Genomic DNA, 114,521 nt, shown 5'->3' with positions numbered 1-114,521 from the left:
CAAGCAGTTATCATCAGGTGTGAAAACCAACGGCAAGAACATTTGAAACCGCCACTTCTTTCAAATGTTCTTGCCGTTGGTTTTCACACCTGATGATGACTGCTTGTGTTGCAGCCGAAACGTCGTGATAATTTTATTGTTTTATATATTATTATTTTATTGTTTCCCTTCAACGTGACTTTACCGAAAGAACCAAGAATATGACTTTATACTCTTTGGTTCTTTCGGTAAAGTCACGTAGGTATAAATAAAATAGAATAAATCACGACGTTTCGAACGCAACACAAGCGCCCGTCTTCAGGTGAAAATCGCGGCAGCTGCGATGTCTGCTGCGAGCAGCACGATTTTCACCTTTACTGACTTTTACTCCGCTATGAAACCTGGCCACCCGAGTGTGTAATGTGTGCATGTCTGTTGAACTTCGTTCGCAGCGTACGTAGCCAACCGTGCTAATCGGCGGGAGCAAGGACAATAAACTAAACACACACATAAAGCAGTTCTAAAGAAAGTTTGATTCCTGGCCATTGGAAACTTCGGTGGCGGTTGATGTCGGAACAGGTCCTGCACCTCCACTTTCCCAAACCACACTGATGAGCGTGGTGAAGTATGGCCCAAAATATATAGAACTGAACTCCACAGTAGCAGCGCGACTCACAACCGCCTATCCTCCAGCAACCACGAGGACTGTCACTGACACGCGTCACTTCTCTATGGTAGCCCCCATATCATCTTTCACTCCTGTCACCCTGCACTACAACTCCTGTCCCCCTGCACTACAGCTGCTGTCACCCTGCACCACAGCTCCTGTCCCCCTGCACTACAGCTCCTGTCCCCCTGCACTACAGCTCCTGTCCCCCTGCACCACAGCTTCTGTCCCCCTGCACCACAGCTCCTGTCCCCCTGCACCACAGCTCCTGTCTCCCTGCACTACAGCTCCTGTCACCCTGCACCACAGCGCCTGTCTCACTGCACCACAACTCCTGTCTTACTGCACTACAGCTCCTGTCCCCTGCACCACAGCTCCTGTCCCCCTGCACCACAGCTCCTATCTCCCTGCACTACAGCTCCTGTCCCCCTGCACCACAGCTCACAGTGGAACTCCCCACAGCAGCAGCAACAGAGCGACTCACAACCTCCTCCTGCTCTCTCCACCATCGACCAGAATCCTCGGTCATTGCCGGGTGTTGTATCTCCGCGGCTGTCTCAGTCATCTGGAACTCGGTCGTCCCCACTGCACATTTAGCGGCGGTTGTTCGATGCACGGTGACTTCAGAGAGGCGCTGGAAGCACCACCTCTCTCTCTCCCCCTGGTTTTCGAGAGTTACCGAGCTTTCCTCTGTGCCTTTTGGAGCCACGGACAAATTATGTCCGTGAAATATTGGCCGTAGATCGCATCATTATTATTGTGTAAACATCAGCACTTGGGGAGACGAAGGTAGCCGGGCGTGCCGATGACCACTCCACTCCCCCACATAGGTACGGACGTCCCCACCTTCATAGGCGTTCGCTAACAAGCACGTGCAGCAACTAGAGTCTGTTAAGAGGCCACGGGGGCAGGCTTTGTCAGTGTGTGTGCGTCAGTGTGTGTGTGTCAGTTTAACAGCAGAGGTCTCACTCCGAATCAGTCGAGCAGCAATATCTTTTCATCGGTTGCGTAACGCTGTGTGGAAGCTACCTGGTCTGTCGCTCCGCACTAAGCTTCAGGTCTTCTCGGCCACGGTCATTCCCTCCCTTCTCTACGTTTGCGAAACGTGGACCCCCCTAATGGAACATCTTCGCCGGTTAGAAACCTTTAGGCTAGCCTGCCTACGATCCATCTTGGGTTTAACCAGGCTGGATAGTGTGAGGAGCTCACAATTCCTTGAAAGATCTGGGCAAGGTCCCATCGGTGAGCTCCTCCGGCAGGCAAGGCTGCGTTGGCTGGGTCATGTAGCCCACATACCCAGCCACCGCATGCCGAAACAGCTTTTGTTCGGCCAGATCGAGGGGGCTAAACGGGCGCGGCACGGACTAGAGAAGAGATGGAGTGATGTGGTACAGGAGGACGTGGAGCTGAGTGGACTTGCCGATGACTGGTACCAGCGGTGTCAAGATCGGCCTCTGTGGAGGAGGCTCGTGAAGGACGCTACTGGACAGTTGGAGGTAGTCGCCCTCCAACAACAACGGAGGGCGGAGGAGCGACGCTCACAACAACGAGCGGAGCGCCGGGTGGCTAAAGCACAGCAGGTTGGCACAGTAGGGGACACAGGTGGTGCATCAGCCAGTCATCTCAGTCATCTTAGTCAGTCGACCCGTGCAACTTGGGTCTGCCCCGTGACCTCCTGCCCGCGGGCGTTCGACACTTCACGTGGCCTCAAGGTGCACATGGCCTGGCACAAGCGTCGTGGTGACGTCACTGCCACTTAGTGGCGAATGGCGGTTGTTGTTGTGTGTCAGTGTGTGTGTGCTGTGGGGGGGAGGGCCAAATTCGATTGACCCTCTCCCCTCATGGTGTCTGTGACCACCACAGTGGCTAAATGGGGGCTCTGGATGGGTGCGAGGGGCTGGTAACCCCTCCACCTTCAATAAATTACCACTAAACCACGACTAAAATATCTAACTAATAAGCTTGTGCCGGAGGCCCCGGGGAGCCAGGCGTCTATGACGTCTCCTGGCCAAACCCGATCTGGCGGAGCCAGGAGATTGAATCTTTACCCTCGGGGCTCCTCCAGAAACAGCGACAAGCCACTACGGATGGCCACGTGGAATGTTTGAATGCTCACTGCGGAGGAGAGGCTACCACTCCTCTGTCAGGAGCTGGACCGGTACCACCTGGATTTCTGTGGCATTCAGGAGGTCCGGTGGAATGGCTCTGGCTCCTGTCACCATGAGGGGTGGACAGTCCTCTACTTGGGGCAAGAGACTGCCAAACAACAGGGTGTGGCTCTTCTTTTGAACAAAGAATGAAGGGGCGTGGGAGCGTGGCGGTGAGGTGTGGGAAGCTGTAAGCCCCAGGCTACTTTGGGCTCGCCTTCCCATCAACCAGAGGCGAGGAATGGTGGTCGTGGTTACTTATGCCCCCACCGACGACGAACATCCTTGGAGGGATGCAAGCAAGGCCGATGAGTCAGATGCCTTCTATGACCTCCTGTCACAGGTGCTAGCTAAAGTGGCCCCTCGGGATAGAGTCATCTTGTTGGGTGACTTAAATGCCCGAGTTGGTCATGATGCGGGCACCTGGTTTGGAGTGATTGGAAGGCATGGGCCAGATCAGCTCAATAACAACGGTAGGAGGCTGCTAGATTTTTGTGCAGCCCATGGGCTTGTAATTACCAACACGCTGTTCCGGCATCGGCGCATCCACACAACATCATGGATGCATGCCGGGTCCAAGCAAGAACATCTGCTGGACTACATAGTGACGGATCAGCGGATGTGAGCCCATGTCCTTGACAGCAGGACCTACCATGGAGCTGATCTGCCCTCTGACCATCGACTTGTGATCTGCAAGATGCGCCTGCCATTCTTCCACTCCGGTGGTGGGTGTACACCCAGGACCCCATTCCAACCCAAGGTGGCCTGGTCTCAGTTAGCTGATGAAAGTTGCAAGCGAGAATTTCAATTTCATCATCGCTTGCGGCTGGGGTTGGCATCGTCCCCCACTCCTCCTGATGTCAAGGGTAAATGGGTTAGGTTTAGGACTGTGACTCATGCAGCTGCAATGGCTGCTTTGGGTACGCGGTCCAGACCTCCCCAGAGACCCTGGCTGACAGAGGAGGTCTTCAGAATGGTTGAGAAAAAGCGACAGGCCCACTCTAATCGTCTACAGCATCCCACGTCAGAGAATGAGGAGGCTTACCGCAGCCTTCGCTCGGAGGTTCGGAGAGCCGTGAGGTGCTGCAAGGATGGGTGGTGGTCGCGGGTTGCTGAGGAGATGGAGTCTGCCTCAGTGACCCGCGATCACAAATCCCTATTTAACTCCATAAAAAAGTAACCTGCAGCGCCACACCGATTACCATCATTAGGGGAAAAACGGTGATCCAATCTCCGACCCCCAGGAATAGGTTTGCAGATTTTCTGAGCATTTCTGTGAGGTCTTGGGGGAGGGGAAATCCCTCAGCCAGGAAAACATCGTGGCACAAAGTGGGGATGACCCTGCTGAGGCTGCGGTGCCTCAAATATTGGAAGAAGAAATCACCCCCTGTGAGTGGCTGGCTGAGGTGCCATCTGTTGAGGAAGTACTGAAGACGATGCAGAGTCTGAGACCAGGAAAGGCACCGGGAAATGCAGAGGGAGGGTGGCGTTTGTGCACAGATTGCTGTACATGACATCATAACAACAGTCTGGACCACTGGACGGGTTCCGCAGGATTGGAAGGATGCCCTGGTGGTCCCCCTCTTTAGGAAGGGGGACCGCACAGACTGTAACAACTACAGGGGCATCTCACTCCTCAGTGTGCGGGAAAGGTCCTGGCAAGGATTATTCAACATCGCCTTGCTAGGCACGCTGAGGAGAGGCTTGCAGAGCCCCAATGTGGTCTCAGGAAAGGGCGGTCTTGCACAGATGCCATATTTTCTTTCCGTCTGCTACAGCAGAGGTGTATGGAATTCCAGCAAGACCTACATCTCTGGTTTATTGACCTGGTCAAGGCCTATGATACCGTCAGTAGGCCTGGGCTCTGGGTTGTTCTTCGTGCTTTCGGAGTCCCTGACCCTCTGCTCACGATCATTAAGGATCTTCATGATGGTGAGCAGGCACGGGTAAAACTACGTGGCCGGGAGTCAGAGTCATTCCCTGTACACCTTGGAGTGCGACAGGGATGACCTCTGGCTCCCACATTATTTAACATCTATTTTGACCACGTAGTTCGTGAAGCCTTCAATAGCTGTACCGGGGGAATTTCCAATTGGTACAGATATAATGGGAGGCTGATCGATGCCCGGGTGCGGCCAAGGGATGGCTCCCTATTGGTCAGCCACGTTATGTATGCCAATAATTTGGTAATTGCTGCTCACTCAGAGAAGGAGTTGGAGACACTTCTGCTGAAACTGGAGCGTGCCACTAAGAGGTGGGGCTTTACCATCAGCCCCACCAAAACTAAGCACCTGCCTGGGTATTTTGTACCATCGGACACTCCGCCCCCACAACTCCCTTTCGGTGATGGGGCAGTTGTGGAGAGAGTGGAGAGTTTCCCATACCTGGGCAGTGTGCTTATGACCATCTCCGGTTTGGCAGCGGAGGTCTCACTCCGAATCAGTCGAGCGGCAATATCTTTTCATTGGTTGCGTAACGCTGTGTGGAAGCTACCTGGTCTGTCGTTCCCTCCCTTCTCTACGCTTGTGAAACGTGGACCCCCGTAATGGAACATCTTCGCCGGTTAGAAACATTTAGGCTGGCCTGCCTACGATCCATCCTGGGTTTAACCAGGCTGGATTGTGTGAGGTCACAAATCCTTGAAAGATCTGGGCAAAGTCCCATCGGTGAGCTCCTCCGGCAGGTAATACTGCGTTGGCTGGGCCATGTAGCCCGCATGCCCAATCACCGTATGCCCAAACAGCTTTTGTTCGGCCGGATCGAGGGGACTAAACGGGCGCGGCACGGGCTAGAGAAGAGATGGAGTGACGTGGTGCAGGAGGATGTGGAGCTGAGTGGACTTGCCGATGACTGGTACCAGCAGTATCAAGATCGGCCTCTGCGGAGAAGGCTCGTGAAGGACGCTACTGAGCAGTTGGAGGCAGTCGCCCTCCAACAACAACAGAGGGCTGAGGAGTGACGCTCACAACAACGAGCGGAGCGCCGGGTGGCTAAAGCACAGCAAGTTGGCACAGTAGGGGACACAGGTGGTGCATCAGCCAGTCATCTCGGCATCTCAGTCAGTCGACCCGTGGCACCTGAGTCTGCCCCGTGACCGCCTGCCAGCGGGCGTTCGACACTTCACGTGGCCTCAAGGTGCACATGGCCTGGCACAAGCGTCGTGGTGACGTCATCGCCACTTAGTGGCGAATGGCGGTTCTTGTTGTTGTGTGTCAGTGTGTGTGTGTACTGGGGAGCGGTAGTGTAGAGGTTAGCGCTACTCTGCGCTATGAACCCGGCGATCCGGGTTCGATTCCCGCTCACGGCCAACACCAATGACGATTATCTAAACCGATCCTGGGTCTCCCCTAGGTGGTGTTGGCCACCCACCCCCTCGTGTGCCGTGCCGACCTTAATAGGTGCTCGCAAACAGCGCTTGCCCCAACAGTCTGTTACAGGCTATACGGGCGATCTGTGTCTGTATATTTGTACTGGGTATATGAGACCGGGGAACGCATGACACAAACGGGCACCGTGATTGGACAATGATGAGGCCACGGTTCACGTTCCGTCGACAGTGGCGTCTTTTGGGAAGACAAAGGCGTGTCGTGAAACAAGCGGGTCACGCAGCAGCAGCAGCAGCCAGGCTGTCATTATAATTTAGCACGCAGGGGGGATGGTGGAGGGAGGTGTGGAGTGGTGGGGGGGGCGATCTTAATGAGATACAGAGCACAAAGGAAGACGAATACAACACACATGAGCTCTGTTCTGTGTTGTGTCAGTGGTGGGTAGTGTAGCGGTCAGCACGCTGTATTACGAACCCCCGGCGACCCGAGTTAGATTTCCTGATCACGGCCAACACAATTATCTTGAACCGTTCCTGGGCCTCGCCTAGGTCGACTCAGCCTCAAATGAGGGACCTGGTGCGCGGTGTTGTGAACCGTTCGCACTTGGGAGACAAAGGCGGCCGTGTAAGGTCGCTTGCCACACCACCACCCTCGTGTGCCCTGTCTGCCTTCATGGGTGCTCACTGACGGTATTCGCCCCAACAGTCTGTTAGCAGACTATTAGTGCGATCTTTGTGTGTGTCGTGTGGGTCGTAAGCGGTGGTGCGGCAGTTTGTGAGTCCTGGTTCACGGCTAACATCAGTGGCAATCGGTAGCTGAACTTTATCCAGCGCCTTTGCCTGGTAAGGTCCACCGAGCTTTTAAATGTGCAATGTGTGAAAAAAAAGTATCAGCACTCGGGGAGACAAAGGTGGCCACGTTGTTTCTTAACAGATGTTCACGCACTGGTGATGTACAGCAGCTGGAGAGGAACTGTTTATCTTAATAATAATACAAAAAAAGTAATCGTCAGCTCTTTGTCAACGGCCTGCTGATCGAAGGTGTCTCAACCCCGTTTCCCTCGTGGGGATTGTTTGACCATACTTCACCCACGCTGAGTTGGCGACGTCAGATATCACTCGCCAATGACCATTGCCATGATCCGGAACTCGAACTAAGACTTTTCCCTTGATTCTAGATTTGAAGCTTTCGTGACTGCAATGATCCATACTCTTTGGTGCTATTCGGTAAAGTCACGTAGGTAAAAAAAATAAACGAAAATCACGACGTTTCGGCCACAACACAAGTGGCCTTCATCAGGTGAAGGGACCAACCTGTCACTCCAACGCTGTCCTCTGGACAGTCTGGTCCCTTCACCTGATGAAGGCCACTTGTGTTGTGGCCGAAACGTCGTGATTTTTGTTTATTTTTTTTACCTACGTGACTTTACCGAATAGAACCAAAGAGTACTGTTCCCTTGCTTTGTTAGTTTGCAACACGATAATTAACCGCCGTGCAGTCAACTACACACCGTTTTGCCTGAATAACCTTCCGTATATTCCACACACACACACAAGAAACACCGCACACATGAAACATAATAAAAATGATAATTCAATAGAACCGTAGAATCTAGGGCATAGACAAATATCCCCCGTATAGCCTTAACAGACTGTTGTGGCAAGTGCTGTTAGCGAACACCTATGAAGGCCGGCACGGCACAGGAGAGAGTGGGGAGACAGCACCACGCCCGACCGCCTTTGTCTCCCTAGTGAGGCTGAGTCGACCTAGGGGAGGCTCAGGACCTGTTCAGATAATCGTCACCGGTGTTGGTAACCGTGAGCTGGAATCGAACCTGGGATCGCCGGGTTCGTTAGCGTAGCGCGTTAACCACTGCGCCACCGCTCCCCCTTATAATCTAGGGCAAAAAAAAACACACACAAAGATAAAGATCCCCCGTATAGCCTTAACAGACTGTAGGGGCAAGTGCTGTTAGTGGGCACCTATGAAGGCCGGAACGGTACACGAGGGGGTGGGTGGCCAGCGCCACGCCCGACCGCCTTTGTCTCCCCAGTGGCGATATTTACACACCGCACCAGGTACTCATTTGAGGCTGAGTCGACCTAGGGGAGGGCCCAGTGACCGGTTCAGATAATCGTCACTGGTGTTGGCCGTGAGCGGGAATCGAACCCGGGTCGCCAGGTTCATAGCGCAGCGTAGCGCTAACCGCCACACTACCGCTCCCCACAAAACAAACACATACACATACACACGTGCACATATTTAAAGTCGTAAATAACGGAGACTTAATAGTCTATAGGGGAGGACTACACATCAGGGCACTTGCCTGGGGTGATAAGTGCCTGTTGCAGGGGGAGCCGGGGTTTATTGGCGACAGCGCTGTTATGGGACAGGTCTGGGCAGTAACGAGCTCCATGTGCTCCACAAAGCCTCTCTGTGGGACACACTTCATTGAGAACAGAAAGGAACGTCCGCACATAAAGATCACACTGAAGTGTGGATATCCCCAGCTCCGTTGTTCGCGGTGTTTCACGTGTGTGTGTGTATCCCCAGCTCCGTTGTTCGCGGTGTTTCGTGTGTGTGTATCAGCTCCGTTGTTCGCGGTGTTTCACGTGTGTGTGTGTAGTGTAGCGGTTAGCGCGCTGCGCTATGAACCTGGCGACCCGGGTTCGATTCCCGCTCACGGCCAACACCAGTGACGATTATCTGAACCGGTCCTGGACCTCCCCTAGGTCGACTCAGCCTGAAATGAGTACCTGGTCCGGTGGATAAAAACATCGCCACGCATGTGCGTTGAACTTCTTTCGCGCCGTACGTAGTCAACCGTGCTAGTCGCAGGTGCATTGACGGTGGTAATGTTTGTTTTTCATGCCGGTAGCTGTTATTTGTGGGTTCTTGTTATTTCTTTTTTAAGTACCCCCCACTGGGTCTGTTCCCACAGCAGTAACGGACGAGTACAACCCGCAGTTAGTTGATCGGCCGGTAAAGTTTGGGAAAACTTCCACCTCCTTCAAGACGCTGTGGCCACAGCGTGGAAGAATAGGCCAACATACCCTCCGGAGGGTGCTTTAGAGAGCCCCTCTAGAGGGCCACCCAGCCTCTCGTGTGCCGTGCGGGCCTTAATAGGTGCTCGCTAACAGAACTTGCCCCAACAGTCTGTTACAATCATAATAGAGGCGTTTTGGGTTAGATCGCGTATAAATATATAAATGTGTCGTTAAAACCCGCCACCACCTGACACAGCCAACTAGTAAGGGTTGTCACGTAAACAACATTTACAATCTGAGTTCGACGTTTCGCCAGTAATTACAACTAGCTTCATCAGGCGACAGCCAAATTTGTGCTGTACTAGTGACGAATTGGCCACGTTCTGTTTACGTGACAACCCTTACTAGTTGGCTGTGTCGGGTGGTGGCGGGTTTTAACGACACATTTATAAATTAACGCGATCTAACCCAAAAAAACCTCTATTATGGATGATATTGGTCGCGAAAGCCTACGTGTTAGTCTTTTACAAGCTGTATGTGTTAGCTTTGTTTTATTTATTTTGTTGTAGCTAAACGGGGAAGCTGTCTCTATTTGAGAGGGCGTCGACACGGGCGTCGTGCGAACGAGGCCTCTCACGAGGCCTCTCACGAGGGCTCGTGGTGAACACGCGCCTCCGATTAGCACGGCTTGGCGACGTACCGTGCGAAAGAAGTTCAACATACATATAACATGACGTAATGAACCCGCGGCAGAATGAATGATACGTTATTATTCAGGCCAATGTGTGACATTTTCAGGCCCATGTATGGAGTTATTGGACGTTGCTTTGTCCAAATACGGGTATTTGGTGTGTCTTCATGCCAAAATAAGGATTACTGGAACGGGAATGAATCGATTTTTAACGAACCAAAGCTCGATCAATGCTGCACCATAGCTCGATCATTGCTAGATCACAGCTCGAACACATAGACACGTGCATTCAAAATGTCATAGCTCGATCACTGCTCGATCCCGGAGACACAATAGCTCGATCGATGCTCCTCCATAGCTCGATCACTACTCGATCCCGGAGACACAATAGCTCGATCGATGCTCCTCCATAGCTCGATCACTGCTCGATCCCGGAGACACAATAGCTCAGCGTGTATATGCTCAGCGGTGTGCGCGCTAAGTGCCCACCTGCAGTTGCTGCTGCTGTCCAACAGTCTGTGCTATGTCACTGCACTATTAACAAATTCAATCTTGACTTAAATCTTTCGTGATTGCAGGAATTCATTTTCTTTGGGTCTTTCGGTAAAGTCACGTCGATAGGTTTTTTTCCTGAAGACGACCGCTTGTGTTACGATCGAAACGTATTAATGTTTTGTTATTTTCTTTGAACCTATCTACGTGACTTTACCGAAAGAGCCATAGAATAGTGACAAATCGGCATGTTTTGTTCACGTGATAAACCTTACTTAATTGGCTGTGTCGTGTGGTGGCGGGTTTAACGGCACATTTATATTTACGCGATCTAACCCAGCAACAGCTCTATTGTGGATAACGTGTATTAGTTGTTGTTAATTGTGCTTTGTGCACCGCTGCTAACGCAGCAGCAGCAGCAGCAGCTGCATCACCAAATAATTTGTCGTCTCTAGAGAAGGACACTCGGCACTGTCTGTTCAATTCTTAAGGATCCTGTCAGGAGTAATGGTCGATATCAGATGGGTTTTACGTGGGAATGGGAAAAATGTTTAATCAACTTTACACTTCCGTATGATTTTTACTTAATTGCAATTGACTAATAAACGATACATTTTTAGCCTCTTCATTTCGCTAGGCGCCGCACATTTCCATTATCGTTTAGTGCCGCCAGATGATAATTGTAATTCGCCGATTACGATGCTGTGAGTAATAAGGGGGGGGAGGGGGGACGGTGCGTGGTTTTACCCCGTCCGTGTTGATCCGAGGGCACACGGCACATGCATTGCATCTCGTGAGTGCGTACAAATAAATACAATTGCATTCGTACGCACGCGTTCTGAGCCAATGTGACTGTCCGGCAGCGGCGAGACGCGATCCACAGTCGGCAATCGCTGCTGTTGCTGCTGCCGCTGCCGCCGCCGGTCAGTCAGTCGGTCGGTCAGTCGGTCACATTTGTCTTAAATGTATTGTGAGAGCGACCCCCCAAAAACAAGGTGACCAGAGTGCAGTTACTCAGGAACTCGTTTTTGGTTGCCGTTGCATTGTTGCTGGGTGCTTTATTGACGTTCGGAAGGTGTGATCGTCTAGCCTGCAAGCATTTATGATTCTAACACTATGCTTTCGCATACGTGTTAGAATCATTAATCTATTATGGATGAATGATTCTCTTAAGACGGCGTGTGCTTCATTTGTTTTTTTTTTTACATATCTCTGTGTGTGTTGCTTGACACTCACTCCTGTCTGAGTTGTTAGCCTTGGGGGGGTGGCGGGGGGTGGGTGTCGACACACGGAACCTGAAGTCACGGCCACGTTATTGATAAGCCACGCGGCTGGACCCTGCACAGGAGACACCTGTGGGTGGGTGGGGGGGGCAGCATTCCTGGGAGACGCAGAACCTTGACCTCTGCTTGCGAAAGGCACGTGGGAGGCTCCCCTCTCTGTGTCTCTGTGTCTGCACATCTGGGGTCCGACTGCTAATTCGCTGTTCGGCCGTCGCTCGAATGCGCTAACGAGGGGAGGGTGCGCGCTTGAGCAGACAGCCAAGGCGGGCGCGCGGGAGGGATGCGGAGCACAGGTGGACTAAGAGGGGGAGGACAGAGAGAGAGAGCGAGAGAGTGTGGGTGGCAGAGAGGGTGGGAGAGTGTGGGGAAGAAAAGAAAGAGAGGAGCGAGAGGGAGAGAGTGACATGGAGTAGGAAGAGAGAGGGGGTAGAGAAAGAGGGGGGGGGGGTAGAGAGGGCGGTAGAGAGAGAGGGAAGGGGTAAGGAGAGCAGAGCGATACATCTTTTGTGAAATCTTTCATTAAAAAAATGGGGGGGGGGGGGTGTTACATAAAGCAAAGCATTGAAAAAACCGAAATGATGAACGAAGCAAAGTGCCGACTACACCGAGCATCTCCTTGTTTCCTCTGATCGAAAAAAAAGAGAGGGTGGGAGAGAGAGAGAGTGTGGGGGAGAGAGAGAGAGGGTGAGAGAGAGGGTGGGAGAGAGAGCGCGAGAGAGTGTGGGGGAGAGGCCATGGATGGTGGTGTGAGTAACGCGCCCACGGTAACAAGCAAGCCGGCAAGCCGGTCTATTTAATGAATCCCACCAACCCCGCATCCTTGCCGCTGCTGACGGCACTCGTTCTAATGCGCGTGCGCCCAACCTCACGGCGGCGTCCTTCAGTGTGCAATGCCTCCGGACTCGAACTTGCGAACTTGAGGTTTCTTTATTGCACGCATGAGATAATGCCGACGTGGAGATCGTGTGACCGAGCAGACCGTGATGACGTGAGGACAGCGACGATGGCCCAAGTCCCTCTCCACAGACCCCGAACATCCCTTCTTGCCCAAGCTTTCATCCTCGTGGATTCTCCGGGGGGAATTTCCCCAGCTGCGTCTTTTGGACACTCTGGGGAATTTCCCAACCAAGGCCCTCCAGACTTGCTGGCACCTTCTCTTTGCATCCAGCCTCGCTGACACCGTCTTCACCTCGAGACTTACTGCCACAGTCTTTGCAAGTGCTAGGCCCGCGGGGCCACAGGAGACCCCCTGGCGTGCGCCCTCACCCCCAAACCCCCGACAGCACACACAGAGTACAAACACCCCTACCACCAACAACACCACCACCACCAACACCACCACCAACACCACCACCAACACAGCCACCACCAACACAGCCACTACCAACACAGCCACCACCAACACCACCGCCAACACCACCACCAACACCGCCACCACCACCAACACCACCACCAACACCACCAACACCGCCACCACCAACACCACCGCCAACACCACCACCAACACCGCCACCAACACCACCAACACTGCCACCACCAACACCACCACCAACACCACCAACACCGCCACCACCAACACAGCCACCACCAACACCACCGCCAACACCACCACCAACACCGCCACCACCAACACCAACACCACCATCTTTATATTCTTGGTTCTTTCGGTAAAGCCACGTAGAAGGGAGACAATAAAATAATAAAAATATAAAACAATACAATTCTCACAAGATAATTTTATTGTTTTATATTTTTATTCTCACAAGAAAATTGCATTGTTTTATATTTTTATTATTTCATTGTTTCCCTTCTACGTGACTTTACCGAAAGAACCAAGAATGTGAATCCCTGCAGTCACGAAAGCTTCAAATCAAAACACCACCATCATCATCGTCGTCGTGCTGCTATCAAACCCAACAATGGTTTCAAATGCGTGGCGGCACTCACACTGCGATGTCTTATCGGCGATAATGGCCCCCCTCTGATACTTAGCGAAGGATCACTGCGTTTAAGTATGCAAAGTGGTTGCTTTTTTGTACTGTATATATATTTAAATAATTTTATGAAAGTATTTTGTTGCTAATCTTGCCGCAAACCTATATACATCTGGATACTGAGCTGTATGGTTAGTTTCATCATTAGACCAAGGGGTTTTATAGTTTGCATGGCAATTGGAGTGGTAAGGATGGTTAGGCGCTCCGGTCTCAGAACACAGAGCAAGCAACACGTGGCCTAGGGCAGTGCTCCTCAACAGTTTTGACCGCACGGCGCCCACACTTTTCGTGCTCGGTCGATCTTCGTGGCCACACCGAGCCAAGCAATGACCGTGGGCGTGGGTGGATGAGTAGGGTGGGTAGGGCTGGGTGGGTGGGTAGGGTTGGTGGGTGGGTCGGGTGGGTGCGGTGGGTTGATGTGGTGGTTGGGTAGGGTGGGTGGCTGGGGTGGGTTGGGTGGGTGGGTAGGGTGGGTGGTGAGGTTGGTGGGTGGGTGAGGTTGGTGGGTGGGTGGGTAGGGTGGGTGGGTGAGGTTGGTGGGTCGGTTGGTGGGTGGCTGGGGTTGGTGGGTAGGGTTGGTGGGTGGGTATGGTGGGTGGGTGAGGTTGGTGGGTGTGTGAGTAGGGTTGGTGGGTGGGTAGGGTTGGTATGCATTGTCGCGACTGTGGATCTTTGTCTTTTTCTTTGTATATTTTTGTTGACACCTGGGGATATTGGCCTGCCAGTCGAGGACGATGACAGTTGCTCCGTGTATAATCCAAATTGAGTAACTTGTGGTGTCATTTTTGAATTTTCGCTAATTTGGATCCTGACGTGAGCACGCACGATGGTCTGCTCTTGCGAATGACGTCAGGGGTTGTTGTTGTTCACGTGTCCGCCGTGAAGAAGACGGCACCTAGTAGTACTATTGCGGTTGATAAGACACCGCAGTGTTAATCGGGGTGGCCGCTGCAATCGAACCACGAGACCTCTGCAACAAGTGGCGAACGCGCTGCTGCTGGGACGTGTCCCAGCCCAGTGCGGTGATGAGGATGGTGGTGGGAGTGGTGGTGGCTCTAAAGCAATGGAGTTTAGCCTCACGGTGTCACACAAATCGGAGCCCGGCGTTTCTACAAAGTCAGCTGCTCTCAGCTCAACTCGCTGCATATGGATCTCTGTGGGGATGGGTGAGAGGGGAGAGTAATCCTGAAAGTTGTAAAGAAATATGGAGATTGTTAAAATGTGTGTTTTTTTTCTCTTTACAAGAAGACCGCAGGGGGGCTTGCCAAAGCTGCTCTAAGAAAACGCTCAACGTGAAACATTGCCCTGCAGAGACGTCACTTAGAATGTGGAGCTTTGGTGGTGGTGGGAGGAGGGGGGGGGGTGGGGTTGCTGGGGGGAGGGGTTGGAACTGAGGGAGGGTGGGTGCAGGAAGATGAGAATGCTCCGTGCGATGGTCCGCCTCCATCCACTCTAAGGCTGCCACGATTCCGCGCGGCTGCGTTGTCTGTTCGCGGTGCCACCTCTCGACCGCGGCGCGAGCTGCGGCGGTCGTCCGTGCGCAGGAGCCCCCCGGGGGGTCTCGCCGCCTGCTGGAGGCGACTCGGTCCGTGCGCAGGAGCCCCCCGGTGGAGTTCTTTCAGCGCGCGCGGTCCCGAGAAGACGGCGGTGGAAGCAGCGGTTTTGGGGGGGGGGGGGACGTCATCCAGCAGTGGATTGATCATGGCTGCTGCTGGTGGTGGTGGGAGCGATGGTGGTAGCGGTTAGCGCTACGCTGCGTTACGAACCCGGCGACCCGAGATCGATTCCCGCTCGCGGTCAACATCGCCAGTTATCTGAACCGGTCCCGGGCCTCCCCTAGGTCGATTCAGCCTCAAATGAGTACCTGGCGCGGTGTGCAAACATCGCCACTGGGGAGACAAAGGCGGCCGGGCGTGGTGTTGGCCACGCCACCCCCTCGTGTGCCGTGCCGGGCCTTCATTGGTGTCACACGCTAACAGCACTTGCACCAACAGTCAGGGGCGGTGAGGCTAGGTGAGGGTGAGAGAGAGGTGACGATTTGGTGGAGACGAAGTGGAACGAGGTGCGGAGCCAGGAAAGGGGTTCAAAGGAGCGAGGAATAAAAAGAAAATACCTTAGGGGTCGTCCATAAATGACGTCACGCGATTTTGGACGATTTTTGACCCCCCTCCCCTTCGTCACACCGCGTCACAAAAAATCAGACCCCCTCCCCTCAAATATGACGTCACAAAGCTCTGCCCCCCCCCAAAAATATATAAAACATGCTTCAAATAGCTTTAAACTATTGTCATTGTAGTGCGTATTTAATGTGGCGCTGCACTCTGATGTTGTAGGAGAAAACATTTATTAAAAAGTCTATTTAATTAAGTAGAACGTGTCGTCTATATTTATTTAAAGTTGCTCATTTTGATGTGACGTCACATTTCTCAAACCCCCCCCCCTCCTTGTCACACATCGTCACAAATGTCTGACCCCCCCCCTCCCCCCCCAGGTGCGTGACGTCATTTATGGACGGCCCCTTACCCTTGTGGACAAAGAAAAAGGGTCAGGAATTTTCTATCAAAAGTACCCGAGGTTGCATAATAAACTGGAACAGCATAAAAAAACCAAACCACTGCAAGCAATCATACCGGCAGTAATAATTCACGTGGAATTAGACGAAGCACTGCTGCAATATCTCTTTGTTTTTTTTCGGATGAGGAAAATAAAGTGAGTCATTACAAGGTATGTTTTTATTTTAAATAACTTTTCATAGCAATATTGTGGAAACGACGTCGGCTGAACCTTTCACCTCAACATTTATTTTCTGTTGTTTTTATGTTTTGTTTAATTAACATTGCGGCGCCACGGTGGAGAGATGTTAACTTCCTCGCCTGGTATACAGGAGGTCGTGGGTTCAATGCTGACCGTGACGCCTGCTGCTGCTGTATATTTGGAGTTTGCGTGTCTCTCTCTCCCCGTGGGCGCGTGGATTTTTCTCCGGCTCCTCCGGTTTTTCCCTCCACGTTTAAAATAACGCGTTTAGAGTCTTTGGCCGATGTACATTTCTACACGATAAGCCACTTCGTTGAGCTATCATTTGTGGCCAGATCGCTTCTGAAAAAGAGCTGTATCGCTCAGTGGGCCTTACCTGGTAATTTTTTTTTTAAATGTTAGAGTTTATAGTAGTGTTCATAAAATGACATCATAGTCATCATCATCATCTGCTCTATATAAATATATATAAGATACGATAATCGAAGGATGTTCGTTCCCACACCCGCGATTGGATGCGTGTAGTGCGAATGTAAGAATTGACTTTAACCGATTAATCAATGCACAGTCGCCTGCCTGCTTCTTGCCAACTCTACCCAAGGCCACATTTCACCCGGGGCTCCGTCCGGTTCGGCACCCAGCGCACCGACCCCAGTATACCCCTGACACAATTTACTACTATGGCAAGTACTCACGTGTCTATTCCAGCCTACCTGCTAGATGACCAAACAATGCAGTTCTTCAGGAACAGTTGATGATTTTTTTTTTGCATCATGCACAGAGGGAGGGAGGAGTGGAAGGAGGGCTTTTTGCGCGCGCGCGCGCGTGCGTCATCGGGAAAACTCACGATGTTTTTTTTTTAATCCGGCACGTGCCGCTTATATATTTGTTTTGCTGCACTGCCGCGATGAGAGCTGGAATAGGCAGCCCCTAGGTGGAACGAGCGTCGTCAGCGCGGCACGCCGACGCAAGGGGAGGGGAGGCAAAGGCAGCAGCCTTCCGTCTGTGTTGCTGGCGCCACCGACACCCACCGTGTTCGGCGCTGACCTTAATGGGTGCTCATTAACTCGCTGCGTCCTAACGCGGCGTAACGAGCCTCACAAGAGAACCGTTTGTCTTCCTGCACGTGCGTGCATGCACCCGTGGGTGTGTGTGTGTGTGTCAGTGTGTGTGTCCGTGTGTGTGTCATAGTGTAGCGGTTAGCGCGCTGCGTTATGAACCCGGCGACCCGAGTTCGATTCCCGCTCACGGCCAACACCGGTGACGATTATCTGAACGGGTCCTGGGCCTCCCCTAGGTTGACTCGGCCTCAAACGAGTACCTGGTGCGATGTGTAAACATCGCCGCTAGGGAAACAAAGGCGGCCGGGCGTGGTGCTGGCCACCCAACCCCTCGTGTGCCGTGCCGGCCTTTATAGGTGTTCGCTAACAGCACTTGCCCCTACAGTCTGTTAAGGCTACACGGGTGGTCTTTGTCTTGGGGAGCGGTGGTGCAGTGGTTCATATACGGTGCAACAAACAGCGCATCTTGAGTTCGGTTCAGGGTCACGGATAACCTCGATTGCACGCGATTATTTTTCGTGATTTGCGTTCCTTTACCTATACTTTACATTCTGATTGTTTTGTGTGTGTATCGTCCGCCTGGTATGCAGTAGGTTGTGGGTTCGATCCCGACCGTGACGCCTACTGTATATTTCGAGTTTGCGTATCTCTCTCATCATCATCACGGTGGCTAGGAGATGTTAACTACCTCGCCTGGTATGCAGGAGGTCGTGGTTTCGATCCCGCCCGTGACGCCCGCTGCTGTATATTTCGAGTTTGCGTGTCTCTCTCTCTCCCCGTGGTCGCGTGGATTTTTCTCCCTCCGGGCCCTTCCGGTTCAATTGTGCAGAGGTCGCACCCGCGATGCTAGAATTCACCATAAGCGTTCACTCGCTCCATCGTCATCGCTCTCTTAGCGATGCTGCTCCATCTATCGTCGACCCCCCCCCCCCCCAAACATTGTCAACGCCTCGATGCCTCTCATGCCAAACGTCAAGCGCTCGACCTACCCGATTGGCTGGCTCCTCTGTGCCGAGGGGGGGGGGGGATGGTGGAATGATCAATCCCCTCCACCCCGTTATTCATCAGATGCTCACGATTCAGGTTCAAGATTGAATCCGGGCATCAATTGTTTGTTTTGTAACGCCGCCTGCCGTGTATGGTAGCGCAGCCCCCCCCCTCCCCCCCCCTCGCAGGTGTCCGCAGAAGTTGAGCGAACTCATTACGCAGCAAGGTTTGGCCAGAATGACAAATGTCTTCGATTGCCGCGCTCACATCGCGAGTTTCCCCTACGGCTCCAGGATCAATCACGGGATTGATCGGATCACTCCACCCCCCTCCCCCCACTCCTCCCTCCGCCCAGTGGCCACACATCCACGCTGTGTTTGACCACCCCATGGCCCAAACTTCCTCCCTTCGAGACCCCTGAAAATGAGTATTTTATTGATATTTCAGGCGAACAGAGAAAACACACTGAACGCTTTTATTTCATTTTTTTGGGGTATTATTATAATGTATGGCCCTATTTAACGAGCTTGACGTTTTGCAACTGCCGATTGGAAAGTTTTATTATTCCCTAATGCAATTTGAACTTATATTACCTTTTCTTATTTTAGGAGTGCCACAGTGGTGTGATGTTAGCGGAAGATCGTGGGTTCTATCTCGACCCTGACGCCTGCTGCTGTATATTTGGAGTTTGTGTGTCTCTCTCTCTCATCATCATCACGGTGGCTAGGAGATGTTGACTACCTCGCCTGGTGTACAGGATGTCCAGGGTTCTATCTCGACCCTGACGCCTGCTGCTGTATATTTGGAGTTTGTGTGTCTCTCTCTCTCATCATCATCACGGTGGCTAGGAGATGTTGACTACCTCGCCTGGTGTACAGGATGTCCAGGGTTCTATCTCGACCCTGACGCCTGCTGCTGTATATTTGGAGTTTGTGTGTCTCTCTCTCTCATCATCATCATCATCATCACGGTGGCTAGGAGATGTTGACTACCTCGCCTGGTGTACAGGATGTCCAGGGTTCTATCTCGACCCTGACGCCTGCTGCTGTATATTTGAAGTTTGTGTGTGTCTCTCTCTCCCCGTGGTGGCGTGGATATTTTTTTCTCTCTCCGGGTCCTGCGGTGTTTTCCCTCCACATTTAAAATCATTTTTCCTGCGATGGATTTCCACGTGATAAGCCACTTCGTTGAGCTATCATTTGTGGCCAGGTCGCTTCTGAAAAAGAAGCTAATCGCTCGGTGAGCTTTACCCGTTAAGATTCTTTTGTCAAATAGTTTAGTTTTATTTGTATATTTTTGCAAGCGATTAATTTACTTTTCCTATACTGTGCACTCATATCGTGAGTTTTTTTGCGACGTTCTAACCCGTCCCTACTGGACATGTGAAAAAAAGGGAGCTTTACAGCTCATCGGATTTCTCCAGCATAAATTAATATTCGGATGCTAATTTTCCGTTTTGAGACGCAGCGCGCTCCACCGTGGGGGGCTCTTGCCGCGTCGCAGTGCCCCCCCCCCCGTCCCCAGGCAGCCCCGGGGAGAAGAGAGAAAAAAAACGGAGCTCTGTCAAGAATTTCCTGAAAGATTCACAGAATGGCTTTTGTCCAGGCAACAGGGGCTTGTTCCACAGGTCGTAATTGTTTGCAGACGTTAAGCATTTCCCCCCCCCCACCCACCCCAGCCCCCCACCTCTTCGCCAATGTGATTTTTTTTTATTTGTTTAACCATCGTTCCATGTAGATTTGTGTAACAGGATTGTTGCTGATTTATTTGTTTGCTGCCGCCGCCGCCGCCGCCGCTGCTGCTCCCGCTGTTGTTGTGGACACGGAGCACCCTTACATGGCTGTACATCCAGCACGTGCGAGGGGTGTCTTGGGTTTGTTTAGGTCGCTCGGCGCAGAGCTGTTTGCAGTTATTAGCCTGACATGTGCAGACTTTAAGATACATCATCCCAGGTTAACGTTAACAACATGTGCGCTTGCACGGCTGACTACGCCTGTGGCACTGCGGTAGCGTAGCGGCTAGCGCGCTGCGCTACGAACCTGGCGACCCGGGTTCGATTTCCCCCTCCCCTAGGTCGACTCAGCCTCAAGTGAATAACTGGTTCCGGTGTGTAAACATCGCCACTGGGGAGACAAAGGTGGCCGGGCGTGGTGCTGGAAACCCCACCCCCTCCGTGTGTCGTGCTGGCCTTCATAGGTGCTCACTGACAGCACTTGCCCCAACAGTCTGTTAAGGCTATACGGGGGATCTTTGTATTTGTTCTTTTGTCCCACGGACGGGAGGCAGTGGCGCAGTGGTTAGCGCGCTACGCTACGAACCCGGCGACCCGAGTTCAACCATGAACGTTTATTTTTTCGTTTTACCAGGTAAGGCCCACTGAGCTCTATAGCTGTCTTTCAGAAGCGACCTGGCCACAAATGATAGCTCAACGAAGTGGCTTATCACGTGCTTTTTTTCCCCCACTCCACACATAGAAACACTCGTTTCTAAATGTGGAGGGGGGGGGGGGAACCGCAGTCCCCGGGGAAAAAAATCCACGAAAACTCCAAATGCACACGTGTCAGGGTCGGGATCGAACCCCTGACCTCCTGTACATCACGCGATATAGTTAACATCTCGCCACTGCGGTGCCCCAGTTCGTTTCCCGCTCAAGGCCAACACCAGTGACGATCGTCTGAACCTGATCCTGTGCTTCCCCTAGGTCGACTCAGCCTCAAATGGGTACCCGGTGCGGTGGGTAAACATCGCCACATGGGGATACAAAGGCGGCCGGGCGTCATCTCCGCCGTGCCTCCTGTGAAGGTTTCCCGGTTTGTGTGAGAAGTTGCGATTGTGGTCTGCGATGTTGGGACTTAATTAATGTTGTGCTCACTTTTTTGTTGTTATTGTTGTTCGCGTGCCTTTTGTTGTGGTGAATCTGTGAAAAAGGAGCTTCATGGATCATCGGATTTACCCAGGATAAATATTGTGATTCTGAGTTGCGAGTGATTTCCGAACCAGTCCTGTTCAAATCAGCTGCTATAAATATGATTTGCCCCTTATCTATAATTAGTGTACATCGTTGTCGGATACGATTAGCATAAATGACGCTCTATAAAAACATCGATTATTCTCAGCTGATGCGGTGTGCCGACATCGGTACTGTGTGGAGAATAAAGGTGGCCTTGTACGGCATCGGCCAAACGAGCATCCCGTGCGTGCCACGCCAGCCTTAATAGGTGCTCACAAACATAAACTCCCCCCGACATTGCGGTCAGCCCCCATGTCTTCGTGGCCACTCAGGAGAACGTAACTCCGTCAAGCGAATGGTAAACATCGTTCACGCGTAAGCCCACGAGGTCTGCTCCCCGAAGTAACTCCCTGCACAGTGTTGTCTTCTCGTAAATGAGCCGCGTTATTGTTGAACCAAGTCAACCCTAAATTAAGGCATTAAATCAAAGTGCGGGCAAAAGGAGGGCCAACTCGGAGAACAAGCGGGCGCACGGCCGCGAACAAAGCAGACTGTACCGGTTAACAGCAACAACAAAAAGTAATATTAAAAAAAACGTTTTTTTTTAAAAACACGACGCTTGCCATAACGTAAGGGACCGTGGGCAATTACAGCCAACGTCAGTTGACCGTGGACAATTAGACCAAAGCCGAAACATAACATTAAAAAAAATGTTAAGAAATATATATTTTTTAGTTTTAATGATAGAATATAGTATTGTCATCAGCATGACATAAGCATACCAAGTTTGCAGTCGATACCACATTGGGAAGTGGCTTAAAATTGAGTTACAATATTTGAGGATATAACAACAGACAGAGTGAGTTAACAAAAGGCGTGTAAAATAAAAAAAATACACTCGACCAGCGCGCATGAATTATTATTCCAGGCTTCTGCTGCTTGGTTGTAAAAGGCTCCTCGCCCTTGATGGAACACTTGGAACAGTAATTTGCTGAGATTTCGTGGCGCGTGCACCGCGCAGGAGGAGAAGGGCCAATCGCGGTGAATCACTGGCGTGGCATAAAGCAGAAACGGCGCCGGATACGTTTAAGAGAGAAATATTTTATTGTAGGTGATCATAAAGGAAGAGGGATAGATCACAACCGCACGGTGAACAATGATGGGTGATGAGCAAACGCGGGAGACGATAACGCATGTGTGATGTTTCGGTGGAGAAATAACGCCTCTCGTGCTGGGAGAGGAAAAGTCAGATTGCTTTCGTCAATGACTCCTCTCTTAGGTCTCGTTCACGTCCAGTTCGCATTGAGACGTTTAGGCTCGAATAAATTAAAGCTGAACTTGTGAGCGAGGGAGCGAGCGCGTGGCTCTGAGAGACGCTTCGAGCCGGTATCGCTGAGATTACGGGTTTGAATCTGGGTTTCAGTCACTGCCTGGGATTCAAATGGGTTCTCAAAGTGGTAGCGAGTCGATGGACTCAGCCTGATCACCCATAACTTCCCCAGACCAAAACTAGATCGTATTGTTTCACTTAATTCAGAATATCCCAACTCTGTCAATGGGTTTCAATTGGTTTTAGATGTGACACTCTCTTAGCAGGGCATAACACGGGTATACAGTGAGGAAAAAAAGTATTTGATCCCCTGCTGATTTTGTACGTTTGCCCACTGACAAAGAAATGATCAGTCTATAATTTTAATGGTAGGGTTATTTGAACAGTGAGAGACAGAATAACAACAAAAAAATCCAGAAAAACGCATGTCAAAAATGTTATAAGATGATTTGCATTTTAATGAGGGAAATAAGTATTTGACCCCCTCTCAATCAGAAAGATTTCTGGCTCACAGGTGTCTTTTATACAGGTAACGAGCTGAGATTAGGAGCACACTCTTAAAGGGAGTGCTCCTAATCTTAGCTTATTACCTGTATAAAAGGCACCTGTCCACAGAAGCAATCAATCAGATTCCAAAGAGCTCTCCAAGGATGTCAGGGACAAGATTGTAGACCTACACAAGGCTGGAATGGGCTACAAGACCATTGCCAAGCAGCTTGGTGAGAAGGTGACAACAGTTGGTGCGATTATTCGCAAATGGAAAAAACACAAAATAACTGTCAATCTCCCTCGGCCTGGGGCTCCATGCAAGATCTCACCTCGTGGAGTTGCAATGATCATGAGAACGGTGAGGAATCAGCTCAGAACTACACGGGAGGATCTTGTCAATGATCTCAAGGCAGCTGGGACCATAGTCACCAAGAAAACAATTGGTAACGCACTACGCCGTGAAGGACTGAAATCCTGCAGCGCCCGCAAGGTCCCCCTGCTCAAGAAAGCACATATACGTGCCCGTCTGAAGTTTGCCAATTAACATCTGAATGATTCAGAGGACAACTGGGTGAAAGTGTTTTGGTCAGATGAGACCAAAATGGAGCTCTTTGGCATCAACTCAACTCGCCGTGTTTGGAGGAGGAGGAATGCTGCCTATGACCCCAAGAACACCATTCCCACCGTCAAATATGGAGGTGGAAACATTATGCTTTGGGGGTGTTTTTCTGCTAAGGAGACAGGACAACTTCACCGCATCAAAGGGACGATGGACGGGGCCATATACCGTCAAATCATGGGCGACAACCTCCTTCCCTCAGCCAGGGCATTGAAAATGGGTCGTGGATGGGTATTCCAGCATGAAAATGACCCAAAACACACGGCCAAGGCAACAAAGGAGTGGCTCAAGAAGAAGCACATTAAGGTCCTGGAGTGGCCTAGCCAGTCTCCAGACCTTAATCCCATGGAAAATCTGTGGAGGGAGCTGAAGGTTCGAGTTGCCAAACGTCAGCCTCGAAACCTTAATGACTTGGAAAAGATCTGCAAAGAGGAGTGGGACAAAATCCCTCCTGAGATGTGTGCAAACCTGGTGGCCAACTACAAGAAACGTCTGACCTCTGTGATTTCCAACAAGGGTTTTGCCACCAAGTACTGAGTCATGTTTTGCAGAGGGGTCAAATACTTATTTCCCTCATTAAAATGCAAATAATTTTATAACGTTTTTTGACATGCGTTTTCCCGGATTTTGTTGTTGTTATTCTGTCTCTCACTGTTCAAATAACCCTACCATTAAAATTATAGACTGATCATTTCTTCGTCAGAGGGCAAACGTACAAAATCAGCAGGGGATCAAATACTTTTTTTCCCTCACTGTACCCCTAGGGTGACTAATGCAGACTGCCAAAAGTGATGTCTCAAGTAGCTCTGTAACGTCGCCTTCAACACCCCGTGGTGCACTGCTCACTGCGGGAGCTCAGAATCGAAATCCCTTCGTCTCACGACAAGCGAGATGAAAACAAAGCAACAGTTTTGTCGCACAATCGACTTTGAAAAGTTCCAGTGGGGGGGTTTCCCTGCCAGCTGCCTCCTCGATCTAAACATTGATTCGGTGCTTATTAAATGGCTCACCATCTCAAATGTCTTAAACCACATCTCAATCACTCCAAAGGCAAACTGGCCTGCAGCCAGGCATTCGTCTGCAAGCACGGGGCGGGGGAGGGCAACAATCGCTATGCGTAATCCCAATTGATAAGTTTCCCGGAAATCTTTCAGATTTTTGCCAAATGTGGACCATGACGCCAGCAACACATATGGCCTGCTCATTTTGAATGACGTCACGGGATCTTTAACGTCCACTGCGAAGCAGACGGTGCATATTTTATGGGCCAAATCGTTGGCAGCATTGACCGGGACGGTCTTTCCGACGCTGAACCGCGAACCTCTGCAACAAGCGGCGAACACGCTGGAGGAGTGATGAGGAATTATGCCACAGGAGGCTGCTGCTCCCATTGGTTTGGTGGCGAGATGTTAACTACCTCGCCTGGTATACAGGAGTATGTGGGTTCGATCCCGAACCCTGACCTTCGTATATTTGTTGAGTCTGCGTGTTCTATCTCCCCCTGTGGTCGCGTGGATTTTTCCTCCGGGTCCTCCGGTTTTTCCCTCCACATTTAGAAACGCGCGTGTAGAGTAATTTGGCTGCTAGGAATATCCACGTGGCAAGCCACTTCGTTGAGCTATCATTTGTGGCCAGGTCGCTTCTGAAAAAGAACGATATACGTAGCTCAGTGGGCCTTACCTGGTAAAAACAAAAAAAAAACATGTTCATAGTTCAGTTTATGATCTGCACGCTCGCTCTCTTCTGATTCAGCGGGGCGAGGGACTGCGTCGACGGCTTGTCCTGACTCTTCCTATCCCAGTGCAAAAATGAGACGCAATTTCAATAGCGGCTTTTTTTCCCCCAACACGATGAGACAACGGCACAGCAACTTGAACACGGGACACTTATACCATGTAGTGGTAGAAAACATTTAAGTTATTTCGCACACGAGAGACATCTGCACCTAAGCAGTGAGGAAAACACAATTGTTTTTTTGTTGTTGTTGTTGTTGTTATCTCTCCAGACAAGCATGTATCGGTACACACGTTTGGTATCAAGCGCATCGCAACAGAAGTTACGGGCGGTACGAGTATTGCCCGTGGGGTCCCCCCCCTCCACCCCCCTCTCTGGGTTGAGTAAGTTGTTCAGGCATCTGTCGTGCACACGCAGACAAAGCCAAGTAGCAGGGGACACAACGTAACATGCAGCCGGTGTAACGCAATCTACACTCAAATACAAATAACCCTTGTTTTTCACGCGGTTAACATATTTGTTTTTTTTTGTTACAAGTTAAAATCATCCACAAACAAGCGCTCCTCAACTCACACAGCATATATATTTGAAAGATTATAAGGATTTGTATTAACAATATATCGTCTAGATAATTGTCTCTAGCAATGTAGTAAAGTAAAAAAAGAAAACATATGACCCATTACTGCTGGTTGTATCGTAAAGTGCGTAGTCCTATAACATTTCGATTAAAACATGCTTCATTCATAGAGTTTATTAACCAACTAGCAATAAACTAACAAGAGTAGATAAAGCTATTCAACTGCTAGCAGCTTTTGACGTTGTAACAACGTACCTACCTCTTAAAATGTAAATACGAGCAATCTACCGAAGTGTAAAAATGCATGCATCCGAGCCAGTGGTTGCAAATTGTTTCAGGATAAATGGTACGCGGTTGATTCGTGGGACAGGAGAGGGATCTTGGGATGATTCGTTCTTGTTTTTTTACACCTTTGAGAGAAATGAGCCCCCTTTTTGTACAAATGCCAATTCAAATAAGACTCACAAATATTAAAGTTTGCAATGATATTGTGCAATTTTGTTGTTCCTGCAAGCAAGAGCTGGCAGAAAAAAAGATATTTTCTGATATGATAATATCGCATCAAGACACAAACATATTTTCAAAGTCTCCCTCTGCCCTTCTCACTCCAGCGACTACAGCAAACCACCACCTCCTATGGAGTTCATCAAACAACCTACTCAGTGTACCCAGAACCAGGAATGTTTTTTGCTGAGCGACGTTTCTCCATAGCTGCACCGTTCATCTGGAACTCTCTCTCTCTCTCTCCCACTGCAAATTCATAGCGGCATCCAAGCTCCACCATCCACCTCTAAGCAGCAGCTCAAGGCTCTCACCTGGTCCAGGCTCTCATGTTTCAGGCTCTCACCTGGTTCAGTCTCTCACCTGGTCCAGGCTCTCACCTGGCTCAAGCTGCGTACGAGGGATATTGATCTCTGGCTACGTGCCTCCGAGCTCTCAATATAATATTGCGCCCAATTCGTGAAATATTTGCACGTTATAAATTGCCTTTTTTATTATTACTTGTACATTTTACAAAACAGAGTTCTTCAAACTTGAAGTAAAATACACTTAGTACAGCGAGGGACATAACATGGACAAATTGGCCCACTGGAGGGATGGGGGGGGTGGGGGGGGGTGGGGGGGTGGGTGGCTCTCCGCTGAATCGTATATTTCGCTCCTGAAGCACAAAATACCTTGGCAGACACGCGACATAGATCTCAATGCGGTAACTCTTTGGCATTTACCAGCGTGTGTCCCGCCGCGTGCTTGGACCTCCCAATGAAAAGCGGTGCTACCGCATGCACCTGCCTGTGTTTGCCTTTAACAGTGAGTAAGCCAGCAGTGGGGCGTTGTGCCGCGGGAATTTGGCTCCGTGATACCCTGCTGTACATCCATTGCCGTCCAGTTAACGAGGTGAGAGCCGATCGAGAGGCTCACCTCCGGGGGAGAGACTTGCAGCTGCGCGGGAATACGCTCCGGTATTTTATTTTCTTATCTTGCAAGGTGACGCGTCTGAATGGATCTGCCGTCCACGTTTCGGAGCGAACAGCGAGCTCCGGGTCATTCTCGCGCGAACGCTATCCGACCGGCACGGGAGATGAAAGCTGGGCGCGGTGTGAAATCTGACTCGGAGGCAAGCGAGGCGACCGCTGAGCTACCCAGCCAACAATTAACAATTTAGAAACGTGCGCTTCGAGTATTTGGCTGCTATAAATGTCCACGTGATAAGCCACTTCGTTGGGCGAGCATTTTGTGATAGCCAGGTCGCTTCTGAGCTATACATCTCAGTGGGCCTTACCTGGTAAAATACAAGTTTTTGCGTCGTTTAACAGTTTCAATAATTCAAAGAATAAGAACAACACATGAAAACATTACGAGCCAAATGACCGCAACTAAATAAAATATACTCTTACTGTCAGTGTTCACGAGCAGTAGACATGCAAGTGCGTAACAAATAAATAATACACACATACTGGTCGGTGTTAAGTTAGCATCTCAGTTACTCGATGGCCTCCTGTGTTTAGCCAGGCGGTGGCGGCTACGCACGCCTATAACCCGGAGACGTGAAGGGTTGGTGTGGATCGCACACACGTTGCGATACTCCCTTCCCACGGGCCTCGGGGACACATAATCCTGGCTCGCCAGGAGAAGGCGGTACAGCAAAATGGGGACGTAATATCATCTGTCGCTTCCGTATGGGATAGAGCGTTGCCCCCTCGCATTCACGGGTTTTCACCATGAAAACATTTTGATATATAGAGGATGGCCGAGCTTGGGTAATTGTTGGTAGTGCCGGCTCACCATCTGGCTGCTGCCTTTAAGCTTTGCTTCTACGTTCCTCGGCGATCGTGAGATGCAATTTGCATTAATGACGGCACTATATAAAACAAAACAATATTTTTCATTTTGATTTAAAGCTTTTGTGAGACTGCAGTGATTCATATTCTTGGTTCTTTCGGTAAAGTCACGTAGAAGGGAAACAATAAAATAATAAAAAAAAATAACTGCCAAATCGCTCTCCGTGGTGCTAATGTAAAAAAAACCGCCACTTTTTTTCAAATTTTCTTGCTGTGGTTTTCACACCTGATGATGATTGCTTGTGTTGCAGTCGAAACGTCGTGAGAACTTTATTGTTTTATATTTTTATTATTTTATTGCTTCCCTTCTACGTGACTTTACCGAAAGAACCAAGAATATGAATCTTTTGTCATTATGATGAATTAATAGATATTCCAGTGTGTGTTTCAAGATTGTCCCAGAACGATACACTGACGTTAACACTTAACCACGTTTCCCCGTAAACAGCTGTGGGCTCACAACATCCCGTGCAAAAGAAAGAAATCCTTGCGCATTATAACCTCGTGCACGTAACCTGTACGAATAGAGTATAAACGTGTTTGAAACCGATAATTGCACGTTCGTAATTGGTTTCTTTTGGGTCGGATCGTGCAGGTATGATGTCAAATAGACCTATGCATCCGCCAAAGCCAAACAAATTAAGTTGTCACGTAGGCAAACGTGCCAGCCGATTTCACATATTGTCAACATTTTCTTGCTCTGCGACGTTAACCGCTTACAAAATCAACTTTGGGTTAACGTTTGAACTCATTTATCCACACCGAGCCATGTGACATTTTTTTCAGGAGGGTCCTGCTCAAACATTGGGTTTCCTTATTTTAAGATGGGGGACAACACTAGCCGTACAGATGGAAACGCGCGGCGATTAGTCCGCCTGCTGTACTGCCTTCCGGAGAGAGCCAGGGCACGGGCACCTCGACACCCACGGGAAGGGAGTTTTACATTTGCGTGATCCACCGATCCTCATTCATTGGCACATCTGTCCAAGTGACAGCTTGGTTAGTGTGGCTGTGTTCGGTGTTGGGGGAGATGCAGCTGGAATTGACATTATACATAGGAGGTCTAACCCAAAAGACACCAGTTATGAATCATATTGGTCGTGAAAGTCTCCATATGAAATTCATTGTATGTTCATTTTGTAAATATATAGGATATTACAAAAAATCGTATTTCTACTGGCAGCTGTGTTGCATGTGTTATTTCCTGAATCTCTTGAGTTGCATTATTATCTTTTAAGTGTCGCGCCATTCTGTGGACAGTTAAAATATTACCGTATTCTCCAGATTATAAGACGCTGCGGAACTTCAGGCGCACCTCAAACTTGTGCCCGGTCTCAAGAGAGTTACACAAATCTGGTTACGCACAGCTACCAGATTTACAAGACACAACCCCCCAACTGTTGCTTTAAAATGCAGGTAAAAAAAGTTAGCGTCTTATAATCCAGAAAATACGGTATATACAGATTTTTTTTTTTGTTCCACACACATACATATATATGACAAACAGCGTTTGAGCACAAATAACATTTCAATTGGTCACTGTTTTCCAAGTCCTCGAACCACAGAGCGCAACTACGAACGTGCGACACGCGACAGTAGGCCACGGGGCCGGAGTAGATGTCTCGCCGAATGCTACCACCCGAGGTGGCCCCACTCTCATGCTTGCGATGTGTTTATGCGGCCAACAGACTGTGAACGACGCGACATCCGTTTGCAATTGAGCGGGGTTGTCGTACAATTCGTCCGCAGTAGCCGTATAAATAAATCGGTACGAACTGAAGTTTTGCCGCGTCAGGTGCCGATTTCTGCACCTGGCCCTCCGCACTGGCCACATTAATCCAACTCCGGCCCGGTTTGCATAGGGGAAACCGCGAGGGCACGTTCACACTGGCCACACTGGCCCACGGTCCATCAGGTCCCATTTAAAGTCGAGCCTCTCAAACCATCAACACCAACGCAGCGGCTGTGCGGGACTGATTTTGGTCAGATTTTAGTTGAGATCTTCCTCGCTCTAAAATAAGCAAAATTGAGACAGCAACACGCATTCCGAGCGTTCGTTAGTGCAGCGGGCGTCAACCTATGAAGTACCCCCCACCACCACCCACCTGCTCTCCCCAGGTAGGCAGCAGCATGGATTTCGTGCAGGAGAAATAATGGAATGTGCACTAGGGAACGTCAGCCCGACGTTGCGGCGGCAGAACACACTGACGCACGGGGTGAAACAATCACCTTACGAACACAAAACACACCGATACACGGCACGAAACAAACACCTTACGAACACACTGATACACAGCATGAAACACATGCCTTGCCAACACCGCGTTCACTGGAGGCGTGGACATGTAATCTCTCCGCGTATTGGGGCCTTGGCAGTGCCGATTTGCACTGCAGGGAATTAAATGTTTAGCTTTGATTAACATTTGATTTACGTTTGCATATATTTCCGATCCATTTGCTCGTTTGAGAGGTGTTTTTTTTTTTGGTTGCGTCACTTAATTTCTGCCCTTTGCTTTTGTCATTTTGGTTACGATCCAGGTCACCCTGGCAAAATGAGACTCTACCCTGGTCCCTTGAGTTCTCACCTGGTTCAACAAAATCATCTTGAAACTTAGGGTATGGGGGGGTCGTCGGGGGGTGGCGGGGTAGTGACGGAGGCTGGGGGGTGCAGGGACCGATGACCATGGCTTTGGAGGCCACTGCCACACACCACCGAAGGTTGATAATTAATCGCTGCGTTCATGTGACTGTGAAGTCTTACGTCAAAATTCCCGCCAGACCTACGCGGCGGTGCCACACCGATGTCAAGAACGCACTCAAAACACCCCAACTTCACGATGGAGCCCCTTGCGCTGAAGCGTTTGAATTACTATATATCTACTATAGACACACATGGATCCTATTAGCTGTCAGACTCCCACTCAACTGGGCTGCATAGTCTCACGGGGTCAGCTCCGATTCACTCTTCGTGTCGCACAGATCAACGTGTCTATGTCAGAAACTCAGTGCGTTACCGGCGATTGATGCCGCCGTAGATATCATTTGTTCATCGTTAATGGGGCTCATCCACAGAGAGAGCAAATGGACCGCTTGAAATTGCTTCAATCCGCGCTCGTGTCGAGACAACATTTGAACTCTTGACGGAGTAAACAGCCACCACTGACGGTGGGGGTAAACATAGTGGTGATGTAGACGGTAGCAATCGCGACGCTAGCGAGCGCGTGTGCATTGACAATATACATATGGCGTTGATATTGCTGTTCAATGTATTAGTATTCATGTCACGCATATGTTGTACGTGTGTATGTTGAACTTCTTTCGCACCGTACGTAGTCAACCGTGCCAGTCGGAGGTGCATTGACGGTGGTAATGTTTCTTTTTCACGCCGGTGAGAGAAATGGCGGCGTGACGGTATCTGTTATTTGTGGGTTGTTATTTTTCCGTCATGCATTTTTGTACATTTTTGGTTGACATTTCCTCAACGCAATTTGTTTGCCGAGGCAAATCTCAACGAATCTCAAGGCTCTTCACTCCGTTTGCCAAAACACATTGAGACATCGACGTCGTTTTGGTCAACTAACTCGTGAACCGGTGTAGGAGGCGCGTGGGAGCCGACCAGATTACCGGGAGAAAGCCCGCTCACACGAGGGGGGGATAACGCTCGGACGGACCAGTTCACGAACCCGCTCCCTCTGTCCTGCCACCTACTGACCACCTTGCAGCCCAGTGGGCTTTGGAGTTCCATGCCCGTGTGTGACCCACCATGCCGCGCCTCCAGAGTGCTACATCACAGGGGTTCGCCAAGCGAATATACCCAGCATTTTATTGACACGCTGCGTGCTGAAGGTTTTCCAATATTTCACCGATGGCTGACGGTAACGATGATCGGGCAGCCGAGTGATGATTATAAAGTTAATAGCAACGGGTGGCATGATGGAATTATGTCTATGGGAACAATGGCTCTGCTTCAACTTTCACGTGGTATATTATGATGATGATGATGATGATTAACGGTGTACGTAGATATGTTTGATTGTAAACATTCAATTGGTACAACCAGGGTGATCGTTTCAGAACGGTTCTGTTGAGAGCATGCGATTGACGATAGGATAAGTAGATTTGATGTGTGTAACGGTGCATCGATTCATATCGATTCCTAAGCTGATGACACATGCGAATGGCGCGCTTAAGTCTCAGTGCTTATATATTCATACGCCTTACGTAATGGGTTCGCGGAACCCTGCAGCCAAAAGCGGCTGCTACATCCACTGCAATGTTAAAGTATAATTCGTTTATTAATGTGATTTTGTCTTTTGCTTATCGCAGCCCTTAATCGCACCGGTGTGTGGGGGTGGGGGATAGGTTGTTGGTTACACCTCCAGCCGGCAGCTCGGCCTCGGTGATTAACTCAGTTAAGTTCTAAAGCTTAGTGTCGGTGACAAGCGTGGCTAAGAGCGACAGCTTTGTGTCAACGGTAGACATCGTTATGTTATGTTGCTAAGCATTGCGTCAGTGGCAGGCGTGGTTATGCTGGCAATATTGTGTCGATTTACCACGTTATTATTATTATTAGCGAGTCTCAAGACCCTTTTGTAGGAAGGTTCTGCCAAGTTTCCGTAGCACGGGGCAATTCTGCCACGTGTAATGCCAATTGAGTCATTTGCGCGTAACTATTTCAGCATTGGGGAATGTTTAACCAGTACCAATTACGTTCTCTGTGTGTTTGTGTTTTGAGCTAACGGAGGGGAAACCGGAGAACCCAAAGGAAAACCCATGCAGAACAGGGGGGAGAACATACGTAGAAACTCCTCATATGCAGAAACTCCACGTACGTAGAAACTCCACATACGTAGAAACTCCTCATACGTAGAAACTCCACATACGTAGAAACTCCACACACGTAGAAACTCCACGTACGTAGAAACTCCACATACGTAGAAACTCCTCATACGTAGAACTCCTCATACGTAGAAACTCCACATACGTAGAAACTCCACGTACGTAGAAACTCCACATACGTAGAAACTCCTCATACGTAGAACTCCTCATACGTAGAAACTCCACATACGTAGAAACTCCTCGTACGTAGAAACTCCACATACGTAGAAACTCCTCATACGTAGAACTCCTCATACGTAGAAACTTCACGTACGTAGAAACTCCACGTACGTAGAAACTCCACATACGTAGAAACTCCTCATACATAGAAACTCCACGTACGTAGAAACTCATCGTACGTAGAAACTCCTCGCACGTAGAAACTCCTCATACGTAGAAACTCCACGTACGTAGAAACTCCACGTACGTAGAAACTCCACATACGTAGAAACTCCTCGTACATAGAAACTCCACGTACGTAGAAACTCCTCATACGTAGAAACTCCTCGTACGTAGAAACTCCTCATATGCAGAAACTCCACGTACGTAGAAACTCCTCATACATAGAAACTCCTCGTACGTAGAAACTCCTCATACATAGAAACTCCACGTACGTAGAAACTCCACATACATAGAAACTCCACGTACGTAGAAACTCCACATACGTAGAAACTCCACGTACGTAGAAACTCCACATACGTAGTAACTCCACGTACGTAGAAACTCCACGTACGTAGAAACTCCTCATACGTAGAAACTCCTCGTACGTAGAAACTCCTCGTACGTAGAAACTCCACGTACGTAGAAACTCCACATACGTAGAAACTCCTCGTACGTAGAAATTCCTCGTACTTAGAAACTCCACATACGTAGAAACTCCACATACGTAGAAACTCCTCGTACGTAGAAACTCCTCGTACGTAGAAACTCCTCGTACGTAGAAACTCCTCATACGTAGAAACTCCACGTACGTAGAAACTCCTCATACGTAGAAACTCCACGTACGTAGAAACTCCTCATATGTAGAAACTCCTCATACGTAGAAACTCCACGTACGTAGAAACTCCACATACGTAGAACTCCACGTACGTAGAAACTCCACATACGTAGAAACTCCTCGTACGTAGAAATTCCTCGTACTTAGAAACTCCACATACGTAGAAACTCCACATACGTAGAAACTCCACGTACGTAGAAACTCCACATACGTAGAAACTCCTCGTACGTAGAAACTCCTCGTACGTAGAAACTCCACGTACGTAGAAACTCCACATACGTAGAAACTCCTCGTACGTAGAAACTCCTCGTACGTAGAAACTCCACATACGTAGAAACTCCTCATACGTAGAAACTCCTCGTACGTAGAAACTCCTCATACGTAGAAACTCCAATTACGTAGAAACTCCTCGTACGTAGAAACTCCACGTACGTAGAAACTCCTCATATGTAGAAACTCCTCATACGTAGAAACTCCTCGTACGTAGAAACTCCACATACATAGAAACTCCTCGTACGTAGAAACTCCACGTACGTAGAAACTCCTCATACGTAGAAACTCCTCGTACGTAGAAACTCCTCATACGTAGAAACTCCTCGTACGTAGAAACTCCTCATACGTAGAAACTCCTCGTACGTAGAAATTCCTCATACGTAGAAACTCCACATACGTAGAAACTCCACGTACGTAGAAACTCCACGTACGTAGAAACTCCTCGTACGTAGAAACTCCTCGTACGTAGAAACTCCACATACGTAGAAACTCCACGTACGTAGAAACTCCACGTACGTAGAAACTCCTCGTACGTAGAAACTCCACGTACGTAGAAACTCCACATACGTAGAAACTCCACGTACGTAGAAACTCCACGTACGTAGAAACTCCTCATACGTAGAAACTCCTCGTACGTAGAAACTCCACGTACGTAGAAACTCCACGTACGTAGAAACTCCACGTACGTAGAAACTCCTCGTACGTAGAAACTCCTCGTACGTAGAAACTCCACATACGTAGAAACTCCACGTACGTAGAAACTCCACGTACGTAGAAACTCCTCGTACGTAGAAACTCCTCGTACGTAGAAACTCCACGTACGTAGAAACTCCACACGGAAAGGCGACCGCGTCGGAAATCGAACCCGGTGCCCGCGCTCGCCTCGCCGGCACGAGCGTTGCCGCCACGCCGCTCCACGCGTCACACTGATTGTATTCTGTTGCCGACGCGCACAGCTATGCCGTTTATACCGTTGCGGCGATACTACGCTCGATGACGCGACTGCCGCCGCTGCTGCTGCTGCTGCCGCCGTCGCCCGCACCTTCTGCCGCTACAGCAGCGGCAGGTGCAGCTGCTTCTCCAGGGAGCCGCGCGCCACGCCGAGCACGGCGCGCGCAAACTGCTGGTACAGCCGGTCCATGTAGCTGGTGGCGCGCGGCACCAGCCCCTCGAGGAACGCCAGGTGGCCGCCCCTCGCAGTCACCAGCAGGGCCACGTAGGGGTTGGCGCGCACGCTCTCCAGCGGGAACGCTGCGTGCCGGACACACGGCGGTGTTCGCGTTGGTACGATCGGCACGTTCAACGGATGGGGGAGGTGGGGGTGAGGGGGGTGGGAAGAGAGTATCCCCTGCCAAGCGTGAAGAGGCAGGGCGATGAACTTAAACGAATCGATTTAAAAAAAAATTTACCAGGTAAGGCCCACTGAATTCTAGATTTAAAGCTTTCGTGACTGCTAGGATCCATACTCTTTGGTTCTATTGGGTAAAGTCACGTAGGTGAAAATAAAATAACAAAAAATCACGACGTTTCGGCCACAACACAAGCGGCCTTCACCTGATGAACTTTACCCAATAGAACCAAAGAGTAAGGCCCACTGAGCTGTATAGCTTTTTTTCAGAAGTAACCTGGCCACAAATGATAACTCAACGAAGTGGCTTCTCACGTGGAAATGTATAGCAGCCAAATACTATAAACGTATGTTTTAAAATGTAATTATTGTTGGCTGGGTAGCTCAGTGGTTGTGTCGCTTGCCTCCGAGTCAGATTTAACACCGTCCCATGCTTCTAAACGTGGAGGGAAAGACCGAAGGACTCGATGAAAAATCCACACAACCACGGGGAGAACACGCAAACTTCAAATATAAAGGCGTCGATGTCAGTAAAGAACCCACGACCGCCTGCATACCAGGCGAGGTAGTTCACATCTCGCCACCGTGGCACCCAAACTTCCCAAGAGGCAGCATGGGCAAGTCCTGAAATATCTAACTTCTTAAAATAGGGCCCCAGATGAATTACAAAGTCACAGTCAACGTATATTCTCTTGTGTATATCAATTAAATGCTAGTTTTTGGAGCATCAGAGGTGGTGGTGGCGGGGGGGGGGGAGTGGTTTTCCCTATAGCCCTCCCCCCAATTTCCACCCCCCCCGACCCCCTATCATAGGTGCTCACGTGTGTAGGCTACACGGGGGATCCTTTAGTCTTTTATCTTGAGCCGCTTTTGCTTAGGGTTGGCTGTGGACGTTTGGTATTCACGATCGGAGTGAGTACGCCATCTGGCGCCGTTCTGGGTGTGCAGCATGCTGGCTGCACCATGCCCCCACGATTCCAGATCTCACATCCGGCAGACAGAGAGCCCATGGAACCAACACCGAATCAACGTTGGCGCAACGTCAACCAACGTTGCCCCAACGTTGCAAGTCTACCGGGATACAACGGAACCCTTTAAGCTGCCACGGAAAACTTTCTACCATACATTTTTGTCATCGGCGGATAAAATTCGTCGAGAAAACAATTGTTAGCATATCCCGCCCTTGGCGATAACCCCATAAGGCAATCTGTGGCAAGTGGAGGGGGCGAATGCGTGAGCAATCCGTAAAACGCAACAAACCCCGTCGCAAAGCCAGCCGCGCCAGGTCTCACGGGAGCCCCTTTTAGCTGCGGTCAAATGATTTAACGTGAATTGATGTGAAGAGCATCAATAATTAAATTAACTGCAATGGCTGCACTCTGTGTGCGTTGGTATTGTAAAAACAAAAATAGCCCTCGGGTTGGCATTCTTTCACTAGGTTTTTTTTTGCTGTTTGTTGGCAAGGGGAAATGTTGTCTTTTGTGATCGTTTATTGTTTTTTTTTGCCGCGTTTGAAGTGATGAAGTACTGAGAATTTATATGGGGGGGGGGGTGTGGGGAGGAAGAGTGGAGGGGGGGGAGATGTTTTCAGAAAGAGATGCAGAACAAAGACGTTTTATTTTGGGTGATATTTTACAATGGTGTGAATATATCTTTTATAAACCCGCAGCAACCACAAGACGTCCTAAACGCGCTGAGTGCCTCTCAATTCCGTGGTCCTGTGCAAGACACATCTATTCAGACTCGCCTTCCCATAAAATCTAAATTAAAATGTTGATTAGTTAGTTATTTGAGTTACGACTTAAATTTCTTATGCTACTCGTTGCGCACGGTTGCACTTTACTTTGCGTCCCGGTTGCAATTTACTTTGCTCAGTCGTAAAGTGCACTTATGGCTACATTATTGAGGGCGATATTGGCAAGTAAAAATAAAGAATGATTGATTGAACACAACGATGTACAGCGAACAAGCCGCATCCTCAAGGCTCAATGCAAAGCCCCGTGATGTATCGCCTGTCCACATACGCATCGTAACTTACGCAACGCCAGAGAAGCTTTTCTCGGAGAGGCATTAAACGGAACTGTTTGCTTTTTATATATTCCTTTTCAGTTGCAATGAAGTACTGGTTAGTTTAACACGTCATAGGTTGTATCGCGTAAAAATCTAAATGTGTCGTTAAACCCGCCACCACCCGATGTGTTAAAATAATTAATGGGACCAATAACACATTCATATATAAAGGACCACAGAGCTTGGGCAATGCTTGGTGCCGGCTCACCGCGTGGCTCCTGCCTGCCTGCGGTCCCTCGCACCTCTTGAGTCGTTCCCTCTCCACGACAGCGAGCGAACGCCGCGCGACGGCGCGTCACTACAAGTTGAAATGACTTACGATTATTATCACTACGACTACAGGCGCGTTGATCACGACGGTGACGACGGCGGCGGCGGCGCAACGAAGTTGACGGTGGCGAGCATTACCGCTGGCCGGGGACAGGGGGTCGTCGGCGGCGTTGAGGCACAGCACGGGCACTCGCACTGCGGGCAGCTTGTGGCAGGGGCTTGCGTCGTGGTAGTAGCTGCGCACCGAGCTGTAGCCGAACATGATGGAGATGAGCCGCTCGTCGTACTCCCACAGCGAGCGAGACTGCGCGCGAGACGGACACGCGGGCACCGTGAGGCGGGCAGGGGTTATGCAATATGCTCACTGCAGCGTACATTTCAACACAAAAAAACAAGACCCATTTCATGAAAAGCGACATGGTAGATATAAAACTATTAAACTAAATAATTTTTTATTCATCCCCCCCCCCCCACATCTCTCCGGTGCTACTGCGGGGTCCACTTTCTGCCCCGCCTCCTTCCCCCCCCCCACCCCCCACTTCTCTCTCCCCCCCCTACTGCCGAGGCCTACTCTATAACCTCGTGCCACGGCAGATCTCTCGCCTACTTCAGCAGTTGTTTCTTGCTGTGGTTGTCCCACCTGATGACGATTGCTGGTGTTGCGATGGAAACGTCGTGATTTATTATTTTTTTACCCACGTGACTTTACTGAAAGAACCACAGCGTATGGATTCCTGCAGTCACGAATGTTTCAAATCAAGATTGCCCAATAAGCTATGTAGTTATTTTTTCAGAAGTGACCTGGCCACAAAAGATAGCTTAACGAAGTGGCTTATCATTCTTGATTTGAAGCTTTCGTGACTGCAGGAATCCATACACTTTGGTTCTTTCAGTAAAGTCACGTAGGTAGAAAAATAATAATAGATGAAGACGTTTCGATCGCCACACAAGCAACCGTCTTCGGGTGGGAGTGAGAAACAGGCTGCTGAAACAAGTCCTTACAGTGAGGGAAAAAGTATTTGATCCCCTTCTGATTTTGTACGTTTGCCCACTGACAAAGAAATTATCAGTCTATAATTTTAATGGTAGGTTTATTTGAACAGTGAGAGACAGAATAACAATGAGGGAAAAACGTATTTGACCCCTCTGCAAAACATGACTTAGTACTTGGTGGCAAAACCCTTGTTGGCAATCACAGAGGTCAGACGTTTCTTGTAGTTGGCCACCAGGTTTGCACACATCTCAGGAGGGATTTTGTCCCACTCCTCTTTGCAGATCTTCTCCAAGGCATTAAGGTTTCGAGGTTGACGTTTGGCAACTCGAATCTTCAGCTCCTTCCACAGATTTCCTATGGGATTAAGGTCTGGAGACTGGCTAGGCCACTCCAGGACCTTAATGTGCTTCTTCTTGAGCCACTCCTTTGTTGCCTTGGCCGTGTGTTTTGGGTCATTGTCATGCTGGAATACCCATCCACGACCCATGCCCTGGCTGAGGGAAGGAGGTTCTCACCCAAGATTTGACGGTATATGGCCCTGTCCATCATCCCTTTGATGTTGTGAAGTTGTCCTGTACCCTTAGCAGAAAAACACCACCAAAGCATAATGTTTCCACCTCCATATTTGACGGTGGGAATAGTGTTTTTGGGGTCATAGGCAGCATTCCTCCTCCTCCAAACACGGCGAGTTGAGTTGATGCCAAAGAGCTCCATTTTGGTCTCATCTGACCACAACACTTTCACCCAGTTGTCCTCTGAATCATTCAGATGTTCATTGGCAAACTTCAGACGGGCATGTATATGTGCTTTCTTGAGCAGGGGGACCTTGCAGGCGCTGCAGGATTTCAATCCTTCACGGCGTAGTGTGTTACCAATTGTTTTCTTGGTGACTATGGTCCTAGCTGCCTTGAGATCATTGACAAGATCCTCCCGTGTAGTTCTGGGGTGATTACTCACCGTTCTCATGATCATTGCAACTCCACGAGGTGAGATCTTGCATGGAGCCCCAGGCCGAGGGAATAATCGCACCAACTGTTGTCACCTTCTCACCAAGCTGCTTGGCAATGGTCTTGTAGCCCATTCCAGCCTTGTGTAGGTCTACAATCTTGTCCCTGCCATCCTTGGAGAGCTCTTTGGTCTTGGCCATGGTGGAGAGTTTGGAATCTGATTGATTGCTTCTGTGGACAGGTGTCTTTTATACAGGTAACAAGCTGAGATTAGGAGCACTCCCTTTAAGAGTGTGCTCCTAAACTCAGCTCGTTACCTGTATAAAAGACACCTGGGAGCCAGAAATCTTTCTGATTGAGAGGGGGTCAAATACTTATTTCCCTCATTAAAATGCAAATCAATTTATAACATTTTTGACATGCGTTTTTCCGGATGTTGTTGTTGTTGTTATTCTGTCTCTCAGTGTTCAAATAAACCTACCATTAAAATTATAGACTGATCATTTCTTTGTCAGTGGGCAAACGTACAAAATCAGCAGGGGATCAAATAATTTTTTCCCTCACTGTATATATTCTTGGTTCTTTCGGTAAAGTCACGTAAAAGAGAAACAATAAAATAATAAAAATATCAAACAATAAAATTCTCACGACGTCTCGACTGCAACACAAGCAATCATCATCAGGTGTGAAAACCACAACAAGAAAATGTGTGCCTGTGTGTGCTATTAAATCTATTTGTTTTTCCAGCCGGCATCAATATTTCTGTTGTGATTGGAAAATTTTCACGTTGTGGTTTTCACACCTGATGATGATTGCTTGTGTTGCAGCCGAAACGTCGTGAGAATTTTATTGTTTTATATTTTTATCATTTTATTGTTTCCCTTCTACGTGGTGACTTACCGAAAGAACCAAGAATATGAATCCCTGCAGTCACGAAGGCTTTAAATGAAAAGTCCTTATCTATAGAGCCGAGAGGGAGGGGAGGGGGGGATTGCCGCATCGGGCCGCATCGGGCAAGAGGGTGGGGGCTGGAGCTTGATAGGAGCCAAATACTCTAAACGCATGTTTCGAAACCTGGAGGGAAAAACCTAAGGACCCGATGAAAAATCCACGCGACGACGGTGAGAACATGGAAACTCCAAATATACAGCAGGCGTCAGGGTCGAGATCGAACCCACGACGTCCTGTATACCAGGCGAGGTAGTTAACATCTCGCCACTGCACAACATCTCAAATCTGTAAACGATGGCCAATCACAACAGAAACATTGATGCCGGCTGTAAAAACAAACAGATTTAACAGCACACACAGTCGCGCAGGTGCTCACTGTCGGTACAACGGCTTCAAGACCACCAGACCAATTATCCAGACCAAATTATCCAGAACAATTAAAGTTACCCTAGGAAAGTGTTAGTGTGGTCCCCATAGTCTAAAGCTAAAGTCATTTTTTCTATGTATGGGCTCCCAGGGGCATGTGGTAGCAGCAAACATTGATGACTGTACTGTAACTGATGAGTCCCAGTCAGTTCTAGGTAAGGCTGCAAGCTTCTTAACAGGCAATGCTGCACACCTGCGTGTGTTGGAGAATCTATTTGTTCGTTCCGGGCCTGCACTAATTGTTCCGCTACGGTGGGGTTTTCTTGACATGGACGCAACACCGACACCATACCAAACAACACGTCACCCAACATTACGCAATGCAACCCAACATTACGCAACAACGCCAACATCATACGGCGAAGTGCAAAAACACCGTGCAACGTGGTGCAAATGTAGCCCGACGCGGTGCTATGCTAACACATTGCTGTACATAGCCGTCAACCCCTTATCAGTGCCGACCTTATTAAAGACCAATTCAGACCTTATTGGTCACCCCGTGACCCTTATAAATCTCAACGTTCATCCTACAAAGAAGTCCCATCACAAGGGAGAAAGGCGAACAAATTGACACAAAAATGTTTTTACTCAATTTCCCTGCACAAGAATGGGCTAACAGGTATGAATCTCATTCTTGGTTCTTTCGGAAAAGTCATGTAGAAGGGAAACAATATTTTTTTGCTGTGGTTTTCACACCTGATGGTGATTGCTTGTGTTGCAGTCGAAACGTCGCGAGAATTGTATTGTTTTATATTTTTATTATTTGACTGTTTCCCTTCGACGTGGTGACTTTACCGAAAGAACCAAGAATATGAATCCCTGCAGTCACGAAAGCTTCAAATCAAAATTTAGGCACGAATCTATCGTGTCGCGCAACCCATCGCAGCACAACACGGCGGGGTTGCAACGCTCCGTGCGACGCAACGGAACGTTGCGACGCACGGCGATCGCACGATGCCACTGTTTAAAAGCCGAGCGATGCGCTCTCGAGCGGGGCCCGGGAGAACGGTGGCGGATAGCGGACGCGGCACTGCCGCGTTCGCGGTCGGCGGTGGGAGGTTGTGGGAGGTGGGATGTGGCTGACGGTCCCCCGAGCGAGAGTCGAGACGTCCGCACCTTCATGATGTGCTCCACGTCGTACCTCTTCTTCAGGACCTCCCGGTGCCTGCGCGCAACGGTGAGGAAGACAGCGTTACGTTGATTTTGAGCGGACGGTTGGACCTGGAGGGGTGGCGGGGGGGGGGGGGGCTTCGGCAGGAGGTGATGCTTGGCGGAGCGAGGGGGCGCCGTGTCAGAATCAGAATCTTTATTTGTACTGGAGGAATCTGATGAGCTGCGAAGCTCTTTTCAGGGTTAGGGAAAGGTAAGCAAGTCACTGGTCACTAGTGGTGGGGGGTGGATGGTGGTAGTTGGTGGTGGTTGGTGGTGCGGGTGGTCAGGGGTGGTTGGTGGTGGTGGTTGGTAGGGGGGTGGTTGGTATGGGAGGTAACCGGTGGTGGTGGTTGGTGTGGGGGGTGGTCGGTGGTAGTTGGTGGTGGTTGGTGGTGGGGGTGGCCGGGGGTGGTCGGTGGTGGTGGTGGTTGGTTGGTGGTGGTGGTTGGTGGGGGGTGGTTGGTGGTGGGGATGGTCGGTGGTGGTGGTTGGTGGTGGTGTTAGTTAGTGGTTGGTGGTGGTGGTTGGTGGTGGTGGTTGGTGGGGGGTGGTTGGTGGTGGGGGTGGTCGGTGGTGGTAGTTGGTGGTTGGTGGTGGTGGTTAGTGGTTGGTGGTGGTGTGTGGGGCGGGCACCTGTGCACAGCGCTGGTGAGCAGGTGCGTGAGCACGCGGTTGAAGAGCACGCTGTTGAGCGGCGTCTCGAGCGACGCGGTCGACGTGAAGGCGTCCCACGGCACGGAGACGGTGAGCGCGGCCTCCACGCCCGCGCGCCGCCCCATCGCCGCCAGGTAGTTCAGCAGCATCATCCTGGGGTCGGAGGTCGGGGGTCACGGTTGTGAGTCCAAAGGTAGGGAGGAAAGAGAACGGTAAAACATTTAGAAAAAGATCGGAGAAAAATGTAATTCATTTGCAGGAGATAGTAGCATCTATAATAAAGGTTTTTTTTTGGGTTAGATCGCATAAAAATTTAAGCGATCTAAATATTTACGACATCTAACCCAGAAAAAAAAAACCTCTATTACGGATATTGGTCGTGCAAAGCCTCAATGGTGGCAGTCTTGCAAAGGATTCTAGAATCTATAAGAGTAATAATAATGTTTAGCTTTATATGACATCGCCGTTCGTGGAATTTGAATCATACAATCGCTGAGGAACCACAGACAACCTGTGTGCTGGCATCACCATCGATTGCCCGCGTTTTGCAGTCCTCTATATATTAAGATGTCTTCAGCCAACTGATGAGTGCTCATACATGTGGGAGGAAACCGGAGCACTCGGGAGAAAACTCGCACACGCGAGGGGGCAACACTCTATCCCCATACAGTTTGAACAGATTATATAATTTCGCACTTTGCTGTATACCGCCTTCTCCTGACGAGCAGGGGTATGGCACCTTAATGCCCATGGGAAGGGAGATTCGCTACATTTGCGCAATGACCCACCCACCCTCGCTGCGTCCACAGGGCTGGATTACAGGCCACGTGCGTAGCCTCTACCGCCTGTTCGCTGCGCAGAGTTTTGGACATTGCCCCTGCGTGTGTGTGGGTCTGAAATGATGTTGCGACGGCCCTAGTAGGAGGGCGATAACCGGGGAAGGCCAATAACTTGGCGCTACCTCGTGTGTCAGTCCACTTTCAATAGAGTCTTTGCAGGCCGCGCGCAATGAGCACGTTCAAACGATACGCCGGTGTTACATTTAGGCTAATGGGGCAAACAAAACTGTACAAACCGTAAACAACTTTACGGTTAAAAACAACACCGAAAAAAACGGGTGGTGCTGGCCATCCACCCCCTCGTGTCCCGTACCGGCCTTCATAGGTGCTCGCTGACAGCACTTGCCCCAACGGTCTGTTTAGGCTACACGAGGGGGGGGGGGGGGGTATCTTTGCCTTTGCATTCCTCCGGGCCCTCATCTCCAAAACTGTGCGTCGCTGGGTCGCGGTGAGCCCTACCCTCCCATGGACATGCCGACGGCGAGCAGGGCGCTGTCCGGGTACAGGGCGCGGATGTGCAACACCACCAGCTCCAGGTCTTCGGTGTTGGCGGCGCTGTACATGCGCGGCGTCTGCGGGAGGCCACACGGAAGCCACGCGTTCAACGCCAGGTTATACGTCGTCGCAGCCCCACCGTCGCTTCCTTCCTTCTGCCAGATCCCGTCAGCTGTTTGTACGTGTGGTTGGCACCTCCATGTGATCAGTGCGTGGATTTAAAACTTAGGTTTTCGTAACCCATGCAATAATCCACGTCTGTTGTTGGGTTAGGCCACGTGGTGGTTTTTAATGCCAAAATCATTGTCATTAACTCTCCACCACCTAAAAAAATAGATTTATATGTACCAGGCAAGGCCCACTGAGCTTGAGCTACGTAGCTCCTTTTCAGCAGCAACCTGGCCACAACCAAGTGGCTTATCGTGTGGAAATGTATAGCAGCCAAATACTCTAAACGCACCAGTAAAGAATATCACGTTACACAAACATGCTATTTACACGATGCTAATGTACTGATCACATTCTGACAGATAAGGCTCCTCGTCAATGGCTTAAGACTTTTCACGACTAAATTAAAACACGAACATCGGAACCTTTCACGCAAACTGCTTTGTAGCTTCAGCAGGTGGTGGTTGGTATGCGCCTGGCATGTGGCTAGTATCTTGCAAGGTCTGCTCCTAGGAGTATTCATCATCTGGCTCAAGGTCTTTCTCTTGGCTGTTGAGTTTCAAGAAGCTTCTGGTCTTTCAGTAGATGTGCAGCAATCACAATAAATAACGCCCTTCATAAATTTCCACGAAAGCCTCACGAAAGTCTCAAGGCTCTTGTTCAGGAAGGACTTGCACTGCACTGATTGGCCAGTTCCAGTAGCGGGTGGAATGTGGAGGATGCTGAGAATTTCACGAAGATAACGGGCAGCCAACGTTGACCTTTTCCAACAAAGCAGGCGTTAGAAGCGCCTCAGTAACCTACCCTCCGTGCAAACCTGCTGAAGTGGTGCCTCGCTCATCGTGACCTCCTGTTCCGTTAAGCTTTCTCTACAACATTCCTTGCCATTCTAAACTTTCCCGTTGCTAACCCCGTCTTGTCACGCAGTTCCTAACGTCGTCTGCGTATACCTATGTTCAAAGGCTGATCGTGTCTTTTCAACCTTTTGTTGAGGCATATTTCAGTCTTGGGGCGCAGAGTATCTTCACATAAGTCCAAGGCCATTTTTTGTTGTTTTACAGTGACAAAGTCACCCAACATGGCCCCACCCCTCCCCCACCCCCCAAATTTCGTCTGACCTCAGAGGCAAAGCTGAGCCTGGTTAGTACGTGGATGGTTGACCACCAGGACTCGTAAGGGGTGGGGGTGCTGCGAGGCGGCCAGGAGATGGCAGCGCTGGGTGTCACCACCTCGTAAGCGTGGTGGGTTTTCTGTCGGCTGCTCCGGTTCCCTTCAATAAGCGGGACCCCCTCCTGAAACTGGAAGCAATGTCAGGCACTCACCAGTAATTCCTCCTCACCACAGCCGCGGTAGTTGAACACCGCACACCTGCACGCGGTGGTGGGGGGAGAAACGGACGACGCAAGGTCAACTGTGCACTTGGGTACAAGCGTTCCCCGCTGGCGGAATGACTGGTGATCGTAGTAGTCGACACGGCTCGGAACGGAGTTGTTAAAGAGACAGCCGGTTGCGATTCATGCCTCTTGACTTCCAAGGCTAAAGGGGAATCATCCGTCGGGAATCATTCGCGTGAAGGGACATTATTGCACTGGAATTGATTCAAGGCCACGTAGTGATGAGCGCGTGTGCGTGTGTGTGCGCGCACGTCTGCACTTATACAGGAGGGATGGCGTTGAGCACCTGGTGCGGTGTGTAAACATCACCACTGGGGAGACAAAGGGGGCCGGGCGTGGTGCTGGCCACCCACCCCCTTCGCGTGACGTGCCGGCCTTCATAGATGCTCGCTAACAGCACCTGCCCCAACAGTCTGTTAAGGCTACACGTAGGGATCTCTGTCTTTGGGATGGCGTTGTGGTTTGTGCACGCACTGCACTGGGAACCCGGTGACCTGGGTTCAATTCGAGACCGTGGATAACAGGGGTTGTAACCACACTTCCGTTGAAATCGTTTATTACAATCACAAGCAGGGGAGGAGAGGGAGCATGCTCTCTCCGGCCTATTCTCACCGGTATCCCAGATCGGCCGTCTGCTGCACGAGATGCAGCACGTAGTTCTCCCGGCTGTTGCTGGTCAGGCCCGGCAGCAGCAGTACCGTGGGCCGGGCCACCTCGCCTCCCGCCGGCTGCCACCGCTGCCGCCGCCGCCGCTCGCTGCCGCCGCCGCCGCCGTCGCCGTCGCCTTCGCTGTCGCCGTCCTCGTCGACCAGCCACTCGAGGGAGAGCTGCCCTCCGTCGGGCGTCGCCAGCACCTCCCTGCGGGCACAGCGCCGCCACACTTTGACGGAGCGTGCACGTCGCTCAACCTCCCCCCCCCCTCACCCCCTCTCCATCTCTCTGTGGTCTGCGTTGGCTTCGCGAACAGTTGGAGGAGATGGCTTCAGCCGAGAGAACGACCAACGTATTAAATCGGGTCCGTGCTCACTTCAGCTTGCACGTCAATCGATCCGAAAATGTCAAATGTTGAGCCGGCATTTGAGTAAAGTAAAGGTAGGGGACCCAGCAGCACTGATGGCAGGCGAATCTAAAATATGGTGGCAGCAGCAGCAGAGGACGAGCGAACTCCCTGTTAGCAGAGGTTGACAGAGAGTTGTGAGAGGCTTTTATGGAGGTGATGGTGGCTATGGTAGTGGTGTTAATAATTGTCAAATCACATAAAACACCACCTCCCTATCAATCATATCATCACCGTCCACCCCCCCCCCAACCCGTCTTACGATGAAAACTCATCAGAATCCTTCGACAGAAAAACAAACTGGCGACATTTCGGCCGGCCAGTGGCCTGTCTTCACATTTCCTCCTGACTCTCACGGGTAAATAAGCGTATTATTATTAGTAGTAGTAGTGCTAATGACAACAATATTAACGGTCAATGAGTATCGCATGCATGGGTGCGTGTGCGCGTACGTACGTGCGGTAGTGGATGGGCGGGCGGGACTTGAGTAGGAAGCGCAGCACGCTCTGGATGCGTCCGCTGCAGCACCACGCGGTCGGCAGGAAGGGCTCGCTTATAACCGGGCAGTGCGCCTCCAGGAAGGCACGGAAACCAATGGAGGCCTCCAGCACTGGTTTCTGCACACACACCACCACCAAAGAGAAAGATCCCCCGTATAGCCTCAACAGACCGCTGCTGCAAGCGAGTGACACCTATGTAGGCCGGCACGGCATACGAGGGGGTGGGTGGCCATCGCCAAGCCCAATCCGCCTTTGTCTCCCCAGTGGCGATGTTTACACACCGCACCAGGTACTCATTTGAGGCTGAGTCGACTTAGGGGGGCCCAGAACCAGTTCAGATAATCGTCACTGGTGTTGGCTGTGAGCGGTAATCGAACTCGGGTTACCGGGTTCGTAGCGCAGCGCGCTAACCGCGACACTACCACTCCCCACACACACACCACCGCAGCCATCATAACATCGGCCAATTTCTTTAGAATTGCTTTTTGTGTTTAGTTTGTCGTCCTTCCCCCGCACCTCCGATTAGCATGGTTGGCTGCGTTGGCTGCGAAAGATGTTCAACATACATACATCATCTTCACCACCACCGCACGAATGATCATCACCGCCGAATAACATCATTCTGGACCTATTCGGGTTGTGCTGTGACACAGCATTACCCAAACCCACCCCCCTAAGCATCACAGGCAACTTTGCACGCCATCAATAACGAGCTCCATAATTACACACGCACCATTGGTCAATACCCATCAAGTGGCAGGCCGATTACAGGCTGGGTAACTGCTAACAATAATATTTAGTTTTATACGGCGTCGTTCGTGCGAATTGCATCTCACGGTCATGAGGAACCACAGACCGGGGAGCTTTCCGGGGAGGAGAGGGGGGAGGGTGGGGGTTTGGCCACGGCTCACTCCTTGGCTGCCTTCCCTGATCGTCTGTGGTTCCTCCACGCGCCTCTGACTCATTCTCTCTCTTCGAGAGCGAGTGAATGCTGTGTGGCGTGTTACAAGTTGAAATTATGGTTGTTATTATTATTATTGTCAAGGCGGGCCAGGTGGTGAGCAAGCACCAACATTCGCCTAAACTCTCTGGAGTACTCTATCTATTAAGATGTTTTCATCCGATTGAGTGTTTACACAAGTAGGAAAACCGCAGCACTCTGGGAAAAAAACAACTCGTGCGAGGGAGCAACACTCTATCCCAATACACAAGGGACAGACGATACGAGTCTGAACTTTGCTATGCACTTTTCTCCTGGCGAGCCAGGGTATGACGCCTCAACGCCCATGGGAAAGGAGTTTCGCAACATTTGTTGCGGTGATTCACCAACCCTCGCTGCCTCCACGGTGCTGGATTACAGGCAGTCACGTGCAAAGCCACCACCACCACCGCACTACGACGATAGACCCAATCGTAGGATTACTGGCGTAACAATCCTGCCTGATAAGCTGGCCGAGAACATTTAAAGCGCGAGGTGCTCACTGGCGGAATTCGGCTACCTCACAGTTCTTGACTGCTGCAAAACTTTCGTGCAGTTCAGCGGTCCGACAACCTTTTTGGCACCAGGGGACCGGTTTCGTGGAAGACAATTTTTTTCACGGACCGAGGGGGGGGTCATCATTGGGTCTTTCCCCCCTGTTCAAAGAAGCTCTCCAGCGACGTTTGTGTTTTTACTCATTGTGGCTACTAGGGGTTAGAGCTTGTGGGCTTACCAAACACCACGTGACTGAGACAAGTGCGCAGTGCGGGAAAGAGGCGCGGACGGAAGTGGTGATTAATAAAATAATACGGGGTGGGCCACGTGCGGACTCACCGCTCTCACCTCCTGCTGCTGTGCGGCCCGGTACCGATCCGTGGCCCAGGGGTTGGGGACCCCTGGTGCAGCTGACACCACACACGCTCGGCATGGTTTCTGAATTTGTGAGTGCCTCATGAGTGAAACTCCTAACAGAGACTAATATCCCCCCGTGTGGCTTTAAGAAACTGTCGGCGCAAGTGCTTTTAGCGAGTAGCGGCAACCTATGAAGGCCGGCACGGCACGCGTGGGGGTGGGGTGGGCCAGCACCATGCCCGGCCGCCTTTGTCTCCCCAGTGGCAATGTTTACACATCGCAACAAGCTACTCTCGTTTGAGGCTGAGTCGATCTAGCGTAGGCCCAGGACCGGTTCGGATAATCCTCACTGGTGTTGGAAGCCGTGAGTGGGAATCTGAGTCGGGTCGCCGGGTTCGTTGTGCAGCGCGCTAACCGCTACGCTACCCCTCTCAAAAATCATCATCCCACCCCCACGCACCCCCCTAATCGAGCCTATTGAATCTGCCTCCATCACAATCTCCTCGCGTCCCACGTTCCTCACAAACAAGCCACTGCCCTTGTTCTGAAAGCCTCAACCACACACGGGCTCCATTCATCCGCGCCCCCCCCTCCCCGCCACTTACCCCCTAAACCACCCCCACCACACACACCCCCAGCTTTAATCGCCAGTTTACTCGCCACCCCCCCACCGTCCAGACTGGGGGGGGGCGAGGGGGGGCAGTGCAAGAGGCAGGCAGGCTGCGTGGAGACCACCTGATCGCTCACCTCGTCCCGTGCGCATCGCTCCTCGTGGCTCGTAAAGCAGCCCGCTCGAGTAAATGCGGAGACAATCGCCTTGGCCGCGATGAGATTGTGCCCCTTAAGCCATTTGCAGCCAAATGGATTTACAATTATGCTTTGAAAGTGCTCAATGTGTACGCGTGTACAGCACAACGATGTCGCGCGCGCGCGCGTGTGCGTAACCCGAACGCGCTGGCGTGGCGGCTAGCAACTGCACCCGCGCAGCGAAACACAGCAGAGACGCGAGTTCCATTCCCGCTCACGTCCCATAACAGTGGAGGATAGTTTGAACCGGTTCTGGCCCTCCCCGAGGTCGACGCGACCTCAAATGAGTACCTGGTGCGGTGCGTAGGCATCAGCACTGGGGAGACAAAGGCGGCCAGGCGTGGTGTTGTCCACACACTCACGCGTGGTGCCGTCTTAGCCTCTATAGGTGCTCACGAACTTGCCCCAACAGTCTGTTAAAGGCCTCTATAGGTGCTCACGAACTTGCCCCAACAGTCTGTTAAAGGCCTCTATAGGTGCTCACGAACTTGCCCCAACAGTCTGTTAAAGGCCTCTATAGGTGCTCACGAACTTGCCCCAACAGTCTGTTAAAGGCCTCTATAGGTGCTCACGAACTTGCCCCAACAGTCTGTTAAAGGCCTCTATAGGTGCTCACGAACTTTCCCCAACAGTCTGTTAAAGGCCTCTATAGGTGCTCACGAACTTGCCCCAACAGTCTGTTAAAGGCCTCTATAGGTGCTCACGAACTTGCCCCAACAGTCTGTTAAAGGCCTCTATAGGTGCTCACGAACTTGCCCCAACAGTCTGTTAAAGGCCTCTATAGGTGCTCACGAACTTGCCCCAACAGTCTGTTAAAGGCCTCTATAGGTGCTCACGAACTTGCCCCAACAGTCTGTTAAAGGCCTCTATAGGTGCTCACGAACTTGCCCCAACAGTCTGTTAAAGGCCTCTATAGGTGCTCACGAACTTGCCCCAACAGTCTGTTAAAGGCCTCTATAGGTGCTCACGAACTTGCCCCAACAGTCTGTTAAAGGCCTCTATAGGTGCTCACGAACTTGCCCCAACAGTCTGTTAAAGGCCTCTATAGGTGCTCACGGAGGGGCTAGAGACTATGCGTACAATGCATATACTGTACAAACAATACATAAATGTCTAGAAGTCACCACGTACAGATGGCACTGCACAGAGTTCTCCTCCATTGGCAGTCCCTCGCGTTTGGAATGCATTAAAAAATGTTACAAATGCTGATAATTCATTGCAACCCCAGTAAATCCTGTATCTGACATCGCCCACTAGCAAGCCTCACCTACCAAGACTATTCAAGACTCTCTCGATAAACCTCAGTGAGGAAGACCAGTGCAGCCAAAACAAATTTTGACTCGGTGACATGTATTAAAAACCTGTAATTATTCTAAATGTGCCTGCGCTCTATCTGGGCGCGGCGGCTCGCACCTCCTTTTGGAGGCAAGGGTGAGTGGAAGCACGCGGCTTTGTGAAACTCCAAAGACCTGCTGTGGCTGCTGTGGAAGTGGCCAGGAGAAGGCAGTACAGCAAGTGGGCTGTGGGTTCAATCTGTGCCGATGTTTGCGCGTGTGGTTTTCTCCGGGGCTTTGCACGTTAACTTCCCTCTCACCACACGTGAATGATGCCCGATCAGTGGAATTGAATTGAGCAAACATCCCAATGCATGGCCCGCGTGGAAAATGGCGAGACCCACGGCGGTCCTACTATGAATGGAATACTGGGATATTGGTGGAAGTCTATCGTTGCCAACTGCTGTACAGCAACACCAAGAGGTAATGGGATTGATTCCACCAACCCTTTGCAATATGGTGCCTTGGGGGCAAACTGGCAAGTAGGTATGCCTATGATACGGTAATCGTATTGTGTTTTTTGAAATTATTATTAATATCGTTGCTTATTTTATTTTGCTCAAGGATTTCATTATCCCAACAATTTTTTTTAATGAAATAACAAATTACATGAAATACAGTTGCCACTAAAAGGCTACAAGAGAACATCTCTTATCCACGGAGGTGTGCGGGATCGATATCTCGGATCCTATTATCCGCGGGGTTACCCGCGATTTTACTCCACTTAGCTGTAGGAAAATATTGCAGATAATCGTGGGTAATTTGAAGAATAGGGCTCCAGATGATATGATTTTTTTGTGGACCATACAGCTTCCGTGGATAATAGAATTTCTGGGTAATAGCTTTGCGTATAAGAAAAGTTGTCCTCTATAAATAATTAAATTTGTGTTTTTCAGAATGGCTTTTGGAGTGATTGATGCCATCGTAAGCAGAACAAATCATCATAATCGTCGCTTTACGAATAATTTAAGTATTTATGTGCAGCGGACAGCGGTGTGGGTTCTAAGCGTTAAAGGTTGTCAAGATTAGAAGGGCTTATGGTAGGCTCATGTTGAGCGAGCCACAGTTAAAGGACATCTTTGTAATCTGCATTCCTGCTTGAATACAATATAAATGTGAAGTCGGGCTAGCAATGATTCACAATTACGGTAGTTACTTTTGGTTTAGATCGTCAACAGTCCAGTTTACTGAAACACCAAATCAACTGCCATAATTGCCCACGTGATAACTTGATTTGATTGGCTCTGTCAGGTGGCGGAGGGTTTAGCTGAAAATGCACATTACACCTCCGCGATCTAAGCCAAAAGTAACTAATTATTAATCATAAAAATGGTCTAGAAAGGCTAAGAGTAAAATTACAGTTCCCAATGTACTGCGAAACTAATATCTCAATAATCGTCAAATCGTGCTGTTTTATATCGCATTGTATTGTGAAACATTGCCAAAATCCTCTCGCAAAGCATCTCCGATTTGCACGGTTGGCTAAATACAGTGCGAAAGAAGTTCAACATACTTCATGCATCTCAAGCTACCCATGTGTGCATCATATACTGAGTTCTTTAATTCACCCTCCTATTATCCACCCTTCCTATTCCTTCTGAATCAATCCACGGGCCTTCCTATTATCTGCGCTTACCGGCAGATAGGAAGAGCAAGCAGGAAATCGGGGATCATCAATGAAAAGAATGGAAATTCTCTCACAACCTCCAAATGAATGGGATTCGATTGGCAATTCCAAAGATCGCCACGAGATGGCGTGATAGTACTTAGCGTACTTTCTCTAGCATGGCCAAAACTGGCGATGCCACCACCACACCTCATTGCCAACGCGTTCCACTCCCCTCCCCGCCACATCCCGCAGCCGCTGCGCACTTGAGACACGGGAACTCCAAGATCTGCGCTGACAGTCTCGGACCATCTGCTTTTCGGTCTTCCCCTTAGTCGCCGGGGTCATGCAGTCCACTCTGATGATGGCACGTGGGAATCGCCCATAGGAAATGCGTGATTCGAGTGGAATCTTTATTTTAGACTGGAGGAATGCGATGAGTTATGACGCTCTTTTTCACAGATATCCACAAATGCCCGGTAGAGTATGAATCGTCCACTCTAGATTGGAATGTAATTCTGCAGAAATTGTCCAGGGATGGTTTGAGCAAATCAGACTTGAGAGTTATAAACGGTACGAGGAAAGTCACCTTGCTAGCATCACTACTGTGTAACATTTTTGACAATTGTCTTGCTTGACCAATGTTGGAAATTCCAGATGACGATGGCGTGGACAGTCTCTCCATAGAGATAACTGACTTGAGCCAGGAGTAGAAATTCCACATTACATTGGCAGAGGCTCCGGCTCAACACTGGCCCAGAGTGGCATGTAAATAATGTGCACATACAGTACATTGCTTACATTGGCTTTGACCTCTGCTATGTACCTTGCCCGTTAATGCAGCAGGCTCATTTGATGGACACGACACATACATACAAACATACTTGCACGTGCATATATTGGACGCTGGTCGATGCGGCTGCATTATTTCATGAAGATCGTTGAAAAAAAACAGAAGTGAAATAAATTACCCATCATGGAACCCAGGTGTTAGGACACTTTTGCAATGAATAATTCATTAAATGTATGAACTGCAGGTCATACAACAGCATGTACTATAAGCAATTGTGCAATACATTCCATAAAGTGACACGGGTTGTAATCAAAACTGTTAATAGTACAGCTCTTGCATTGCAACTATATGTACAATATGTGAATTAAAATAAAGAATAAATATATTTAAGAATACAGTATATATGGATGTAGCCTTGGGCCTGTAGTGGTAATTCCACACGACTATGGCATGGACAGTCCTCTCTTTAAAGATGGCCTTGAGCCAGGAGTGGAAATTCCACATTACAATGGCGGGGAGTCTCCTCCTTAAGAGGGGAGTCTCTTCCTCTTCCAATAGTGGGGACTGTCCACCCTCACCTCGAAACGATCTCTAAAACTAAACTCAAGTATTTTTTATTTTACCAGGTAAGGCCCACTGAACTATATAGCTTTTTTTTTTTCCAGAAGTGACCTGGCCACCAATGATAGCTCAACGAAGAAGCCAAATACTCTAAGCGCACTAAATGTGGAGGGAAAACCCGGAGGACCCGGAGAAAAACCCACGTGACCACGAGGAGAGAGATATACACACTCCAAATATACAGGCGTCAGGGTCGGGATCAAACCCACGACCTCCTGAATACAAGGAAATGGAGATAACATCTCCCCCACCGCACTAGGGCATTCCCAGCCTCCCACCACCATGAGACTGTCAATGTGGGCTGAGTAGTGACCAGGAGACGAAAGTACAGATAAGTGATTATTAAATCCATCTGTGTGGACATTTTGAGTGTTTATTCTCTCATGTGTGGAGTTTCTCTGGATATTATCCCGGTTTTCTTCCCATATATAAAACACTCTTCACCGAAATTTCCCAAACATCCTGCTACAATGTAGCGGGATCCTCCTTGAAAGGAATCTTGAGACTCAAGATAACCTTCCCTGGGTAAAGCGCATTACTATTATTCTTAATATACTATTACATGTACAGTACTGTATTCTACTCTGTTCACTATAGCTCAGTATTATACAGCAATATGCGATAGGGTCTGTCCCAAGGACAGACTGTCTCTGCATATTGTAATGTGGAATTTCCACTCCTGGCCCGAGGCAATCTCTACAGAGAAACTGTCCCCTGCCGTTGTAACGTGGTTTTCACACTACTCGGGTGGCGATACTACGCCAAAAATATTGAAAGCAACTCGTCAACAACACTGCCTTAATAGGTGCCGTGTTTGATCGCCAACCCCCTCAATTCACAGGGGGTGCCTGGCTAGTGTTGAGCCACTCACGCAAGCTCAGCTCAAATAGGCCGTTAAGGCCAATGGTGCCATCACACCTCGCCACAGCTTTCTTCCTTCCTACCTTCTGCCAGAATCTTGCAGCAGTTGCAAGGTCGACACCTGGACCTCAAGATCCAGTGGTTCAATCTTGACTTAAAGCTTTCGTGACTGCAGGAATTCATATTCCTTGGGTCTTTCGGTGAAGCGACATCAGGAGATGACGACTGCTTGTGTTGCGATCGAAACGTCGTAGTTTTTTGTTAATTTGTTTATTTTTTTTGGTTCTACGTGACTTTACCGAAAGACCCAACGAGTATCCAGTGGTTCGCTATTAGTTTCTCATCTTTACTCATGGAGCGGTACACTGGTGGTGTAAATATGCGCCCATCCCCTTTACATCCTATTAGCTGGAAGACCTATCGCGTGACCTCGTTTAAAATGGGGGGGGGGGGGTGGCAAACAAAGACTCAGGAGTTGGGGGGGAGGGGGAACGACAATCAACGTTACACCAACTTTAAACAATCGCGCAACACTGAATGTAATTACGATGTGATCTGCTTTTTTTAAATATATCGTGCATTCTGCTCTATCAGTGAAAAATAACCTCCAGAGCTCATCGCATTCCTGCAGTATAAATGCAGATTCTGATCTGAGCTGTCACCCCGTGTGTGCAATGCGTATGAGGAGGGCTGCGGTGCCCATTCCTTAAATGCGCTCAATAATGTACGCTTAGACTTTACAACAGTACAATATAAGAACTTAGTGGGGGGCCCACGATACTCTCACCGGCATTTACTGTTGTCCGAGGATATCCGTAGTGACCCAGTAAAGATGCAACGTTGCGCCAACGTTGGCACGCGATCATTAACGTTGTCCCAACGTTCCATGGTTACTGGGGGATGCTGGTGTTCTTACCTTGGCAACTGAGGCCAGGTAGTATCCGGTGTACGCAGCCAGGAGACCCATGACGATGATTAGAGGTGCCGACATAATTCCTGCCCTCCTTCCTTCGTCTGTTGATGTCCGGCGCTGACGATGATCTTCTGGCGACTTCTGCCCTGCGGTCCACGTCTGTGCGTGCGCGTGCGTGCGCGCGTGCGCGTGTACCAGTGCGGACACAAAATACGTGTGCCACTTAGAATTTGCGTGCGTGCGTGCGAGAGAGAGAGAAACATACAGCAGGGGCTACGCTACACCGCACCGCAATACCAAGCCGACAATATTCCTTCCTGGTGGCAATTTTTTTTTTACCCGAGCTTGCGGCGAGCAGGAAATAATAACGCACAAAATAAATGATATGATTTACTGTTACTATTCCTTAGCAGCATCAGCGGCGGCGGTGGATAGCATTACAGCACTTAATGCGGATTAATGATTAGCATTAACCAATAGTCTGACGGGCGCACAATGGCATAGCGGCGCTTCTGGCTGCGCGTTGCCCCCCTCTGCCTGGCTCGCGTGCTCGTGGTGCCACATGAAGGCATGAATCGGGCAGTTGCAGGCGCGCACAAGCCCAGGGGAGGGAGGAGTGGTGCTTGGGAGGGACGCAGTGAGGGGCAGTCGGGGGGGGGGGAGGCGAGTGGAAAGGGATGTTAGAGGGAGGGATGTAGGGAGGGATGGGATGGGTTGTTGCAGGGAGGGACATAGGAGGAAGGGATGAATTTGATGTTGCAGGGCGTGAGCGACGTTGCAAGAAGAGGAGGTTCTTGTCGAAGGGAGGGGTGGTGTACAGTATGTTGGGAGGAGGGATGTATACGGAGGGATGGATGTTGGGAGGAGGGATGGATTTCGGAGGGAGAGATCGAGAGGATGAATGGGGAGGGCTGGGCTATGCGCATGGAGCGGCTTACGTGACGGGTCCTCGATGCAGGGGGGGTGGTCGGGTCTGTAAGCGCATTGTCGTGCCGTGCCGAGTGTAGGGTCTTTGTGTCGTGTGTGGGGGAGCGGTGGCGCAGCGGTTAGCACAGCCCTCCGTTGCAAACACCAGTGACGACTATCTGGACCGACTCTTAGGCCTCCTCTAGATCGACTCAGCCTCAAATGAGCACCCGATGCGACGTGGAAAACATCGTTACTGGGGAGACAAAGGCGGCCAAGCGTGGTTCTGTCCGCACCCACCCACGCGTGTGCCGTGATAGCCGTCATCGTTGGCGCTTGCTCGCGGTACTTGCCCCAACAGCCCGTTAAGAGGCTATACGAGGGGATCTTTGTCTTTGTGCAGTGGTTGCCGCCTTATTGCGTTAGATTACACCCGTGTGTGTATGCGCTACGATACAATGCGCATTTGTGTTGTGCACACTGCGAGAATATACAAGGGTATGTGTGTCAATGTGCTACACGAGTGCAACGGGGCGATTTATTGTGTTATAAAAGTGATATCCGAGGTGCGTTGGGCGCGTATTGTTTTAATCGTATACATGCAGCAGTATCAATATCGGTGCTGTGTAAAATTGGTCAGGGCTTAATTTGTCCGGCCGGGAATAAGCGCTGGAAATTTTTTTGTAATTTTTTTATATATAATTTTTTTTAAATACATTAAATATATATATATTTCCCAGCCTGACTTAGGTACGCATTAGCATATTCTCCGGATTGCAAGAACCTCCAGAAAGATATATAGCACCCCAAACTTATTCCGGATGCACAAGCACAATTAACAAAACAACGCCCATCAGTTCATTTGTCAAAAAATAATAATGGTGGACGTAAAAGGAAATGTATAACAGGCGACGTTTTGGGCAATGGCCCTTCCTCAAAGCATATAATTCCGGTCACAACGCCTACACATCTGGTCACACACACGGGATTATAAGACTCATCTTCACAACTTATAATCCGCAGAATAAATTATTATGTTTTGATATCATCACTCTGGATATTCTATAAGGACTCTGTACTAGTTCACTGCAATATTGACGTTTTGTTGTATTTATTGTTGTGCTCACGCGCCACGGATCTCCCTTGTAATATAGCCGGGACATCATCCGAGTAACAAATCTAAATACAACTTTAAATTACTGCGGGTTCGATGTTAATGCAATGGTGGTAGCGCCACCCCCGGTAAACCCGTGCCATTTTCCCTCCCCTCTCACGTCCGTGACAATTTCCTGTGAGGTTTTGTGTCAACACGCGGGATGACGTTCCCCACTCACCCCACCCCCCCAGGTGCATTAGGGGCCGTCCATAAATGACGTCACGCGATTTTGGACGATTTTTGACCCCCCCCCTCGTCACACAGCGTCACAAAAAGTCAGACCCCTCCTCAAATATGACGTCACAAAGCTCTGCCCCCCCCCCAACCATATTTCCATTTTGAAAATAAAACGTGCTTCAAATCGCTTTAAACTAATGTGTCGCTGCACTCTGATGTTGTAGGAGTGTTGTTATAACAATTGTATATTTATTTAAAGTTGCAAATTTTGATGTGACGTCACATTTCTCAAACACCCCCCCCCCCCTCATTATGAGACCTCCTATGCCAGTAACAAGATATAGTAATAGGTTTTACCCTTTTAACTGGTGTGGAGGGGTTGAGTGGGTAGGGTGGGGAGGGTGAAGGGGGTGGGTGGAGAGGGAGGGGAGGGGCTGGGTGGGGAGGGTGGGAGGGGTGGGGCTGGGTGGAGAGGGGCTGGTCACCCCGTGGTGCCCTTATAAAACTCAACGTTTCACCTACTCACGCCGGCTTGTGCCCACCCTCACAGTCGGGAATATTTGCGGAATACACCACGTGGTGCCGCCGTTGACCCTGGCCATTGACCGAGCAACCCAACGTTCCTACCAGCTCCCTCCGCAGGAATGTGTTTTTGTCCACACACCATGGTGTGTGTGTATGATTTTTGACCACAATACACCCGTGTGTGTGTCTGTGATCCTGACCATACCATACCACCGTATAGATGTGATTCTAGTCACACGACACAATCTTGTCACATGTATTTGGGGCGTTGGCCTTAATAGTTGCTCGCCGACAATATATAAAGAAATTAAGAATTCTCCCTTGTTGTGATATTCTAAAGCAGTGCAACACTCTGACACTCCCCATACATCATGAGTGGCACCGAGATGGGAGATCAGATGTATAAACTTTGGATGTAATTGAACATGATGTAATCTCAGAGACGGATAGCTGTGTCACATTCATATCAAATATATCCCTGGTTATAAAAGTAGTTTTGTTTTGTGCACACTTTCAGAATTATAGTGCAAACGTACAAACACTGACGAGCTTGTAACAGCTGTCTCAGTGTGTGGATCTGTGTCTGTTGTGGTGAGCGGTGGCGCAGTGGTTAGCGCACTGTACTTACTATCCCAGCGACCCGAGTCTTAATTTTTGAGCGGCGAATATTTCAACCGGTCACGGACCTCCCCTAGGCTGACTCGGCCTTAAACGAGTACCTGGGTGCGGCGAGTAAACATCAGCACGGGGGAGACAAAGGCAGCCGGGCGTGGTGTTGGTCACCTGACCCGATCGTGCCTCCTGCTTATATAGGGTAGGCGCTAACAGCACTTGCCCTAAGTTGAAACAGGTGGGAGGGAGGGGGGGATCTTTATATATGTCTTTTGTACTCTACATGATTACTAATTGTCATGGAGAGAGTGTGGGTGTTTCCGACCGCCCATAGATGAGTTTATCGGAATATATGCAAATTATCTTGCGTAAGTTCTGGAATTGGGGCAGGTGTGTTACTCCTACGCAATGTGTACAACTGCTTAACTTCTACAACACCAACCTACGCAATCTCTGGCAAACGAATGACGCAATTTATGGGTTTCAGTTGTTTATAAATTTGCCTGCCACTTTGCTCAACTCTGTTTACCAATAAACAAAGCACATTAAAGTTACAAATGTTCTCGCCGCTCCGAAAACAAAATAATACGCAACCCCAAAGTTATTACCCGTCTCAAAAAAAATGAACTCAAATTTGGTGACCACGCCAGACACTAATCTGGTCAGCACACACAAAGGGGCCGTCCATAAATGACGTCACGCACCGAGGGGGGGGGGGGTCAGACATTTGTGACGATGTGTGACGTCACATCAAAATGCGCAACTTTAAATAAATATAGAGTTGTTATAACACCATTTGTTATAACAACACTCCTACAACATCAGAGTGCAGCGCCACATTAAGTACGCACTACAATGACAATAGTTTAAAGCGATTTGAAGCATGTTTTATTTTCAAAATGGAAATATGTTTTTTCGGGGGGGGGGGCAGAGCTTTATGACGTCATATTCAAGGGGGGGAGTCTGACTTTTTGTGACGCCGTGTGACGAGGGAGGGGGGGTCCAAAATCGTCCAAAATTGCGTGACGTCATTTATGGACGGCCCCCTAATCGGCAGAATTAAGTTACAATAATGTTTATGACTTGCCACGGAAGTGATTTTAATGTGATGGTGCAGCGCCACCACCGGCAGAGCCCGGTACAAATTTTGCCCGGCTCCTCTTTAAGACGGCCCGTGACAATTTCCTGTGCGGCTTTACTTGACTGTTGCCGACCACAACAACATCTCTGGCGGCCCGTGAGTAACGAATACACCGCTACACACACACACACACGTGTCTCTCTGTGTGTGTGCGTGTACACACACACGGTGGTGGCGAGGGAGCGGTGGCGCAGTGGTTAACGCACTCAACGCTGTGTTTAAACCAACGGGGGGTGGGGCGGCTATGACTTGCGTTGGATTTCCGGTCCCACGCGGAGTAAAACATCAATGGGCGAGTGATGTCCGAACCGTCCTGTAGGTCGACTCGGCCTTAAACGAGTACCGAATGCGATCCGATCTGGCACCGCGAGGAAGCGGGGAGAGAGAGAGAGAGGGGGGCCTGCGTAGCCGCATCGCGCTCCGAACCGGGCCTCTTTGCTGGGCCCTCGCCGGCTCCCCCCTCGGATCGACTCGGCCTTAAAACGAGTACTGCACTGGACAGCACTCTCCTCGGTGCCCTGCTGTGAGCATCAGCGCCGGGGAGACAAAGACGGCCGGGGGAGCAGCGTTGCCGCACCGGCCGTTGCGGGATGGGCAGGGCACTAACCCTCCACGTTGCCACGGTATCACGACGACAAAAAGAACCGTGCTCAATCCACTGCTGCATTAAGGCCTCTCTCACGCCGTTGCCGTCTGTCGCGACACTGTGCGATCCGCGTGCCACCCATGCACACGAGGCCGACTTGCATCGCTCCGTCTCCCGGGTGGACGTGCGGGCTTAGCATTGTCCTTGTGCGTGTGTGTGTTCATCTCTCGCTCTCTCAATTTGCGGGCAAAGAGAATGAAACAACTACCGTATTCTCCGGATTATAACAATGGCCCGCAAAGTAAAGACGCACCGCAAACTTGTTACAGAGTCGTACGCATCTGGTTACACACGCACGAACCGGAATATAAGACGCTACCCCCCCACCCCACCTCCGCTCCACACTTTTACTTTAAAACACGGGAGGTAAATGCGTCTTATAATCTGGAGAATACGGCAATACACACTCCGGCCAAGGAGCAGCATACATTTCATTACGCGGTGGTCGAGAAATCCGTATACCTTTTAACATGCACGAGTTCAAGGCGTGATGTTAAGACAGGGGTCTAGGAACTTCCCGCCCGCCCCTGCACAACACAATTGAATGTGTGTGTGTGCTTGTGTTTTATCAGTGGGGCTGGCTGCCTGCTACCCCTGCCCTCCTTGCCCAGGTATACACCCGCTGCTGCTGCTGCTGCCTCGATCTGCTGGAGATGTCTGCAGAGGGATCCCCCCAACTTGGGGACGGGAGGAAGGAGGACGCAGCCGAGACGAGGAGAGACACAGAGCCCACGTGTTTGTTCTGCAAGATAGCCAATGGACAGCAGGAGGATTGCGAGCTCGTGTATCAGGTGTGTGTTGGTTGTACGTGGGTGTGGCGTGTCACGGTGGCGAGATGTTCATCTGCCTCGCCTGGTATGCAGGAGGTCCCCGAGGGTTCGATCCCCGACCCTGACGCCTGCTGTATATTTGGAGTGTGTGCGCGTCTCCTCGTGGTCACGTGGATTTTTCTCCAGGTCCTCCGGCTTTTCCCTCCACATAAATGTCTCTAAAGAAACATGCGCTTAGAGTATTTGGCTTCTCCGTTGAGCTATCATTGGTGGCCAGGTCGCTTCTGAAAAAGCTATATAGCTGAGCTATCATTGGTGGCCAGGTCGCTTCTGAAAAAGCTATATAGCTCAGTGGCCCTTGCCTGGTAAAATAAACATTATTTAAAGTTTAGTTTAAGCAAACTAAGCGTACTGCGCTACGAACCCGGCGACCCGTGTTCAACTCCCACTCGCGGCCAACATCGGTGACGAATATCTGAACTGGACTTGGGGGGGGTCCAACCATGCTAGGTCGACTCAACCTTAAATGAGTGCCGAGTGCAGTGTGTAAACATCGGCACTGGGGAGACAGAGGTGGCCAGCTGGGTGTGGTGTTGGTCACCCACGCTCTGGTGTGCCATGCCGGCCTGAGTCGGTGCTTGCTCTTGTGGCCTATTAGACTACACAACGGGGAGAGAGGGGCACAGTGTTTCGTGCTCTGCGCTATGAACCCAGTGACCTGATGCGAAATTTTTTAACCCCGACTTAACACCAGTTAGACAAGTGATACGTGTCACGGACTGACCAGCATGGTGAGGTTACGCAACCCTCGTGACGGACATGACGTGGAGAGGCCTTCATTAAGCAGTGGATTGTTACATAACTGAAGATTATCCCACAATCTGTGGGCTAAGTGCAACTAGGTGGATTAACGGGGAGTGCACACTGTCGTATAGTGTGGGTGGAAGGATGAAAAACGGGCAGGAGTGTATTTTTTTCCCCCATCAGCAACGGGGATAGCAAAGTGCATGACCAAGTGTGTACAGGGGGATGAACAGATTATTTTAGCCAGACGACGATTTAGACATTGCAATGTGTCAGGAGTGGAAGCATATGAATCCATCGAGACATCGGAGGAGGATATCAAAGAGCAGTTTAACAAGAATTGAAAGGCCGTTTTTGGCATGATACCCAAGCGTGATGTTCTCCTACGACCGGGGGACTATGAAGCCCATTTGGGTGCCCACTATAATGAGTGGTACACGTACCACGTCATTCGGAACGTCTGCTCTACGCCAGTGTTTCTCATTGCCAGGCACGCTGGCCACTGGCGGCCCTTGGTGGCCTTTAGTGCGGTCGCTGAGGTGCGGCCCCCCCTCCCCCCCCCCGGCAATACACACATGGAGGTGGTGAGGCGGCCCTCACACTGACGTCTTATCGGTGAAAGTGGACCCCCCCCCCCCCCCCCCCCTTTTGAAAATCAGTGAAGAACCCTGCTCTACGCCAACCAAGTTGCCATCGTGGTTCACAGTAAACGCACTGCTGTGACAAACATCAGCAAATGGTTGCCCTCAGACCTTGCGAGCGTGTGTCCATGGCCTTAATGGAGCCCCCGTGCTCCATTTCAGGATGAGCATCTATCGTCCTTCCGAGACATCCACCCCGGGGCGCCGCACCACTACCTGGTGGTTCCGCGCGACCACGTGGGGAACTGCAAGTCTCTACGGAGGCGCCACGTGGCGCTGGGTGAGTTCGTCGTCGGCTGCGAAGGTGGCAGTTGCTCGGAGGTGGATCTAGAAACTCAAGCTTTTAAAGAAAAAAAATAGGGCCCCTATGTTAATAAACAAAACTGTTATGGCTCATAATAGATTTTTTTTTGGGGGGTCAGACTACGTGAGCACAGTGCCAATGTGTGTCGCACTCCCTCCTCCACCCGACGCAAACCGAATCAATAATGTTGTCACGTGAAGAAACGTGCCAATTTGTATTGCTTGAGCACACTGGTATGTCGAAGAGCAGTCTAAGTCATGTAACAATTTGACGAAACATTTCGCTGGTAGTTAAAACCGACATTGTCAGGCGGTTGTCAGAATTGAACTCCTGTAGTGAAAACGTCCTGCAATGCTGGGCTTTAAATAGGTAACATGACATAAGCACACCCACACAGATGAGCAGGAAGTAATACCAGAGATGAATGCATCCACATACATTGCACGTACATTGCGTTAGATTACAATAAAGTATGTCAGATGTGTTAACATGAAGGCACATTTAATTATGTGACGATTAAGGTTAGAATGATCGTAAGGATTTCTGTGTAATCTAACCTATTTAAAGCCCAGCATTGCAGGACATTTTCACTACAGGAGTTCAATTCTGACAACCTCCTGACAATGTCGGTTTTAACTACCAGTGAAATGTGATGTTATCATGTTGTTTTAAATTTCGATTGAAAGCTTTCGTGACTGCAGGGATTCATATTCTTGGTTCTTATAATTGATGTAAATACAGTCTTGTTGCATACTTTATTGTAGTAAAATAGTGTTTTATAATTTATGTGAATATATTTAACAGGTATTAAATCCTGATACAGTAAAACCTTGGATTGCCAGCATAATTCATTCCGTAATCCAAAGCACTCGTATATTAAAGCACTTGTATATCAGTTGTGATCACGTGACGCTCGGCAGACAAAGCGTATACGCACTACTCGTATTGCAAGACCCTCGCTCGTTTATCAAATTAATATTTATTAAAAAAATTTGCTCGTCTTGCAAAACACTCGCAGACCAAGTTACTCGCAATCCAAGGTTTTACTGTACTTCCTTCTCACTTGTGTGTGTGTGCTGATGATGCCACGCCACTCATTTGAGGCCTAGAAGTGTGGGACATTTTAACTACAGGAATTCAAGTCTGGCAATCGCCTGGTGATGCTGGTTGTAATCACCAGTGGAACGTCGCTAACTCAACTTTTAAACGCTGTGGCTTTGCTCTCTAGTACACGGGTGTGCTGTGTCCGGTGGAGGTGGACTCATCGACATATTTATATTTACGCGATCTAACGCGAAACAACCCATGCGTGTTAACATTTAATCTGTTTTCTCTGGTTAATATCAATATGGTACAATACCAATTGTTGGGGTCTCAAGGGGATGGCGATTGCCTCCATCCCCACCCCCCCCGGATCCTCCACCGGGGTTGTTGGCGTGGGGTGGGGATGTGGGCCTCGCGCCAATTGGCGTAGACATAGCCGGAATACTTGTGACACTGGCTGCCTTCCACCTCCTATCGTGTTCCCCCACCACTGCAGGTACTAATGTCCACGGGCCAGATAAGAAATTTCTCCGTGTCTACCGGGAGAAGCAACAACTGTAGTTACACTGGTTCACGTGGCTGACAAAATCGATGAGATAACATGTCAGTGATTCTGTGAATGTGTGCGATTTTGGGGGGGGGCGGGGGGGGGGTGGCAGAGTGATTAGCGCACTGCGCTGTGATCTACGAGTTCGATTCTCAGCCACCTCTGATGACGTGATTGACAAGTCATATGTGAGCCAGTCCTGGGCACTGTACGCAGAACTGGAGTGCGGCTGAACTCGGGTGTTTTAAATAGCAAGCAACATTTCTAATACGGATTGAGGCTTGATTACGTTTTATGCTCGCTGTAATTAGAAACTTCTTCAATCTGTACATGTTTTTGCCTGCGATCAATCACCTGCAATGCACCTGATCTCTACACCTCTCCAAGCCAAGCACGGTTGAGCCTGGACAGTGCTTGCTTGGGCAATATTCCTGCATGACAAGTGCTGTAGGCTGCAGCAGGGCTAAGATGTGGAGATTCGAGAGAAGTGCAGCAAAATACATTGTTGTACCATACTTCTATGCTCTTGCATCTGTGTTTCCGTGCATTCACAAACCCGCGGTGAGCAGCGCGGTGAAGCATAGTCAAAATAGCCCCATTATCCACGGCATGGGATTCTACATAGCCACTCATCGTTCCCGACTGGCACACCAATGGCCGTTTGCAGGCCAGCTTCTGAGTCAGCTTGTGCCCGCAGGGACATCGGCCGCTGGTGGGGTACTCTTCAAATGTTTCAGATGAGCTGTGAGATAAAACGGCACTCTGAAACGCCGCCCCCTGCCCCCCTCCGTGGATGTGTGTTCTTGTAAGGAAAATGTTCTGCTGCCATGGCTGACAGTGTCTCTGCGTATCTGACTTCCTGTTGCCAGTGAACGAGATGGTTCGTGTTGGAAAAGAGGTACTGCAGCGACAGGGCGTGAGCGACCTGTCTGACATCAGGCAAGCGTGACGCGGCTGCCCGCTCTTGCGATCCAACACCGCAAATGTGATACTGAGAACCGTGTTTGCTATGAAGAAAGGCCATTGCTCGAAATGTCACCCATGATGTATATTTTTTTGTTCTATTTAGGGCCACAACATTATCGACGAATGTGTTCAGTTTTTGTTTTGTTATTTGCGCCGGTCGTGCACCACTGCCAACGCAGCAGCATCGCCAAATAATCTCTTACAAATTCGATTGCAGGAATATAATTAAGTGTTTCCTTTGTTATCCTTCGAACGTTGTCCATGAATAGAGTGTAGCGATAATCGGCGGCCCGCACAGTCAGAAATCCAACCCTAAGTGTTCCGCCGCAGTTCCTACGGATTGGGTTTCCTCTCAAAGATTGTACGTGTCGTCTCATCAGAAGCGGACGCTTAGTTGCCCTTCTCCAGAACAGGGAGACAAATGCTGTGTGCACCAGTTATAAAAGGGCCCTAAATAAAAAAAACACATTCAAACACAAATTTTTAACTTGCATAGTAAAGTAATTGTTTTTTTTCATTCGCTATTCAGCCAGATAATACGACAAATCGCTAACCTTAAATAACCCAGTAGTTCATAAAAGTTGAAGGCAGTATAGTACTATAGTAATAGAGCAAGTGCAGAATCACTGAACCGGAATTGATAGCTTGAATGCATTTAGCGCGGGGCCTTGAAAGTGCAGGGCCCATAGCATATGCTACTTTTGCTACTCGGATAATCCGGCACTGCTGTGCACAGTATATACATCTGTATAGGCTGAGGCCACCAACTCGCTTTAATAATTATAATGACATCTATAGCGCTGTACCATAAGCGATTACCAGGGCACCTGTAATGGCTTGCAATCTTGATATCTTATGATCAAGGGTGAGATAATGACTGTGCGTTAAAAAAAAAAAAACTCATTCAGGGGACAAAAGTAAGCAATATGTTATTGGCAGAAGAAAATGCCCGAGGGGAGGCATTAGAGCCAGGACCGGACCCACACGGATTGTGTCCCATGTTGCTGTTGTTGCTGTTGCTCATGTTTTTGCTGTGGGGGACGACACACATGAGCGGGCGTGTGTGCGTGCAAGGCAGGCTGGGATTCCACTGGCCGCCCTTCTCTTCCGTGACTCATCTGCACCTCCACGTGCTCGCCCCGGCCAGCCAAATAGGCTTCTTGCGGCTCGCCTACAGGCTCAACACCTGGTGGTTTGTCACGGTGCGTCCGAGAGCTACCAAGTGGGGGCCGAATCCAGATGGGGCGATTTGAACTTACCAATACCCGCCATTCGCTACGAAGTGACGGTGACGTCACCACGACATCTGTACCAGGCTAGATTTGGACATAGATTTAGACATAGCCCTGGTCCCAGAGGTTGAGTTACTTTTGACAAGGGTATAATTAAAAAAGTAATTTCAAATTAGAGTAAGTGGCAGGTGACCGGGTGCCAGGGTGGCATTACAGGACCGTGAGGCATTGTGATGGCATGGGGAGGCCTTCACTCATCAGTGGGTAGATAGTAATTCGAGGACGATAATGATAAAAGGTGTTGCACATGCATAAAGTTGCCACAATGGCCCACTCCTATGCGCATTAGACGGTGGCTGTAGGCGGCGCGTGGTTCATCTGGCCGACGTGGAATAACGTTCCATGGCTGAATAAACACGATGACTTAGGCATGGCAACATAAGGGGGAAGGGAGGAAGGCTTCCACCCACAACTCTTAAACCAAAGGAATTGCGATTGCTGTGCCCTCTCAAAAGCCTTTGTGGGCCACCCTGGCTCCTTGATGTCCCCCAACGTCCAAGTTGTTCCCACATGTCTGGGAACCACTGCTTTTTGTTCCAATATTGCGCTGAACGCAGCGGCTACCAGTGGCTGCTGGGGGCCGCATGAACCCATTACGGGCAACATATACAGATCGTTAAGTCAGTTCTTACTTGCGTGATTTTGATGCATAGATCGTCAGCTTAATGATTTATTTTAACCCATGGTTCTCCCTTCTTCTATACAGGATCGGTGAAATAGTTGCCACTTTATTGATCATAGAAAGGCATAGGTTGTTTATGTACCCTTTATGTTACTATTTATACTTTGTAACACAAGTGTACGTGTTACTATATTAATGGGCACACAGGACTTGCAATCCAGAGTTCGCCAGTTCGTAGGGCACGTTTCTCAAATCCCACCCAGGCCACCGTCTCTGTCCATCGGGCAGTATAAATGGGCACACACCACAGTTCGTCAATCTGCAGGTTTCGTGTGTGGTGGGGTAAAGTGTGGGTACTCCCAAATCTTCCGTCAAACACGTCGGGCCATCATGGAAGAGTCGGTCAAATACCGTCTAAGAGGCGCTCTCTTGAGTTACGTCTATTGGAGGGCCCCCTCCATCAGTGGGTGGTGTGAGCACACAATTGCAGGGCTGCACCTATGGGCAGGTTTTTATTTGATTAAAAAGCATCTTCGGACACTTGTAAACAAAGAGTGTAAATTTTTAAATACATATGGCTCTACACACTTTACTGACCTCGCTGCGCGTGTGTATTCCTCAGAGTGATCAGTTGATCAAGATACTCGAAGCCTTTCCAGAGGAGTCGGCAGAGGAAGGAAGCAAAGCCCACTGAGCTCATCACTTGTTTACAATCCACGCGCGGTGATTACATACATTGAAAGCTAATTCGCTTTGATATATGGAGCTTGTTTCCACACTGCTGCTGGCTGAAGGACATGTGCTGGTAATTAATTATTGCTGCTCTTTGGTGATTTTACATTGTTTTCTGTCGATTGTAAACTCTTGCATTAAATGTAATATAAGCGATGTGCCAACCCAAGCGTTTGTCATTCCCAGGTGTTTAACAGAATTGAGGAACTGGTTGCATGCTATATATACACACAGGCGTCCCTCGCATTACGCGCATAATTCGAATCTTCGCTGCATGAAGCCTATTTCCCCAAAGACGTTGTACAGGGGGGTACGGTACCGAATACAAAATCGAGTATCATTTCATTATATTAGCCCTGGATTTACAAAATATGTATAAATGTAATACTTAATAACTACATTAACATTACAAAGTTACTTAATACGGAGTTTAATAACAAATAATTAAGATTCCAAATATTATTACTTATAAAGATTACCCTTAAATTTCGATTTAAAGCTTTCGTGACTGCAATGATTCATCTTCTTTGGTTCTTTCGGTAAAGTCACGTAGAATGAGAATAAAATAATAAATTGATAAAATAAAATAACACAATAAACGTCGTGAGAATATTATTGTGTTATTTTATTTTATCAATTTATTATTTTATTCTCATTCTACGTGACTTTACCGAAAGAACCAAAGAAGAAGATTACCCTGCTGCTTGTTGCTGCTTGCAGCAGCAACACGCATGCAAAGCCAGACCTAAGATGTTACTCCCAGCCTGTGACGCTGGGTGCTGCCATAGCTGCTATAATTTTCATTATTTCAATTGTAGTTAAAAAAAAAAACTTTACAATGTTTCAGGTTTTTTTTCAACGTGTAACTGTGAAACGCATAGCATAAGTGTGACGTATGTCCGTAAAATATGAATTAATCATGTAACTGCGAATTCACGCTTTGGGGGGGGGGGGGGAGCGTTACGTGAGACGCTTTCCCTGTATATGGAATGGATTTTGCACATATCTGGTATTGTAAACTCTACATGCGATCGTGAAGTTATGGTTGGTAGTGTCGCTGGGCACGACTCATCCTAAACACACGCTTCAGGCTCCAAGCAGCTCACAGGGCCTGGGATTTCTTAAAAAATAGGGCTGAACTATTATCAGCTCTTATGCAAATCCTAATCAACCTAAACATCGAAATAACATAAAAACATGAATCTCTAAAAGTTAGTCTGCATCTCTCTGCTGTCATCTAATTCCATTTTTATATCTTGTCGACAACCCTCATTTCACTGCATCTGTCTCATCTGCATTTAGCATCATCTTTTCTGTCACCTCTGTAGTTTATTAATCAAAAGGGGAGTTTGGGTGGCGGGAGTCAAACATATGTTTGCTTAGGGCCCCCCAAATGGGCATCACCACTGGTCATGGTGCGACGCTTCAGGCCGGTGGGTCCCAATATTTATTGACCCGTGCGGAGCGGCCGATGTCGGGAACCACTGCTCTCAGCTATGCCTGAAAAAAAGCGATATATAGTTAACGTTGACACTATTTCCCTTAATAACGAAGGTGCGAACTCGATACAGCAGGAGCGTCTCATCCGCAAAAAGAGTGGAATCAAATGCAGCAGTTGTATTTAAGTTACGGGGGCCAGATTCACATCTTGTTGAAACGGACACAGCACATTGTTGGCGATGCACACACACACAGGTGAATCTGTACCAACACGTGGCTACCCCCCAAGCGTCTTAAGTACAGTCCGTATCCATGGTTGGATTATTGGGGCTGTGGATTAACCTTGGCCAATCCGCATCCATCCGTGGTTTCATTAATAGCTGATCCTCACTCGTCGTGGGTCAGTGACTCGGCAAACGTCGGAAAGTAAACTGCTGAAATACATTTTGAATTACAACTTTCGTGACTGCAGGAATTCATATTCTTGGTTCTTTCGGTAAAGTCGCGTAAATAGAAAACTTTACCGAAAGAACCAAGAATATGCTGAAATAAACTTATATTCTTGCGAATGGCAATATGTTCAGGAGCTAAGAAAGAGTTGATGGTTTTCCTGCTATCACCCCCCCCCCCCATTTTATCCAGGCCCTTCCCTCTTCACACCATTACCCTGGATGATCTAAAGTTGACTAATTTGACAATTTAATAAGTGTTGATTATAACCCAGTGGTGGAAATGCCACGTTCTTATGACAGGGCCCGAGAGCCCATGGTCTATGAACCGGGAAACCTGAACGACTAACATCGGTGGAGAGTGGTATCTGGAACAGTCCTGGGCACACACACCCCCCACCGACCACCACTTAACCAACCAGGGTGGTGAAGTATGGTCAAACAACTCTCCTGGCTGACAAGGCGTGGCCGGGGAGGCCATCATCCAGCAGTAGAATGACAAAACGAGCTGTCGACCTCTCTCACAATACACAAAGGGCTCTGATTGCATAGCAAACGCGGTGCTGTCAATGGCAACGCACACACAAAGGCAAAGATCCCCCGTGTAGCCTTAGCATACTGTCGGGGCAAGTGCTGTTAGCGATGACCTATGAAGGCCGGCCCGGCACACGAGTTGGGTGGGTAGCCAGCAACCACGCCCGGCCGCCTTTGTCTCCCCGGCAGGCGATGTTCACGCACACCTTAACCGGGTACTCATTTTAGGCCGAGTCGACCTAGGGGCAGGCCCGGGACCGGTTCAGTCGTCACCGGCGGTCGGGGAATCAAATTCGGGTCCTCACTTGGCCGGCCAGCCAGCCGGGTGTGCGCTCACCGCTGCACCACCGCTCCCCACACACCGAGACGCAACTCCGTTAGGGGTGGAGGACGTTGGGAGAAGTTGAAGCAGCAGAAGCAGCAGCAAAAGCAGCAGCAGCAGATTGCAATGCGGAATTGTTGAGCAGCAGAAGAAGAAAAGTTGAGAAAGTTGCCAAAGCCATTATTGGTCACAGCTCCTGCACTCGGGTACAGGTAGAATCTTCAAAGAACACACAGGCAGATTGACAATCATACAACAACGATCCTCCATATAGCCTTAGACTGTAGGGGCAAGTGTTGTTTGCGAGCACCTATGAAGGCCGGCACGGTACACGAGGGGGTGGGTGGCCACCACCACGCCCGGCCGCCTTTGTCTCCCCAGCGGCGATGTTTACTACACACCGTACCAGGTACTCATTTGAGGCTGAGTCGACCTAGGGGAGGCCCGGTCACCCGGGTCACCCGGGTCACCCGGGTCACCCCCCCTCCCCCGTGTGTGTCGCCTGTAAAAGTTGACTTGTGTAGGGGGCGAGCACCACACACCACGAGGGGGTGGGTGGCCAAGCGCCGCGCTCGGCCGCCTTTGTCTCCCCGGGTTACTCGTTTGAGGCCGAGTCGACCTAAGGGAGGCCCAGGACAGGTTCTGTTGGTGGCCGTGAGCGAGAATCGAACCCGGGGACCTGCCGGGTGTTGTTGTTCATGCGCAGCGCTCTCACCCCCGCTTACGCTACCGCTCCCCGTAGACGCACGTACACATGAACACGTGTACATTCACACACACGCACACACACGCAAGGAACACGCGTGTACACGCACATGTATAGACTCACTAGCGGGAAGTACCCGGCGTTGCCCAGGGGGGAGGAGGGGGGGCGGGAAATATATTTTCGATAGACACACGCGCACACACAAAGCCAATGGGACAGTAAAGTCACACACCTACCTCCAGGTGGTGGGGAGTGGTGTGGGTGGGTTGGTTGGGTGTTGGACTGACAGCCACGCAGCGGCAGCGGGGAAGTCGGATTTTGAAGAAGTAAAAACGTCCGCGGAGTTTCGACAATGTCCGGAGGATGAGGGGGGTGGGTAACAGCTGAGCACGCCCAATGAGAGAGAGACACACAGAGAGCGTGAACTTCCCCACTCAACGCACGACTCTACGTTGCGCAATGCACGTTGGTTGGGGGGGGTGGGGGTGACCAACTCGCGAGCGGTGGTGCAGCGGTTGGCGCCACGCGCTCCGAACCCGCGCCGCCCGAGTTCCATTCATCCCGCTCACGATCATCTCGAACCGGTCCCGGGGGGCTTTACTCCCCGCCCCCCTAGGTCGACTCAGCCTCAAATGAGTAATTATCCGGTGCGGTGGTGTGTAGTTAAACATCGTCACTGGAGGGGAGGCGGGGGGGGGGGAGACAAAGGCGGCCGGGCGTGGTGCTGGCCGCCCCACCCCCTCGTGTGCCACAGTGCCGGCCTTCAATAGATGCGTGCTGCTCGCTCACGGCACTTGCCCCATCAGTCTGTGAAGGCTACACGGGGGATCTTTATCTTTGTGGAGGAGGGTATGGGGGGGGGTAAGTGAAGGGTGGGGGCAATGGGAAATCCCAACCACGTGACGGCGGCGTCACGTGCAGCGCGAGCGCGTCTCCGTCACGTGGCGCGCTCCCCTGCACCAATCCCCTGTCACGTGACCAGCCGTCCGATTTCTAATTTCTCTCCTCGGAAGACCACCGTCTCGTGAAATATTTACCATCAATTTAAGCAAAGACTGAGCGTCTGAAAGAAAGGAAGAGGTGTTTTTATTTGCCGTAGCGTAGAGAACGCAAGACAAATCGACACGCCGCTGCAGGTGTTGTCGGGGTGCAGGTTTTGGACGCCCCGGCCTCTTGAGCTCGGCCAGGGAGAGGTGAAAGTGAGCCGGCCGGCTTCGGTAGGCGAGGTCGAGGCTTCGGCCTACAGGCGTCCTCTGGATCTCGGGGAGAGGGAGGCGAGGGCGGACGCGGGCGACCATGGTGGACTTCCTCGCCGAGAATAACCTGTGCGGGCAGGCGATCCTACGGGTTGTGTCTCGCGGGAACGCCATCATCGCCGAGCTGCTGAGGCTCGCCGAGTTCGTGCCGCCCGTGTTCCGCCTGCGCGAGCGCGCGGAGATCGCCAAATACGGGGAGCTCGTGTGCGACTTCTCCTACTTCAAGGTGCGGGCGGCGGCGGCGGCGTGGAGAGGTTTCGGGACTACGGCACGCCTGGGTCCGGTGTTGAACTCGTTATCCCGTACGCCTGGGTCCGGTGTTGAACTCGGTACCCATACGCCTGGGTCCGGTGTTGAACTCGTTATCACACACGCCTGGGTCCGGTGTTGAACTCGTTATCCCACACGCCTGGGTCCGGTGTTGAACTTGTTATCCCACACGCCTGGGTCCGGTGTTGAACTCGTTATCCCACACGCCTGGGTCCGGTGTTGAACTCGTTATCACACACACGCCTGGGTCCGGTGTTGAACTCGTTATCCCGTACGCCTGGGTCCGGTGTTGAACTTGTTATCCCACACGCCTGGGCCCGATGTTGAACTCGTTATCCCACACGCCTGGGTCCGATGTTGAACTCGTTATCACACACGCCTGGGTCCGGTGTTGAACTCGTTATCACACACGCCTGGGTCCGATGTTGAACTCGTTATCCCACACGCCTGGGTCCGATGTTGAACTCGTTATCACACACGCCTGGGTCCGGTGTTGAACTCGTTATCCCACACGCCTGGGTCCGATGTTGAACTCGTTATCACACACGCCTGGGTCCGGTGTTGGACTCGTTATCCCACACGCCTGGGTCCGGTGTTGAACTCGTTATCACACACGCCTGGGTCCGATGTTGAACTCGTTTCCCAGCACGTCTGGGTCCGGTGTTGAACTCGTTATCACACACGCCTGGGTCCGGTGTTTAACTCGTTATCACACACGCCTGGGTCCGATGTTGAACTCGTTTCCCAGCACGCCTGGGTCCGGTGTTGAACTCGTTATCACACACGCTTGGGTCCGATGTTGAACTCGTTATCACACACGCCTGGGTCCGATGTTGAACTCGTTATCACACACGCCTGGGTCCGGTGTTGGACTCGTTATCCCACACGCCTGGGTCCGGTGTTGAACTCGTTATCCCACACGCCTGGGTCCGGTGTTGAACTCGTTTTCACACACGCCTGGGTCCGGTGTTGAACTCGTTATCCCACACGCCTGGGTCCGGTGTTTAACCACTCACGCATTAGAACGGCTGGAACTTCTGTTTAATCAACACACCTTAACCTGGAGTTTATTCAGGCTGCATGAGCATAAATTGAAATTGTGTGTAACCGGTACAACTGCCTTTGGTGTTCATAATGTACACCTGGCTTTGGTGTTTAACCAGTCATACATTCGCACACATGGTCTGCGGTTTTTCCCTCCACATTTAGAATCAACATGCGTTTAGAGTATTTGGCTGATATAAATTTCCACATGCTAAGCCACTTCGTTGAGCCATAATTTGTGATAGCCAGGTCGCTTCTGAAAAATGAGCTATTATAGCGCCGTGGGCCTTACCTGATAAATAAAAAATATACTTTCGTTTTTTCGTTTAGTTTTTAGTTTAAATGTTAGACTTGGGTCTGAGCTCACTCCTGCTATTATATGTCTGTACCCCTGGGCATCCTCTGATGAATGTCAGCACGGTGGCACATGTGTTTTAGTTATCTGTCAAATGTGGGACACTGGGTCTGGTCTCACACGTAACACAGTGGCACACTTATTTGACTCACATTTGTTACCCAGCGGCCAACGTAAAATAAATCTCACTCTTGGCATTCATTGGCACGTTTAGCTCGTTATGTCATTTACTGCCCCATCCCTGATGTGATTTACTATCATACGCTTTGTTCCTCATACCACAGACCAGCGAGCTGTTGGATAGCCGAATAGATGCCAAACCTGAGCTGCAAGACCTGGACGAGGAGATCCGAGAGAATTACATCGAAATCCTCACACGCTTCTACTTGGCCTTTGAGAGTGTGCACAAGTACATTGTGGATCTCAACAGGTACTCGCATTACGATGCCATGACCTAGCTAGCGGTAGCGCGTTCGCTGCTTGTTGCAAAGGTTCTTAGTGTGAATTCAGCGGCAGCCCTGAATGACGCTGCGGGTGTATGTATGTTGAACCTATTTCGCACCGTATGTAGCCAACTGCTAATCGGGGGTGCGGGGGAAGGACAAGAAGAATAATTAACCTGTTGAATCATCAAAATACAGGTGGTCTACTTGACAGTGCACGTTAAAGATCCCATGGTGTCAAAGTCCAAGTTTATTAAATCAGAAAAATTTCCTGCAAATTACTCATTTGAAATATATACGTGTCCATCGATTTTAAGAACGTTCAGTTTATGAAATGTAGCATTTACGCAATTGACAAATTATGGGCATTTTCGATTAATTAAATACAATTTCCACGTGAGCGAAATTTCACACAGCACGCACCATGAGATCAAACAAGAAGCACCCAGGAGGCTGCGCCATCTGCCCGTGACGGTATCACGGTATCCCCAACATTGAATCAGTAATGCCTCTACATTACCTTACCAGTCATTTCGTCAAGCAGATCTTTTGGTGAGTTCACTGAAAAGGTTAATTATTTTGGTAAAAAAAAAATATTAAATCGTTTTAATATTTATTTTCTTTACTATTATTTTTGTATTGTGAAAATGATATCAGTGTATATTTGTGTGTTAGGAGTACAGTTGGAATGACTGTCCAAAAAAACATCTCTAAGTTTTTGCATGAAATTAATGGGAAGAGCCATTACGATTTACGACATTTTGTTTTACGCATGCTTTTTTTGAAGAACGCATTCCTTTCATAAATTCAGGGATACCTGTATGTTATGTATTAAAATTATTGCCCCCTTCTGCGAAAACGTAGCAGAGTCGTGAGACTCGGTGAGGTTTTCCTGGATAATAATTAACCATCATATTTACACCACAACAAATAATATTGATACCTTTAACCATTAGGGCACTGGCTCCAGGCCTTGTTTTCATCACAGTCAAAGGTTTCCAGATCCACCAATCTTTTACCGAGCAAATTCAGCTGTGCACTGATGCCAACTTTATTGAGGTCGATGGATTGATCGAAATGTCTGTGTTTCATCAAAAAATTCCCATGAACGAATATGTGAAAGTTTGCCATTGGTGCCAATTTTTTTTATTCCAGATACCTGGAGGATTTATTTGAAGGGGTGTACATTCAGCAAACCCTGGAGAGTGTGCTTCTCAATGAGGATGGAAAGCAACTCATGGTTTGTGTTTTGCACCGAGCATGCGTGGCTTTGAGTACTCATCAGCTTGCCTTCCATGTTATGCACCTGACAGTACAATTGTGCAATGTAGTCACATGTGTAAATTATTCCACTGGTCACTAAATCTCTGTGATCCCAACTACGATAGTTTACTGTTTTAGGCTCATGAACAATCAATTGTCTATCGATTTGCATAACGTGGTCCGAAATTCAATGCACACTGGGCTGCCTTGTATCACTGTGTTCTCTCCTAGTTAATCGGGCACAAAGCAAGTAGAGATAATAACATATACAGACAGGGGCATGTTTCCTGCTATTAAAATAAAATTGCTATTTTTGCAAAGCAGGGGTTAGAATCCTCCATTGGTTTGGCTTTATACTCCTTTCAACAGCATATGTTTAAGCAGGCGGCGCCTGTCTTTGTGTGTGGTCGGCAGTGTGAAGCACTCTATTTGTACGGAGTGATGTTGCTGGTGATTGATCAACGGATCGAGGGTGAGGTGCGGGAAAGAATGCTTGTCTCCTACTACAGATACAGGTAAATGCAGTAAAGTACACATGACTCATATTGCATCTGCTCATTTTTATTACAGTTTTCTCTCAATTTAATTGCTTGGGGGGGGGGAGGGGGATAAAAAGCAAAATGCCGATTATCATTATTATACACTATATAACACAATTTTTGTTCCTGGGTTATGCCTAAAAAGTATAGAAAATGGCTATTATTTTTCAACCAGGACAGTGATATTTTGAAATGTACCTATTTTCAATGATGAAAAGGGCGAATTTGTGTCTTTTCATTCGCATAAAGTCAGAAAAAACTACATATTAATCAAAATTAACATGTATTTATACTAAAGTAATACAAAAATGACTACAGTGATTTGTTTTTCTAGATGTATGATTATACTTTAAATAACTTTCACGAATCAGTCCCCAAATGTAGTCTCCTATCATGTTCTCGTTATACTGTCCTTGGTAGCGCCGTTCAAAGTCCAGTATATCCTGGTGGAAGCACTCGCCTTGCTCCTCCGAGTACGCTCCCATGTTCTCCTTGAATTGATCAAGATGAGCATCAAGGATATGGACTTTGAGGGATATCCTACAGCCCATTGTGCCGTAGTTCACCAGAGTCTCAACCAGCTCCACATAGTTTTCGACCTTGTGATTGCCCAGGAAGTCACGAACCACTGCGACGAAGCTGTCCCAAGCCGCTTTCTCCTAACTAGTGAGCTTCTTGGGGAATTCATTTCACTCCAGAATCTTATTTTTCTGTGGTCCGACGAAGACACCGGCTTTGACCTTTTCCTCAGACAGCTTAGGGAAGAAGTCTTGAAGGAACTTGAAGGCTGCCGACTCCTTATCTACAGCTCTGACAAATTGTTTCATAAGGTCCAATTTGATGTGCAGTGGTGGCATCAGCACCTTCCGGGGGTCCACCAGTGGCTCCCACTTGACGTTGTTCCTCCCCACAGAGAACTCTGTCCGCTGTGGCCAGTCCCGCCTGTGGTAGTGCGCCTTGGTGTCCCTGCTGTCCCAAAGGCAAAGATAGCAGGGACACTTGGTAAAACCGCCTTGGAGACCCATCAGGAATGCCACCATTTTGAAGTCTCCAATGACCTCCCAGCCGTACTGATCATACTTCAAGGCGTCCAGCAAGGTCTTGATGCTGTTTTAATCCTCTGAGGTGCACCGAGTGAGCCGGGGAAGAGACGGGTACTTTGTTACCATTATGGAGCAGCACGGCTTTGAGGCTCCTGGATGAGCTGTCAATGAAGAGGCGCCACTCATTCTGGTTACAGGCGATTCCGATTGCCTCGAACAGACTGGTCACATTGTGGCAGAAGCAGAACCCATCTTGACGGGTGAAGAAGTTGCAGAAATGTTGGTGATGCTTCCTCTGATCTGCGACTTGCACACTATCTTCCAACAAGTTCCACTGCTTGAACCTAGACGTCAAAAGCTCAGCATTGGACTTGGTGATACCAAGATCTCTGATCAAGTTGTTGAAGTCTTCTTTTTGGGTGGGGGTAGTATGGGTTTCTTTCCTCAGCTCCACCTCTAAAATTGTCATCTGGATCTACAACGTCTTCCTCGCTCTCTGACTTGCTGCTCTCTTCTAAAGACGGCTGCTCTCTCTCTGGAGGAGTGGGTACGGGGAGCTCATGGCAGTGTGGCACCAGGTGTGATGGATGAAGGAAGGTCCGGATACGTGAGAGCAGGTGCATTCTTGCCAGTCAGATGTTTGGAAGGGTCCACCATGCAGAAGTAGCAGTTGCTTGAGTGGTCAAGGGGTTCCCACCAAATTCTTGGGATTGTGAACTTCGTGGCTCTCTTTTCCCCTTTGTACCATCCTAGAAAAATAAATTTATACTGGTAGGAACGAAGTTGTAAACTGAGTGTACCAGCCTGCAATAGATTAATGTGTCCGTCCGTCCGTCCCCTTTCAATACTTTAACGAAGTGAAATCTCGTGCTGTTGGGTGTAAAATCAGCAACAGACAGCGCAGAGACTTGTCCTACCAGCCCACCCTGCAGGGACCTGTTTTCACTCATGACTAATGTGTAAGAGATTCTCGCAACATTTTTCATACAGTGTATGATATATTTTTTCAATAACATTGAAAATTGTAAAACATTTTTTTTTACTTTTACTATTTGAATTTTCTTACTTTTGAGGCTTTAAACAATTAGGAAATAACACTTACTACCCAGGAACAAAAAAAATTGTTACACAGTATTATATATTCATTGTGTGTTTTTTACACTGAATGTGACGAGAGGTTGCTCACGTCAGCCATTTGGGGCTATGAGTTCAGGAGTGACTTGTGTAAGCTGGCATGCATGAATGGAATACATTTTAATTATTTCGTCATTTCTATTTTGAACAAATATGCTAGAAAACAAATGTGTTCGGTTATATATTGTGTCACAAGGTCTCTCATGTTCGCTTTCCAGTAGACATTGCCTCTTTGTAATGCCCTGTAGAATTGAAGCGTGTAATAATTCAACCCCCAGCATGTTGATGAATTGGCAGCATTCAGAGGGGGGCGTGATTCAATAATCCGTGTATTGCACTTGCGGTTAATCCAGCATGTGCAGTGGCTGTAAGTTTGCCACAAATGCACCGATTACATACAATCCCATATTAATCATAAATATTTGTTTCTCACACATGCGATATGATGTATGTATCTTGAGCTGAAATGATTTTAATAATTGATTGCATGATTACATGCCTTGCAGAAATTGTAAGGTGAGGATTCAAATTGTCAGAGATGTACATATTAAATTGTCCAACCACCCAACACACTCCAGTGTTCATTCAGTGTTGTTGGTTGTCTTGGAAACTTTTTGAAATTCGGAGTTAATGTCTGCAAATGGTCTGCCAATATGACATGTTAATGGTACAAACAAAAAGGTCCCATAGATTTAACTGCTCAACCCGAGCTATTTATACGTTGATGCTTGCATTGCCTTTGGACTGTTCGCCTTTTGGCGTTCTCTGCTTTAACAATAGTGAGACTAGGCCATAAAGAAGGTTGTCTCTGGTGTCGGCCAATCAGTTTCAAAGACAATGCATCATATATTATCATAGCATGTTGGTTTGCTTGTTTTTCCACAAGTATGTGTGGTTAATGCAGACTTGATGCCTTGCAATAGGTATCTATTTGGTGGTTGAATCTCTTAACCGTTTTATTGTCTGAAAGGGTAGAGCCTATTCTTATTTTTTCAACATTTTGATCAATTGTGCTTCGCGACTTGGATTATTTATACCCGTGCGAAGCATTATATATCAAGTAATAAATTATTGCAAACCTGAGACTGCAAAGGAGGCGGCTTCGCTGCTGCCGAGTCATTGATTTGCCGAGTCGCGCGTCGTTCACGACTCTAGCGGGGCTCGCTCCTCGGCCGACTCGAACATCGACGACGTCTGCAAGCTGCTGCGCAGCACGGGATTTTCGTCGGCGCCCGGCTCGCGCCGCCCGGTCGGGTACCCCGAGAGCTACTTCCAGCGCGTGCCCGTGAGCGAGACCTTCATCAGCATGCTCATTGGACGCCTGCGCTCTGACGACATCTACAACCAGGCACGATCTGCACGGCCCCACCCCCCCCCCCCCCCCGTGCTGAACCAGACCCAGTTATTCCACTACTGCTTGCTACATGCTGCTGCCACCTCATCCATCGTCAGCGGCCATGTTTAATTCACTCCCCAAACCGTCGCCGCCTCTTGTGATCCTTCGATGTAATAATCCATCTAGTACCTGCATACAACGTGATTTCATCGCTCCATTTCCTCATCTGATGTCCTCTCGGATGTGTTCCGTTCCTTGGCTGCCACTCCATTATTATACTTGACCATTGTCCATCACGTCCGCTAGCAGAATGGTTTAAATTATGTTCACGAACCTGCATATGTTCTCTAATGCATGCTTTCCTCTTTCCGCCTCGCAGTGTAGAAGTATAATAACACGCTTCTTTCATGGCTGGAACCGAGCGAGCAAAGTTCACTGCTGGAGTACTGATGTCTTTAATAGGCATGCAATGATGTATCCAAAACCCCAAGTAATTGGATGAATGTTTGCAATGTTGTTCATTAATCCACTTGTGCCCGGCGTTTACCGGACCTCGCACCGCTGCGCGCAGGTGTCGGCGTATCCCTTGCCAGAGCATCGGAGCACGGCGCTTGCCACGCAGGCCGCCATGCTCTATGTGCTGCTGTACCTGCAGCCCTCGACGCTGCACACGCAACAGGCCAAGATGCGCGAGATCGTCGACAAGTACTTCCCCGACAACTGGGTGAGCACCGGGCAGCACACGAGCATGAACGCAACCAACGCTGGAAATTAAGATACACGCGCTTGCGCTCGCTTAGTCGATAAGTTTGTTTAGGTTATGTGAGTGCACGGCCATGTGTGTAATAGTCAAACAAGTCGATTACTTGACAGAAGATTTTAGTGGACTTTTTTTGTGTGAATCATTTCCTGAGCCACTGTAAAAATGGTGGCTGCCCCCAAAATTCTACCTCTCGAAGGCAGGAAACCCCCTGCAAGCCAGCCCCACTGTGTTGCAAGGTGCGTTCCTTTCAGCCTTATTGGGATGGCCACATTATTACACTCTTTAAATTTGTGGCTTAAAAATACAGCTACACATTTAGCTCTTGCACTGGTGGTCTGGACAAGGCTGAGAGCATTGTACATGCAATGTGATGGTCACACCACATGCATGCAAGGCACGATGTGAGGTTGTCTGTTCCTGCTGTTTGTGAGTCCACCTTTCTGTGTTATTAAGATATGAAGGAGCATTTGCCTGTTTACTGTTTATTTGCACGCGTTTCTTTGATAATTCTCCAAAGCGGATGCTCCTCTATTTGACAGTCTGGCCAGCTTGTTTGTTTCGAACAAGAGGCCGAATGGAAAGTCGCGAGTCACACTCCTGTCCTCCGCAGGTGATCAGCGTGTACATGGGCATGACTGTGAACCTCATGGAGGCCTGGGAGCCATACAAAGCGGCCAAGACTGCGCTCAACAACACCCTGGAGCCGGGGAACATTCGCGAGCAGGTGTGTGCCTGGCCTCACCCACAGCCACTCCGCTATTGGTAATCAGTCGCATGCGCTGTCCACTTGGTGATCCTTTATCGTTCACCCGTGATGCTTCGCACGCAACACTATCGTACGGGTAGTGCAGATAACAGGAATGTGATACTGCTATGATACTGCTGTGTAATTTAGTTACACGTGAGGGTAATGGTAACCTCCCGATTAGCATGGTTGGCTGTGTACGGTGCAAAAGAAATTCAACATGCATACATAACCTGTATTATTTGATTAAAATAGATGCTTTCGCTCACGATACAGCCTGGCCCAAAATTCTGTTACCCGGGATAGAGACCCATGCGTTCAATTGTGCATGCAAGAATTGAGAAGCAATACAAAACACGATGGCACAATTTAGAAACGAACGAATCAAATCGATTCCAAATTGTGAAAATTGAATCACAGCGTGGGGCTAATATTACACGCTTGATATATATATATACGAGTATAAACACACACCCACGAGATTGCATTGAACCAGTACCACCTGTTAATATCTCACGTGTTAATTTTCACATTCTCAGCTCTTTCGGTAAAGTCACGCTGAAGGGAAACAATAAAATAATAAAATATATATGTTAATTTTCGTGTTGTGCCTGCCGCCCTTTCTCACTTATCTCTCTCCGTCTCCTCTTCCTCCCCACCTCACACACTCCCGACGTTCCCACTTGCACGCCCTGGTCTGGGCACCCCCTCTCTCCCTGCCCCCCCCCTTCTACCACCACTGCCCCCCCCACCCACACCAGGCATGCCGCCACGCGCGCAAGCTGGACGGCGTGATGAAGGAGGTGAGGCAGTACCTGACGGAGGGCGTGCTCATGCAGGAGTTCGTCCTCGACTCCATCCCCAAGCTGCTGCACTGCCTGCGCGACTGCAACGTCAGCCTGCGCTGGGCCATGCTGCACGCGGCGGAGTCAGGTCGGAGAGTCGCGATCTTTCGTTCGGACTGGAGGTGGAATCCGATGAGCCACGAAGCTCTTTTTCACACGTGTCCGGGTGGCCCCCGCCGTCGAGAGGGCGCCCACGCGTTGTCGATTTCGAAAGCAGAAGGCCGGTCGCCCGAAACGTCGACACTATTTTATTTTATTTAGATTGAACACTCATTTATTTAGAAAATTTTTTTGTGTGTTTAGATTGTTGTCCTGCCCCCCGCACCTCCGATTAGCATGGTTGGCTGTGTACGGAACGAAATAATTTCAACATGCATACATACGGTGATATAAAAGAAGTGTTGTAATGCTTATTAACCTGTGCATCGTTGCAAACCTTTTCTGAAGTAACCTTACCTTCACCCATTAAAACTGACTTGCCGGCAACCGCAATTGTTTTAATTAATGAGAACCCACTTAATTAGTGTTACAATTTTGTTCACTTCATTTCATGAATGTATTAATTATTTGTAACTGATTGTCTATGTTATCATAAGGTATGAATTGAGAATTGGTACAGTGGTACATTTAAAAGGGTTGATAAAATAATTGCACGGTGTATTGTTCTATTGAAATATGCTTTGAGCCTGTTGCACAAAGTTCATGATACATCTGACAGTGTAAGCTGCTGCTATTTGGAAGTGTTGTGTTCCTCAAAAAACTTCTATGAGCGCAGTTGCTATCTGGTTTGAAAACGTTTAACTTCTACTAAAACTTAAAATACACGGAACCATTTAATGCCTCAAAACAAGCACTTGTGGTATAGACCAAAAGCAAACTGAAAATAATATAATCTACAAATACGAGTACAGTAAAACCTTGGATTGCGAGCATAATTAGTTCTGGAAACGTGTTTGTAATCCAAAGCACTCGTATATCAGTTGTGATCACGTGATGCTCGGCAGTACAAAGCGTACACGTACTACTCGTATTGCAAGACTTCGCCCGTTTATCAAATTAATATTTATTTACAAATTTTTGCTCATCTTGCAAAACGCTCGCAGACCAAGTTACTCGCAATCCAAGGTTTTACTGTATTTATAAGTCACTTTCACAGCATATGGCATACGAGTGTGAAACTCCAATTAATAAATTAAAACTTCGTTCCAGATTTTTTTTTTTACACATTTAACCAGTAATGCTTTAATCAAATGTTACTGAAGGCAGAGAGAGGTACAAGCATGCAACCGATTGCTCACACCACTGCTGGTGGAAATGCCGCCACTAGAGGGCACTATTACAGAACCCCTCTACTAGAAGGCATTTGGCCTATTCTTCCACGCTGGTCAGACATCTTGCAGTAGATGAGATGAGCAATGCTTAATAAAAAAAAAAAACTTCTGATCTCTCACCCTGTTATTATTGACCCTTACATCCTCACCTTCTTTGTCTCCTGTGTAGCTTATGATTCCAGCAATAAGAGGTCCCGGCAGGTGCGAGAGCAGGTGATGGCTGACTGCAAGTACCGACCGGACACCATGTTCCAGCTGCTGCTCAACACGGCTCAGCTGGAGTTTCAGCTCAAGGAGGTGCCGGGCCACCCAGACAATAAACATCCGCAAGCTCTTATCAAATTTTGATTTAAAGCTTTCGTGACTGCAGTAATTCATATTCTTAGTTTTTTGCGGTAAAGTCACGTTAAAGGGAAACAACAAAATAATAAAATATATATAAAACAATAAAAAATTATCACGACGTTTCGACCATAACTCAAACGGTCGTCCGTTTGAGTTATGGTCGAAACGTCGTGATAAATTTTTATTGTTTTATATATATTTTATTATTTTGTTGTTTCCCTTTAACGTGACTTTACCGAAAAAACTAAGAATAAGCTCTTATCAATTTGTCTTTGCGCACAGTGTCACGTGACCGTCAGATGTGATGATGCCTATCGTGTGCAGGTCTCTTAACGCGCTCAGTTGCACTGTGCTGTCATGAGTCCACACCTCCGTTTAGCACGGTTGGCTACGTACGGTGCGAAAGCAGTTCAGTATACATAGTCCCACGCTGATTCATGATGGCAATACATTACATGATTCCTATAGCACAATTGAAATAACAAAATAAATTGTGTACTTAAAAAAAAACAAGTAATTTATGAGATTACAATTGCGTTGTAACTGTGCTGTAAGCTGCGTGGTCACCATGCGCTACTGTGGTTTGTACGGTGTGGCGGTGGTGGCGGTTGCCCCCAGATGTTCCGGCTGATGCTGGCGGAGAAACAGCTCAAGTGGGAGAGCTTCCGGAGCGAGGCAGCGGAGAGGATGATTGAGATGGCCGAGGTGTTCTCCGGCACCAAGCCGCTCACGCGCGTCGAGAAGAACGGTATCTCATTCGTTGCCTCTACCGCCAGTCGCTATCCAGGGTTTGACGGGTGTGGTCCTTCCTTCCATTTGAGCTCCCTTTTAGCTTGAAAAGTTTTACTGTTTATCGTAATGTTTATTTTTTTCCCCTCTGCCTTTCTTATTAACCTTTGCCCTCCAGACCTCAATTTCTGGTCATTCCTAAGCAGTGTCAACTCATGAATCCCAATAATCGCTCCTGCAATCCACGAACAAAATACAAACAGTTATACATCAAGTCTTATTTTATCACCAAAACATTTATGAACATTAGCCCAAATGGTATGTTCATGTTTGGCTGAAGAACTTGAAGGTTATTTCATTTTAATGGTGAAACAGATTTGTGACTTTATGGTTAATAACCCAAAATCCAACGACGTTACATACTAGAAAGGTGATAGCAATTTTTGTATTCAATCACAAAATCTGAAAATCGGACCAAGCTACGAAATTTCGAATGATTCAAAAATATGATTTGTTTGGAGTTGATCTGAAAGTGCGATGTCACAGGAAATTACATCACCTATATTCCCACCAAGAGTGGTGTCACATGGCATCAGGTGATGTCAGTTTTGTTAGCACAAAGATATAATACATCATTACATACTATAAATGACCCCCAATGTAGAGAATCCAGACAAAAACTAAATTGTCCTTAAAATCCGAAAGTCCAAATCAGACAATTTTTAAACCGAAACACATTCGTATTAGATCGTTGCTTTTTTTACAAACCAAACACACAACTGCTTTACGTAGAATAATTACCTACTCTTTTGTCATCTGCCCCTCTTCTCTCTCCTGCATCCTGAACTATCGCTTCAGAAAACCTCCAGGCGTGGTTCCGGGAGATGGCCAAGCAGATCTCGTCTCTGGGATCGGAGGATGCGACTGCGGCGGGGCGCAAGACTGTGCAGCTGATTCAGGCGCTGGAGGAGGTCCAGGTGTTCCACCAGCTGGACACCAACATGCAGGTCACTGGCACAGCCTGACCTTCACTGCCAGTTTAGTTGTTGTAATGTGCACTGATGCCTACTTTATTGAGGGTGATAGTGGCACGTGAAATGAAGACCAATTGATTGATTGAATGGTTGTCCCCTTGCACGCAAAATTACCGCTGCGATGGAGATGGGGCAATGCGATCAGAGTGGCCAGGGTATGTGGCAGGGTAGCCCTGCAGTGGTAACACTTGTGCCTCGTAGCAAGAAGGGGTCTGTGTTAATTCCCCAACTGGGGTGCCATTTTGTCTGGTGTTTGTAGGTTCTTCCTCCCCCTGTGCTGGATGGGTTTTCTCTGGATTCCTCTCATAGTCAAAAATACCATGCAATGTTAACTGGTATTGGCCGAAACATCGCAGTGCTGAAAATTACATACACATTACTCATTTGGGATGGTGGATGATGATGACGACGATGGTGACAGAGGATTATGATGCATAAGCATCAGGAAGCATGTTTATTGTGCTGCACAGTGACAAAGCAAAGCATTGATTGAAGAGCACTCAGAAAGAGCATCCTCGACTGGGCTAAAAATACAGCGAAGACGAGATATAATCAACAAGGATATGATTTTGATTTAAAGCTTTCGTGACTGCAGAGATTCATATTCTTGGTTCTTTCGGTAAAGTCACGTAGAAGAGAAACAATAAAATAATAAAAATATAAAACAATAAAATTATCATGACGTTTCGACTGCAACACAAGCAATCATCATCAGGTGTGAAAACCACAGCAAGAAAATTTGAAAAAAGTGGCAGATTTTTTAACGTTAGCACCACGGAGAGCGATTTGGCAGTTATTCAGATGGACGAGTCCATCTATGTTTGGAAAAGAGGAGGGGGGAGACGAAAATAATGGATGTGGTCTGAAAGACACCGTAAGCGTGAACAATCAATTAAGACCCAAAATGGTTTATCAAATCCTTCCAATGATTGCTAAGCCAGAATCCATCTTCTCGGTTGAAATTGTCTCTGTGCTTGTATATGTGGATAGCCTCATGAACGAATTTCTCATGGTAGCCAGGTGTCTTGCAAAGAACCTCTGTCTTGGAGAAGTCAATGTCATGTGAGCCTACCGAATTATAACAGTGATCTGCCACGGCCGAGGTGTTGGTCCTACCGTGTTTTAGGTCTGCTTTGTGTTCACGAATTCGGTCCGAGAAATATCGTTTGGTTTCTCCAATGTAACTACTACCACAGAGGTAACTTAGTTTGTAGACGCCAGGGTACTGTATGTCCGGAATCACATTTTACAGACGGAACCAGATCACGGATTTTATGTAATGTGTTGAATCGGACCTGGATCTTGTGTTTATTCAATATTTTGGAGATCTTTTTTCTGATCCCTGCAATGTAGGGTAAAGTGATGGCTTTGAAAGGCTCCTCAAGAGGGTCCTTCTTCATGGTTGGAGTGATAGCTTTGCGGATTGTGTAGTCGGAGTAACCATTAGCCTTAAGAGCTTGGTGTACATGCTTGAGTTCAACGTTGTGAGAATTTTATTGTTTTATATTTTTTATTGTTTCCCTTCTACGTGACTTTTCCGAAAGAACCAAGAATAAGGATATGATTGTTCAGAATTGTGAGGAATCTAACCATGTGAACACAAGCGGCCAACCAGAACCTGCTTGATTTCGACAAATCGAAGTCTGGATTTCAAACCCATTAATTCTTGAATTAAAAGGTTTTCATGATGAAAGTGTGCTTAAGAAGTCAGGATGGAGTAAAGCACAAAGCAGCAGGAAAAATATGTATTGTATTTCAATATATCTGTTTTATGGGTCTGGCTTATAAAGAATGTCCCTTACATATATGACATTAAAAATAGCACTTTCATGGTTGGCATGAATTACAAAAGGCCACGATTGTATTTTTTTCGTGAGGCTCAAATGTTGGTGACACTTCAGTGACTCCATTGGCTGAATTTCTTTTTTTTTACCATCTGACAACAAATGTTGATTTTTTTAAAATAATAATGCTAATTACGTTCCAAGCAAAGTCTTACTGAGTCTCGTGACTCTTTCAAGAGGGTTCTTTATTGGGGTATAAGGTCATTAGCATTAATGCATGATTTGCTTATGTGGGTATACCAGGGTACCCAGAGAATGCCCGCATGTATGAGGCAATAACACTCAGTACTGCCATCCACAATTCGTAACCAAATTCTGCAATACGGGCTATTTTCAGACATCTCATTCAAGTTTCGATTTAAAGCTTTCGTGACTGCAGGGATTCATCTTCTTGGTTCTTTCGGTAAAGTCACGTAGAATGGAAATAAAATAATAAAAATAAAACATAATAAAATAAAATTCTCACGACGTTTTGGCCACAACACGAGTAGCCTTCGTCAGCTGAAGAAACAGGACTGTCCAGAAGACAGCGCTTGAGTGACTCAGTGAGTCAAGCGCTGTCTTCTGGACAGTCCTGCTTGAGTCACTCAAGCGCTGTCTTCTGGACAGTCCTGTTTCTTCACCTGAAGAAGGCTACTTGTGTTTTGCCCGACACGTCGTGAGAATTGTATTTTGTTATGTTTTATTTTTATTATTTTATTTCCATTCTACGTGACTTTACCGAAAGAACCAAGAAGATCTCATTCAAGTGTTTAGCAAGCCGTAACTCTGCTTATCTTCTGAGATTGCAACAAGAGTTTTTCACTAAGCGTTGGCTGTTGCCAAAGTTGGTAAACACTCCGACGCTTTTTGTAGGTGTGCCAATTCCTGGCGGACACGCGTCGCTTCCTGCACCAGATGATTCGCACCATCAACATCAAGGAGGAGGTGCTTATCAGCATGCAGATCATCGGCGACCTCTCCTATGCCTGGGAAATCATTGACAGGTGCTCCATGGGGCACGCTGGCTCGTTCGCCCACTCACCCGTCTGCTCGCCATGGCCACCGCTGTCACCAGCCGCCCGATCTACGCTCAGATGTCCACCGCAGTGTGGCCATCATCGATCCTTGATTTAAAATGCAGCGCTGTTAAATTTTTTATGAAGATCCTGACTTCGTTAATTGTTGATTGAAATTTGACCTTAGTTAATTGTTAATTAAAAACTCTGCTAGCGCCCGTGTGCTTCTGGATATTTTTTTGTTTGTTTGCCCAACTCACACAAAACGGTGCTCTCATTTAATATGGAAAGAATGCTTTTGTGTTCAGTTATCTTGGGCTTCTCGGTGTCGGTAACTTCAGCCAGTGAATGTTTAGTTCGCTGGTGCCTTCCATGCTGATTCTGACATGCCATGGTTTTAAATTTCTCAAAGAGCTTTATTAGAACAATTTGTTTTAGAACAGATTAGTCGAGTCATATTTATATTTATTGACATGTATGTGACACCTTTCTGTCACAAATCTGCTACTCAGAGCCATCACAAATAATACGTAACTTGAAATTTACCAAAAATGGCAAACAATGAAGAGAAAAAAATATATATTTACATACTATCTATAGTTGTTTAAAATATATAAAAGCAGGCTGTGGCTGTGAGTTATTTGTTATATGCCAGTGTAAAGATATTTGTTGTCGAGTTGTGACTTCAATGTAGCGATGGAGTTGAGTGTGCAGATTGCTTCGGGGGGAGGTTGTTCCAGAGGTGTGGTGCTGCAAATGTGAAAAAGATCTGTCCACCTCCATGGTTTTTATTACTGGGCCATCTTATGTTGCATCCAATCCCTTTGTGTGAGTGTGCATCATATTTGCACTCAAAAAAGAAATTGATGCAATCTCTTAGATACTTGCCAAGACTGTATGAGCTGTCTAACGCTTTGTATTGTTGCAATAGTTGGCATTTATTTTCGAAGCTGCTTGCTTATTCATTTTGTCATTCTATATTATTTTCAGCTTTCTCCCATAACACTGATTGAAAGCTTATGAATCTGTTCCTAATCTCTTTGGGAAAAGTCCACGCTTGACATCCAAAGAGTGATACATGTAACATCTCAGCATCCTTTAAATTAAAGCTGTTTTTCAAAAACTCTACCTTATTCCGAATGTAATCACTGTATGTCCTCCATGAATGCGTTCTGCTGTAGCTATACTCGCATTATGCAGGAGGGCATCAAGAAGGACCCCTTTATGGTCACGAGGCTTCGAGCCACCTTCCTCAAGGTACACACCCGCAGAGACCCATGCTGCTCCGAACACGAGGGCACTGGCACGGCCTATAGCGGCAGCACTTTCCCCACTTGTTGCAGAGGTTTTGCGCTTTACAGTGTATTTTAAAGATCCCCGGACGGCTATTACATGACGGCCAGTGTTCAAGTATTTTTATTTTGCCGAACTCGAAAAAACTAACCGCAAATTGCTCAATGGGGATTATACAGAGCGATCATCGCCCCCCTACTGGCAGACTAATACCTGAGGTCACTCTTGCAAATTAGACTCATCCTCGTCCCTTTAGTTCTCACCTGGTTAAACAAAATAACCTAGGAGCATGATTATATTACCATCTTTCTGCCATTAATAGGGTCAGGGTGATTACCACGATAAACAGTTTTCAATACAGGGACAAGTAATACAGCGGATATGACCATGATGATTGTGATGTTTTATTATATGTTTATTATAATTATTCTAAACACATCAACCATGAAGTCACATTATGGTTATTATGATTCCATTATAATCCAGTAGACTTAACATTTTGGTCACAGTATTTATCGTGTTAATTTAATTGGTGACGAGCTTGTGAAGACACCATTATGTTTGCACGCCTTTTGTTGCTGTTTCCATAGCTTGTCGAGAATGAAATTGCTGTTTTAGTGAACCTATGCCCGAAATGTGATTGGTTTATCAAAATAACAACAGAGGTTTTACTTGTCATTCGGAGCAAAGTAAGATCTGAACCATTCAGTCTGTTCTTGTTCCACCAATCCTGGTGTGTAGAGAAATTAAGTCCACCCCTTGTTATACATTACTGCTGTCCACATTCTGCCCTGTCCTTCCTTGTCATTCCCCCTTCATAACCCATGCCCATTTTCCCTGCCAGCTGGCATCTGCACTGGACCTGCCCCTGCTGAGGATCAACCAGGCCAACAGCCCAGATCTCATGAGTGTGTCCCAGTACTACTCGGGCGAGCTTGTCTCCTACGTACGCAAGGTGCGTCCACGTTCAGCGTTCAGTTGATGCTGTTCAGCATCAACTGAACGCTGAGATGGTGAAGTCCATATATTAGCAAGTGTCCTTTCCTGTCACCTGCTTCAGAGAAGTAAAACTGAAATGTAGCCAAATGAATTGAAATTTTTTTTTATTTTAGATATTTTTTTCTAAAAGAATTTTAGATATTTTTTTTTCATTGTGCAGTGACTGGAGACCAGACTAAGACCATCAACTGACTATACTCGAGGACCTCATTTAATTCCTGGTGAACTTCCCAGATTCGAACCCCCCATCCTTACATCCCACTCGACACTTCACGAATCCAATTGTATTGCATCGCGTAATATTATTGCAATGTTATGCGATTTGTATTTCATAAATATCTACAGTACATTAAATAAATGAATACAAAATCTAATTTAGTCAATAGATGAATGCATAACACTGCTCAACCGAGCATTTGACAAGGCTAAAACGGGGCATCCCTTATCCATGTGTGTGTGTGGCTCTTCCAGGCGATAAACACACTGTACTTGTGTGCTCCTGTTTATTTTTATTCTAAGTGCTTATTTGCAGGAACAGTCGTGTGGTGGTTTACGCGCTACGCTAGTATTATTATTATTTACGTTTTTATAAGGTGCAGAAGAACCAACAAAGGGCTTCAGAGCTCTATGAAGCTTGCGACCTGAGTTCGATTGCTGCTCGTGCCCAGAGTCAGAATATGTATTTATACTGGAGAAATCCGATGAGCTATAAAGCTCAGATGTCCAGTAGGGGCAGGTCAGAACGTTACTACAAACAATACACAAACAAGATAGGAGTACAAAGTATAGGAAATGTAAACAAATCACTTAAAAACATACAAATACAACTAAGCATTTTTTTTCTATCTTACCAGGTTAAGCCCATTGAGCTATTAGCTTTTTTTTTAGAAGCGACCTGACCACAAATGATTATCTGAACCCACCCGTCTTGGTCTTTTCCTAGATAGAATTGGCCTAAAAATGAGCACGTGATGCGGTGTGTAAATATCGTCACAGGGGAGACAAACAGGGAGCCGGGCGTGGGTCTGACGACACCCGCCCTCTTGTGGGACGGGCCAATCTCTTTCCCCAACAGCTTTGTATTGCTATACGGGGAGGGATCTTTGTGCTTCCCTACAGGTGTTGCAGATAATCCCGGAGACAATGTTTGGCCTCCTGGCCCAGGTGATCCAGCTGCAGACGCACAACATTTTGGAGGTTCCGACGCGTCTCGACAAGGACAAACTGCGCGAGTGCGCACAGCTGGAGGCTCGCTACCAGGTGCGCACGCCCCATGCGCCCGGAGGAATCGCATTCGTGGCACCCCGAATCGTGGCAAATTATCGAATGATGCTGCGTTGGTTGGCAGTGGTGCACAAACAACATTTTTAACACGCGTATCGATAACACTGCGGCCCTGAATGTAAAAGTATATAACAGGAGATGTTTCGGACAATGGCCCTTCACACCACAGCAATGATTCGTGATGGTTCATCAGATCACAGGGGTTCGGGTGAATAATACCCTGCCAGCTCAACAATAGGAGACAACTGTGCTGCTAGATGAATTGAGAAAAAGAAAGACCACAGTTTAATCAAATCTATCACGTATTTCTTACGGTAGTGCATTTTCTGCTTGTTGCAGAGGTACGCGGGGCGTGAACCACATCCGGCCTGCTTAATACTGCGGGGTGCATTAACCATGAACACTGCCTTCTGCTTGACAGTAGACATTAAAGATGCTATGACACTTTTTGGAAAAGAATAAGGCCATGTGTGCTGGCCCCATGATCCAAATTTTCCACAATTTAAATATAACCTAAAAATAACTAAACCACTTGGCAGCATCGGAAGCCCCCTTACTGTGCAATCTGTAGACTATAATCCTACGTGGAACACAGTGCCGTTTGTGATGGCCTGGTGCTCTAAGAATGGCGCGAATACCAAAAATTATTCAAGATTTGATTCATTGCATTACATCAGAGTAGGACATAAGAGCTGTTGACTTGGCCTCGTTGCTCACCCCCCCGCCAATCTTGAGATGCAGTTGCATTTATATGCTAAACAAGTTACCACTGTAAAGGGTCGGTGCCCTTCCAAGGCAATTAGCAGCCTCAAAGAATAGGATTTGACACTGGGATTATTGGTATCAACACGATTTAGCGTACAGTTAACAGTCGACTTCCTCATGCCATCCTTCCAGGTGGCCAAGTCGACACATGCCATTTCCGTGTTCACCGAAGGGATCCTGATGATGAAAACCACATTGGTGGGCATCATAAAGGTAACTCCAGCTGTGGGACTTCATGCAAGGATAACACTTGTACCTCGCCAAGTCGACACATGCCATTTCCGTGTTCACCGAAGGGATCCTGATGATGAAAACCACATTGGTGGGCATCATAAAGGTAACTCCAGCTGTGTGGCTTCATGCAAGGATAACACTTGTACCTCGCCAAGTCGACACATGCCATTTCCGTGTTCACCGAAGGGATCCTGATGATGAAAACCACATTGGTGGGCATCATAAAGGTAACTCCAGCTGTGTGACTTCATGCAAGGATAACACTTGTACCTCGCCAAGTCGACACATGCCATTTCCGTGTTCACCGAAGGGATCCTGATGATGAAAACCACATTGGTGGGCATCATAAAGGTAACTCCAGCTGTGTGGCTTCATGCAAGGATAACACTTGTACCTCGCCAAGTCGACACATGCCATTTCCGTGTTCACCGAAGGGATCCTGATGATGAAAACCACATTGGTGGGCATCATAAAGGTAACTCCAGCTGTGTGGCTTCATGCAAGGATAACACTTGTACCTCGCCAAGTCGACACATGCCATTTCCGTGTTCACCGAAGGGATCCTGATGATGAAAACCACATTGGTGGGCATCATAAAGGTAACTCCAGCTGTGTGGCTTCATGCAAGGATAACACTTGTACCTCGCCAAGTCGACACATGCCATTTCCGTGTTCACCGAAGGGATCCTGATGATGAAAACCACATTGGTGGGCATCATAAAGGTAACTCCAGCTGTGTGGCTTCATGCAAGGATAACACTTGTACCTCGCCAAGTCGACACATGCCATTTCCGTGTTCACCGAAGGGATCCTGATGATGAAAACCACATTGGTGGGCATCATAAAGGTAACTCCAGCTGTGTGACTTCATGCAAGGATAACACTTGTACCTCGCCAAGTCGACACATGCCATTTCCGTGTTCACCGAAGGGATCCTGATGATGAAAACCACATTGGTGGGCATCATAAAGGTAACTCCAGCTGTGTGGCTTCATGCAAGGATAACACTTGTACCTCGCTAGAAATGTTTACCACTATATATAACGTGACATTTGCTCGTAAGAGGTTCAACTCTGCGTGTTATTTTGTCGCTCTAGATTATGTTTGATGCTTTCTGATGTTTAATTAAGCGCGTGCTTCTAAGATGTGCATTTGCATGTTTCTCTGTACACGGTTTTTTTTTACAAAGTGGAGGCTCCCTGAATGTACTGACTTGCCAGGTTGATGCTAATTGGATCCAGGTATTATTTAATTTGCGCTATCCAACATAAAATAACAAAATAACTCGACACAATTGTCAATAACGCTGTCGTAAAAGAAAACAAACTGCATATTATAGGTGACATGTCATGGAGTGGCGCTTATTAGCACATCAAACCAAGATCGGTTTGGGAAATTTATAAAGATTATGATTCAGATGAAATGTAATTATGGCCCTTCACCCGGGAAAGTCTAATTGAGTCTCAAGACCATGTCAGGAGAGTCCTGCATTAAACAAATCACAAAAAAAGTACCTTGGGCATGCGACTATTAATGACAACTGGGAGAAATTGCTCATGCAAGGAGTAATTGAAGGGAAATTAGCTCGTGGCTGCCCTGAAACCAGAAGGCTGGATGATGGAATAAAGAAGCTTACTGGGAAAAAAAAACCCTAGGAGCATTGAAGAAGGAATGTATAGACCCGTGAGAACTGGAGACAATTTGCCAGAATTCCAAACAATGAATTATCCTGCACTATGATGTTTGTCCAAGCCATGAGTGTTTGGCATGTGGGGGGAAACTGGAGTACTTGGATAAAACCCACGCATTTGAGGAATAGTATGCACAGGCAGATAAAATACACAGATATATATGTTGTTAATTTAATAACTTGTGGACTGAACCCATTGCTGCACTGCCAACATCTGGCCACCTCACAGTTCCACATCATCCAACTTGAAAGTGAACATCTTTCGACAAACAATTGAGCCATCCACCAATAGGTATCCCTAGCAAGCAAACATCATAAACAATAAACTATTTTTATTTTATTTTACCAGGTAAGGCCCATTGAGCCATATAGCTCTTTTTCAGAAGCGATCCAGCCACAAATTATAGCTCAATGAAGTGGCTGTTCATGTGGAAAATTATATCAGCCAAATACTCATAAATGCATATTTATGAATTTGGAGAGAAAAACCGGAGGTCCCGGAGAAAAATCCACATGCCCATGGGGAGAACATGCAAACTACAAATATACAGATGTCAGGGTCGGGATCGAACCCATGACCTCCTGTATACCTGGAAAGGTAGTTAACATTTTGCCATCAACACATGGTATGTGCAGGTGGTGATCGCCCTCCCAAGTTCTAACCAGGCTTAGCCCGACAGAGCTTTGGAGATCTGACGACGTCACGCAGATTCTAGACATGAATTGGTCATTGGCGTCCTTCTCACCGGCTGTGCCTCACACACCAGGTGGATCCCAAGCAGCTGCTGGAGGACGGCATCAGGAAGGAGATGGTGAAGCAGGTGGCGGCCGCACTGCACACTGGCCTCACGTTCAACCCCAAGGCCAAGGTGCGTCAAGCCGGAACCTCCTGTCAAACGCGTCGTCGGTCGGGGTTATGTTCACAGATTCTAGATTTGCCGTGCAGAAATGTGGTGAGCTCTGGTGAGCTGCTGACATTGTGCCAGTGTGTAATTTGCAAATAATAAAAATGGCTCCCAAATGCTGGTGGGGTGGTGACGTGGCCCAGCGATGTTGCAGAGGATCAGGGGCGGAGCCAGGATTTTCAGCCCGGGGTGACATTCAACAAATTTTAATTTCAAGAATGATTGAATGAGAAATCGGCTATACCCCACACCATCGGTTGGCGACACACTCTGACAATGCAGTTGCACGGAGTCCGCCAGACCGAGTGTCCTACACATATACGCAAAATGTTTCAGATTTTTCGATTTTTAATTTTTTTTTGGGGCTGACAATTGTCTGCCCTGTCACCCCCTTGGCTCCGCCCCTGCAGAGGATCACAGTTCGAATCCAGCGGCCACCCTGATTATTACTGCAGGTGTAATAACCACTGATTCTATGGGCCATATGCTTTACGTTGGATGTTACGATCCCCTGACCTCATTCCCAAGAGTAGGCCATTGTGTGCCAACTCACAATGGCCTACATCATGGTCCAAAGTGGCCAAATTCGAAAATAACCCCGCAAATTACTCAATTGTGGTTCTATATATAACAATCTTCACGTCTTACTGGAAGACTAATGTCTTTTTGTAAGCCAGATGCTGAGTCTCTCCTTGTGCCCACAGGGACAGCTGACATTGGGGGTGCCCTTTCAAATGTTTAAGATGAGATGAAGGATGCTCTGAGAAACTTAGAGCGCGCTATATCAAAAACATCTCCATTGATTGGAGTAACCGCTCATGCTGCTGAGTAATGATAATAATTTGCGTCTCTATAATGGTCTGTGCTGCTTTGTGTTTTCGTTTCCTCTGTCTTCCGTTGTCTCTGTCCATGGCTTTCTCTGACTCTGACCGACTCCCCGCACTCATCTGTTTGCCCCCTGCCTCCACCAGTCGAGCGAGCTGATGCCCAAACTGCACGACTTGGCCGCCCGCATGGATGGCTTCCGCCGCTCGTTTGAGTACATCCAGGATTACGTGAGCGTGTACGGCCTCAAGATCTGGCAGGAGGAGGTGTCGCGCATCATCAACTACAACGTGGAGCAGGAGTGCAACAGCTTCCTGCGCACCAAGGTCAGCGTTTTTAAACGCTGGGAACGTTTACCCGAGGCAGCTCGATCGACTCGCAATCGCGAGGTCGTGAGTTGAATTCCATGTCGGGATCGTGGTAAGGCCCACTGAACTATATATTGCTCTTTTTCAGAAGCGACCTGGCCACAAATGATTGCTCAACAAAGTGGCCGTTCTATTGAAAATGTATTGCAGCCAAATTAAACGCATGTTTGTAAATGTAGAGGGGGAAAACCAGAGGACCCGAAGAAAAATCCACGTGATCACGGGGAGAACATGCAAACTCCAAATACGCAGGTGTCGGGGTTGGGTTTGAACCCACGACCTCCTGCATACCAGGCGAGGAAGTTAACATCTCGCCACTAATCAGGTGTTGATAGTGTGGAACTGCGAAGTGACCAGGCGATGGCAGAGTAGCAGTGGGTTCATTCCACAGACGACTGAGTGAATTGTACATGTGTCTGCGCTGCAGGTACAGGATTGGCAGAGCATCTACCAGTCGACTCACATCCCCATCCCCAAGTTTCAGCCCACGGATGAATCGGCCACCTTCATCGGACGCCTGTGCCGTGAAATCCTTCGCATCACAGACCCCAAGCAAGTGTCGCTGCGGAAAATTGCGCAAGCCTAGTGCACATGATGCACAGCACAACTTAGTTTTACATAGCAGAAATACAAAGGTTGTTCTTTTTACAGATATTTTTTTGAGCGTTTTATTATGCTCAGGAAAGCCTTGCTGAGTGTCGTGACTCTTTTTCAGGAGAGTCTAACGTAGTTTTTGCAGTAATTTCCAGTTGATATTTTTAATTTGGCTAATTTGGACAACGACGCCGGCACACAAAAGGCCCACTCTTACGAATTACGTCACGGGATCTGTACCGTCCACGGAAGCAGACGTCGTGTGTTTGCTAGTTCGACAATACTCTTGCAGCAATAACCAGGGCGGCCGCTACTTTCGAACCGTCAACCTCTGCAAGCGGCGAATGCGTTACCGCTTGGCCATGTCACCACCCAAGGTTACAGAGAAGATTGGCAACGCGATGTATAACAAGTGTGAACAATACAAGCTTAATGGCTGGTTGCATTTAATCATTACTCAGGAATTGTGACAATTCATTGAATTTCAGCAGAGGGAGAAATCAGTCCGTGTCCTAGTGTTCAGTCTTGTTTAGAGGATTGGCCTGATGTGATATTCCTGTGACTGTCCACTCCCAACAGAACGACGTCCTACGTGGATCAGTTGAGCATCTGGTACGATGGTCGCACAAAGCAGGAGCTCACAAACAGCCGCCTCTTCTCCGAGGTCCAGAAGAGCCTTGGAACCTTCGGTCTCACTGGGCTCGACCGTCTGCTGAGCTTTATGATTGTTCGGGAGCTGCAGGTAATGTCAGATTTCACTCTCACGCTTTTGTGGCGGTGGCGCCTTTAGCGCCGCATCGCTACAGTTGAACAGCAGCGCATCACATTATTAAATCTAAGTTTAAGCATCAAAAGCCAGTTTGAAAAGATAATATTTGAGAAGTTTCAGAAAGATCTTTTCAAGTTTCTCGGCACTCCGTTTGCTGGGAAGTGAGTTCAAAGCCTTAGGCCCAACATCCGAGAAGTCGTGCGCCCCAAACTTATCTTTTACATGCGGGACGTCCTAGTCAGAGCTATCTGCAGAGCGAAGATAAGGTATGTGCATTCACAGGCAGAGTAGCCGTGTTCGAAGCTGTTGTCCTTTTGTCGCAATGGATGAATGGTTTGCAGTCTGCACTCTCACTTCACGATGGACAAACACAGTTGTGTACTCTGTGGTACAGTAAAACCTTGGATTGCGAGCATAATTCGTTCCGGAAACGTGTTTGTAATCCAAAGCACTCGTATACCAAAGCACTCCGTTTATCAGTTGTGATCACGTGACGCTCGGCAGACAAATCGTATACGTACCGCTCGTATTGCAAGACCCTCGCTCGTTTATCAAATTAATATTTATTTAAAATGTTTGCTCGTCTTGCAAAGCACTCGCAGACCAAGTTACTCGCAATCCAAGGTTTTACTGTATTTGCTTCATGTCAGTTGCTTTGGAATTCGAGACGGCAGTGAGGCGTTGGTCAGTGAATCTGTTCTCTTCGTTAAAATGTGTTGCCCGCTTCTGGTCAGGTCACTCCCTCGCAAAAAAAAGAAACTTGCATTTTAAAAGGTTTTTTTAAATTCCGATGTTCGGTGTACTGCTCAGCCTTGTACTACATTTCGGTTCTCGAGTTACAATCAGAATGAGGACAAAACTATATTTTAATAAATGAAGAGAGTTAATACATGTATGTCCCAAACCAGCTGTTAGTGGTGGGGAGATGGGGGGGGGAGCTTCACCAACATTGATAAAGGGCTGTAAATTATTATTTAAGTATCATAATCATCTGTTTTATAAAGCATGCATGCAAATTGCATTTTGTCATCTGCATCACACACAGGTGCATTTATGTTAAGACGTTTTCAGCCAATTACTGAATGTTTCTTTTTGTTATACTGGCTACAGTTTCATCAAATGCAAATACCATTTGAGGTCTGTTGGTCATTTGACTGAAATCTTTAAACTTAACGGAGCATGAGGATATTGATTTGCTTGGCACAGTGACTTGCTGGCTTGAACTCGGAAATTCGAGACTGCTCACATTGATATGATTCACTGTGGCACCTGCTGGCTACACGCCTGAATTCCAACGAAGCCAGGTGTACTCTCACAGTTAGCTATATGCGGTGCGAAAGAAGTTCAAAATACATACATATCAACCAGGATAATGTATTTTATCCAACTAGCAACGTTGTACCTGTGGCCAGACCATCGAAGGGGGAGGAGAGTGAAGGATATATTATATACGGAAAAAATGGGAAAGGGAAGAGAGAAGATAAATAATGGGAATTGATAGGAAAAATATAGAAAAGGTACAGAAAATTGGACCCAAAGAGTCAGGAAAGATGAGGAATGGGAGGAAAAGGCTACATAAGGGTCTTGACGCCACATGGAACGGCGTCTGTTTTCACAGGGGGCAGCGGGAAGAGGCGAAGGGATTCAGTGGCAGTGGCCACACAGAAGTCACATGATTTATGGAAGGTTTGAGCCGAGTGTCATACTGTACCAAGCCACCATCTGACGTTGTGTGCCACGTCGCACCGTGCCGTGCCACCCTTCGCTAGCCCGCCCCGTGGTTATCTTGCGGCCGCCCCGTGCCACAGCGCGACGTGCTATGACCTGCCGCCGTTGTACCAAGCTGGGTTTTGACGTGGCCGCTGCCTTCATTGCAGAATGCGGTCGAGTACCTGCAGAAGAATGTGCTGAAGGATAAGGTGCTCATGGACTCGTTTACTGCGTTCATGAAGACTGCCAACCCCATCAAGGGCATACTTGGTGGGCGTCTACATCAAAACAAACCCTCTCATTCGTGGAGTTTCAAGTTTCTTTTCTTTAACCTGGGGGGAGAACTCAAGAGACCGGGATAAGTCTATATTTCAAGAGTGATGACATAGGTCACCAAATGAGTATATTCAATAAACTGCTTGAACTGGAGGAGGGGACCCATTTGCAGATAACCAACATCCATAAAAAAAATAAAAATGTCATGAAAAAATTAATAGCCTTATTTTGTAGATGCGCACTTTAAATGTGTGCCCCAGACTGCCCAGACATGAGTTTGAAACCTGGTTAATGAGATAGAACAGCGTTTTTAAGGGCCTGTCAGATGTACCATTTCGTCACTTTAGTGTTGTCACCATAATGACATCACCGCTGTGCGTTGCATTACTGTGTTAGTGCAGCGATGTCACTAGAGTGTTGAGAACAAAGTCTTTTAAAATCACACCCGGACCGATTACCGCTCCACGAATCGCACAACCTCCACGTAACACATCACACCCTCTCATAGCCTCACTTGCCTAAACTACAACACTCCTCCATAGCATCACCTCTCCACTACGTCTCTTCCATTTATAACGTTCACCTAATGTGTGGGACCCTAACTCGCTTGTTGAGGTTACTCCATCGTGTTCCCCCACCCAACTCCATTTGAACGTACCCTGTACCTTCTGTTTTTTTTTCTTCCTTTTTCAATAAAATAATTCTGGAAGGAAAAAAATCTATATCACACGAGGGCAACAAGACCATAGCACCTCCACGTCTTTCATGATTAGCATGGTTGTCTTGGTACGCTGCGAACAAAGTTCAACATACATATACAATATATACATTTTAAGGACGCACTCATTACGCACACAGTGGCTTGCCAGAAATTAACCACAATACTTTGCTGATGTCATCAAGGAGCATGAACCATCATGCAAATTTTGGTCATCCTCACAGCGGCTTTTTGGCTAACCATTTAACAAAGACGGTCACTGCATCACACACTCTCTCAGATGCGCTTCTGCGGTCGTCTGGAAAGCTTTTCCTTTTGACATTAGGAAGCCACTGGAGCTATGCACTTTTGAATCTAGATTTGAAACTAATATCTTTATAACTGCTTTTTGAGTTTGATTTGTTGTCCTTTCCCTGCACCTCTGATTAGCATGGTTTGCTACATACGGTGCGAAAGAAGTTCAACATACATAAAAATGCGATTTAGACACTTCACATTCGCCCCAGTGATGTTGTGTTGTGTGACAGAGTATAGAATTTGGTTGTGCACATGACATCAATTGCTGGCTTTCGCGGTGTTCTGTCTGCCTCCGTCGCTTGCAGCCAACGCAAGCAAAGTGTATTCATCCGCCACATCAAAGTCACAGAAAATCTGGCCTGGCTACATGGACATCATCCTCAAGGTGGCGTGTGGTTCTTTCTCTGCTACTACCCATTCATTGCATGAGCACAGAAGCTTGCCAAAATAAGTCCTTGAGGCTTAATTAGGCGTTGCTGGTCGAACAAAGACATCATTAGTATGATGACATAAAAGCAACTGTTAAGTTGAAACATTCCTGCTTGTATATGCTAATAATTAACTTTCAATATGAAATTGAGAAAGAATCATAACAGCATTATGGGACCTCCTTTGCCAGTACCAAAAATATAATAATAGTTGTTCTCCTTTTTTCTGACAACAAAACAGGCGTTAAGATGTTAAATCACCAAACTGAAACCTTTTACAAGGAATCATGTCTGTATTAACCACAATACTTGTGGTCAGAATGCAAACAAAAAACATACTCTGATAATATATGCATTGTCCTTGCAACTGATTGGTCCTCTGGTCTAACACCGTTTGAGACGAGGCTCAAAATAAAGCTGTCTGGTGTGGACCAATCAGTTTCAAGGACAATGCAGATATGATCAGAGTGTTTTTTGTTTGCATTCTGACCACAAGTATTGCGGTTACTGCAGACATGATTCCTTGTAAAAGGTTTCAGTTTGGTGTTTTAACATCTTTATACCTGTTTTGTTGCCATAAAAAAGAGGAAAACCTATTCTCAACATAAAAGCAGTTATCCTGGCTATAAAAGGGATTGCACGGATTATGAATAATCGTATTCGCTGCTATTGCTTCTTAGAAATTACACAAACACATTCCTGCGGAGGGAGCTGGTAGGAACGTTGGGTTGCTCGGTGAATGGCCAGGGTCAACGGCGGCGTGGTGTATTCCGCAAATATGCCCGACTGTGAGGGCGGGCACAAGCCAGCGTGAGTAGGTTAAACGTTGAGTTTTATAAGGGCACCACGGGGTGAGCAGCCCCTCCCCACCCCTCCCCTACCAGCCCCTCCCCACCCAGCCCCTCCCCACCCTCCCCTCCCAGCCCCTCCCCTCCCAGCCCCTCCCCACCCACCCCATACCCACCATCCCTTCCCCAACCCAGCCCTTCCCCACCCTCCCCTTTCCACCCAGCCCCACCCCTCCCATTTATGGATGCACGACGGACGGACACAATAATCCCCTGTGGGCTGGTGTAACCAGGAGGTTCCTACCAGTATCATATACCAGTAAAAGTGTTTAGTTATGACATCTCGGCAAAACAATTTATAGGAAAACTGATGAGGGTAGTTGGATCTTGCCCCCTTAATATCAGGGTACCCATTGGTACTGATTTAAGAGGTCACATCTTGCTAATACGACTCGCTGAAGTCATAAATTGCCCAAGTTGTCTTTTTTTAAACGATGCTTAAATTATTAAACATGATTAGACAAATAAACAATTCCACACAATTAAGTTCCTGATTTCATTACCTCTTCCAAGATGTCTGGCCCAGCTTTGAAGAGTCGGCCAAAATACCCTCCACTAGAGGGGCTGTCTCGAGCTCTCTCGAGTGGAGGCCCTTCTGCCAGCAGTGGCGTGATTGAGCAGTTTGCAGGGCCGCATCTTGACCTACTTGGCTCACAATAATTGTCTTGGGCATCCAAAGTTTTTGTCCGTCGGTATATGCACCTGGAGAGAGTGGAACTTGGCGTCGAGGCCTGGCGATATGCTGAGAATGGTTTGGGGATGGAGTGGAAGTTAAAACGACCAAGTCGTGCCCACTAGTGGCAAATGCTGACATCGTCTTGTTTTTAAAGTTGTACTTTTTTTTGCGCAGGTTGGGCAGCTTCAGCTGCTAAGGCGACAGATGGCTCATGAGCTCAGCTACTCCTGCAAACTCGACTCCAAGACTCTATTTGGAGCACTTATGACACTTAACAAGTTAGTTTCCTTTTTTACGTTTAGTTTGAAAACTTATTTGGAATATTTTTCTGTGTGTGTGTGTGTAGTTTGTTGTCCTTCCTCTGCACCTCCCATTATCATGGTTGGCTACGTACGGTGTTAAAGAAGTTCAACGTACACACAAGTTGACTCACCGTCGGTTTTCTGCTGTCGCCCCCTCGGCGTGGAACTCTATCCTTTTGCACATCTGCAGTATCAAATGCCCTCTGACTTTCAAGAAACATCTAAAGGGCCTATCTGTTTGGTCAGGCTTTCGCGCAGCCCTGAGCTTGGCTCCGCGCCTCGGAGTTGTCGACTTGTCTGCAAAATCTGGCACGTTATAAATACATTTATTATTCTTATTATTAATAATCTTCCACCGCGGGCTCTGCTGCTAGGGCCCTGCTGGCAGACGTGCAGGCCCACTACGCCGAGCCGAGCCGCCCGTACCCACGAGAGGACAACCCCCTGCTCTTCGAGCTCACCTCTTACCTGGAGGCGGCGGGGATAAACAACCCTCTAAACAAGGTAAGCGTGCGCAGGGCAGCTTCAAGGTAGGCCTTAGCCATTCAGCGATGCATCGATTCTAAACTAAAACTTATCATCTAATTTTTGTTTACCAGGTAAGGCCCCACTGGGCTCTATATAGCCCTTTATCAGAAGCGACCTTTGCCACAAGTGATCACTCGACGAAGTGGCTTATCGCGTGGAAATTTATAGCGGACAAATGCTCTAAACGCATGTTGATTCTAAATGTGGAGAGAAAAACCGAGGATCCAGAGAGCATGGGGAGGACAAGCAAACGCCAAATGTACAGGCGTCAGTCAGGATTGAACCGACGACCTCCTGCATACCAAGCGAGGTTGTTAACATCCTGCCACCTTGGCCATTTGTCGATGGATAAGCGCTAATGTCCTTGAAGAATGTGCGATGAGTCATGCACGTGAGAAACGGTTGTGCTCGTACATTTGTGGAAATTTATGCAAATGTTTCATTTAGGTGAGCTTCGCCAACAAAACTGTAAGCGGGACGACATAATTCGAAACGGGACAATTTTTTTAATTCATTTTAAATGGTCAAAATGAGACAATCTATTCTTCAGTCACTTCACGAACCTGGGTCGTGACGTTTGAATCTATCATGAAGGTGAATAATCGTTAAATGTCCAGTAAACCCAAAACGCGTTTGTTTGCTTCTCCAGAGAGGTCCGGGTAAAGATGGGGGGGGAGCGCAATGAGAGGGCTGATGCAATGCTCCCGATGCTTGTATAATAATGATTGTTCAAACTGTTTTATAAAGATTAAAATAGCTTTGCAATGATATGTCAAGAAAGGTTCTATAGGCATCTTTAGTTTGTAGTTATTCCATAGGTCAATTATCCATCTGAATCTTCTCCATAAAAGTTTTTTTTTACACGCTTTCTTTTAACTCACTCTGTTGTTGTCTTATCGTCAAATTTTGTAACTCAATTTTAAGCCACTTCCCAATGTGGTATCGACTGCAAACTTGGTATACTTATGTCACACTGATGACAATACTATATTTTATAATAAAAAATAGATATTTTTAAACATTTTTTTATATGTTATGTTTCGGCTTCGGTCTAATTGTCCACGGTCAACTGACGTTGGCTTAAATGACCACGATCCCTTACGTTGTGGCAATCTTCGGGGCCACTTCCTGGAGTCGTGGAGTTCTGCCATTACTAGTACATTTCATGAAAGCGTGTTTTTTAAAAAGTTTTTTTTTTAAATATCACTTTTTGGGCTTAGATCGCGTAAATATAAATGTGTCGTTAAAGACGCCACCACCCGACAGCCAATTAGTAGTAAGGTTTTTTTACGTAAACAAAACATGACAATTACTTCAGCACACCGGTGTGTTGGAGAGTAAACTCACAATGCTTACAATCCGAGGGCAACATTTCGCCGGTAATTACAACCAGACTCATCAGGCGACGGCCAGAATTGCGATGTAACCCAAAAAAAAACTTCTTATAGATAATATTGTTTGCGAAAGCCTTCATTTTTCATCTAGCTCTTGCACTCGTAAACAAATGGCCGTGAACACATTTGAACGTGTTCATTTATCGAGACCAGTTCCTTGTAAGAGCTTTTGTTTTACTCCACCTCATTTCCCACCCCCTCCCCCCCTCTTGTGGTGCAGATTTACATCACAACCAAGCGGCTGCCGCATTTCCCACTCATTAACTTCCTGTGCGTCATTGCGCATCTACCCAAGCTACAGTACAGCAAGGCAGTGGGTGGGTTTCTCTCTCGTGTGCACGCGTTTTTTGCGCCATGCATTGTTTAATTTCTCCCCCCCCCCTCCCCCCTCCGCTGAAAAAAAACCACCCTATTAAATAACTTATTGGAGCGAATCCACTGATGACATGAAAATAAAAGCCCCGAAAGTAATTGTTTGGTCACAAACCGTAAAGGAACATATTGCTATGCAGAGACAATGTGCTTTTTAAATGTTGGCCAATTTTTTGCCGAAAGCTTCGGTTCACATGAATTTATGCTATATTGGACAATGGAAATGCATATTCTGTTGTTAGAAAGAAAGGCAGTTAATATACTGCTGACGAAGACTGAACCGTAACCAATTTTTTAGGTGATTGATTACATGTGGGGCAACTGAGAATATTAATACTATGCAAGTTTAACGAACACAAGCCTCTGTTATCACTATGGGTGTAGTTCAACTATTAAACAAAAATGTTTTATTTTTATTTTATCAGGTAAGGCCCACTGAGCTATTATTAGCTCGTTTTCAGAAGCGGCCTGGCCTCAAATTATAGATTAGCGAAGTGGCTTATGTGGTAATGTATAGCAGCCAAATACTCTAAATGCATGATGTTAATTCTAAATGTGGAGAGAAAAACCGGAGGGCCTGGAGAAAAATCCACGTGATCACGAGGAGAACATGCAAACTCCAAATATACAGCAGGCGTCAGGGTCGGAATCAAACCCACGACCTTCTGCATACTAGGCGAGGGAGTTAACATCTCGTTACCGTGGCGCTCATTACTGTAATAATACTACGCGCTATCAGCTTCACACTTATTGTCGTGATTACAGGTTTTTTTCTTTATGTCTAGGAGAGTCATAGGACTTATTTTCAGGAGGGTGCTGCATTGTTTTTTTTTAAAGATTTTTCAGCCAACTGATGATGAGTGTTTATACAAGCGGGAGAAAACCGGAGCACCCGGATAAAACGTACGCGCGCGAGGGGGCAACTCTCTATCCCCGTACAGATGGAAACAGATGGAGATTAGTCTGCCCGCTGTTCTGTATTCTGCTGGCAAGGCAGAGTATGGCACCTTGGCGACACCCACTGGACAGGAGTTTCACAACATTTATGTGATCCATCAACCCTAGGGCCTGTGCTATCGCTGCCCCGCTACGTAGGCAGGACCAAGTGAAAATCCAACAATGCTTGTTCTCCCTGACCCCCAACACCAACGTCCGCTGTGTCTAGGCATGGTGAGCAGGCGGGCGGGTGATGGGCTGGACTGGCCACCCATGGTGGTGGGAATGCTCACATTGCTCAAGCAGTTCCACTCGCGCAACACCGAGCAGTTCCTGGCACTGCTGGGCCAGTTAGTGCGCTCCTTACTGGAGCAGTGCACGACCAGGTAATGATAACGATGAAAATAATAATGATGACCCCCTAATTAATCCAGCACACTGCCCAGGCCGCACACACACGGTTTAAGCCTGGCCACACGTGTTCATGCACATTCATCTCTCCCTCGCACACCACGCACAGCACACTCGAGCGCACGCCAGGGGTCACAGGCAGCTTTACAAGCAGTATCTGTCCACACGTATACCTGCGCTGTAGAAAACCTGACTTTAGCATAGCTCTTAAATACCTGGGTTATAGCCAGATAAGAGCATGGTCCATGCACCTGAATTACTGGCAGGTAAGAGTAGAGTTTGCTGACTTAAGATTCATAATAATTCACCTACAGATTTTTGCCAAACCATTGCTGCTTGAAGGCACCTGGCACCTCATGCTGTCTGGTTGTTTTGTCATTCGCCATCAAAATGGTTGGTGAAGGTTTGTTAAAAGGGGGGTGGGGGCATAATCGGTTCAAATAGCACTTTGCACTGGTGTTAACTGTGGCTAGGATTTAACGAGCCATATCCTTAACGGTACGGATGCTGTTGTGGTATATTTGCCACACCGTATTTGCGATCCTGAGTTCACCAAGCAGTATAATTTGGTGTACCCACGCGTGTTGGGATAAAGTGTGGGTACTTCTCACCCCTTCCAATACATTTCGTCAGTGTTGAAGAGTAGGCCATATGCCCTATAGAGGGACTATCTAGAGCTACCACTTGTGAGGTCCTTCCAGCAGTAACATGGTCAAGAAATTGTAGGGCTGCACCTTTGTAGCACGGTTGGCTACGTACGGTGTGAAAGAAGTTCAACATACAACTATGAATTGTATGTATATTTTTCTCATTGTCTAGAATTTCCAATTTTTATGTTGAGTATCAATGTGATGGTGCTTTGAGTAGTCCATTTGTGCCAGAAAGGTGCCACATTTGTAAAAAATATAAACATTGACTTGACTTTTATCTTCTAATCGGTGTGAATTGTTTTTCGCAGCCAAAAATCTCCAGAGATGCCTTCGGATGTGGTTGGAACCCTCGTGTTCCTAGAAGATTTTGTGCACTACACACAGCTCACGAGACAGGTGTGTGCTTGGGAAATGCGTTTGCACTGCACCCATCCTTACACAAACCATCACCCCAGATCTTTGAGCTATCAGATTATGGGCACTTGCTCTAAGCTTGTCAATTATTTTTCTAATCAAAAGCACAATGCTTGTGTGATCCATTCCCACCGTATGTGCTGGGGCTTCACAACACAATAATGTGGTTTCAGGAACCAAAGCTTCCAGGAATCAATGAGGAACCTTTAAAATCCCAATGGCCCATAAGAAAGGCAGGCTGGGGATTAGCATTTGCAAATTACAGATTGGAATTTCGTGAAAGACTGCCAGCTGTGCCCGAAAACAGTGGTCTATGCATCACAGCAGTTGCACATGGAACTTGAGGCAAGGTTTTGAATTAAACAGATTGTGTGTGACTGAGAATAGTGGCGATGTTTGTTCCTTGTTTGCAGGTGATCGAAGCCCACGTCCCGAGCTACATCCTGGACGAGTTCAGGCATGTTGCTCAGTAGCGGTCGTGCCACTCAAGCGAGACGTTGTGCCAAGATGTCACGTGTACGTGATGGCGGATTTGGCGAGCAGTCAAAACGTACGGTCTTCATCATCTGTGCTGTTATCAAGACAGCTGATTGAAATTTACGTCTTTGGAAATATTTGTATTCTTTTTTTGTTTCTCTTTTTGATTGGGCGTGTCACTAATGCGTACGCATCATTGTGTGAACTTGGACATGGGCATGATCCAGAGTGATGACCTCTATTAAGAGTTTTTGCCACTTGCTGCGTACACTAATGTATTTTGTCCTCCCATTTCTGGTCAAGACCAGGTACATATGACGTTATATGTGTCTTAGATAAATGTGTACCTCATGCACAAAATAATTTGGGGTAGGACTCACGCTGTATTTCAAATGTGCGGGGTGTCTTCTTTGGTACCAAATCTTCAAATCCATAGGCGAAGCCCTGTTTTTATGAAGTAGAACCAATTGGAAATCAAAACAATTTCTACAATGCGAGTTGGTGTATCATAATGTATGTTATCTGTCAGTCACACGATGCGAGAATTCACATTTTTGTAAATTGAGTTATAATTCGATTTACAATTTTGAGTGGGGTGGAAGGAATACTAAGTGTAAATGAGAACAGGACAACACAGCACTTGCATGAAATGCCACAGTGCCACTAAGCACACCTTGGTGCACCTTGGCACACCCAATTTATCTTTAATCTTGCTGCACATATTAAACCATGGATAAAATGTACAGGGGTGTTGCCCGTCTTGTGAGTAACTGTGCATTGATTGGCCAAAAATAGCATCTGATGTCACCTTTGATGTCGATTACATAGAGACAGGAACAGCAGACCTGTGGCTGGTGAGACGTCTGGTCAAGAATAGCCCCACCCCTGGGTGGCAAGAGTTCAAAGAAATAAGCCGGCACCGACTGAGACCCCGAGTTAAATTTGGGTCTGCCGTTCACGTTTTAAACAAGGTTCTCAAATTGAATGAGATAATGGTTTCAGCCCAGTCACTAATCTTCCATTATGGCCTTGGGGTTGTCTGCTTGGATTTTCTCTCTCCATGTTACCCTCTTTATCCATCTCCTCCCGCCCTGCTCCGGAACCTACTGCCCTGACACTTTCCTCCGTTTGTCTTTGCGCATACTTTCTCAGTTGCTTCCACCTCTGCATTTTTTCATATTGTTCTGTTGCACTTTGCCTCCATCTGGCATAAATGTTTCCTTTCTCCTTGAATACATCTCATCTTCAGACCTGTTGAAATTTTCCCCATTTAGTTTTCAGATTTGTATTTTCTTTTTCCTTTATGAATTTCATTTTCATCTATTACAGAGGAGGTAGTATAATTTGCGGGATCTCAGCATTAGTTCTGTAACCTTTGCTTCTGCCAGGCATTCTCTAAAATGGTGGGGAGGCACTGCCTGGGAGTATTCCAAATGGATTAATGTAATGACATGAAACTGAAAGCATAATTGATACTCACTCTTTGGTTCTTTCGGTAAAGTCACGTAGGTATAGAATAAAATAAATCACGACGTTTCTACCCACGTGACTTTACCGAACTAACCAAAGAGTATGGATTCCTGCAGTCACGAAAGCTTCAAATCAATATTATAATTGATACTTATATATAGTTATTGATATTAAATAAGGATAGCCCCACCCACAGAGTAAGGAACTGGCAGCTGAAATGACGCAGCAGTGAGGTCATGTGTATGAGTGTCCAGTTGGCCATGATAGTGCGTCAGTACAAATTGTCTCACATTACAATACAGTTGAATGACTTCACTGTTACGACGCACTCCACGCAGAGCGGCCGCAAATAATTTATAATCGTAATTATCCTAATGGTAAATACGAATTACTGTCAGCATGTATTTAAACTATGTGGGATATGAATTGTGAATATATACATGACAAACAAAGTGAACATTGCCCGAGGACACACCGAAAGCAGCTCGCAATCGTAACCAGCCTCCCCGCACCCTTTATAATTTCAACTTAAGTTCTCTTTTACGTCCACATCTACACGGTGCTGACACTGACTCTTAAAAGCCAACTTTTATTTGAGTAGAAAATCTTTGAAGCGTTAATTGCCTTAAGGAGGTTTATCCAAGAGCTGACAAGTCACTCATTTACATTGGACTTTCTGTTTCATCAGCTTAAGGGTTGTGGCAGATGTCACTGATACCACAAACACTGCTCCTATTGTCTGTTTGGAGCAAGATTTTCACTTTAATTTTTTTCTGTTGAGCAATTGTCTGTAAATACAGTATATTACACGTTAATTTTATTCCTCATTTCCTGATGATTATTGCCTGAATACTCTTGTTAATTAGATGTCATCTTAAAAAGAATCGGACACATATGTTGCCCATGAAAGCTAATGCATTTAACATATTTGATGAGTAGTATATAATTTCGAAGTTTTATATGTCTAAGCCTACACACAAAATAAAATGACATCTTTTCAAGTAAATGCAGTCCGTTCAATATAATTGATATTCCAAAAGTCGGTCTCAAAACTTACAATCAGCCACTGCCACTAAGTACGGTATAATAATTCCATTTGCATAGAAGACTTCAGTCTCAAGATTATTTTCAGGAAGATCCTGCAACGGGATGTTTGTAAGTGGCATGTGGGAGGAATCTCCTATAAGAGGATAACACTCAAAAGATTTGAACAGATAGATTAAATCCAGACTCATTCCACTATGTGGACCAAATCTGTGGACAATTTCCCATTTCTGTACTACCATCTGGCACCGCAGCCCTTGCAGACCCAGGCCTACCACACCTGGTATGCGCTGATCATCGGCCATCCAAATGATTAATCCAGCTCAACCTTTCATAGGTTTGAAGATCCTACACGATTAGGTGCATTCACGGCAATTAGCTCGGAGACAATCTTGCTCTATCGAAGCGTTACGGGACTTGAATAGTGGGATGTTTACAACAATTCGATGTTAGTGTTTTGAATTCACCAGTTTTGAGTAATGTGACGGTGAAGTTGTAGGTAAAGAGAAGTCAAGCACTGTGATGTGCTCTTTGCTTGTACCACGTGTTTGGAATTATTTCCACAGTTTTGGACATCATGCCTTGGTTGAAAGATGCACATTTCTTACCTCAATTATGCTGCCCGTGATGAATAAGGTCACAATTATTCGCAAGACTCCAGGTCCAAATTTGCCAAGAAGATATAGTCCAAAATGACTGGTATTAAGGCAATGCCAACATCTTGCAAAGCGGTTCTCAGCAAATAACCAGACATCTCCTTCGTTTGTCTGTCCCTACGCATACATATACAATGTTTACACTTCCCGTTATCTATTCTTGGATTTATCATTGGAAATTGTTACCATACCTGTCAACCCCTTATCAGTGCCCCTACCTTATTACAGACCAATTCAGATCTTATTGGTCACCCCGTGCCCCTTATAAATTTCAACGTTCATCCTACGAAGTCCCATCACAAGGGAGAAACAAATATACTACCATTCATTTTTATTCAATTTCCCTGTACAACAATACGGGTAAACCGTATTATGGGTTGACAGGTATGTTGTAATAATGCGTTAGCAGTGGTGAAAAAGTCCAACTTTCAACTGCCCTAGGTTAATTTAACACGTAAGACTTTGACGACAAATATTCATAATACATTTTTATGGCTATGTTCGCTCTCTCCAAAACACCGGAGTGATTAATTAGCAACTAACTAATGGGCATCTCTTTTTTTCACTTGACAACCCTAATTGCCTCTGGGTTATCCCAGAAGGTTCGTAGGATAACCGGTGACGTTTCAATAGCCCTTGTTCATATCATAAAGGGCCATTGCCCGAAACGTTGCCTGTTTCTCCTTTGAGGAGCTTTATATACGTAACGTCGTGTTAAGTTGTTTTGTTGAGACTTTGGCAGTGAAGCAACGTGGCAATGTATACAACGGTTTTCACTTTCATTTGGAATACTCCGCATTGAAGAGCCACGGCTACTTATCCGCATGGTAATCCCACACCTGTCAACCCCTTATCAGTGCCCTGACTGCTTATTACAGACCGATTCAGACCTTATTGGTCACCCCGTGCCTCTTATACATCTCAACGTTCATCCCACAAAGCCCCCCCAT

General features: G+C 47.9%; 3 protein-coding genes across 10 annotated transcripts; 2 read left to right on the top strand and 1 right to left on the bottom strand.

Moving 5' to 3' along the window:
• Positions 1-22,399: 22,399 nt before the first annotated feature.
• Positions 22,400-73,365, bottom strand: LOC116945235 (phospholipase ABHD3-like). 4 transcript variants are annotated; one of them, XM_076068988.1, is made up of 10 exons: positions 73,154-73,365; positions 56,589-56,744; positions 47,776-47,936; positions 46,875-47,120; positions 46,191-46,236; positions 44,665-44,777; positions 43,346-43,519; positions 42,677-42,725; positions 38,381-38,546; positions 22,400-35,805 (listed from the first exon to the last, which is right to left on the bottom strand). In XM_076068988.1, the coding sequence occupies exons 2-10, from the start codon at positions 56,661-56,663 to the stop codon at positions 35,606-35,608; spliced, it is 1,230 nt and encodes a 409-aa protein (XP_075925103.1). In that variant the 5' UTR covers positions 56,664-56,744; positions 73,154-73,365; the 3' UTR covers positions 22,400-35,605. The 4 variants fall into 4 exon arrangements, with proteins under 4 accessions (XP_075925103.1, XP_032815446.2, XP_032815447.2 ...); XM_032959555.2 differs by having other exon boundaries at positions 73,158-73,365; XM_032959556.2 differs by lacking the exon at positions 73,154-73,365 and adding an exon at positions 57,524-58,468.
• HINT3 (histidine triad nucleotide binding protein 3) lies at positions 61,043-69,634 on the top strand. 5 transcript variants are annotated; one of them, XM_032959557.2, is made up of 6 exons: positions 61,043-61,198; positions 62,360-62,539; positions 64,126-64,243; positions 66,728-66,797; positions 67,903-68,026; positions 69,361-69,634. In XM_032959557.2, exons 1-6 carry the CDS (start codon positions 61,070-61,072, stop codon positions 69,430-69,432), a joined length of 693 nt encoding a protein of 230 aa, XP_032815448.2. In that variant the 5' UTR covers positions 61,043-61,069; the 3' UTR covers positions 69,433-69,634. The 5 variants fall into 5 exon arrangements, with proteins under 5 accessions (XP_032815448.2, XP_075925104.1, XP_032815451.1 ...); XM_076068989.1 differs by having other exon boundaries at positions 61,051-61,198; positions 62,321-62,539; XM_032959560.2 differs by lacking the exon at positions 61,043-61,198 and adding an exon at positions 61,338-61,725.
• Positions 73,366-73,809: 444 nt separating the features above from the next.
• On the top strand, positions 73,810-112,877 carry WASHC5 (WASH complex subunit 5). Its single transcript, XM_032959553.2, has 28 exons — positions 73,810-74,403; positions 76,131-76,276; positions 77,445-77,529; positions 77,967-78,067; positions 81,424-81,616; positions 82,176-82,328; positions 82,978-83,091; positions 83,874-84,045; positions 85,458-85,585; positions 86,252-86,381; positions 87,221-87,369; positions 90,096-90,226; positions 91,420-91,495; positions 92,376-92,486; positions 93,650-93,790; positions 94,712-94,792; positions 97,271-97,372; positions 98,380-98,559; positions 99,029-99,153; positions 99,775-99,937; positions 101,842-101,944; positions 103,271-103,350; positions 105,092-105,195; positions 105,594-105,723; positions 107,362-107,458; positions 108,679-108,835; positions 109,819-109,906; positions 110,338-112,877. The coding sequence occupies exons 1-28, from the start codon at positions 74,218-74,220 to the stop codon at positions 110,395-110,397; spliced, it is 3,486 nt and encodes a 1,161-aa protein (XP_032815444.1). The 5' UTR covers positions 73,810-74,217; the 3' UTR covers positions 110,398-112,877.
• The last annotated feature ends 1,644 nt before the right edge of the window (positions 112,878-114,521 follow it).

This window comes from Petromyzon marinus, chromosome 23 (assembly GCF_048934315.1).
Source record: "Petromyzon marinus isolate PM22_M1 ecotype Great Lakes invasive population chromosome 23, UKy_Petmar_22M1.pri1.0, whole genome shotgun sequence".
Lineage (NCBI taxonomy): Eukaryota > Metazoa > Chordata > Hyperoartia > Petromyzontiformes > Petromyzontidae > Petromyzon > Petromyzon marinus.
This window is presented reverse-complemented; position numbering and strand designations above follow the sequence as displayed.

What these genes read in the sequence shown, in the direction of transcription:
- LOC116945235 (XM_076068988.1), bottom strand. Translation starts at nt 56,663, where the DNA reads ATGTCGGCACCTCTAATCATCGTCATGGGTCTCCTGGCTGCGTACACC. An exon ending in CTCACCAGCGCTGTGCACAG is followed by an intron (nt 42,726 to 43,345) that starts GTGCCCGCCCCA and finishes CGTTGCGCGCAG; the next exon opens with GCACCGGGAGGTCCTGAAGA. An exon ending in ACGTGGAGCACATCATGAAG is followed by an intron (nt 38,547 to 42,676) that starts GTGCGGACGTCT and finishes TCTCGCGCGCAG; the next exon opens with TCTCGCTCGCTGTGGGAGTA.
- HINT3 (XM_076068989.1), top strand. Translation starts at nt 61,070, where the DNA reads ATGGTGCAGCGCCACCACCGGCAGAGCCCGGTACAAATTTTGCCCGGC. An exon ending in AACAACATCTCTGGCGGCCC is followed by an intron (nt 61,199 to 62,320) that starts GTGAGTAACGAA and finishes GTGTTTTATCAG; the next exon opens with TGGGGCTGGCTGCCTGCTAC. An exon ending in ATTGCGAGCTCGTGTATCAG is followed by an intron (nt 62,540 to 64,125) that starts GTGTGTGTTGGT and finishes GCTCCATTTCAG; the next exon opens with GATGAGCATCTATCGTCCTT.
- WASHC5 (XM_032959553.2), top strand. Translation starts at nt 74,218, where the DNA reads ATGGTGGACTTCCTCGCCGAGAATAACCTGTGCGGGCAGGCGATCCTA. An exon ending in TGGAGTTTCAGCTCAAGGAG is followed by an intron (nt 85,586 to 86,251) that starts GTGCCGGGCCAC and finishes GGTTGCCCCCAG; the next exon opens with ATGTTCCGGCTGATGCTGGC. An exon ending in TTCGAGCCACCTTCCTCAAG is followed by an intron (nt 91,496 to 92,375) that starts GTACACACCCGC and finishes TTTCCCTGCCAG; the next exon opens with CTGGCATCTGCACTGGACCT.